The sequence below is a fragment of the Nuphar pumila genome, chromosome 6 (assembly GCF_984573655.1).
Source record: "Nuphar pumila chromosome 6, dmNupPumi1.hap1.1, whole genome shotgun sequence".
In the NCBI taxonomy this organism is placed as follows: Eukaryota; Viridiplantae; Streptophyta; class Magnoliopsida; order Nymphaeales; family Nymphaeaceae; genus Nuphar; species Nuphar pumila.
Window position 1 is genome coordinate 52,719,427 of NC_143254.1, and position 144,179 is coordinate 52,863,605.

The 144,179-nt window shown below is 38.4% G+C and overlaps 1 protein-coding gene across 4 annotated transcripts; it reads left to right on the forward strand.

Moving 5' to 3' along the window:
* Positions 1-27,310: 27,310 nt before the first annotated feature.
* On the forward strand, positions 27,311-111,631 carry LOC149834857 (CBL-interacting serine/threonine-protein kinase 8-like). 4 transcript variants are annotated; one of them, XM_090010329.1, is made up of 14 exons: positions 27,311-27,564; positions 28,300-28,362; positions 28,451-28,522; positions 31,443-31,550; positions 31,633-31,707; positions 31,794-31,847; positions 73,837-73,962; positions 75,062-75,151; positions 81,286-81,408; positions 82,211-82,330; positions 107,306-107,422; positions 110,050-110,106; positions 110,181-110,255; positions 111,008-111,631. In XM_090010329.1, exons 1-14 carry the CDS (start codon positions 27,406-27,408, stop codon positions 111,086-111,088), a joined length of 1,320 nt encoding a protein of 439 aa, XP_089866455.1. In that variant the 5' UTR covers positions 27,311-27,405; the 3' UTR covers positions 111,089-111,631. The 4 variants fall into 4 exon arrangements, with proteins under 4 accessions (XP_089866455.1, XP_089866458.1, XP_089866457.1 ...); XM_090010332.1 differs by having other exon boundaries at positions 110,191-110,255; XM_090010331.1 differs by lacking the exon at positions 81,286-81,408.
* The last annotated feature ends 32,548 nt before the right edge of the window (positions 111,632-144,179 follow it).

The following is a 144,179-nucleotide window of genomic DNA, read 5'->3' on the forward strand; positions in this document are numbered from 1 at the left end:
TCAGGACTTTCACGGATTGTCATGCCCATGACCAAGCTCTTGAGGAAAGGAATTAAGTTCGAATAGATGGATAAGTGTGAGGAGAGTTTCCAAGTCTTAAAGAAGAAGCTTACCACCGCCCCAGTATTGGCCTTACCATCAGGTCATGGTGGTTTTGTGGTATATTCAGATGCATCAGGTACAAGATTGAGATGTGTCTTAATGCAGAATAACAATGTGATAGTGTATGCCTCTCGCCAACTAAAGATTCATGAGCAAAACTATCCAACTCATGATCTCAAATTGGAACCCGTAGTGTTCACTTTGAAGATTTGATGACATTACCTGTATAGGGAACAGTTCAAGGTGTTCACTGATCATAAAAGTCTCAAGTACATGTTCTCTCAGAAGGAGTTGAATATGCGACAACGACGATGGTTAGGGTTTATAAAGGATTACGACTTTACCATTTCTAGGGATGACAGTGGGGCGGGGTGGGGCGGGGGACAAGGTCTCCACCCCCGCCCCGCCTCAAGATTAGAACCTCCATCCCCGCCGGGGATGGATTTTAACCTCCACCCCCGCCTTCATCCTCGTTTCATGTCCTCCATCCCCGGTTCAAACGGGGATGAGGCGGGGCGTGGATATTGCGGGGAAAAGTGATGGGGACGAGTTGGGTGGGGATGGGGCGGGGATGAGGCGGGGACAGGGCAGGGAAGGGAAAAGTGTACATCTATCCCAGCCTCCATCCCCGAACGGGGATGGATTTTAACTTTCGTCCCTGCCTCCATCCCCATTTTGTACCCTTCATCCCCGATCCAAACAGGGCGAGGTGGGGCGGGGGCCCGCTTTTCCTTGGTCCACTGCCATCCCTAACTATTTCCTATCACCCAGGGAAGGCAAATGACGTAGCCGATTCTCCAAGTCATAAAGTTGGCTGCAGTTTGTGCAGTCTAGTGACAAAGGGGTGAAATTTGATGGAAGAATTCATTGATTGAAAGTTGTTCGCAGATGACAGGAAGTATCAAGCTATCCAACTTATCTGCTCATCCTAAGATCCTTACAAAGATTATTGAGAGTCAGAAAGAGGATCCCCAGTATGAAAAACTCAAGTCACTGGCTCAACAAGAAAATTTGCCCTTCTCCTTCAAAGAAGATGGCAGTATCTGGATGCAGAAGCGACTTTGGGTCCTTAGTGACCCCAAGTTGAAAGAAGAGCTATTGGGAGAAGCACATAGGTCCAAGTACACCATACACCCGGGGAGTACAAAAATGTTTAAAGATTTACAACGGGGGTATTGGTAAAATAGAATGAAGTATGATGTCATAAGTTATGTCTCAAAGTGTCTGACTTGTCAGCAAGTCAAGATTGAACATCAGAAGTCTGGCAGAATGATGCAACAAATGGAAATTCCATAGTGAAAATTGGAAGAAATCACCATGGACTTCGTGATGGGTTTGCCCAAAACACGGAAACAACATGACACTATATGGGTAATAGTGGACCGACTCATCAAATCGGCTCACTTCCTACCCATACGGATAAATCAATCCCTCAAGAGTCTAGCATATTTATATATCAGAGAGATTGTTCGACTACATGAAATACCCATTTCTATCATATCAGATCGAGATCCTCGATTTACTTCTTGGTTTTGGGGCCAGTTGCAATAGGCCTTGGGTACAAAGTTGAAATTGAGTACTGTTTTTCATCCCCAGACAAACGGACAGTCAGAAAGGACTATCCAGACTCTTGAAGATATACTGCGAGCATGTATGCTGGATTGGAAAGGCGAATGGGACAAACATGTCGTCTTAGCTGAATATGCCTATAATAACAGTTACCATGCAAGCATCGGCATGGCTCCTTTCGAAGTCCTGTACGAAAGTCCTTGCATATCATCTGTGTATTGGGATAAGGTTGAAAAATGCTCATTGGAATCACCAATTGTGTTGCAGCATTATACCCAACAAGTCAAGATGATCAAAGATAGACTACTATCAGCCCAGAGTCGGCAGAAGAGTTATGTGGATCAAAGACGCAGAGGGCTCACTTTTGGTGTGGGGGATTAGGTTTTCGTGAAAATATCACCCACCAAAAGCATGTTTCAATTTGGTAAGAAGGGCAAATTGATCCCCAGGTACGTGAGACCCTTCGAACTTTTGGAGCGTATTGGTGAAACGGCCTATCGTATAGCTCTACCTCCCCAGTATGCTCAGATCCATAACGTATTTCATGTATCTATGCTGAGGAAGTGTCTTCAAGATCCATCACACATCATCCAGTATGAGGATGTGGATGTACGAGAAGATCTAACAATGAAAGAAAAGCTAGTAAAAATATTAGAACAAAGCGAGTGAGTCTTGAGATCAAAGACCATCTCTCTCGTCAAGGTGAGATAGCAACACCATGGCATTGATGAAAGCACGTGGGAACTTGAGGCCAATATGCAGAAAAAGTATCCCAATCTTTTTCAGTAAGCCCTTACAGGTAAATTTCGAGGACAAGATTCTTTTTAGAGGGAAAGGATGTAATAACCTCAAATTTTTTTATTTATTTGCTTAAATTTATCTTAAAATAAAATATATTTTTCTGAATTGGGCCTGGGATCCGTGTTTCGGATCCAGGATCCACAAAGGGTCCATATACTCATATAAGATATATATATATATATATATATATATATATATATATATATATATATATATATATATAGTAAAAAAAATCTAACTCAAGGATCCACGGTTGGATCCATTTGAATCTGACTTGCGAATCCACATCGCAAAGACGATACGTGGATCCAACTCGAGGTTAGATCTCGAGTCTCAGACCTAGACCCCACCCCATGTAAAAAAAAAATTGTTTAAGTTAAGTGGACGCTACAGGGCCTGCCCGATAAGAAGGGGCGTTAGGGTTCTCTCAGAACCCTAACACAGGCCGTATCAGTGTGTGTGTGGGGGGGGGGGGGCAGCCGCTGAGGTCCTTCTTTTTGGGGGGGCCACCCTTCTACAAATCCCCACTTGAACCCTCTTCCTCTCATCCTCTCTCTTTCCCTCTTTGTCTCCCTCTCTCCCCATCGTCCGACCCTCCTTCTCACTCCCTGCATTCAATCATCGCCACTGCTGCCATCGTCAACGACATTCCAGAGGAGTAGGAGTGGTCGGTTGCACCTCCAACAATGGTGTCTCAAAGGAGGAGCACCTAACATGTAGGTTTACTATTTTTTTTTGTGGTTATATTGTATGCTCGGGTGTATGTGTGGGAGCCGAGAATCCCTATTGGAAACAGGGGGATTTTTAGACTCATAGTGTCGGGAATCCCCAAACCTTAGAATTTGGGGATTTCAAAAACTTGAACGTAGAAGTTTGATGGGGTTCGACTGCCATGAACCGCGATTAAGAAAAAAAAATGTTTAGGGCTACCGAAAACCCCAAATCGACATATTTGGGGATTTCAGGCTGGTAATCATGGGGGTGGATGTGTTGCTTCTAAAATTTTTTAGTTTACATACTCACTGTGTTGGTTGTATATGTATACTCGGTTGCAAGCCTGAAATGCCCCTTGTGACCCCTAAGAAAGAAATTTTTTGGGGGTTTTGCACTACTGGGGTAGTCGTTACTACTTTACAAGGTACTGATCATTTTGGAATTCTGTAAATGTATTTTGGGTTCTTTCATCCGATTAATCATTGTTAAATGCATGCTTAAACCCTGTGATTTTTGTTTGAATTGCTTGTGATAAATCAAGATACCGATTGTCTGAATTCTGTAAATATATTTTTGGTTTCTTTCATCTGATTAATCGATGTCTGAGCATGCTTAAGTACTGAGTAATTCTTTTGATTTTCATCAGATTCATCGATGTCTGAGCATACTTAAGTTATGTTTATCTCTTTTGATATTCCTCGGATTAACCGATGTTTAGAGACTTCCCTGGCAAGCATATATCTTGAATTTGCTTGGGTTTGAAGAATATGGTAATCAACATATGGTTGTACTTTGGATAAAAGTTGGAACTTGGATCATAGCTAACACATCCATATCCAAATGTTAATGTGATAAACCCAACTTCATATCCAAATCCAATTCAATTATTGAATACAGATTGGATATTGACTGGGCAACATCCCACCCCATAAAATAGATTTATGTATGAATCGTACCTAAAGCTTTTAAATAAGAAAAAACAAACAAATGTGGATTAAACCTTCTCATGACCAAATAGCACATGCTGATCTAGATTTAATGAAGTCCAAAATGACCATCTTGAGTAATACAGATTGCACTTGTTCTGGTCTTTGGCTTACCCTCTTCCAGAATGTTGATGGCATTGTGGGAGATCAACTTTATAGCTCCTAGACAAATTTGTTGGAATCGAACAATACGATGCACATTGGTATAGGGAATGATAAAGAAAGTGTAAATAGATGCACAATGACTCCAATTATTCTCTTTTAAGTTCTATTTTTTTTTTTATATTCATCTAATTAACCGACGTCTGAGTATGCTTGAATTATTGTCTTCTGATTAGTTCTACAGTTACATTATCATAAAATCTGAATGTGGAATACTCAAACTATAGTAATGTTTGGATTAGTCTATGCTTAATTTATTGTCTTCTGATTTGTTTCTATGTTTATATTATCACAAAATCTGAATTTGAAATACTCAGACTAGGGTAATGTTTTGACCAGCCTCTGCTTGAATCTACCATAGATCTTAATTTAAAACACTCAGATTATCACATGTTGCACATGGAGGGGTTGACACGTGACGATTTAAGATAACATAGTAGCATGAACAGAATGTATAGGGGGCTAATTAAAATGTAATAATCAGGTATTGGTGTTTGTAGATGTAAATTTAGATTATATGTCTGCATCCTCTGTATCTTCATACATAATGAAAATGGATGGTTGTGAAGCTACGATAGCTAAAATGTCTACATAGATGAGTAATATTAGAGCCCAAATAATATAGCGGTATCTAAAATGTGTAGTTTACTAAGTTGGTTATTATTGGGGGACCTGGAGTACCAATGTGTCATAGGTGGTAGCTCTTTGTTCTTTTGCTGAAGTTAGGGATGCATCCTGTTTTTTGGGGCCTTTGAAAGATTCTCTCGATTACTAACCGCTCTCTCAGGATTAACAATTTTAGTTAGAATATCCTGGTTAATAAAACACTAACGAATAATAAACCCCCAAATGTTCTCTTCTGTTACGGTTGTCTTGGCCCGTGTGTACCATCTGGATAATTGAAGATAAACATTTGAATTAGATCATCTTAGGTATCACATCTGAGGAGGTAGTGGCATATTTACAATTGTACACATAAACATGTACTTTTGACATGTGGCCATTTACTTGTAGCCTATAATGAAATCTGTGGTTCTGAGATATTTAAATTTTGCTAATGTTGTTACCTGTTAGTTAGTTTTCATAAACTGTTGTTATCATAGTGTAGAATCTTTACTTATTCTTGTATATGTTGAAAATTTCACACAACACCCATATCACATACTTGACACATGATATACCTGCAAGAAAAAATACAGTATTTCTTACTTAGACACTTGTAGTCTAATTCCTATAAATTTATCATTTTTTAGGTGAAGAATAGAGTTAATGAGCAGTTGTGGGATGAGGTTTTGATCGAGATTTGATTTACTCTTACCGGGATAGTTTGATTTCCTCTTGATTTATTAGTTCATGTCATTGAAACTCTGATGTCATTATTTATTTGATAATGAAATAAAAAAAGTGATGTTTCTTGCTCTCTATTGTAATATTCCGGAATGTTTAACCTCATAGTATTAATTATTTTTGATGTTATATATATATACTAAAAAATTGGGTTAAAATTTTGGGGCGTTACATGTCTAGTCTAGTGAAAGTCATATATTGAAGAATCTCTATAATACTATGACAATAAGTTGGATCTTTGAGTTTCTCACCTTCATATTTGGATATCTGAACATTAGCTGCAACAACAATCATGAGAGGTTTACAATTTTTTATTCATATTTTGATAAGAATATATATATATATATATGTGTGTGTGTGTGTGTTTTCTTTGGGTAAGTAATATTCCTGACACATTCTTAACAAGTTCTATACCCAAGAAAAAATGTAATGCTCTTAAATCCTTGATAGTAAGTTTGCCAACGACACAAGGAGAGTGCACTTCATATGGGTAAGACATGTTGCAGAAAAAATTGTCTCTTATAAGGTTTGGCATGCTAGGCTTGGTCATCCTGAACATAAGACTTTATTATTTTTAAGACAAAATAATTACTTAAATTTTGTTGATGATAAAAGTGATAGATTATGTTATTCATGCATGGTTGAAAAAATGCAAAAGATTTCATTTGAAGAGTCTGATCGCGTCTCTAGTGTTCCGCTAGAGATCATTTATGCCGACCTTTAGAGACCGGCTTCAGTTGCATCAAGAGAAGGTTATAGGTACTATTTTATCATGGTTGATGATTTTTTCATATTTTCTTGGTTATTCCCTTTAGTCAGGAAGTCATGCTTTGGGTTGTTTTCAAAACTTCAAAAGAATCGTTGAAAAGCAAATGGGACAGTCTATTGAAATCTTTCACTATGACGGAGGAGGTGAATTCATTAACAAGGACTTTGATATATTTTTAAATTAATGTACGATTAGGAGGTGACTATCATGTCTACTCCCACCATAGAATAATGGTGTGGTGAAATGAAAAAGGAAGCACAAGCATGTGATTGAAAGTGGATTATGTATGTTTTTTTATGCTTCATTGGAATTCAATTTTTGAATAAATGCTTTTAGATATGACACTCATTTAATTAATCATCTACCAAGTCCTAACACGATGGGAAGGACCCCTTATGAATTACTTCTTGGAAAACATCCCAACTATGATCTTCTAAAAGTCTTTAGAAGCACATGCTACCCTTACCTTGTTCCCTACAACAGTTCCAAGCATGTGTTTTTATTGGTGTCGTTTTTTCATACAAGGGTTTTTGGTGTTTTGATCCAATTTCTAAAATAATTTATATTTCTCGTCATGTTAAGTTTGATGAAACCGATTTCATGTATGGTCAAACTCAAACTTCGATTACCAGTGAGCAAGTGTCAAAATGGCTCCAAATAATACCCAACTCAGATCAAATTGTGGTTCAAGGGATTTACAAGGGCCAGGTAATGTAGATGGTCCTAAAGTCAAAACCAGTCAGGATGATTGACTCGTCATTTTGCACTCACCCAAACTGGATACTCAACTACGTCACTTAGAGTTTGTTCCCAACAATGACATTGATCAGAATGGGAAAAAATCAAAGTGTGGAAGATTTAAGCAATGGTGGTCAGGCAAGTGAGTCATCTCTAGATGAGTCCATCCAAAATCACGATTCTAATGATCTTCATGTTGAGGTGCTTGATCAGCCCATCTAAGTCCCGACTCATCCAATGGTGACTCGATTTCAGGATGGTCCCTTGAGAACAAAAAACATTGTGGTGTCCCCTTATCACTTTGGTCTTGGTCGTCTGCTCAGCCAGTTGATTCAAGAAGGTGAACCCATCGCTTTTCATGAAGCTTGCAAGGATCTTAAATCGCGTCAAGCAATGGAAGAGGAGCATGATGCTCTTATTATAAACAATATATGGATTCTTGTTCCTCTTAAAGAAACATCAAATATTATTGGGTGCAAGTGAGTTTACAAAATCAAGAAACATGCCGATGTGACTATAGCTAGGCACAAAGCTCATTTAGTAGCAAAAGGACCAATAGGAAGGGATCGATTACTTCGAGACCTACGCTCATGTGGTTAAACCCACAACTATTCACATGGTGCTATCTATAGCTACGAGCTGCAGCTGGGCCATACATCAGCTTGACGTTAACAATGCCTTTCTCTCTAGACTTTTAAAAGAAGTGGTGTATATGTCCCAACCTGATGGGTTTGTAAATAGGCAAGTTCCTTACTACGTTTGCAAGTTAAATCAGGCTTTTTATGGCTTGAAGCAGGCTTCAAAGAGACTCACTCAGACAATACCTAGAGAATATGGGTTTGTAGGTTCTAAAGCTGACATGTTCACATGGAGTAACTTTGCATGTGTTGGTTTCTGTTGATGACAAAATAATCAGAGGTGGTTCTCAATGTATGGTTTAAAAGCTTATAAGGGAGTTTAGTATTGAGTTTTCATCCTTGACTTAATTGGACCGCTTTGAATAATTTTTCCTTTTTGACAATTCTTCACATAAAATCCTTGACTTAATTGGACTGCATTGTTCAAGGCCATAGCTACGAAGGCCTTGAGAATGTCGTAACACTGTCAGACAGTGTGATTTCTTCTTCCCTATAATTGACAAATAACTTGTGATTCTCCATGATTAACACCATTAGATCTGTCATGCTAACCACCATCATTTTGTTTAAAGTTTGATTTCTTTGATCAAGTTTTTTATTTCAACAACGACCACAACCATGATAAAAAAATTCATGGCTTCTTCCTCTTTGAGTGAAGAAAGTGGTGTTTGAATTTTGATTGCTTACTTGAGGCTTAGGGACCAAGATTAGAAGCCACTTTTCTTGATTTAACATCACACAGATGTCAACAAAAACTGTAAGGAGGGTTATAGTGGTGACTGTAGTCATAAAGCTCTCATAGTCCGATGTCAAACCATTAAGAGTATATCCAACCAGATTATGGTCGGTTAGTCTCTCATCGATAGTCATAGTCTAAAACTTAATCTCATTCAGATAGTCATAGTCTGACATAGATTTATCATTTTTCTGAACATTTTTGCAAATCTCATTTGAGTTGCAATATACGCAGGCTTGAGTGGGAAGCATATGCGTGTTCCAAGACAATTCAGGCCTCACATGCAGTAGTAGGTATGTATGTGAATGATTTGATAAAGCATAGATTCACATATTGTGGATTTAATCCAACTCAAGTCAAGCCAATTTGCCCTCTTCCACAGTGCATACTAAGGATTTAAATTTTGAGAGGAGTCATTACCTTGAATAAATTGAACCGGAGCTTTAGACGTTTCACCCACATACTTTATCAGGTCTTGCAAGTACATAACGGACTCAATCTGAGATTTTCACAAAAGGTAATTATGGTGGTTTAATTTGATGAATACTAGACTAAAGAAAGTGTTTGGCTTGGTTTGAAACTAACAATCATTAGGAGGAATAGATGCATAAGACTCCATCGGCTATGATACATTGAAAAGGTTAGAGAAAAATAAAAAATAAAAAATATATACAATTTTTGTGTGGTTCGGCTTGTTGCTTACATCCACGACACTCCTTCTCTCATACACGTCAGAGGGAAGTTCCCTTATTAAAGCACATTACAAATTTACAGAAATCTTATCTTGATGATAAGATTTAGATTCAGTTTTACCAGACCACATTTCTTGCTGGTCGGTTTTACAGGAGGAGTCTCTTTGAACCACTTTGCTAATCTCAAGAGGTTGATCTTTATCCTTTTCAATTGTAGGCATCCTTATCTTTCTGGATTGCCTTGAACTCTGTGATGGATCTGGTTGGCACTGGCTTTGGATCGGATAATGAGCTGAACCTGGATCTCCTTCAACAAGCTCGAGTTATTCGAGTTCGGCTGGTCTAAACAAACAAATTCCTGAGAACTCTTCAAGCTCGCCTCAACTTGGGTATTGTAGACTAAATTTAAAACAAAGTGTGAAAGATTCGAACCCACCACCTCCCTTGCCAGAGTCAAACACCCTAACCACTTTGCTTATTGTCTAAACCAATGTTGTCAGTATCTGTATCGGCCCTGAATCTTTTGGCCACCGAATTCAGCTGTATCGTCCAATACCGATAATCAAGTGAATCGTACTGCATCATCGGGCCACCGATTCAGCTGTATCGTCCAGTACCGATAATACAAATTTATTACTTATCAATCATAACGTGACATGTTAAAATCATTAAAATGATATTAAAATTTTTTTGGTATTTTTTTATATTTATTAAAAATGGCCGATTCAGGCTTGCAGCGTATCTATTTTCAGATGACACGCACCCCACCAATAACATTGGTCTAAACAGACAGGTACATGACCTTATTCCACGAACCTAGACGAGCGGTTCGAGCTTGAGGGATGTTGTATAAATGACACTGAGCTTCTGCTAAAGTTCGGTTCATTTCATAGGCGGAGCTGGGGGGTGGGGGCAGAACTGGGCTGTAGCCCAGTCCTGCCTCCCGACCCAGTTAATTTTTTTTTAAAAAAGCCCAGTCCTAGCCCAGCCCTGATTCCATATGAACACAAAGTGAGCAGTGACCCAAAAAGTGCCCCCACGCCGACCCAATGCACACAAAGTCGACCCAATGCACACAAAGTGTGCTCCACGTTTTCCTCTATCGACTTTCTCTCTGTGCGCCCCCCAACCCCAACCCTGACCTCACATCTAGGGGTGGCAGTCCGGTCGGGCAGCATACCTCAACACGAACCTAACCCGTTTATTAAACGGGTCAGCTGCGGCAAACACGAACCAGACCCATTTATTAAACGGGTAACCCGACACGACCCATTTAATAAACGGATTGGGTTGGGTCGGGTAAACGGGTTGACCGGTAGGTTGGTGGGTCGGATTTGGGTAAACAGGTTGACCTGTCCGCCTTCAGCCGGGTTGGCATACCCCTAACACGAACCAAACCCGTTTAATAAACGGGTTAGGTGGGTCGACCCGCTTATTAAATGGGTTAGTTTAAGCCAAACCCGAACCCGCCTAAGAGGCGGATTGGCGGGTCGTGTTAGGTTTTGCTACCCCTACTCACATCTCCCTCTCTTGACGTTCTCTCTAGTCTTTTGGCTATGGACTTGGTCTTTCTCAGTTTCTCCCTAAAAGGCCGAAGCACCACCACCTTCGACCAATCCCTGCTCGAGTCGGGTGGTAAAATCTGACACGACCCACCAACCCGCTTTTTAGCCGGGTTCGGGTTTGGCATAAACGGGATTGTGTCGTAAACGGGTCGACCTGCCTAACCTGTTTATTAAACAGGTCGGGTTCGTGTTACGGTATGCCAATCCGGCTGACCCGTTTAATAAACGGGTTAGGCGGGTGGGTCAACCCGCTTACCCGAACCCGAACCCGAACCACCAACCCGTTTACCCGACCTGCCCGTTTAACCGTTTACTCGAACCTGACCCGCCAACCCGTTTACCTGAACCCGACCCGTCAACCCTCCCTGCTAACCCGCCAACCCGTTTACCCGACCCGACCCATTTATTAAACGGGTCGGGTTTGTGTTGAGGTATGCTGACCCAACCCACCAACCTGCCAACCCGACCCGATTGCCACCCCTATGTCTGACTGTGGACTCCCGCACACACACTATACAAGTTTTATTTATCTTTCTCCCATTCTGTTTAGGCTGGATCAAGGCCTCAGGCATGCCACCTGCGCCTTGCATCAAGCGGCCAGCCTCATCTCCTTCGCAGACGCACAACATCACACCTCCTTCCTTTTCTTCCATTTTTTCTAGAGTTTTTCTAAGAGTTTGGTTTGTTTTTTTCAATTAACATTTAGACATTTGATTTTATTTTTCAAGTGAGATTAACCATGAATGTTTATTTTTTGTTTTTGTTTTATTTTTGATTAACATGAAACATGACTCCGTATGATTCATAATTAAGTCATGATTAATTGAAACAATTAACATTAGGATTGTTATATCTATGATTTTTTTTTCAAGTAGCATATAATATGAAATTAGTGTTAGGACTTAGGATTTAGGTTTTTTATTTACATTTTTTTAATAGCATGAATATCTAATTAGGTTTTAGGGATTTTTGTTTTGTTTTTTTTTAATTATCATTTAAGTTTTTTAATGTGATAAATATTTAATTATGTATTTTTGTATTTGTAATCAACATTAAACATAATTTCATGTGCTTAATTTTGGGGTTTAGTTTTTTTTTTTAGTTTCAATTAGCCTATATATGAATAATGTTTGTTAGGTTTGAAGTTTTTTACTTAATTTTTTAAATAGCATGAAATTGAATTAGATTTTAGTTTGTTTTTTTCAAATAGCATTTAGTTAATTAGTTTTTTTGTGTTTTTCTAAGATTGAGGTTTTTAGTTAGTTTGTTAGGATTGAGTTTTTCTAGTTAGTTTTTTTTAAATATCATGAACATTTAATTATATTATTTAATTAGATAAATATTTAATTAGGAATTTGTCTATTTTTAATTATGAAAGGTATGCTTTAGAATATTATAAAATATTACTTATATAAGGTATGCTTTAGAATATTACTATTTATTTTTTTAATATATTGTATAATTTATTAATATTTATTTTTTTATTTCCTGGCTCTGCCACTGGTGTAGGTGGCCATTTCAACTGTTTCATAGTGGGCACAGTAGTTATACATGTGAGATGCTCCTGGTGAAGCGACCATAGTCCCTATCACAGTGACACGTACATAATGAAAACTCGTCCACAACAGGAGTTAGGATACCAGGACCTAAATGACCTTGTGTGGCATAGGCATGAAGTCGTCAAGATGTATAATTAAGGAGACGTGGTTCAACTTTCTTATGGGCCATTTTGTCTTTCTTTTTTTTGTTTCTTGATGACGACTCGAAGAACTAGGTCTGCTCTTTTGTAAGGTAAACTCCAGGTGGGGTCACTGACACCCAAAGTGTTTACATAGCTCACCAGTTAAAGGTACTAAGTAGAACCAGAAAGAAAGGGTCAGCACTTTCTCCCCAACTAAGTCTAACTGGTGGCTCTTGGAAGGTACATGTTGCAACTGTTAAATGGCCATATTGCTATTAGTGATGCAGGAGCAGAGTATGGCCAATCAGGTTCAAGATTCATTTGGGTCAATTTGTTTTTCTTTTTATATTTTTAATTATATTTAATGAAATATTTTGCATGATAATGGATTTTGGATTGTAGTTTGGTTTTGAATCCATCTCATATTTATATTAGAATTAAGGTTTTGTGTTTTATCTATAAATACTTCTTGTAGAGGTTTTTATTTCGAAGAACGATCAATGAATGAATTATTGATTATTTTTATTTTTTTATTTTTTTATATTATATCATAAATTAAGAATAATTCATAGATTGCATGTCGTAGATCATAAAGTTCTTTGTGAATTTGTTAATGAAATTGCATCAATTGATATCATAGCCTAGCCAAATCTCAATCTAACTCATTTGAGATAACAAAGAGGTCGGAGATAGATAATGAATTATGAAGGTTTCATACTAGTTTTATGCTTATTTCCAATAGATTCATAGTATAGCATAAAGTAAGATAATGTAATCCTAGATCATATATTGTAGTAGATTGTTAGTTTTCTCACAAATCCGGCTAAAATTTTGCGTCATATAGCCAGCAATGTAAAAATCTAGTGGTCACTACCTTTCCCAACAAGGGAGTTTGATATGAGGCCTTCATCTTGCAGTAAAGAACACCCTAGGTATCAAATTGGTAACACTTTGAACGTTGTAGGTCTACCCACCTAACGAAGGGTTGGGCTATTGAAAGTGTAGTTGCTAATGGATGATGCAAAAACTAGTGGGCACGAGCCGCACGGCCAAATTGACCTTAGCAGCAATTGGGTGTAATGTATTTTTTGTTTTTTTGAAAGACCAGTTGGGGTTAGCCTGACCTATACCAGTTATACAATGATAACATTGGGATTCGAACTTGCACCATCCTCACAGAAGGTGGCATGCACTAGCTGAGTGAAACCCCCGTTGGTAATTTGGGTGTAACGTAATTGCACACGCACTAAGGCTCTATTTGGGAGCATGTTATCAAAGTATTTGTTGTGTAATCAGAGACGATTATCTAATGTGACACTCATCTCATAGATTTAGCTGTCATTTGGGAGGAGTTGGAGGGAATCAACAGTTTAGGCTAACAATAAGCCAACTCCAACTTCAAAATACTCATTTAAACTCCTCTTTTAGGCATTTGCAACTCATTGAATCACAAGGATTTCCATGGGTTCTTAAATTCCTGATGGTTCGAAATTTTTATCCCATTTACCTCAGTAAATGTTACATTCACCTGTTCTACTTCAGTAAATCCTAACATTATATATATATATATACACACATATATATATATACATATACATATATATATGCACATATATTATATATACATAATCTCTCTCTCTCTATATATATATATACACATAATATATATGTATACATAATATATATATGCATACATATTATACATATATATACACATAATATATATATATATATGCATAATATATATACACACATATTATATATATACATAATCTCTCTATATATATTATATATATACATAATATATATGCATATATATTATATTTATAATATTATGCATACATTATATATATATACACATAATATATATGCACACATAAGTGTATATATATTATAAATATATATATACACATAAAGACTGAGCTAAGGCCTAATTTATAAGCCCTAGCCCAGCCTAAATACCATGCTACAGGTTTCAAACCTGAATCCTTGAAGGAGTTGTTTATGCTTTCCACAACTCCTCTAAAATCCATTTCCTTTGAATTCCGACCTCCTTACAACTCCCTCCAACATAGTCTACAGAGGGTAAGATGTGCCCAGCCTTCATGAACGACACCTATCATTGAGCCCCACACAACTTATCAAAACTTTGTGAATATATATATATATATATATATATATATATATATATATATATATATATATATATATATATATATATATATATAACGCCTCAAAATTTTAACCCAAATTTAAGAGGAATTTTTTTATATATATAACAGTGGAAACAAGTAATATTATGGGGTTACACATTCTGGAACATTACAGTGGAGAGAAAGTCAAAACGTTTATTTCATTTCACTATCAATGAATAATGACATCAGGGATTTAAAAACATAAAAGGAACTCAAACTATCCCTGAAACAATAAATCCAAAAATCTCGATCTGATGCATCATCCCGCAGCCGCTCATAAACCTTATTCTTTACCTGAAAAATAGTAAATTGATTGGAATTAGACTACCACGTCTAAGTAGGAAAACTGTAACTTTTAATGAAGGTATATCATGAATCCAGTATGAGATGTGGGTGTCATGGGTGATTTTCAGCATATACATAAGCAAGTAAGCAACAACAGTAATCAACAGTCATATACAGGAGTAGGTAAACAATTATGTAATAACAATAACTCAACAGGTAAATAGTTATGCAATAACAATAACTGAGCAGGTAAAGCATAGTATGCAACATTAATAAGCAAGTGAGGTAGGTTATGCAACAACAATAAAAATAACATGCATAACTTTCATGTAATAGTTCAATCATCTCGTATTTACCCATTTCAGGATTTCAGTTTATTACAATTTCAAAATATAAAGCATGCTGAAAGAATATGCAAATGCCTCTTTAATAACTCCACACACTGTGATACCTAACTGTTCTAAATAGTGTTTATATTATCTTATCTCGCGGGTACACACGGGCCGAGGCAACCATCAAAGAAGGGAACGTTCGGGGGTATATTATTCAAAGTTATTTTATTAACCCGAACATTCTAACTGAGACTGAAATCCCAAGGGAGCGGCCAGTGACCGAGAGAACCTCCTAAAGGCCAAAACAAAAACAGGATGCATCCCTAACTTCTGCAGAAGAATAAAGAGCTATCACCTAGGAAATATTGGTAGTCCGAGTCCCCCAACTCTGAGGATTGGGGACCAACGAGTCATTTTAGCTCGAAACAATTAAATACGTTCCAAGAGTTTTGTACCACCTACCCTTTCCAAGGTAAGCCCGAATCTAAGTGGGTTAATCTTTTCATTTGATTATTTTCCTGAAGTGTGAGGGTGTTTCCCCATCTACCTCCTACTACCATTGTAGTAAGTTTCCAACCTTAGTCATTTTGCCAAGGTACACATACATCCATTTTTTTATCATATTCATTGCACAAACCCACTCAAAGTGTTCCAGGACCTTTAAACCAGTCAAGCACACAAGCTCGGGTACCTTTAAACCAGTTAGGCGCACAACAATTACATGAAAGTTTTCATCACTTTTATTGTCATAGCACACACGCTAATAGCCCTAGTACCCGCATCGGGTAATCAATCCAATATGGCTCATTAGGCAATGTTTTCCCAAGTGTCTGCCTCGCGGAAAGGCACATGTCCACATGTCACTAAGTGCACCATCATATGTTTGGAACCAATATAATAACCCCATTCTTCAAACAAAATTAACATGAGCTTAAGCCTTAAAAATACACTTTCGAATACATGTTGCATAAGCAAAACAAATCATATATTTTCTAAAAAAAAGCAGTTGAAGCACATGCATTTCATGTAAATCAGTCACAAGACTAGAGGAAACTTGGAAGAATGAAATTTAAAGAATCTTACAGAGCCCAAATAGCAACTGAGTGCAACAAAAATCCTTTGTCATATACATTTCAAGTTTACATGATTCTATCCTCAGAGACATTTTGGAATAGAAACTCTCAGTGTAGGATATAATTTCAATACACGTGTGCACATTTATTTAACCTGGATTCACTATGGAACTCACTCTACTTAGCTTGGCAGTTTATCATTATTATAGAGTTCCCTAACACATATAATCTAGTACTCAAGATATGGGGTTGGAAATGCATTGGAAAACCCACATGTTATATGCAGATCAATACCTTAAAGCAAAGAAATTTATCATTTACCACGTGGTGACTACACAGGCCGACGCTACGAAATTCATACATACACCCGACCATGTAGTGGTTTTATCATTTATTACAGAATTGACAACAGATAAGTATCTCATACAATATTGTGTATTTCGAATTACACTCCTAGAGTTACACTGTTATCACAAACTCATCAATAAATTTTCTATTTGTCACTGACCAAACTCTGCAGTCTTGAACATTTAAAAAGTGTGCATACAAAATGTAAAAACAAAAGCTACCAAAAGTTTCCAGTGTGGCTAGTATTTAACATGCAAGGGGTTAATCTTTCGAACTTATGAATGTCTACAACAACTGATATATGTAACTTGTGTTTATGGAATACATTTCTCAGCATATCGCTAATACCACAGGTATCCACCATGAGGAATTAACCGAGAGAAATACACAATATGTATATATCTATATCCACATCTATTTATATATAGAGATAGATATATTTTTTTCATATGATGCTTCAGCAACAGTTGGATATGGTCTGATAAATTTCACCAATCATATCTACATGGGAAAGATTTCTACTATGGACGCATAATAATATATTGGCAGAACTACAAATTTTAGATTTTTTGAGAAAAGGAATACCTAGTTATGCACAAAAATTTCTGGAACTTGTATTGTTATTCTCATAAGGTGGTGTAATTACACAAGGTAGCAGATTACAGATTAACTCAGTGTTATTAACACATAGTAACAAATTACAGGTTAACACCATGTTATTAACACCTAGTGAGGTGCTGTTAATAACACATAGTTACCAATTACAGATTTCGAGAAGACGAATATATAGTGAGGTAATTAGGTTCAAGTCCACCGATCATAGGCCTGAGAATGGGCATACCATTCTCCAAATTGAAAACCATAACACCCAAATCCAAAAAGCCTCAACTCAGTGAATTGGGGTTCTTTTGTAATATTATGCCAGGAAATAAATCGTGACAAAGAGACTTAAATTGGGTCTTTCCTGGATAGCGTACTCAACAAAGATACACCATAAAGTCACAGATGAATTCCACTGATCCGATTTCTTAATAGGGAAAAATAAACAGTAGCAGGGAATCAAAAACCCACACTTGTATTTCGTGTCTGCCGAAATCCCCAAATCGGTAGATTTGGGGTTTCCAAGCAAGCCACATCGCAGAGCCAAGAAACCCTTTTTTCCTTAACAAGATTCTGGACACAAGATACCAAATTTCCCCCTTTTATTGACAAACCCTAACACAACTAAAATCAATCTATGCCCTGACAAGAAAAATCACAAAATCCCTACCTTTTTCTAGTGGAAATGGGGTTGCCGACGACAGGAAGAGGAAGCTGGCTGACAACTGTAGCTGCACGAAGAGGGTCGTCGGCGATGGCAGCAACAGTGATCTTGTCGACGATGATATCTCCGCTGCCAAGCTCGGGTCGAGAGAAAGAGCGAGAAAATGAGAGAGAGAGAAAAAAAAAGAGGTGAGTGAGAAAAAGAGAGGTGTGGGAGGGGAGTAAATAAGGAGGGTGGCCCCGAAACGAAAGGAAGTGATTACCTTCCACCCTTCGCCTGATGGCTGCGCACCCACAAACCTTCACTTAACGTGTTAGGGTTCAAAATGAACCCTAACACACGATTTATCGTTGTTGTTGTTGTTTTCACAGCCTCATGGTGCACGAATTGGGACCGGGTCCGAAACCCAGGATCCAACCACGTGTTGGATCGGTGTCTGTCAAACAATATGGATCCACAACAGCTTTGCAGGGCAGATCCGAAGGTCGGAGCCAAATAGATCCAACTATGGATCCATGCGTTATATTTATTTTATATTATATATATATTTTTGTATAGTTATATATATATACATACATATATATATATATATTTGTGTGATTCCTTTGTGGATCCTTACTTGACTTATCTGGATCCGTTCATGGATCCAGATCTCTTAAAATATTGTGTTTTTTTTATTTTTTGAATGTAACCCCAAATAAAAATTTTATTTGGGTGCAATGACGTTGTTATGGATCCCCCATAAACTACTATGGATCCAAGATCCATCTTGCTCATGAAACCCTTTATGAAATCTAGAGTTTTCTTCACACCATGGATCTGAATTAAGATACTTGGATCCAGACAAAGCTAGTAGGGATCCACACATAATTTTGATTGGATTCTACCCTATTTACCTCTTCGATGTCCAGGATCCAAATGTGGATCCAACCATCACCTGTGCTACTTCAGATCCCTCTAAAATGTTATAGGTCTGATATAGAAATTCTTCTTATTAAGAATCTTATTTACACTTTGTTGATCTGCTTCATTCATCCTGGATGCGATATCAAATTTGATCCTGATAATGAGGATCCAATACCAGAGATCCAATCCATTTGACCGAAATCCATTATTAAATATCAAATTTAGTGATCCAACATCTAAGATCCAAATAGAATATCGAAAATCCAAACATGATATTATGAATCCGATATTGAAGATCCAAACAAAATATCCAATATTCAATTACGAATAAACAATTAAAACAATAAAATATCTTTGTACTAGCTCAAGGACATAAATTTCAAGTTTATTTGTCAGATAAAATTCATGGGTATTACATCATTTCCCCCTAAAAAGAATTTTGTCCTCGAAATTTCATTGCAGGATTCCCGTACAGATCGTAGTATGAGGGGATTGGTATCGACAATGATGCATATATTTTTGTGAGCTCCCAACATATATCCCAATATATATCAAGATCAGGACAACACACAATGAATTTCCAAGAGAAGTTTGGAGTTAAAAGTTGGTCTCGGAAAAATTCACAATTGGTTTCTTTGATGGCAAAATTTGTACTGAATCATGAGAAAGTCTTAACCTAAGACAATTAGAGTGTATTTTCACTAATTCCTAGTGATGATAGACACAACCTGATATTCTTTTAGCTTGCTCTTGATTATTGGATAGAGTTTTCCTTTATTTTATCATAATCACGACGTTGTTTGTTGTCCTCGCTATTTCTAACAGACTCTTTGTCCTTAATAACCTCCACCTACTCATATTTCTCAAGGCCTTTCATGGTCAATTGTCTCTGATCGAGATCAAGATCTCGCTCAAGGCGTAATTGTCTCACAGAATGACCTTTCTATTCATAAAAGACACAAACATGTCATTATATCAAGATTTAAAATCAATAACGATCCAATGCTACTATAACTAAAGCCAAATCTATTGATCTCTAATAGGCTATATCAATCAATCTCAATAAATTCTCCCAAGTTACCATAACTTTTCATTAATTAAGAATTAATAAGATTCACGTCGGATCACCTGGTCTGGAAAATGCACAACCTCACAAGGAATTACCGCCCTAGATGGTATACCCGGTCTTGGACAATAGAGTTCTTCACAGGAATTTACCGTCTTTACGGTTGCTTGATATTGGACAATGTATTACCTCACGGAAATCTACCGCTCTAGCCGGATTACTTGGTCTTGGTCATACACACCCTCACAGATAATTCTTTACTGAAAAGGTCCTCAATAGGTGCCAAAATAGTGATACTACAAATGACCGCTCTCAAGGTCGGTAGCCACCAATATGGGCACAAGCATATATATCATCAATATACATCATTACTTCATCTGGTACATAAATCATAAAATCACACATTTCACCAATAAGGTTCCATGAATCATAGTTCACTATTGAACTTAAGTATATATCACATGTTTTCAAAATCTCCGATCACGTGGCATTTCAATCATATCAGACGAAAGCATATGATCCTATATATCATATCACTGCCACCAAAAACATTGCATTTTCCAAATCTGACCTCGAAGCATGCGTAACCAAAGCATGAGTTCTATACCATGTGATTCTGTATATATCAAGAATCAACTAAACCTCAAGATACGTAACTTCTACGTAGTTTGAGTTATGCACACATGATTCAAATCATATATGAATCTAAGACATTCGGATCATTTCACGTGCATTGATAATTCTTACCTCATATCACATTCGATTATTTTGACGTGAAACACACACACATATCTACTAAGAATTTAGTCAGACATCCATGATACACACATCAATCATGCTATGCACGTATGCTAGATCCATTCAGACAATCATAATACGGTCATCTACAATGAAACTATGTAGGCATGGTACATCCACCTAGTAGGTTGATACTAATGATTTCTTGGCGTGATAAGTAAACAACCTAAATATTAATCATTATAGTAGTGATATATCATTCACTAATAGGTCAGAATTAATCATGTGTAGGCGTGAATTCACCTATATACTATTATGAGCATCACAAAAGAACAAGTAACATGACCAATAACAAAACAAAATAAATTATACTCACAGAGCGCTTGCAGGGTGTGACACGACCGTGATCTTTGATTTATTATTCCCAAGCTCTGATACCATTTGTAACGCCCCAAAATTTTAACCCAAATTTAAGAAGAATTTATATATATATATATAACAGTGGAAACAAGTAATATTATGGGGTTAAACATTCTGGAACATTACAGTGGAGAGAAATTTAAAACGTTTATTTCATTTCACTATCAATGAATAATGACATCAGGGTTTTAAAAACATAAAAGGAACTCAAACTATCCCTGAAACAATAAATCCAAAAATCTCGATCCGATGCCTCATCCCGCAGCCGCTCATAAACCATATTCTTTACCTGAAAAATAGTAAATTGATTGGAATTAGACTACCACGTCTAAGTAGAAAAACTGTAACTTTTAATGAAGGTATATCATGAATCCAGTATGAGATGTGGGTTGTCATGGGTGATTTTCAACATATACATAAGCAAGTAAGCAACAACAGTCATATACAGGAGTAGGTAAACAATTATGCAATAACAATAACTGAACAGGTAAAAAGTTATGCAATAACAATAACTGAGCAGGTAAAGCATAATATGCAACATTAATAAGCAAGTGAGTTAGGTTATGCAACAACAATAACAATAACATGCATAACTTTCATGTAATAGTTCAATCATCTCGTATTTACCCATTTCAGGATTTCAGTTCATTACAATTTCAAAATATAAAGCATGCTGAAAGAATATGCAAATGTCTCTTTAATAATTTCACACATTGTGATACCTAACTGTTCTAAATAGTGTTTATATTATCTTATCCCGCGGGTACACACGGGCCGAGGCAACCATCATAGAAGGGAACGTTCAGAGGTATATTATTCAAGGTTATTTTATTAACCCAAACATTCTAACTGAGACTGAAATCTCAAGCGGCCAGTGACCAAGAGAACCTCCCAAAAGCCAAAACAAAAACAGGATGCATCCCTAACTTCTGTAGAAGAACAAAGAGCTACCACCTAGGACATATTGATAGTCTGGTTCTCCCAACTCCGAGGACTGGGGGACCAACGAGTCATTTTAGCTCGAAACAATTAAATATGTCCCGAGAGTTTTGTACCACCTACCCTCTCTAAGGTAAGCCCGAATCTGAGTGGGTTAATCTTTTCATTTAATTATTTTCCTGAAGTGTGGGAGTGTTTCCCCATCTACCTCCTACAACCATTGTAGTAAGTTCCCAACCTTAGTCATTTTGCCAAGGTACACATACAACCATTTTTTATCATATTCATTGCACAAACCCACTCAGAGTGCTCCGGTACCTTTAAATCAGTCAAGCACACAAGCCCCGATACCTTTAAACCTGTTAGATGCATAACAATTACATGTATGTTTTCATCACTTTTATTGCCATAGCACGCACGCTAATAGCCCTAGTACCTGCATCGGGTAATCTATCCAATATGGCTCATTAGGCAAGGTTTTCCAAAGTGTCTGCCTTGCGGAAAGGCACATGTCCACATGTCACTAAGTGCACCATCATATGTTTGGAACCAATATAATAACCTCATTCTTCAAACACAATTAACATGAGCTTAAGCCTTAAAAATACACTTCCGAATATATGCTGCATAAACAAAACAAATCATACATTTTCTGACAAAAAGTACTTGAAGCACATGGCATTTCATGTAAATCAGTCACATCACTATAGGAAACTTGGAAGAATGAAATTTAAAGAATCTTACATAGCCCAAACACCAACTAAGTGCAGCAAAAATCCTTTGTCATATACATTTCAAGTTTACATGATTTTATCCTCAGAGACATTTTGGAATAGAAACTCTCAATATAGGATATAATTTTAATACACGTGTGCACATTTATTTAACCTGGATTCACTATGGAACTCACTCTACTTAGCTTGACAGTTTATCATTATTATAGAGTTCCCTAACACATATAATCTAGTACTCAAGATATGGGGTTGGAATGCATTGGAAAACCCACATGTTATATGCAGTTCAATACCTTAAACCAATAAAATTTATCATTTACCACGTGGTGACTACAAAGGCCGATGCTACGGAATTCATACATACACCCGACCATGTAGTGGTTTTATCACTTATTACAGAATTGACAACAGATAAGTATCTCATACAATATTGTGTATTTCGAATTACACTCCTACAGTTACACTGTTATCACAAACTGATCAATAAATTTTCTCTGTCACTGACCAAACTCTGCAGTCTTGAACATTTAAAAAGTGTGCATACAAAATTTAAAAACAAAAGCTACCAAAACTTTCCAGTGTGGTTGGTATTTAACATGCAAGGGGTTAATCTTTTGAACTTATGAATGTCTACAACAACTGATATTTGTAACGTGTGTTTATGGAATACATTTCTCAGCATATTGCTAATACCACGGGTATCCGTCATGAGGAATTAACCGAGAGAAATACACTATATGTATATATCTATATCCATATATATAGAGAGAGAGATAGATATATATTTTTTTGATATGATGCTTCAGCAACAGTTGGATATGGTGTGATAAATTTCACCAATCATATCTACATGGGAAAGATTTCTACTATGGACGCATAATACTATATTGGCAGAACTACAGATTTTAGATTTTTTGAGAAAAGGAATATCTAGTTATGCACATGAATTTCTGGAACTCGTATTGTTATTCTCATAAGGTGGTGTAATTACACAAGGTAGCAGATTACATATTAACTCAGTGTTATTAACACATAGTAACAAATTACAGGTTAACACCATGTTATTAACACCTAGTGAGGTGTTGTTAATAACACATAGTTACCAATTACAGATTTCGAGAAGACGAACATATAGTGAGGTAATTAGGTTCAAGTCCACCGATCATAGGCCTGTGAATGGGCATACCATTCTCCAAATTGAAAACCATAACACACAAATCCAAAAAGCCTCAACTCAGTGAATTTGGGTTCTTTTGTAATATTATGCCAGGAAAGAAATTGTGACAAAGAGACTTAAATTGTGTCTTTCCTGGATAGCGTACTCAACAAAGATACACCATAAAGTCATAGATGAATTCCGCTGATCTGATTTCTTAATAGGAAAAAATAAACAGTAACAGGGAATAAAAAACCCAATCTTGTATTTCGTGACTGCTGAAATCCCCAAATCGGTAGATTTGGGGTTTCCAAGCAAGCCACATCACAGATCCAAGAAACCCTTTTTTCCTTAACAAGATTCTGGACACAAGATACAAATTTTCTCCCTTTTCTTGACAAACCCTAACACAACTAAAATCAATCTATGCCCTGACAAGAAAAATCACAGAACCCCTACCTTTTACAGTGGAAATGGGGTTGTCGATGACAGGAGAAGGAAGCTGGCTGACGACTGTAGCTGCACGAAGAGGGTCACCGGCGATGGCAGCAACAGTGATCTTGCCGACAACGATATCGCCACTGCCAAGCTCGGGTCAAGAGAGAGAGAGAGAGAGAGAGAGAGAGAGAGAGAGAGAGAGAGAGAGAGAGAGAGAGAGAGAGAGAGAGAGGTGGGAGGGGAGTAAATAAGGAGGGTGGCCCCGAAACGGAAGGAAGCGATTACCTTCCTCCCTTCGCCCGGCGGCTGCGCACCCACAAACCTTCACTTAACGTGTAAGGGTTCAAAATGAACCCTAACACACGATTTATCATTGTTTTTTTTTCACAGCCTCATGGTGCGCGGCTTGGGACCGGGTCCGAAACCCAGGATCCAACCGCGTGTTGGATTAGTGTCTCTAAAACAATATGGATCCACAAGAGCTTTGCAGAGTGGATCCGAAGGTCGGATCCAAATAGATCCAACTACGGATCCATGTGTTATATTTATTTTATATTATATATATGTATTTTTGTATATATATATATATTTGCCATTCCTTTGTGGATCCTTACTTGACTTATCTGGATCCGTTCATGGATCCAGATATCTTAAAGTATTATATTTTTTATTTTATTTTTTGAATGTAACCCCAAATAAAAATTTTATTTGGGTGCAATGACGTTGTTATGGATCCCCCATAAACTACTATGGATCCAAGATCCATCTTGCTCATGAAACCCTTTATGAAATCCAGAGTTTTCTTCACACCATGGATCCGAATTAAGATACTTGGATCCAGACAAAGCTAGTAGGGATCCACACATAATTTTGATTGGATTCTACCCTATTTACCTCTTCGATGTCCAAGATCCAAATGTGGATCCAACCATCACCTGTGCTACTTCAGATCCCTCTAAAATGTAATAGGTCTGATATAAAAATTCTTCTTATTAAGAATCTTATTTACACTTCGTTGATCCGCTTCATTCATCCTGGATCCGATATTAAATTTGATCCTGATAATGAGGATCCAATACCAGAGATTCAATCCATTTGACCGAAGTCTATTATTAAATATCAAATTTAGTGATCCAACATCTAAGATCCAAATGGAATATCGAAAATTCAAACATGATATTATGAATCCGATATTGAAGATCCAAACAAAATATCCGATATCCAATTACGAATAAACAATTAAAACAATAAAATATCTTTGTACCAGCTAAAAGACATAAATTTCAAGTTTATTTATCGGATAAATTTCATGGGTATGCTTTATGAAATTGAAAATAAATTAAACACGTGAACATTTGAATGCCGTTTTCTTCTTCCCTTCGTTGAAAGCTTGACTTCCAAAACCATGTATTCAAAGTTTGACGATTTTTAAGTGTTTAAAGTACCGCTAGCGGAAAGGCTTCTAGTCAGTCGCGCTTACTTTGCCTTTCTTAGCGGTCAGCAGTCCACATCAACGCTTCACTATCAACTTCTTTAAGCTTTAACTAACGGGGCTCCCCTGGTTTGGTAGGATCTGTTAGCACATCACCATGTGTTGTTGGGACGTTGCAAGTTCAAGACCCAATGGTATATTGTTGGGTCTGCCTAACCTCAGTTTGCTTATAAAAAAACCTTCTTTAAGCTTTATCCGGTCTCACAAACCTAACTCAGTGCGTCACGTCTTGGTCGTAGGTAGCCTCCAGAAAACCATCTTCGCGACAGGGCCCATAACGCACCCTTTTGGTGGAACCACCCACTGTCTTGAAGATAATTACAAAATTGCACCTCCCTTTACTAACACCCATGCTTTATGGATCATTATCTATGTGTTTGGGACGTGATCCGCTCGTCGTGGGTTCGTACATAATCAGATACATTCAAATTGGACCTGGGTTTGGATCCAGAAACAGATGAGAATACGTGGTTAGTCAAGCCGCTTACCAATGTGCAGATGGATTACAGTGGCAAAAGTACGACTGAGGTCCAATCAGATCTGACCCAAATACATATCCATATTTTCGATATATGGACCAAAGGAAATGAGCCTTTTCGGTTTCATTACAGGCTTGGGTCCCCAAGACTCACAGTGCAGTGAATATGTCTGAACTGGATCCAGAAAAGATTCAACCCCAAATTGGTCCCCTAATTAAAAATCAAGTTTCATTATTGGGAAAATATTAGTATAATATAGTTATAAAATTATCCTATATATATATGTGAAAACTAATAAAAAATATGAGAGAAAGTGTATCTATCACGTCAATAAAACAATAAATATCACATCTTTTGGCGAAATACAAGCCTCTCAAAATGTCACAAAATAATGAAAATATCTGGCCATTGTTTAAATCTATTTAAACCAAGCATATCAGACTGAGACCAAGCTTGTATACTTTGCCCTATATGATCCAGGATCTCCTGACCTATCTGACCCATTATCATCCAACCATATTGTGTTAGAGGACAGATTTGATCTAAATCCAAATCCAAAATTTTGAAATGAATCTCAAACTGAGTCTGGATCCCAACTAATTCCACCAAAATATAGTTGACCTCACATTCAGATAAAGTACCGATTTATGAATCTAAAAATACCCTGACGTACTGACTAACCAAACCCAAATAAGATCCCCAAATACAAAGTTATCCCACGAAAACAAAAACACACAAAAAACATCGGGTTTGGATCCAATACCCGATCAATCCGACCCATTTGCACAAGCGAGATGTAATGGCTATTTCGTAATTACTGAGACAGGACGGGGTACCGTTGAAACAAGCACCGAAAAGCAAAAGTTTAGAAAGCTTTTTTGAAGAAAACCCGCCATTTTCCCCTCTGCTTTTTATCTGCTCCGAACCAACTCCCGAATAGTTTATTCGCGCCTTTTAGACAGCGCGAGCGAGCGCGTCGCGTTCGAGAGACACAGCGGCAAAGAACTACCGGCGGCCGGCGGACGGGCGGGCCGGGGAAGATGGTGCTGCGGAAGGTCGGGCGCTACGAGATCGGGCGGACCATCGGCGAGGGAACTTTCGCCAAGGTCAAGTTCGCCCAGAACACCGAGACGGGCGAGAGCGTTGCCATGAAGATCCTCGATCGGGCCACCATCCTCAAGCACAAGATGGTCGATCAGGTTCTCTCCTTTATCTTCCCGCCCCCATCCTCTTTCTTTCCGGCGTTAATCCCGGTGCTGAACGGGAATCGCCGGAAATCGGTTACATCTTTGAGAATTCGGCGGAATTACCGGTGTCAGGGGAGCCGGACCGTAGTTTTCCGGTGCTTCTCTGGTGTTTCTAGCGGTAGATTCCTTTGGTTTTCACTGTTTTCCGCGTAAACACGAGCAGCAGTTTCGACCTTGTTGATTAGGCTTCGCTGGGTTCGGATTTGATCCCGAGTGCGCATTCGTTTAGGTTTCCTGCTTTTTTTTTATTTACAGTGAAAGGTTTCGCAAGAACGGCACTCGCGCATGTGCGATCTCGATCCACGGTTTATGAATAGCATGACGTTCTGTTCCAGTACCGAATTTAGCAATCGCGATTCATCCTGTGTTTGTTCTTTATGCTCACCTTGGGCATCTTCATCGTCGGTTGGTTTCTCGCATGAGAAATTTCTTGTGGCTAAATGTGTTTTTTGTATTTCTTGTAAGTTGAAGTAAATTGGGACGAATAACATAGCTGGAATCAATCAGAGTGGTACTCTCTTGACAAACAAGGGTCTTGGGTTCAAAACTCACCGAATAAAGTAATTATCATACAATTGCTTTAGTTTTCTAACAATATCTGTGTCTGAAAGGGTTGGGCTTGCGCTTGATGCATAAATTTCACCGATTAGCCTTAATAAGTTCTTAGTTTCCTGTTTTCTTTGCTAGATTAAGAGGGAGATTTCTATTATGAAGCTTGTCAGGCATCCTTATGTTGTACGTCTGCACGAGGCATGTAACTATTCTCATCCTTTGAACCTTGTTTATTAGATCCTATACTATTAGTTCTTTCACTAACCTGAAAGTTTCTGTTTTGTAGGTTCTGGCTAGTCGCACCAAAATTTACATAATTTTGGAATACATCACGGGTGGTGAATTATTTGATAAAATAGTAAGGATTTGTCAGTTTCCGCTTGATTGTTTTGTTTTGATAGCTCTCCAAGGCCATTGGAAAGAGTATTTCTCCCATGAGTTTGTGTTGTTGAGAACTGATACCAGTAGAGCTTTTATGCTCTCTAGTCTCTTGCTTATCTGCTGCTAGATGGGTGTAGCTTATACCACTATAGAAGCAGAATTAAATACCTTTTCTTTTTTCACTGTTATTTATATGGCAAAAGATATTTATTACTCTTACTGTGTTCCTGATATTATCAGCCAAACCATTTTAGGCATCAGATTTCATAGCTCTATATTTACCCAATGCAAAAATGCAAGTTTATATTACCACTTTACCAGCTTTGCTAGTTTTGAATCTGAGGTATTTCAATGATACCGTGTGCATTTTCTTCTTTAGGAAGTGTTGTAAAAGGTTCTTTATCCGACCAGTGATATGATTTAACACTATATTGATGAAAGTCTGAATGATTCAGTCCCAGAATTAAGTTTGGGAAGTGAATCATACTTTGTGATGCGTCCTGTACACTAGATAATGGGGACTCAGTTTTTCATTGAAAAGGGCTTTGCCCTATGTCACATAGACATGGCATGTATATGGAACACGGCATAGGAGGTATGTAAAAGTAGGACAATAGGACACAGCCATATATATATATATATATATATAGTCACCTGTATTGTTCAAGGTAATTTCTTAGCAAGGTTTTTTCTCTAATATATTTTCAAAATTTGATTTTTCTTGGGATTTTTTCGGAAGCTTTAAAAATGAAAAAATATAGTAAATAATAAAAAAGACAAGAAATAATAGGTTTTGTAGTATTTTCTTACGATATAAAGAAACTGTTAGAAAAACTTCTAAAATATAAAATAAACACAAAAAGATACTTAAAATATATGAAAAGATGCTTTTTGAAAACCTTGGAAAAATATTGTGATAATATCTCAATATTTTCAATTCTGGCTATATTTTGAAATTCTCAGGAAAATGTCAACTAACTTGAAATACCAATAATGTTGTAGTACTTTCAAAATATCGGCAGTATCAGTGACATTGATTATATATATATATATATATATATATATATGTTTGTATGATTATGTGCAGTGAAAATTCTTAAGTTAATCAATAAAGCATGAATATCATCTTGAGCTTGAACAACAATTCTAAAATAAATAAATAATCCCCTAAAATTTTACATTAAAAAAATTGAATATTAAATCCAAGATGAGAATTGAAATGTAATGTAATCGACGAAAAATTTCAAAAAAAAAAAAACACCCAAGTAAATACATAATAAGCATTCAAGGCCATCACAAGAATAGGCAAGTTAAGGACACGGTTGACCATGTCTTACACAAGTTTGACTGTGTCCATGAAGTGTCTTCGTGTGTTTAGTGTCTTGTAATGTTGACATGGGGTACACATTAAGTGTCCATGTGACATAGGTTTTGACAAAAGTATAGTTGTTTGGTCATCAAATGAGATAGTTGTATGGTTAAGCCCCGCTATCATTGCTGATTGGTCTCGGTTTCAAATCCCCCAGGGGTTATCCATGCCTTTCCTACACAAATAAATAAATACACACACATATCGCTGTTTGGCCAAAATGTTTCTGAGTTTCTTATTTTTATTGTTTATGTACACTGATTCCTCATCCCATGTAGGCCCTTCGTGACCATCTTGAGCAGTTTCTTTACAATCTTTAATTTAGGTTCAGTAATACTTGCTGTATAACTCTATCAAGAAAATGTATCATCCAGAATTAGGAACCTCTGCTACTAACTGTTTCTTATTGATGTATCATGCAAGTACATTCTGCAGTTTTAGCTAACTTGCTTAACTTGAGGTATTTTCATAAATTTCTTTTCGTATTATGGTTGTCATACACCTTTCAAAAAGATATCCTATTCTGAATCATTCTTTATGCAAAGGCAACCACTTTCAAGTTTCACCTGAAACAGTAGAAGAAACCACAATTTTTTTTTTTTTATATTTTCACGGAGAAACCACCTCCAGGATCAGAGACCTAGCTGCGCTAGCTTTTCCTGCCGTACTTACGGTCGTTGTCTTGGCAGCTTAAAACCCTGTGGGCTTACCCCTTGCCCCAGGGAGTCACCATGCTTCGGCTTGCGCAAGGGGTGATGCCCATGGTATTTGAACCTAGACCACCTGCCTAGCAGTCTAGGTCCTATCCCATTATGCCAAACCCCCACATGGGAACAGTGATGCAACACTTTGAGAAATATCTAATATCTGTCAAATGAAAAGGTGGAATATCAGAAGAATTTAGTTTGCAGTCTCAGAGGTCTTTAGCACAATGTTGAAATGTTACTATTTCTATTAGATTGTTGCCTTCATTTATCTCTTAAAAGGATGCTCTGCTTTAAGTCTAAATGAATTATAAATGATTATACATACATACATACACACACACACACACAAAGATATCATCTTTAGTGTATGCCAAGAGCCACAACTTTGTTAAGTTTTATGTTTGTCCTTGAAACTTTGGGCACCATACTCAAGATCCTGTGATAGTAGGAAAGAGAATTTCTGAAGCATAACTTCAAATAGGCCCAACAAAATTTATAGTTGGACACTGGAGCACTAAATGAGGCCCTGAGTGTGGTGGTTGCATTAGTGAATTTCTCCTGTTTTATGTGTTTGGCATCTTGTTCTGTGGTGACTGGTTCCTTATTTTGCTCGTCTTTGCAATGATATACCTGTATAAAAGTGATCCATACAGTATTATTAAATTTATATGGAAAGTACAAACTGGTGATTTTATTCAAATCATGGTGCTGGAAGAACTTCAGATTCTTTATTTCTTAGCTCTATTTGGTTATTGTTGTAACACATTCCATAACATTATGTCTTTATTGATTCTTGTTGATATAGGCTTTGTTTGACTCAGGTTCGTCAGGGGAGACTTAGTGAAAATGAGTCAAGGAGATATTTTCAACAGCTTATTGATGGGGTGGATTATTGCCATAGTAAGGGAGTCTACCACAGAGATTTGAAGGTGTTATAAGGCCGGTATTTTTGATAGATATTGAGTATGCTATGTTGTAAAAGTTGTAACAATCTCTGGTTTCCATGTGCAGCCTGAAAACCTTCTTCTTGATTCTCAAGGGAATCTAAAAATTTCTGATTTCGGCCTCAGTGCATTGCCACCACAGGTATGTTCTCTATGCCTCTTTCTCTAATAATTTTCATCTGCTAATGACAATTTAGACCGAGAATGATAGTTTGCATTCATCTCTAGGGTGTTGACCTCCTTTATACTACTTGTGGGACTCCGAACTATGTATCCCCTGAGGTACTTGCTTTTGAAATTTAGTAACCCATCTCATCATGTTGGTATCATGGTTTGCAAGCATGAGTAGGTTTTCATAGGGGAACATGTGATGGCTATTCATATTTCTTTGAACTATGCTAGATGCACACCTATGATGTACATTGTCCTACTGTGGTTTTAACAGCGACATGGTGACTGCATATATAGAGTCTAAAAGTTGACACACTTTTGTTGCCACGTTCAATGCCAAGGGCATGAAGGAACTAGCATAAACGATGAAGGAATTCCTGAAAATAATCTGCCATACTTCTGCATGTGGCAGCAGAACGTTGCAAGACCAGTACTGTGTGGCCATGCAACCATTTTCATTATGGTTACTAATCGTTAGTCTTTCTTGGGCTTATGGTTTTCGCTTCTTTTGTTGCTTCTATTAATTTTATTGAGTATTATTTTTCGCTATGTTTCACCTTCATTTAGTTACGATGAATTTCACGTTACACAGCTGTATACATATGGATGAACTTACACAACAGCACGAGGTTTATGCTTGTTTTGTATCATTATTTGGGGTATTTCTATCTTTTTCCTTTTGTTGTATTTGTATGTAGAGTTAGTAGATGTTATGTGTAGGAGAAAGATTGATATTTTATGTTTACAAGAGACCAAATGGGTAGGTGAGAAAGCAAAAGTGATAGAACCTTGGGGATATAAGATTTGGTATACAGGAATAAATAGGAATAGGAATGGAGTAGGGATTTTTATGAGTCGTGAGTTTATAGATAATGTAGTTGAGGTCCGTAGGCAGGGTGATAGGATTTTACTTATTAAATTAGTATTAGGTTTGGAGACTATTAATATTATTAGTGTTTATGCACCTCAAGTAGGTTTAGATGATTCCATTAAGCATCAATTTTGGGAAGATTTAGATGAAGTAGTACAAGAGATATCTTATGGAGAAGGGCTTTTCATCGGCGGTGACCTTAATGGGCATGTAGGTATTAGTAGGGATGGATTTGAGAGTATCCATGGAGGCTATGGTATAGGAGAAAGAAACGAAAGTGGAAAAAAGATTTTAGATTTTGGTTTGTCCTATGATATGATCTTAGCAAACACTTGGTTTAGGAAGAGGGAGTCTCACCTAGTAACATTTAAAAGTGAGGTTAATACGAGTCAGATAGATTTTTTCCTACTTAGAAAGAGAGATAGGGGTTGTTGCATCGATTGTAAGGTTATACCAGGAGAAAGTGTAGCTACACAACATAGAGTCTTAATTTTAGATCTTAGAATTAGACAATGCCGTAAAAGGGATAGACATAGGATAGATCCTAGAATTAAGTGGTGGGCACTGAAAGGAGCCAAACAAGGAATGTTTGTAGAGCAGGTTGTTAAGGAAACTGATTGGTGTCTTGAGGAGGATTCAGAATCAATGTGGAATAAGATAGCGGGTGGCATGAGAAAGGTGGCTAAGGAGGTATTGGGTGAGTCTAAAGGCGGTGCACTGCTAGGTAAGGATACATCGTGGTGGAACGAGGATGTCAAATTAGCTATTAAGGTTAAAAGAGAGTGTTATAGAAATCTAAGTAAGAGTCGTGATAATGAGAATTTGGAGAAGTATATGATAGCAAAGAAGAAAGCTAAAAAGTAGTTCGGAACGCGAGGGATAAGGTATATAAGGAGGTTTATGACAAGTTGGATACCAAAGAGGGCGAGAAGGATATTTATAGGCTTGCAAAGATGAGAGATAGGAAATCGAGGGATCTGGGTATGGTTAGATGTATCAAAGATGAAACGCAAAGGGTTTTAGTCAAAGATGAGGAGATTAAGGAGAGACGGAAAGATTATTTTGATAAGCTATTTAATGAAAGTCATGCTCAAGATCTTGGAGACTTGTCCATTCCTTTTCAGGAGATGAATCGTGACTTCATGCGCAAGATTCAAAAGAAAGAAATTGCAGAGGCTTTGAAGAAAATGAAATCAAGAAGGGCAGTTGGCCCGGATGGTATACCTATCGAGGCTTGGAAATGCTTGGGAGAGAAAGGTTTAGAATGATTGACAAATCTTTTTAACAAGATTTGGCGGACAAATAAGATGCCTAATGAGTGGAGAAAGAGTACTTTGGTGCCGTTATATAAGAATAAGGGTGATATACAAGATTGCACAAACTATCGTGGTATAAAACTCATGAGTCATACTATGAAACTTTGGGAGAGGGTGATTGAGTTTAGGTTGAGGAAGGTTGTCATGATATCGGAGAATCAATTTGGTTTTATGCCTGGAAGATCAACTATGGAAGCTATACATCTTCTTAGACAACTTATTGAGAGAAATAGAGAGAGGAACAAAGATTTGCATATGGTTTTTATTGATTTGGAGAAGGCATACGATAGAGTACCTAGGGACGTTCTTTGGTGGACAATGATGAAGAAAGGTGTTTCTCTCAAGTACATTAGTATAATTAAGGATATGTATGAAGGAGTAGTAACCAATGTCCGCACTTGTAGAGGGGCGACAACCAATTTTCCTATAACGGTTGGGTTACATCAAGGATCTGCTTTAAGCCCTTTCCTATTTGCTATAGTGATGGATGAGCTTACGAGATCAATTCAAGAAAATGTGCCGTGGTGTATGTTGTTTGCTGATGATATTGTTTTGATTAATGAGTCTAGAGCTGGGGTTATTGCTAAGTTAGAATTATGGAGACAGACATTGGAAGCACGAGGTTTTAAGTTGAGTAAGAGTAAGACAGAATACATGGAATGTCGGTTTAGTAAGCAACGAAGTAGTGATGAGAGTGTAGTGAAGCTTGGTGAGCAAGAAATACCGGTGGATGATTGTTTCAAATATTTGGGATCTATCATTCAAAAGTATGGAGAAATTGATGGAGATGTAAATCATAGGATAAAGGTTGGGTGGATGAAATGGAAAAGTGCAATTGGAGTATTGTGCGATCGTAGAATGCCATTGCGGTTGAAGGGAAAGTTTTATAGGACGACTATTAGGCCCGCTTTACTATATGGTACAAAATGTTGGGCTGCCAAGAGACATCATATTCAAAAAATGAGTGTAGCTGAGATGCGTATGCTGAGATGGATGCGTGGAAATACAATAAAAGATAAGATTCAGAACGAGGAGATACGTAAGAAGGTAGGCGTTGCACCCATTGAAAATAAGATGAGAGAGAATCGTTTACGGTGGTTTGGACATATTCGGCGAAGGCCTAATGATGCTCCAGTTAGAAGGATGGAGAAATGGAAAAATATATTAGTTAAAAGAGGTCGGGGTAGGCCTAGGAAGACATGGAGGGAGGTGATAGGAAAGGATATGAATGCTTTGAACCTCCCCGAGGACATGGCATTGGATAGAAATGATTGGAGGAGAAGGATTCATGTGGAAGACACAAAATGATTTTCTTTTTTGGTTCATATTGCCGACCCCAATTGTTTTGGGATGAAGGCGTAGTAGTAGTTGTTGTTGTTGTATTTGTATGTTTCTTGATCTGCACTTAATCAGGGTTGATAAACTTCAACCACTCTGCTGTCCGGCAATGAGAAGTTGTGTATCATCCGAAAAGTTAGTCATTGAAGACATCATTCCTTGATATCTTAATCTTTCCTGTTTTGATATCATAACACCTGAGACCTTTATAATTATCAGCATACCCGAAAAATCTGCAGAGACATGCTTTATTTTCAAATTTATTTCTTTGTGTACTATCCACATGTATATAACATATGCATCCAAAAGACCGCAAGTCAGCATAATTCGGATGACTTCCAAACAAAACAAAGAATGCCAATTTATTTTAGAGAACTTTCATGGCTAATCTGTTTATAACATGAACCACTGTATGAAATGCCTCTGTCTAGAGTTTGATGAAGATATTGTTAAAATAATATATATGTCTTTAATTTCTCCTTTTGAGTCAGGGCTATTTTGGTCTTTTTCTTTTGTAATAAACTCTGTCAACTAGGGACAACCTTTTTTTATTTCTTTCTTTTTGTCTTTTAACCAAAGGCTAGGGAGGACTAAAGAGTTGTTGGAGCTACCCAACGGTCATATTTATGACCGTTGGGAGCTCCAACGACTCTTTGGAGCTCCCAACGACCTCCCCTTTTAATGTGGTCTTGTGTATAAATAGGGGTTAAACCCCATTAGTTCTTTAATGCTTGTGTTAAGCATTTGATCAATAAAGGCTTATATTTTTCACATTCTTGTGTATTTCTTTTTGCCTTTTTGACTTTTGTATTATCCCATAGTGGACATGTGCATGTGCACTTGTATGATTGTGATCTTGTAAGCCCTTAGTGGCTAGTGTTTCGTGCTTCCGCATATTTCATTACATGGCATCAGAGCCATAGTGCTCTTGGATTTGTGAAAAGTTGCCATCAAGTGATCGTGTTCATGACAAAATTTCCTAAATAACCTTGCTCTCCTCTCCATTCCATTCTCTTCCTCTTCCTCTCTCTCTCACATAATGAAGACCAAAATCGACCTCTCATTCAAGCTCAATGAAAAAAACTACATGATGTGGGTATTCGTCATGAAAAACAATCTCAAAGAAAAAAAACTTTGGGGGTATGTGATGGGTACTATCCCCGAACCCAACTCAAGCTCACAAAAATTGAAGGAGAAGGCTTTAGAGGGAGATGCTCGTGCCAAGGCCCTTGTGGATCATCATAATGAAGTAGAAGATTGGGAGAGCAACCATGCAAAAATTCTTGCATGGTTCATGAACAATGTCGAGCATAAGGTATCTACAAACATTGCTAAATTTCGAAAAGCGAATGAAGCTTGGTTTTTTACGAAGGGTACGTATAGTAAAAAACACTTGGTGGAGGGTCCCAAACATTAGAATGAATAATTCAAAGGGTTTCAAAGCTCTTTTATTATAAAAATTAAATGGAAGTACACGACTCTTACATACTTGACAACTTGAACAAATATAATTATCAGTCTCTTGACTCAACAGACTTGGGTAACACATTACTAGAAACCAATCTCTCAATAGAAACACGACTGCCATGACCTAATCAACTATGCCAAACATTTGGCTTATTTGACTTGGATAAACTAAAGACACATGTAGAAGAGGATGATGCCAACTTCAAATTTGACTCTGACCAAGCAAAAGTAGCCAAAGGATCTTTCTTAAAGATGTACATATCCCCACCACTATCCTTCAACAAACCATAGTTGGCAAACTCGTGACTTGGATCTGGATCACTCGATCATTGACTCGTAAGTCAACAGGTTGACTTAGTAACTTGGATAAGTTAGGACATGAGTTTTTTAGTGTTAAAGCCGGATTTGCCAGTCGAGAAAGAGAGAGAAAAGCGATTCAGGAAGTGGAAGCAGGAAGCGAGGCACTTCTAAAATTTTAGGAAGTGGGAAGCGCATGATGACTTAGAAGCGAACCAAAAGAGAAGAGGGAAGTGGCCTAGGATTTGAGTGGGAAGCGAATAGGAATTGAGTTTTATCGATATTGGAAAAAAAAAACATGTTAAAGGCTCCAAATTTGTTATGATATTGAGAAGCGAGTGAGAAGCAAAATGGGAACCACACTTCCCATTTAAAGGGGTCGTTTCCCTGCATGTTTCAAAAGCGATGCGTTTCTTGCTTTCAAAACACATTTTGGGGAAGTGCGCTTCTCTAAGTCCTATAGCGTTTCTGGTAAACCTGATTAAGACAGAAAAAATCAAACTCAAAACTGTATAATCACTAAATTTACTACATAACATCAATGACTAAGCTTTATAAGTATTCAACTATACATAATTGTTGATATTAGTGTTAAAAATTTGGAGCCTCTACTGAGTTTGGCAGGCAGGGGTAAAGCCATCTGCCTCCTCCTTTGTGCTAACGGGTAGGGGCTTGGCCCCTGCCTCTTTGCTCTTCGCCTTGCCTCCCTCGTTGCCTTCATTAGGCAGGGGTTCAACCCCCTGCCTTCCCGTTGTTTGCTGACAGCAGGTCAGCAGCGGCTCGCAGCCCCTGCTTATTTCACGTTTAGCAGGTTTGCAGGAGCACAATGCCCCTGCCTCTGCTTCTTTCATGTCAGGATAGCGGCAACGCCCCTGTCGTCTCTACCTTTCTGATTGAGATAACATGTTGACGTCTTGCTTTTGCATCTCGTATGACGGATTTCGCTCGCACCCTGCGACCCGACCCGTTAATCGCTTACATCTGCAAATGCCAACAAGCTCACAACTCTCCAAGGTAGGGGAAGATTGTATGGAGGACTTGTATAATTGAATTGAGTTCAATTAACTAAAAAGGATAATTAAATAAATATATATGCATATAAATATTTATACGAGTACGCATTTAACTTAAGGACACGGTTTCACGATCATTGTCCTTTACTTTCTGTCATGTTTTTACTTTGCCGTCGCGCTTTGTGCCCAGACTCCTGTTTTTGCAAATGTTTCGTTATTGCCTTGCCATTGCAGATAACGCTCAAGTTTTCGCTCATTGCATGTTCTACAAAGGGCATCCTCGTGGAGGATGCAAGAGGCATTTACCACTCTCCCTCTTGCGACAAGAGTTAAGTCAGGAGCTTAACGATATATCATTGTCTAAGGAGAGAGATCCCTAGCAGGGATCCTGGCTTTTCGAGTGAGCAGTTCTGCAAAGTAGACTTGAGAATTTAGGGAGCTGCGCAAAGCATCAAAGACTGCTCAAATCGAAGTATTTGGAAAGATGTGATTGACTGGTTCTGTTCGTCTATCTGACATATTTGAGCGAACTTTTTAGCGGGGGTTCTGTTGAGAAACCCGTATCCCGTCTATCGAGGCTAATATCGAGTCATGCGGGGCATGTAGATACCACGATAGCGGATGAGATTTTAGAAATTGCATACCAAATGTTGGTACACGCTGTTGGTTGTTTCAAAAGATAAATAATATCAAAAGAAAAGTTTGAGAAACATTATATCTTTGTGAAACACTTTTGTTGAGGCTTCTATTGAGGAACTACACCCCTTTTATCTTAGAGTACTTGTAGTCGTGCACTACACGCTAGTACTGCGATGATCAGATAAGAGGGTCGTGTGACCTCGAGCTGTGCTAAATGCACAATGCTGTAAACACATAAAAATGGGATCGCCTTCACATGTAAGATGCTCATTTGGTCAAAAGACCAGAGCATATAGAATGAATCGTCAGTTAATTTACCCCTGACGTACTCATTTGCTTCTTCTAATCTGTCAAGGGAGAGGACAAAGCGATGCACACTCCAATGGACAAGTTGTTAATAACTACCCCACGGGCAAAGATCTAGCCTTTCCAGTCATTGCAGTTAAGGGAATGGACTACCTGGCATTATCCTAGGTGGTAGATCCCATGGACTTCTGTAGAAGTTGGATGCATCCGTTGCCAAGTACCTGCCTTGGGGGAATCCTCTCTCGGCTAAAGCTGTCCCCTTAGGAGCGAACTCAACTAACTATTCAGGTTATTAAAAATACATAGAATAACAGACGTCCGAACTAGTCTTAGTTGTTTCTACGGTTTGTCTGCGCGTACCCGCATGCCAGTAATATCGAAACATAAAGTCTATTCACACTGGTTGATGGGTCATGAGACTTGCTTGTTGCGTGGTAGTTCATAGCTTATGATCAAATGAATCGTCATGCTGCATTTTGATAGTTGCACTGCTTACTTGCTTTGAACTGCTTACTTATTTTTAACTGCTTACCTATTTAACTGCATATTTGTTTTAAACTGCTTAGCATGCTGAATTAAATGTACTTAATTCAGTTTCCTGTAGTCTCTCTTGTGCACCTACTAGCTTTTCGCGAAACTAACCCATTTTATGGGTACATGTGATGATTAGGTACACCACAGGCGATGCCGTGATTGCAAGATGACTTCAAGACTTCCTTTTCCTGCTCTTAGCTCGCGTCCTCGATGTTTTTGGGTTTTGTAACGGATTTTCCTTGGGATATCCGAATTTTGTACTATTTGGGAACTTCTTTTAATGAAAGTGGCTTTTCCAAGTGTTTTGCAAGTAACATTGATTGTGAGTTTTGGTTCTTTTAGCTAACGACCCAAAGTTGTCAGCTTGTCTTTCTGAATTTGACAAAAGAATAGTATTCCGCTGATTTTATAAACAAACACTGAAAGGAAAGAGATTTTTTCTACTCTCTTGCCTGTTTTCTGAAAGGTTCGCAAGTTTGAAATTTTGGGGCGTTACACTTGAAGTAGTACGAGGCTACTAACGAGGCGTCAGTGGTTCTCTTACATGGGACAAAGATATCCATCTTGAAAAATTGGTCAATCACAACTAGGATGGAATCAAAACGACGCGAAGTTCTGGGAAGACCCACAATAAAATCCATGGAAACATGTTCGCAAGGCCGCTCAGGGATGGGCATTGGAGTATATAAACCACTATTCTGATGTCGACCCTTGGACACTTGACACATTCGACAACTTTGGACAAACTTGACAACATCTTTGCACATTTTAGGCCAAAAGTATCGTTCATCTAGCAGTGCGAACGTCTTATCATGCCCAAAATGCCCAACTAGTCCCCCTTCATATAACTCAGAAATAAATTGGAGTCTAAGAGAGAATGCAAGCACACATAACTTGTTACCTCAAAAGAGGTAACCGTTGTGTATACTAAATCATGGGTCAACTATGCTATCAGGGAAGGGGCACCCTTCCCAGACCTGCTAGAAATCAGGGTCCGTCGGGTACAACTCTTTGCACTGCTCGAACCCAATGACCTGCACTGACGTAGTCATCAAAAGGCTATTATTCCTGCTAAGTGCGTCAACTACCTTGTTCAGAGTACCTAATTGATGGCGAATAGTGAAAGTGTACTCTTGCAAGAAACTGACCCACTTGGCATGACGAGCACTCAACTTCTTTTGACTATTCAAAGACTTCAATGCCTCATGATCCGTTTACAAGACAAACTCTTTATAAATAAGATAATGCCTTCAATAACGAAGGGCTTGTACCACGGCATAAAACTCAACATCATAAGTGGAATACTGGCACCTGGCTTGAGTAAGCTTTTCACTAAAGAAAGCAATGGGCCTGCGGTTCTGACTCAGGACCGCACCAATTCTTACTTTAGAGGCATCACACTCAACCTCAAAGACTGCGCTAAAAGCAGGAAGGGCTAAGACGGGGCACTAGTCATTTTCTCTTTTATGAGCGTGAAGGCCTTTCCGCAGCAGACGTCTAATGAAAACTAGTACCCTTTAGGCACTCCCTGATAGGGGCCATGAGGGTGCTGAAGTTTCTCACAAAACGAGGGTAGAAAGTGGCTAACCCGTGGAAACTACGGATCTCTCTTATAGTCTTTGGGGTAGGTCATTCTACAATCGCACGGACTTTGGCGGGATTCGCCTTAACTCTATCATTTTCTCTTTTGAACCATGCCATCTTGTATGGTTGGGACAATTTCTCCGTTTTCAGGTTCAGGTTGGACACGACACTTTAGGACACCATGTTCTCACATGCCCCAGTATCAATTATAACATCACATGCATGCCCCTCACAATTGCAACGAGTTCTAAAAATGTTATTCCGCAACCATTTTGCAGGGGTCGACTCTCGGGGTGCGGTCAACACATGACGGATAGACAATAAATTTTCGACGTTGCCGTCAAACTTTATGACTTCCCTCTCGTCATCCCCTTCAACCAACGATTCACCCTCACTCTCAGACGCTGACTCAACAATTCCCCCTATGAAACAGGCATTCTTGTTCACGGTGAGGCACTTGGATGCAACATGTCCTAACTTCTAACACCTAAAACAACGAATGATACTCATTAGGCTTGGCCTTGGATCTGGTATGGCATGCGGGTCCAGACTGGTCAGACTTGCTAGGGTCTGCTCTTGGGATATACTTGGAGTCTTCCTTCATAGGGGTGCTCGCTCCCCTGGTTGGGAAACTCGACTTGGGTCGACTGGACTGGTCACCACGGGAGGTCCTATATTCCTGCCTCATTTTCAAATTTTCCTCCACATTCATGGCATAATTGTTTGCCTGATCCAATGACTCGACTGTGACACAACTGAAATCATCAGAAATAGCAGGACGAAGATCAGAAATATACCTCGTGACTTGCTGGCGGGTGGTCTCCTCGATCTGCACTCGTAGGGATAGACGATGAAACTCAGCAGTGTACTCCGCCATAGTACGAGTGCCTTGTCGCAGGGTCATGTACTCCTTGTAGGCTCTCTCAACGTGGTCTGACAACACGAACTTTGACTGCATCAATCACTGCATCTCCTCCCATGTCTATATGCGCTTTAGTCTCTGCTGCTCCCTCGACCTCTGCAGCTCAACCCACCATGTCTGCGCTAGGCCTCTCATCCGAGTGGACGCTAGCGAGACACGACGGTGCTCAACGACAGTGTGGTAGTCAAAGAAAAACTGTACGACATAGGCCCTGTCGAAGAACTGCTCCGCATTGAATCGCCGTGCGAACTCCGGAAGGTCTAGCTTCACCCCGTAGGTGGAGGGGTGCTCAGGTGCTCTCTGCTGATGAGTCTCCACCATTCCTGCAGGATACTCGTTCCAGAAAGCGTCATTATCCAACACTGCTTCATCACCATCTTCACGGTACTGTTCGCCTGGAGGCTGGTGTTGACGAACTCCCATGATGTGTGGTCGGCGCTCAGGTCGCGTCGGTTCCTGCTGAATCTGCATGGCGGCTGCTGGAACCTGCCTCGGTCTGGCTCGGTCGTGGGTGGGAACCATCTGTGGCCGACGTTGTGGCACCAACATGACAGGAGGTCCTACTAAAGGTGGAGGGCTGGTCGGGTCTCGGGCTCTAGGTGGGTAGGAACGGGATAATATGGGTTTGGGTTAGGGTAGAGGTAGTGGGTCAGGTATGGTACTGGGTTCTGGATCGGGGACATGCTAACAAATTGGGTCTAGTATGGGTATTGGGCTTGGTTGGTGTAGTATTGGGATGATTCACTCGATTGGATATGGATCGGGTCAAGTCCTACACTATTCGTCGGACCCAGAATGAGGTAGGTGGGATCATGGATCACATTGTGGTGTGAGAAGGTCTGGTTTGAACTCGATCCTTGATCCGTAGCAAGATGAGTTTGGTTTTGACCCGGCTCAAATTAAAATTGGAGCTCCGTCCGGGTCCGATATAAGTTTGGGTCGGTAGGGGATCTGAATTGGGGTTCAAAATTAATAGGTTGGATCTGGTTCGGGGTGACCCGCGAACCGGACCCAACTGGGTAGGTCGGGTAATAGGGTTCGAGGCCCAGACCCGCTCCCTGGGACCCAAAGGATGGTCCCCGGGATCCGGGTCCGTGCCCTGATAGTACCGGTTTCTTGCCGGACCCGGTCGGGTTCAGTCCGACCCACAAGGGTCCACACCCTCCTGCCCACTGGTGGGCTGCGATCGACCCACCCTGCACGCGCGGTGGGAGGGTTGCTAGGTCAGCCTCGACCCGGGCTGACGCTGTCGCGCTGGTCACCTGGCCCAGCGTCACGCCCGAGCCCTACAGGCCATGGCTGGCCTGCAGTCCCTTGGTCGTGGCTCGAGGCCAGGCCTGTGCACCCAGGTCGGTGTTAGGAGGCCCTTCAATGGCTCCCTGGTTCGGTTGGAGGGCTTCGGCCACCCGAGTGGCAGTCACGCTAGGGTTCTGAAACGGTAATACCTGCTGGATCGTCACGCGACCGGCGTCTCGGCACATGCCTGCCTCAGTACCATTCGGTTGCATAGCAAGTTGACTGGGGTTCGGGTGGACTTGTTCGAGTTCCATCGCAGCCGTGGGGTCTGCAGTCTCACCGCCCAATCTGACACTCGTCTTCTCGATGACCATGATCTGATCCTTAAGTCCATCCAGTCGTTTCGATATGCCGACGGCATCCTTGCTTACGCGTAGCATGTTTTCTGGAGCTTGGTCATCATGTCGATCATCCGCATCATCGGATCTTTGTTGCCGGTTTCCTCCCGCTCTTTTTCGCTCGTAGGATCGTTCCTTGCTTTTTGCGTCATGCTGTTGACAAAGGAGGAAGGCTGGGCTCTGATACCACTTTGATGCAGCAAGGTATCAACCTTCATATACACTTGAATGCTGGAAAGAAGAGCACGACTCTACGTCGTGCGACGTACAGAAAAATTCTAATGAATAACCACCAAAAACAATGGTATAGGTGTGAAAATCTCTACAAAAAGAGATTGTGTGTAACACCACAATACAAGAAATACAAAGAGTGCACAAAGGCACAAAGGAGAACACTCACAAGTGCACGGATACACATGCACAAAAGCATGAAACAAAATGAACTTCAATTCATAAGTTCCCAAGAGGGGCTTTACAAAAGCATTGATATTGCATATGCTCTCACAAAAAAAGATATGTTTACAAGGGCCACTAAGGCCTATTTATAATGCAAAAAGAAGCCATAGGGTACAACTCAATATGACTGTTGGAGCTGCACCCAACGATCACATTTGTGACTGTTGGGGCAACTCCGAGCTGTCCCTTTCACAACAGTCAAAAAGAAAAAAAGTGTAAAAAGAAAAAGGTGTAAAAGGCAAAAGTAAATAAAAAAAAGAAAAAGTAAAAATGGGCCCATTAGGGTGGATGACACCTATTGAGTAAAAAGACTGAAATACCCCTGATGGGTATTTCAATTTACAGTTAAAAGAGACATAATATTTTAACAATAGGTTCTTTTTATTTCAATGAAAGTTCAATCTGAACAATGGGATCAATCTTAATGAAAAGGGAAAATAAATAACGACAATGCAACAGGAGCAAGAATCAAATAGCAAAGCTGCTGAAAGGGCAAACAGAAAAAAAATAAACAAATAGATCGGTAATCTCCAATTATCTCCCTCTCCCCTCACGCAACCCTAAAATTGGGTATTAATAGGGCGTGACTGGATCTGGGCCTCAGTCCAGTCCTTGGACCCGAGGCAACTCATTGTTGCTGATGGATCGGGGTGCTATCAATGTGCGGTGCTGCCTCCATCCTTGGCTCGCCTTGAGTAAGTGCGTAGGGGCACCACGTCCTTGCATCGGGGCACCGGGCTCGTGATCGTATCCATTATCTGGGTCCGATCGTCTATCCCATTGGTGCTGAGATCCTTGGACACGCCCGGGTCACTCGGTGTAGACCGGACCCGGTCCTGCTCTGCAACACCTTTTTTTTTTTCGGCAGGGGTCGATGCCTTTGCCCCTGTATTTATTTCCGGCAGGGGTCGATGCCCCTGCCCCTCTTTAGAATCCGGTAGGGGCCAGCCCCTGCCCCTCTTTTTAAAAAAAAAGCCGACAGGGGCCATCGGTCCTTGCCCCCTCTTTTATAGATCAGATCCTACCTCGTCCCTTTTCAAAAAAAAAAATGGTAGGGGGCCATCGGCCCCTGCCCGGTTCTTTTTCAAAGTCGGCGGGGACCTTTGGCCCCTACTTGTATTTTTGAGAGGTCGAGTCTTCTCCCAGCTCTCTGTTCCTCGTTTCCTAGATTGCTAATCTTCACACATTTGCAGTTGCGCAACGGAGCCCGTTCGCACCTCATGACCCGAACCGACAATCACTTATGCTCGCAGACGTCTTCTTTCTCGCGATACCACGAGGAAGGGAAAGTTGCACAAGGACTTAAATAATTGAATCGAGCTTAAATAATTAAAGATCGAAAGGACTTAATTATATATTTATATACATATACGTATATAAGTATGCTTTTAATTCAAGGACGCAATTTCGCGATCCTTGTCTTTTGCTTTCGCATTTCCTGTTTTTTGTTGCCGCTGCGCTTTGCACCCAGGCTTTTGCTTTCACATTTACTAATTTCTGTCTTTTACTCAAGGACGTGGTTTCGCGATCCTTGTCCTTTGCTTTCGCATTTCTTGCTTCCTTTTGCCGCAGGGCTTTGAGCCCAGGCTTTTGTTTTCGCATTTACTGTTTTGTCTTTTGCTCAAGGATGCAGTTTCGCGATCCTTGTCCTTTGCTTTCACATTTTCTGTTTTTGTCATTTTCCTTTGCTGTCGTGCTTCGCGCCCAGGCTCTTGCTTTTCGCATTACTGTCTTTTATTTATCACCTTGCCATCACACGTGTTTTCCCTGTTGCATTCTTCACGTAGAATTCCATGGCTATGACCTCACAGAATGTGCTTCGGCCTCCACCACTCTCGCTCTCGCAACCGTGGTGAATTTGAGGCTTAAACGCCACAACCTCGAAGTTAATTGGGTCCTTTGCGAGGTTCCCAGTTCTTCGATTACGCAGTTCTGCCGGTAAAATTTGAGCCCCCTTTTGAGTGATGCGCTATTGCATCTAAGCCTCCCCGACTCAGCGTATTCGGGAGTACCTTTTCTACTAGTTCGTATACTCGATATGTTTCAGGAAATCCTTGATCGGGGGGGCAAGATCAAGTTGATCGGCAGGGGTTCTTTTGCGAAACTCGTTTACCGAGACTAGTGTCGAGACTTGCGTAGCTTGCAGACACTGCATTATTGGATGCGAGATTCAAGAATATCGCATGCCATATGTAGGTAAGTTGTTGATCGTTTTGAAAGATTTAGAATGTTAAAATAAGTTTTTGAAGCATTATATCTTTGCGAAACACACTGCTGAGGCTCTTATTAAGGACCTATATCCCTTTCCTCGTAGCATACTCTTGGACATGCGAGGCATGTTAGTACTACGACGATTGGAGGAGATGGTCTTATGACCTCGATTAGTGCTTTGTGCACATTGCTGAAAACGCATAAAATGGGATCGCCTTTACGGACGAGATGCTCATTTGGTCAAATGACCAGAGCATATAGAATGAGTCGTTAGTTAATTTACCCTTGACAGACTCATTCGCTTCTTGTAGTCTATCAAGGGAGAGGACGGATCGGTACACACACTCTAATGGACAGGTTAACAACCACCCATGGGCAAAGTTCTGGTTTTTTCAGTCATTGGAGTTAGGGGATGTGACTATCAAACATTATCTTAGGTGGTAGATCACATAGACTTCTGCAGAAGTAGGATGCATCCGTTGCCACTTTCTAGCTTTTGGGGAATCCTTTCTCGGTTGAAAGCCGTCTCCTTTGGAGCGGACTCAACTGGCTATTCGGGTTATTCAAAATACATGGAATAGCAGACGCCCAAACTAGTCTCAGTTGTTTTTACATTTCGCGTCTGCGCGTACCGCAGGCCCGCTAATATCGAAACTTAAATTAACCTGTTCACACTTGATAAATTGTGTTGTGTTAATTTTAGCACAAGACTTACTAGTTGTTCAATAGTTTTAAGCTTACTACCTGATTATGATCATTCCTGCATATTCTTGCTAGTTCTTCACCTCATATTTATAATGTCTAGGTTAGTCTCAGTTATTTAACTGCTTATTTACTATTTGCTTCATTAATTATTTATGCCGTATTCAGTTCTTTCTGTTCATGGGCTCACCTACTAGTTTTTCGCGAAACTAACCCATTTCATCGCTATATGTGATGAATAGGTAAATAACAGGCGATGACGCGACTGCGAGATGGCCTCAGGATCCACTGTTTTTGCTCGTAGTTCTCCTGAATATGTTGGGTTTTTGTTACGGTTTTCCTAGAGGAATCCGAATTTTGTACAAACTTGACACTTTCTTTTAATAGAAGAAATGGTTTCTTAAGTATAATCGCAGATCCTCCATGGTAAATCTTTGTTTTCTCGTTAACGTGCCCAAAGTTTTCAAACTTGCCCTTTTTCTTTTAAAGAAATCATTTCCGCTGATTTTAGAAATAAACTCTGTAAAGAAAAGAAAATTTTCAACTATTTCAAAAGGTTTATAAAGTTCAATATTTTGGGGCATTATAACTTGATATCAGGCAGAATGAAACAATGGTTCTTAGTCATCGAGCATCCGCATTGCGATGTGAGTAAATTAATTTCTTATTTTGTGTTTTTACTGTGCTATTAGACTAAAGCATACCTTACATGGGTATTTGGAGTTTTCTTGCTTAAAGAATATGGACCCTTCGGACAGTGCGAAATTGGGACGAAGAAGAAGCACACGGAGAATGCGTTGTCGCTCAGTCAGGGGCCCTATGGTGGAAAGACAAGGTCGTCTGACTACTTGGTCAGAATACTGGACAAACAGACCGCCCCCACCCACCTTCACTGATTTTTGGGGCTTTACGTTTCCAGATGCTTACCCGACACTGCTAGCCACGACTTGGGCAGCAATGCACTTTCGAGAGGATGGTTGAGTACCATCTGAGGCAGAGTCTCCCTGGCAAGACCAGATGGAGTGTGTTTTCTGTGGCAAAGAAGGGCACACAATGAGTAACTGTCAGCTCAAGGAATCATACGACAAAAATGCGTCTGCAACACAAGACCTGGAAGACAACTTCCTCAGTCCAGGGTGCTATAGTACTGCCCGAGACTGATGAGCTACTACCTCCCTCGGAAGGCCTTCCGGGCAATGTTTCGCCTACTTACACGCCTTCACTTGACTCTTCATACTACACCTCAGCTTCACCAGCCTCAGACTCGTCGCTGTACATACCGGATTCTCCAATGTACACTCCGGCTTCGCCGCCTTATGCGCTGAATGCCTCGCCGCATTACACCCCTACGACCCCTCTTCATGGACAAGGAGCCCCGAATGAAGACTTGCATCCTTCTCTCCCTCTGCGCGTGATAAGGTGCACTTGTAACACAAGAGAGTACTTGAAAAAGTACTCTCGCTGTCCCTAAAAAGGGGATAGAACTCGTTGGTTTTTGTACCTAAAGTTTGCTTGTTCTTTTGCTTTTTGCAAGTATCTTCCTTGTACCAGCACTGCTGGGTTTTTGTAATCTTTAATACACGGATATACGATAATATCTTGGGCACTTCTCTTTTTCTCTAATTCTGACTTATGTAACATTTGGTCATTTTAAGGATGGTTCGAGGTTCGAACGAAGGTTCGTCTGACGAATGGTCAGATCAGCAGGGATTCGTCATGGATTCCCTAGGCGCCTTGGCTGGCGTTATTCGAAGTCAAGTGTGCAATCAAGCACCTACCCCAGAACCAAGCCATCATACGACAATATCGTATGAAAAATTCTTGAAGCTCAATCCTTCGATCTTCGCAGGCAAGCCCCACCCAGATATGGCTGAAAACTGGGTTTTGGAAGTGGAACGAGTATTTCAAGTTTTGTCAGTCCCAAACGATAAGAAGACACTTTATGAGACTTTCAGACTAAAGGATGATGCCCGTCACTGGTGGGACACGACCCGGGACATGCAGTTCCCGACAACTTCGATTATCCCTTGGGAGACCTTCAGAAGGGTTTTCTTGGGGAACTACTGTCCTCCTCATGCGAGGGAGAAGAAAAAGGTGGAGTTTTTAGAACTCTGCCAAGGCACATCAAGTTTCGCGGATTACATCGCCAAATTCCAGAAGTTGGAGCGATATTGCTCCAACTTATTCGAAGATGATCGCGAGCGGGCGAAGAATTTCGTTCGCGGATTGAAAGGACTCCGACCAAGGGTTCTTACCAGCATGCCATCAACCCTCTTCGCAGTCGTTGCTGTAGCCACTCTTTTGAGTGAGGACTGGGAGCGCTCCAAGAGCACCCAAAGCAAGAAGCCACCTGCTACGAGTGGCGATCAAAAGAAAAATTCCTCTGGTGGCCAAGTCAAGCAATCACCCTTTTTCGTAAAGAAGGAGAAAGGAAGCAATATCCTCTTTCAAAACGTCAACGGTCGAAGGACAACCCTCCCGCCAGACAGCAGGCAGGTGATGTCTGCTCCAAATGCGAACGATCTCACCCTGGACAGGCATGCCCTCTTGTTACAGGCGGATGCCTGTATTGTAGCAAAATGGGTCACTTCGCACGCGAGTGCCGCAAGAAGGCGACCGACGACCTCAGACGAAATGGCGGAGCACCTCTGCTCCCCTGACCACCACTACGGCCGCGACAACAACATTCCTACCAGTCGCAGCAGCCACAGTCCAGCGGCCAGAAGAAGGCGCCAGGACGCATCTATGCCGCCACGATCGAACAACTGACCAAAGGCGAGCTCGGGCAAGGTACCATCTTGATTGCTAACCAAGCAACTTTCGTACTCTTTGATTTGCAGTGTCACTCATTCTTTTATTTCTGTAAAATTTGCTGAACTCTTGCACATACTTGTAAGTTCGTTGAATAATGCCCTGGACGTGTACAACCCGATTGGGGAAAACACGGTTTATGCTACCTACGTGACAGAGTTGGACGTAGTTTTGGCGGACCAACATCTGCCTGCCTGTACAATCCTGTTTAATATGACCGAATTTGATGTCATCTTAGGCATGGTTTTGTTGCACAAATATCACACAAAGGTCTTTTGCCATGATGGTAAAATCGTTTTGTCTCCACTAGGATTGCCTAAGGTAGTTTTCAAATCCGCAAAGCCTCTCCGTGTGAGCCGAATTATTTCATCGCTAAAGGCGCATAACTACTTAAGGAAGGGATGCACTGGCTTCTTGGTTAGTGTCGTCCAGTCTGAACCAATGCGAGTCCTTATCAGAGATCTGGACGTGGTTCGTGAGTTTTTAGATGTTTTCCCAGAGGAGTTGCGAGGACTTCTCCTGCCCCGAGAGGTAGAATTCAATATTAAATTGCTACCGAGTATCACGTTTATTTCCAAAGCACCCTACAGGATGGCGCCAACCGAGCTCGAGGAGCTCAAGAAGCAGTTACAGGAGTTAATGGATCAGAGATTCATTCGCTCCAGTGTTTCGCCCTAGGGAGCGCCTGTTTTATTCGTTAAAAAGGATGGATCGTTGCGGTTGTGCATCGACTATCGAATGCTCAACCAGGCCACAATAAAGAATAAATATCCGTTGCCACGTATCGAGGATCTGTTCGACCGACTGTAGAAGGCTAAGATCGACCTTAGATCTGGGTACCATTAACTTAGAATTAAGGGATATGATATCTCCAAGATGGCCTTTCGGACCAGATACGGGCACTACGAGTTTGCCGTCATGCCCTTCAGACTCACCAACATGCCCGCAACTTTCATGGATCTCATGAATCGTGTGCTCAAGCCATTTTTGGACACCTTCGTAATAGTATTCATCAACGACATCTTGGTTTATTCCGAAAGTCGGGAGCAACATCGCGAACATTTGGGCATCATCTTAGAAACCTTGCGAAGGGAACACCTGTTTGCTATGTTCTCCAAATGTGAGTTTTGGCTCGAGGAGATTATGTTCCTTGGACACGTAATTTCTAAGGAGTGTCCGTAGACCTCGCTAAGGTAGAGGCTGTACTGAACTAACAGTAACCGAAGAATGTTCGTGACATCCAGAGTTTTCTTGGATTAGCTGGATATTACCGAAGGTTTATCCAGGACTTTTCTAAGAGCTCTCTACCTATGACAAAGTTGTTGAAAAAAGATGCAAAGTTTGTATGGGATGATAAGTGCGAGAAAAGTTTTCAGATGCTGAAGGAGCAACTCACCACTGCTCTTATCTTAGCCTTACCTTCGTGTCAAGGCGGTTTTGTGCACTGACGCTTCTGGGACAGGCTTAGGTTGTGTCCTAATGCAAAACAACAAAGTGATCGCCTATGCCTCGCATCAAGTTAAAGTTCATGAGAAGAATTATCCGACTCATGATTTGGAGTTGGCAGCGATAGTCTTCGCATTGAAGATATGGCGACACTACTTATATGGAGAACAATTCAAGGTTTTTACAGATCACAAGAGTCTCAAGTACTTATTCTCGCAAAAAGAGTTGAATATGAGACAATGACGTTGGTTAGAATTTCTCAAGGATTACGACTTCACCCTTTCTTACCACCCAGGAAAGGCGAACGTGGTGGCTGACGCCCTCAGCCGCAAGACTTTTGGTGTTTCGATCAATCTGTTATACGTTGGATGAAAGCTGATTGAAGATTTGGTTTCATGGGAACCGTTTGCAATCACGCAAAGTTCAATCAGTTTGTCCAACCTAGTAGCTCAACCCGAGCTACTAGCTAGGATCGTTGTCAGACAAAAGACGAATGCGCGTTACGAGAAGCTGAAGGCTCAAGCGTTGTTGGCCGATACCCCCTTCCATCTGAAAGAAGAAGGAAGTGTATTGGCTTAAGGATCGCCTCTGGGTTTCAGACAATCCAGTTTTGAGAGAGGAAATACTCGCAGAGGCTCACAAGTCAAGATACACGATTCACCCAGGAGGCACAAAGATGTTCAAGGATTTGCAACGGAAATACTGGTGGAGTGGAATGAAGCGAGACATATCCGAGTACATTTCAAAGTGTTTGACCTGCCAGCAAATCAAGATCGAACACCAAAGGCCAGGCGGAGTAATGCAGCAGATGAAAATCCTACAATAGAAATGGGAGGATATCACTATGGACTTTATAGTTGGTTTGCCAAGGATGCGGAAGAAACATAATGCTATTTGGGTGATCGTCGATAGACTCACCAAGACGGCTCATTTCCTTCCCATTCGCCTCAGTCAGTCACTAGACAGTTTGGCGTACCTTTATGTCAAGGAAATTGTGAGACTACACGGTGTTCCAGTCTCGATTATTTCTGACCGCGACCCGAGATTCACTTCGAGATTTTGGGGACAACTTCAATTGGCTTTAGGTACGAAGTTGAAGTTCAGCACTGCCTTCCACCCTCAGACTGACGAGCAGTCTGAACACACCATCTAGACCCTGGAGGACATGTTGCAGGCTTGCATGATAGACTGGAAGGGAGAATGAGATTTTCATACCAGACTTGTGGAATTCACGTATAATAACAGTTATCATGCTAGCATCAGGATGGCTCCTTACGAGGCCTTGTACGAGAGACCTTGCCGATCACCAATTTATTGGGACGAGGTTGGTAAGCGAAAGCTTGATTCGCCGATAGTGCTCCAACTCTACACTCAACAAGTACAGATGATTAGAGAGCGTCTCTATTTTGCCCAAAGTCGGTAAAAGTGTTACGCTGATCAGCGTCGTCGAGAACTCACCTTCTCGACTGAGGACATAGTTTTTATAAAAGTATCTCCGACGAAGAGAGTTTTTCGGTTTGGAAAAAAGGGAAAGCTAAGCCCTATATTTGTCAGACCTTTCGAGATCTTGGATCGGATTGATGAAGCAGCTTACCGTGTGACTTTACCTCCTCAATACACTCAGATCCATAATGTTTTCCACGTATCCATGTTGAGGAGATATGTTCACGACCCATCACACCTCATTAGTTACGATGATGTGGACATTCAGAAGGATTTGACTTTCGAGGAAAGACTAGTCGAGATCGTTGATCGTCGAGATCAAGTGCTTAGATCAAAGACGATATCTCTTATAAAGGTGTGTTTGAAGCACCATGGGATAGAAGAATGTATTTGAGAGCCTGATTCTGATATAAGGGAAAAATACCCTGACTTGTACTTTGAGCAATGAATTTAATTAAATTTCGAGGACGAAATGATTTTAAGGAGGACAGGATGTAAAACCCAGTAAAAGAAACAAAAAAAAATTGCGGACCTGGATAAAAGCCCGTCATGGGCTGACGGTGGGCCGCCCACCCCCCTTCGTCTTTAAAAAGATGCAGGGGGGGAAGCATTCGAAGCTCCCCCCGTCTTCTCTCTCTTTCCCGCTCGGCTCCCCTGACTCCCCCTCTCACCTCCTCCTTCCCAACGAGCCTTCCTCCGGCAACCCATCCCTTTTCTCTCCGTCTACCGTCTCCCTCTCCTTCCCTCTTGCTCGTCTGACGACGCTGACGTTGATGTTGGCGACCACCGTCCAACGACTTTCTTCCCCAGGTACGTCTCCTCCCTTCCCTTCTTTCCCCTCATCTCTCTCTCGTTTTGCCCTCTTTTCCGCCTGTTTTGGAAGGGGTCGGGACCCCCCCCCCCCCCTCTTTTCTGCCTGTTTTGGATCGTTTTTTAGAATCCGACAGGGGCCAATGGCCCCTGCCCCAATTTTTTTCAAGGATGACAGGGGCCAATGCCTCCTCCTTTTGAAGAGCCGCAGGGGCCTTTGCCCCCCCCCCTTTTCTTCTCAATCCGGCAGGGGCCATTGGCCCTTGCCCTCTTTTATTTTCGGCAGGGGTCGATGCCCTTGCCCCTCTTTTTATTTTTGGCAGGGGTCGATGCCCCTGCCCCTCTTTACAATCCGGCAGGGGCTAGCCCCTACCCCTCTTTTTAAAAAAAAGCCGGCAGGGGCCATCGGTCCCTGCCCTGTCTTTTACAGACTCGCTGCCCCATCCCTTTAAAAATAAACCCGACAGGGGGCCATCGGTCCCTGCTGTAACACCCAAATTTTTTTAACCTTAATTATAGTTCAAATATTGAAATTTCGAGACCATTTTTTTGATAAGTATAAGTAAATTAGATCTTATAATGCAAAAACGATTTTTAAAAATGATTAAGACTTTAGATGCGGTTACACTAAGGATAACAATCAAATTAAAATGTACAGGATATACACATTTCAAACCACGTACAATATAAGACTGAAATATGAAGAGTTTTAATTTCATTTCAAATCAGAGTATGAAAACAATACTTCAGTCTGTACATGATCAAGTACTTAAAACAAAAAGATCATGAATACCAAGATCATAAGGTAAGAGTGGACTTTCGAGGATGCAGCTCGACCAACCCTTCGCTCCAACTACTCATCATACTTTACCTGCATTACCTGTCCCCCATAAAATAGGGTCAGACTTGCTGAAGTCTGGTAAAGCAACCCAAACTCAAACTTAAAGAAAACATATCAAGCATTTAAAGGTAAAAATATATTATTCATCCATCGTCAAGTGAAAGACATGGGAACAACGTCCGATGAGTCATTCATTTCAAGCATTCGAACATAAAGCATTTAAAAACATTTCATCACTTAATATTCTATTCAACCTTAACTAACGTAACAAAGCATAATCTATATGCATTCAAGTCATCGCATAAATATATATATATATATATATATATATATATATATATATATATATATATATATATAAGACATTCAGATCATTGCATCATTTTCATATGCATTCATAATTCTTATAAACAATAAGTCAAATCACATTTGACCATTCCAACGTGAAACACACGCACATGCCTTATAAGTAATTTAGTTAGATATTCATGATACACATCAATCACGATACATAGGTGTGATATATTTACTCAGACAATCATAATACAATCATTTGCAATGAAACTATGTAAACGTGATGTATCATTCACCTAATAAGTCAAAACTAGTCATTTGTAGGCGTGATGTGTCATTCACCTATACGATAACATAAACGTCACAATCATAACCTCATATCAAAATCTAAAATTAATAAGGATCTGATTATCATATTTGAGATCAATATATAATCATGCTATAATAGAAAAGCCAAATCTATAGATTCATAACTGACTATCTCAATCAACTCAAAAGATCATCACAATTCATCATAACATTTCATTTATTCATAATAAAGATTTAAAAAATCTACGCCGGATCACCTGGTCTGGGAAATGTACAACCTCACAAGGAGTTACTGCCCTTGACGGATGGTCTGCCTAGTCTTGGACAATGCACTTCCTCACCGAAATATACCGTCTTCGCGGGATACCCACTCTTGGACGATGCACTTCCTCACAGAGACTTACCGCTCTAATCGGATTACCTGATCTAGCCATGCACACCCTCAGAGAATCCTTTGGGAACAGTTCCACAACGAGTACCATATCCAGTAAAAACTATTGTGATATATACATCAATACAATTGACCACTCTCAGGGTCGATAGCCACCAACACGGGCATAAGCATGTATACAATCAAAGCATCACATCATACATCACTTCATATGGCATTAAAATTATAAAATCACATATTTAACCAATAAGGCTTCATGAACCAAAGTTCACTATTGAACTTAAACATTTATCACATGCATTCATAATTTCATTTCACGTGACATTTAAATCATATCATACATAAGCATATTATCCTACGCATTATATCATCGCCACAAAGAATATTGTACTTCGTAAATTGAACCTCGAAGTATGCGTAAACAAAACATGAGTTCTACGCATGCATATGTGAACATGCACATTTCATAATACGAAGCAACTAAATCTCAACATATATAATTCCTACGTAGTTTGAGATTTGCACACACGATAAAAGTCATATGCATTTTTCACCACATGAATCGATATATTACCTTAGATATAATTGTGTAAGGGTTGGTCAAAAATCTCATTGACCATCCTACCGTACATCATACACATATATTTCTCAATCAAACAAGACATATAAGTTCAGAACAATTTATAACATTCGCATGCATTTTTCTATACAAGAATAAATGAGTCCATCATATGACAAGACAATATATATAACATTTACAATATGCATCGAACACGACTTATACATATCCGTAGTAGTTATATGTGCACCATGTATCAAATTCATACAAGCACACAAAGCAACATAGTATGCGCAAACCAAAGTATGATGACACACATTGCATACATATTATACATTCATAAGTGCACAGACATTCAAACCCATACATAGGTGTACCTACAACAAACACACTCCATATTCTGCTAACTACAATCATGATAAGCATGATCTCCGAACTACAATCACAAGAGTCCTAGATATCCACAAGCATAACTTGTATTTGCAATTCATTTAGATATTCAGTGCAACATCATGCTTACACAATTTGTGCCTAAACATGCTCTCTATAAGTTCAGTTAAGGTATCTTACCTTAATAATGTGAAGAACAATGAATCGAAACTCAAAAGACCGAGAACTTTCGAAGTCCGCAAAGACCTCTACCCAAGCAATACAACGAACCCTTCGTGTGCGATCGCAAATGCCAAAAACTCAAAAAAACCAATTATAATTAGATTAGCAAAGAATAGCAAATTACTCTATAAATCATTACCATTAGCCGAATAACACACAAATACACTCCAATAATTTACAAATTCCATCAAAAATATATTTAAATATAATATATATATATAGTGATTTATAGCCCAAAATAGTTCTATAAATGCAAATTATACCCTGATTGGCTTGAATGAACAAATGAATATGTAATAAATAAATAAATGAAATTCAAAAGCTAAAAATACATTTCTAATTTGGAGATTAAAAAAATGAGTTCTTTATTTATTAATAATCCTTAAAAATTACGGGTTTTACACCTGCTCCATTCTTTTTCAAAGTCGACGGTGACCTTTGGCCTCTGCCTTGTATTTTCGAGAGGCCGAGCCTTCTCCCAGCTCTCTGTTCCTCGTTTCCTAGATTGCTAATCTTTGCACATTTGCAGTTGTGCAACGGAGCCCGTTCGCGCCTCGCGACCCGAACTGACGATCACTTACACTCGCAGGCATCTTCGGGAGGTTACACAAAAATAATTAAAGATCGAAAGGACTTAATTATATATTTATATACATATACGTATATAAGTATGCTTTTAATTCAAGGACGCAATTTCGCGATCCTTGTCTTTTGCTTTCGCATTTCCTGTTTTTTGTTGTCGCTGCGCTTTGCGCCTAGGCTTTTGCTTTCGCATTTACTAATTTCTGTCTTTTACTCAAGGACGTGGTTTCGCGATCCTTGTCCTTTGCTTTCGCATTTCCTATTTCCTGTTGCCGCCGCGCTTTGCGCCCAAGCTTTTGTTTTCGCATTTACTGTTTTCTGTCTTTTGCTCAAGGATGCAGTTTCGCGATCCTTGTCCTTTGCTTTCACATTTTCTGTTTCTGTCATTTTGCTTTGCCGTTGCGCTTCGCGCCCAGGCCCTTGCTTTTCGCATTACTGTCTTTTATTTATCACCTTGCCATCACACGTGTTTTCCCTGTTGCATTCTTCACGTAGAATTCCATGGCTATGACCTCACAGAATGTGCTTCGGCCTCCACCACTCTCGCTCTCGCAACCGTGGTGGATTTGAGGCTTAAACGCCACAACCTCGAAGTTAATTGGGTCCTTTGCGAGGTTCCCAGTTCTTCGATTACGCAGTTCTGCCGGTAAAATTTGAGCCCCCTTTTGAGTGATGTGCTATTGCATCTAAGCCTCCCCGACTCAGCGTATTCGGGAGGAGTACCTTTTCTACTAGTTCGTATACTCGATATGTTTCAGGAAATCCTTGATCTTGGGGCAAGATCAAGTTGATCGGCAGGGGTTCTTTTGCGAAACTCGTTTACCGAGACTAGTGTCGAGACTGCGTAGCTTGCAGACACTGCATTATTGGATGCGAGATTCAAGAATATCGCATGCTATATGTAGGTAAGTTGTTGATCGTTTTGAAAGATTTAGAATGTTAAAATAAGTTTTTGAAGCATTATATCTTTGCGACACACACTGCTGAGGCTCTTATTGAGGACCTATATCCCTTTCCTCGTCGCGTACTCTTGGACATGCGAGGCATGTTAGTACTACGACGATTGGAGGAGATGGTCTTATGACCTCGATTAGTGCTTTGTGCACATTGCTGAAAACGCATAAAATGGGATCGCCAGAGCATATAGAATGGGTCGTCAGTTAATTTACCCTTGACAAACTCATTTGCTTCTTGTAGTCTGTCAAGGGAGAGGACAGATCGGTACACACACTCTAATGTACATGTTGTTAACAACCACCCACGGGCAAAGTTCTGGTTTTTTCAGTCATTGGAGTTAGGGGATGTGACTACCAGACATTATCTTAGGTGGTAGATCACATAGACTTCTGCAGAAGTAGGATGCATCCGTTGCCACTTTCTAGCTTTTGGGGAATCCTCTCTCGGCTGAAAGCCGTCTCCTTTGGAGCGGACTCAACTGACTATTCGGGTAATTCAAAATACATGGAATAGCAGACGCCCAAACTAGTCTCAGTTGTTTTTACATTTCGCGTCTGCGCGTACCGTAGGCCAGCTAATATCGAAACTTAAATTAACCTGTTCACACTTGATAAATTGTGTTGTGTTAATTTTAGCACAAGACTTACTAGTTGTTCAATAGTTTTAAGCTTACTACCTAATTATGATCATTCCTGCATATTCTTGCTAGTTCTTCACCTCATATTTATAATGTCTAGGTTAGTCTCAGTTATTTAACTGCTTATTTACTACTTGCTGCATTAATTATTTATGCCTTATTCAGTTCTTTCTGTTCATGTGCTCACCTACTAGTTTTTCGCGAAACTAACCCATTTCATCGGTACAGGTGATGAATAGGTACATAACAGACGATGACGCGACTGCGAGATGGCCTCAGGATCCATTGTTTCCGCTCGTAGTTCTTTTTCTGAACATTTTGGGTTTTTGTTACGGTTTTCCTAGAGGAATCCAAATTTTGTACAAACTTGACACTTTCTTTTAATAGAAGAAATGATTTCTTAAGTATAATTGCAGATCATCCATGGTAAATCTTTGTTCTTTCGCTAACGTGCCCAAAGTTGTCAAACATGCCCTTTTTCTTTTAAAGAAATCGTTTCCGTTCATTTTAGAAATAAATTCTGTAAAGAAAAGAAAATTTTCAACTATTTCAAAAGGTTTATTAAGTTCCAAATTTTGGGGCGTTACAAATTGTGTGTCCATAAGTGATCATTTTTAGTTATATTACTTCTAATATGAAATTGAACTATGTATTTGGCATTTCTCAACTCTTTGTTGAGTGATTGAAATTATTTCTTATCTTCCGTTTTGTAAAAATGTTTTGTGAATTAAACTCATTTGTAAGTTATTTTTTTATGGTATTGATGATTGTTTTAAAAATCCGTATTTCATGTCTTTTATTAATGTGATAAATATATGTGTGTATTGACTTTAAATAATGCATGCTTTCATGAATATTTAAAGTGATTAATGATTTATAAACCTATCTATGAGATATTTTATGCATGCATCCCCTTTTTGATATTGTACACTTATGTTCTCTTATTAAGAACAATGATTTCTCAAAATTAATGTTTTTTTAAATAATTTTTGAAAAATGGTAAATTGTCTTATTAAATATTTTCTACTTTTTGTGTGTTTGGCCATCCTCTCTCTATAACATATAATTAATAACTTTTTTCTTCTTATGATATATATATGTGTATAGTTGAGAAATTTTGTGAGCTCTATTTTCAGGTTCTCAAGTTTTGGTGATATTGAAAATCCTAAAGACCAGTTTAGAGCATATGTTTGAAGATCAAGAGCACCTCATGAAGAAAGCAACGAATGGAAGAACTTAACGAAGACAAGTGATACTATTTTATGTATTGGGTTACTTATTTGTATTTGCAAACTTATAGTATAATATATACGTATATGTTCACACACACACATATATATATATATATATATATATATATATATATATATATATATATATATATATATATATATATATATTGGAGACTAAGTCAAACAAGTTGACTTTAGTCCCAATGGCTAGAAATTCTAGCCGTTGGGAGGCATCTCCCTTTGGTTATTGAGAGGACTTCCTCTCCTCTTCTCCCCTATTTCTTCCTCTCTTTCTCCTCTATAAATAAGGGTGTTTGTGTATGTCTAAGGGTTGAGAGAGTGATGGGTATTATTCTATGTCACACGGACTCAGCGAGGGAGATGCCGCACCCGAGTCGACACGCCCCGACATCGGTGTGGCTTCGGACTCGGCCTGGACTCGGTCAATGCCGAGTCGGACTTGGTCAATGCCGAGTCGGACTTGGTCAATGAGTCGAGGTTGAGTCCATCCTTTTTTGGACTCAGTCAACGTTGACCGAGTCCAAAAATTGTCCTTTTTAAGGTAAAAAACAAAAAAAATCATTTCTGGGGCTTCTAAGTCATCGCTTATTCTGGTTGAACTGGGTTTTCTTAAGCTACTCTCATTTTGTGTTAAATGTTGCTAGAATAACTGGAGTCTCTGTTGGTCCTTTTAGTAGTTCTGTTAAATTAAGGACGTTGTGTTAAGATTTTGTTATGGTGGGATTTATGGAATTGAAAGTCTTCATTATGTGATTCCTTGTCCTGTCAAATTGGGTGCGAGATCCCTGCCCATGCATGTCAAGGATGGTTCACTACAAATAACCATCATAATTATGTGCAGACAAATTTTTTGAGAAATTTTGACATTTCTATCTTTTCCTTTTCTTGGCAGTATGTACATTTTTTGCAACGAAGCCTCAAACATAAGCCCCAGAAAAAAAAAATTTCCGGGGGGCGTTGCCCCCCTACAGCCCCCCGCCAGGGGCGGCCCCCCTGGACCCCTGTCTGCTGAGGGGAGCCCCCGGACCCCCCTTTCTGCAAGGGCAAAAGTACAATTTGCAAAGTTTATAAAAACACTCATGCTGGTGCCAAACTTTAGAGGACAATATCCACATATATGTGTAAAAGTATCTTCAACAAGATACTCTAATCGATTCCTTGAGAATAAATGTGTAAACATACACACACCAAGAACACTTAGAACACTTGTGCAAAAAACACAAGAACACAAAATCACAAATGTGCAAATGCACTCATAAGATTCATAAACAAGAAAAGGTTGGGCAATAATCCCAAAACCCTTGAAGAAATACAAGAGGAGTAGCCCATATTTATAGGTCATTTAGGAGGCCTTGGAGGGGGGCTCCACATAGTCGTTGGAGCCCCTCCAACGGCCACAAATGTGACCGTTGGAGGGGTCCAACGACTAGTGGTTTGGGCCCCTCCCAAGGCAAGTACAAGCTGCATTAATTAAAGAAAAGAAATAAAGAAAAAGAAAAAGAAAAAGAAAAAGAAAAAGAAAAAGAAAAAGAAAAATTACATAACATATTCACGAAAATGAATATGTGTAAAATGCCTAAACTACCCTTAGCAATATATATTTTATATATATATATATAATAGGTAGATACATATACATATATAATATATATGTATATGTATTACCTTATATATAAAATATATATACGAAAATACAAGATTGATTTACATAATTTAACACCCCCCCTCAAACTTAGGGCAAGATGACCGATAATTTGCCAAGAAGGAAGTTGAACCGCGGAGCGCACAAGGCTTTAGTAAAGAAATCTGCCAACTGATATTCGGACGTGACATAAGGAAGATCAATGACTCGTCAGAGATATGCTTCACGAACATAGTGACAGTCCATTTGAATGTGTTTGGTCCGCTCATGAAAGGTGTGATTCTTCGCAATGTAGATTGCACTCTTGTTGTCGCAATACAGCTTGGTGGGCCCTTCTATTGTGATCCCCATGTCTTCTAGCAGTTGATGAATCCAAACAATCTCCATGGTAGTAGTTGCCATGGCACGATATTCAGCTTCTGTTGAGGAGAGTGACACCTTTTGTTGCTTCTTGCATCTCCATGAAATTAATGAGTCACCTAAGAATACACAAAAACTAGTGGTGGAGTGACGGTTATTTGGGTCACCTCCCCAATCAGAGTCAGTATAAGCCATTAATTTTAAATCGGAAGAAGATGACGGAAAAACTCCTTTATTTAGAGTACCCTTTATGTATCTTACGACTCGTAAGATGACACTCATGTGGACTGATGTAGGCGCATGCTGAAACTGACTTGCAGTATGGACTGCATGAGATATATCCGGTCTGGTAATACTCAGATACATCAATGATCCTACAAGCTGTCTGTAGGGTGTAGGATCCAGAAGTGGAACCCCATCATCAACTTTCATTTTTGCCCCTACTACGGCAGGAGTTTCACAACGCTTCTCATCTGTAATACCTGACCTGTCAATGATCTCAGAAGCAAGATTAGTTTGAGATAAGAAATATCCTCTAAGAGAGTATGCTACTTCAATCCCCAAAAAGTGTTAAAATGTAAAACTGTACATATATGTATATATAATAATATTATATTATTATATATATAAATACATTTTTAATTTCTTTCTTTTCTGTATTTTTTTTCCTTTATTTTTATTTTTTGTCTTTATGTCATCTAGTTCAGTTTGAACTAGAATGACTGTTGCTAGTCAAGTCCTGTCCAGACTTGACTAGCAATAGAGCTGTTGGACTGACACAGTCCAACAGCTCTTAATAGAGCTGTTGGACTGACACATTCCAACAGCTCTAAATAGAGCTGTTGGACTGTGCCCAACAGCTCTATTGAGTCCTCTTTCAGCTGTGTATATAAAGGGGTGCAGCCCCTCTTGTATTTCACTCCAATGCTTCTTAAGCAATTGGTTTTTCATATCAATAAAGAATACATTTTTATTTTTATTTTGTTTCCAGTTATACCCTTTTTAAGGGTTATGCTTTAGTGTCATTCTTGACACTTGCTCTTGTTAATCAAAGCTCGTGTTTCGAAGATCCCCATTTCATTTCATGGTATCAGAGCCGCGGAAGTACTAAATCTTGAGGAAAAGCTGCCTCGGTTTCCGTGCCCGTTTGCAAAAGTGTTCGCCACTTGAAGAGAAGTGTTTTATCACTTCATTGGAGAAGATTTCACATCTTGTTGTATTGTTTTTTTTTTTCTTTCTTTCTCATTTTCCTTCTTGTTTCTCTTCTATCCCTATTCTTTCTCTCCTTGTAATCGATGGATGACAATGATAAAGTCACCATCATGCCTATGAAACTAAGCGATACAAACTATGTAACATGGGCTTCAATCATGAAGCACCATATATGGGGAAAAGGCTTATGGGGGATTGTGGATGGTTCCGATTCGGAACCTAAGCTATCTCTTACTAAAAAGGAGGGAGATAAAGACGTCCCTCTATCGGAAGAAGAGAAAATCAAGGCTATTGCCTCATACGAGAAGAAATGGAAAGAATGGAGAATATCTCATGCGAAGATAATGTCATGGCTTATCAATAGCGTTGACATTAAAAAATGCTCAAGTCTTGCCAAATTTGATCATGCCGATAAGGCATGGGAATACCTTAAGAATATGTATTCCCTTAAAGATATTGCACACGTGTGCAACCTCCAAGAAAAAGTTCGAATGATGACACAAGGAGACAAAACTATTCGTGAATATTACAATGGGTTGTCCGAACTTTGGGAAGAACTTTCCCTTTTAGAACCAAAGTGGCATTGTGCCGAAGACATCGAGCTTCGTCAGAAACAACTCGATGTTGAACATTTTTACCAGTTTATCACTGGATTAAGGCCGGAATTTGAAACCACTAAATCGGCCCTTACTTCACCGGGGAAAAATTCCTTCTATTGTGGAAACTATTGAAGAGTTAACAATGGAAGAAAATCGTCTCCGGAAAGGTTCTTTAAAAATTGAAGATGATTCCGTTTTAGCCGTGTCTAGACCAGGGAATCATGTTCGATCATATAGGCCTCCTCACTTTAACCGACAAAATGGTGACTATGATAAGAATAAAGTTATTTGTCATCACTGTCATGAACCGGGACACTACAGGCCACAATGTCCCAAACTTAAGGAGCTGAGAGAAAAAAGAGCTGCAATTGCTGGATCGGAGCCTAAAGATCAGGATGCACCAGTTTCCCTGGCCCAACTAATGGAGATCCTTCAGCCTCTCATCAAAGGTGCCTCTTCCTCATCTGAAGCTTCAACCGGCGCAGAAGCCTCATATTTTTCTGATTTAGGTAAAATTTCTTGGCTCCTTGACTCTGGTGCATCTTTTCATATGACCCCAAATAATCAAAGTCTATCCAAATGTGTTAAAAATAAAACAAGTGTGTCAAAGGTCTTTACTGCTGATGGGACTTCTCTTGAAATAGAAGGAATAGGAGATTTTGAAAAAATTTATAAAACACAAAATTTTTTTATTTCAGAAATTAGACATGTTCCCAAATTAAATTTAAATCTTTTATCTGTATCTCAAATTTCTGATTATGGGTGTAATATTTCTTTTTCTTCTCATGGTTGTTGGGTACAGGATCGCCAGTCAGGCAAGCTGATTGGGGAAGGCCATAGAGAAGGAGGACTCTATTACATGGATTTTTTGGAAATGCCGAAGAAAGCTTTTTGTTATAATATTCAAAAAATAGAGTTGGAACTGTGGCATAAGAGACTTGGTCACCCACATATAGCCAAAATCCAACATTTTTCAAATCTAGGGAAATTTTGTAACTCTGAATCATTTGATTGTAAAGATTGTATTCTCGGCAAAATGAAAAGATTACCATTTCAGAACAGAACCTTTTTCTCTTCAAGACCACTTGAATTAATACACTCGGATGTTTGGGGTCCTGCACCAGTAATTTCTAAAGGAGGATTTGTTTACTATGTTATTTTTGTCGATGATTTCTCCCGACATACGTGGATGTACTTTCTCAAACATAAGTCTGAAGTATTTTCATACTTTCAAACTTTTCATAATATGGTTAAAAACAAATTTCAAAATGATATTACTATTTTTCGCACAGATTCAGGGGGAGAGTTTTTATCCACAGATTTTCAAAATTATCTTAAATTGCATGGCATCACACATCAAAGATCTTGTCCTTATACACCTCAACAAAATGGACTGGCAGAACGAAAACATCGTCATATTATAGAAACCACTAGAACTTTATTAATAGCAAATCAAGTCCCTAAAGACTTTTGGGCAGAAGCTGCCTTAACTGCCACCTATCTCATTAATAGGATGCCATCTTCTTCGTTACAAAATATCACTCCCATTGAAAAACTTATGAACATTTCTCCAGACTACTCTAGATTAAGAATATTTGAGTGCAAATGTTTCATATTTACTGACAAAAATGATAAACTTTCCCCTCGTGCGATTCCCTGTGCCTTTTTAGGATATGCTGAAAACCAGAAAGGTTATAGATGTTTTGACTTCAAAAATAATAAACTATATGTGTCTAGAAATGTTTCCTTTCTTCAAAAGGAGAGCTTCTTTGATTTTAGAAAATTAAAAGACGTCACTGAGTACTCTTTTTTGCTAGATCTAACATCAACATCTGATGAATATGACCTTGATTGTAACTTTGATGATGATCCAAGAATTATTGATCTTAATGTTGAAAATGAAGAAGTTCATAGAGATACTAGTATTCAATATTCCAGGCGACAAGAGTCTAATACTCCATGTGCACTTGAGAAATATTCTAACATTCCAACTAGACAATCATCCCGAATCTCGAGGCCTCCAGAAAAGTTTGTATCATACGAGTCTTTCTCACCCACATATAGGACAGTTATTGCATTAATTCACTCATATGAAGAACCATCCACATATTTTCAAGCAAAAAATGATATCAAATGGATAGAAGCCATGAAAGTTGAATTAGATGCACTTGAAAAGGCTTCTACATGGAATATTCAAGATCTTCCTCCAGGAAAGAAAACTATAGGATGTCGATGGGTTTATAAAATTAAAACCAAGAGTGATGGTACTCTTGAAAGATATAAAGCCCGTTTAGTAGCCAAAGGTTATGCCCAAGAATATGGGATTGATTATGAAGAAACCTTTGCTCCGGTGGCTCGTATGACTACTGTCCGAACCTTAATTGCCTTAGCTTCTATCAAAAAATGGTCTATTTTTCAAATGGATGTCAAAAATGCTTTTTTAAATGGAAAGCTAGTTGAAGAAGTATATATGGAACCCCCTCCTGGTCTAAGTATTCCTAAGGGTAAAGTCCTTCGCTTAGAAAAAGCTCTTTATGGACTTAAACAAGCACCAAAAGCTTGGTATGATAGGTTTAGTCGTGTTATGATTGATATTGGTTTTCAATTCTGTTTAACTGACACTGCTTTGTTTATTAAGAATTCTGATGCAGGAATCATTGTGCTTCTTCTTTATGTGGATGATATGATCATCACCGGAAGCGATAAACAGGGAGTTGAAACAATCAAAACACTTCTTAAATCTCATTTTGAAATGACTGATTTGGGCTTGTTGAGATATTTTTTAGGCATTGAAGTTGCTTATTCTCCTAGAGGATATTTATTATTTCAGACTAAATTTGCTTTTGATATTGTTTTCAGGTCTGGTATTACTGATGATAAGAAAGTTGACACTCCAGAAGTTGTTAATGTTAAAATGAAGATTGATGATGGAGAACTTCTTGCAGACCCTACTCCTTACAGACAGCTTGTCGGGGCACTTTCCTATCTATCCATTACCAGACCAGATATAGCACATGCTGTTCATACAGCAAGTCAATTTCAACATGCTCCTACTTCTGTTCATATGGGAGCAGTCATGCGTATTATCAGATACATCAAGTCCTCTCTTTCACGAGGACTTTTCTTATCTTCCTCCTCTTCTCTTGATTTAATTGCATATACTGATGCTGATTGGGGAGGTGATCCCAATAACAGACACTCAACCACTGGCTTTTGTGTCTTTTTAGGGGAATCATTAATCTCGTGTAGGTGTAAAAAGCAGCAGAAGGTATCTCTCTCATCCACCGAAGCTGAATACAGAGCCATGGCAACCACGACCATGGAAGTAGTTTGGCTCCGACGACTGCTTGCTGACATGGGAGTTGAAGCAACAAAGGCTTCACAAATGTGTTGTGACAACAAAAGTGCGATCTACATTGCCAGTAACAGAACATTCCACGAACGCACCAAACACATCGAAATGGATTGTCACTACGTCAGAGAGGAATATCTACACGGGATAATTGATCTGCCATATGTCACTTCAGAATATCAGTTAGCAGACCTCTTTACAAAGCCTCTCGCTGCTCCCCGATTTCACTTTCTCTTAGACAAACTTTCGCTCATTGTACCGTAAGTTTGAGGGGGAGTGTTAAAATGTAAAACTGTACATATATGTATATATAATAATATTATATTATTATATATATAAATACATTTTTAATTTCTTTCTTTTCTGTATTTTTTTTCCTTTATTTTTATTTTTTGTCTTTATGTCATCTAGTTCAGTTTGAACTAGAATGATTGTTGCTAGTCAAGTCCTGTCCAGACTTGACTAGCAATAGAGCTGTTGGACTGACACAGTCCAACAGCTCTTAATAGAGCTGTTGGACTGACACATTCCAACAGCTCTAAATAGAGCTGTTGGACTGTGCCCAACAGCTCTATTGAGTCCTCTTTCAGCTGTGTATATAAAGGAGTGCAGCCCCTCTTGTATTTCACTCCAATGCTTCTTAAGCAATTGGTTTTTCATATCAATAAAGAATACATTTTTATTTTTATTTTGTTTCCAGTTATACCCTTTTTAAGGGTTATGCTTTAGTGTCATTCTTGACACTTGCTCTTGTTAATCAAAGCTCGTGTTTCGAAGATCCCCATTTCATTTCAAAAAGTAAGTTAGAAAACCCAAATCAGACATTTCAAATTTATCTTTTAAGATAGATTTTATACTCTTAACCCTATTAGAGTCACTCCCGGTGATGAGCATGTCATCAACATATAATAGTAAAATCACAATCCTTGCATTAGATTTTCTAACAAATAGAGCAGTGTCAGTAAAGCAAGAGGAAAATCCATTTTCAATCATTACAGAGTTAAACCTATCATACCAAGCCTTGGGGGCTTGTTTTAGACCATAAAGTGCTTTTTGAAGACGAAACACCTTTCCCTTAGGAGTCTTCATTCCAGGTGGAGCATCCATATAAACTTCTTCTCTTAAGTCGCCATTTAAAAAAACATTTTTAACATCCATTTGATGTTCCATTTGTTGATAGAAGCAACAATTATAAGACATCGGACAATGACCATACGAGCTACAGGAGCAAAAGTTTCTTCATAGTCAATACCATATTCTTGACTATATTCTTTCTCAACCAAACAAGCTTTATACCTTTCAAGGGATCCATAACTTTTAGTTTTAACTTTGAAAACCCATCTGCACCCTATTGTTTTCTTACCTTTAGGAAGATTTTGAAATTTCCAAGTTTTGGCTTTTCTTAGAGCCTCAAGTTCATTGTCCATTGCATTAATCCATTCAGGGCACTTTCGTGCTTCTTCAAAATTTCTAGGTTCTATATAGGAGTGGATGTCACTAAGGCAGGATCTATATCTAGGTGAAAAGGAGTCATAGGAAATGAACCTAGAAGGAGACCTTCTACTTCTTTTGGTTCTACGAGGGATATCTTCATTCTGAGCGGCACTGGGACTAGCATCATTATATCTGTCAAGAGCACTTCTAAAGTTGCTTCGATCTCTATGAGTATAGGTGATAGGGTTTCTAGGTAATCCTTCATCAATATTTGATGTGACGAAGGAAGCAAGGGGATGTTTTCTTCAGTTTCAAATTCATTTGGGTTACTTTGATCCGACTCATCATCACTAGTATCATCGTCTTTATTCAGTAAATCAAATAGAAAAGAATAATCCATATTTTCACTATGAGGGTCACTATGTTTGAATCCACTTAGATTTTCCCAAAAACTCATATTTCTGGAAACATACAGTTTATCACTTTTGACATCATAACAACAAAAACCCTTTTGGGTTTCAGAATAGCCAAGAAAGGCACAAGGAATGGCTTTAGGCGAAAGTTTGTCATTCTTATCAGTAAGAACAAAACATTTACACCCAAAGATCCTTAACATGCTATAATCAGGTTCCTTATCGTATAGTTTTTCAAAGGGAGAAATTTTGTTTAAATTCTTTGATGGAAGTCTGTTCATGAGATAGACAGAGGTAAGAGCTGCCTCAACCCAGAGATTCTTTGGAATGTTTTGTGAAATGAGTAAAGTCCTAGTTGTTTCAATGATGTGCCAGTGCTTTCGTTCGGCTAACCTATTTTGTTGAGGGGTTTTCAGACAAGATTTTTAGTGAAGAATACCAAAATTTTCAAGATATCTTTTGAATTCATTTGAGAGGTATTCTTCTCCAGAGTCGGACCTAAGGATTTTTAGGCATCCATTGAATTGATTTGAAATCATCATATGAAAACTTTTAAAAGTTGAAAAAACTTCATGTTTATGTTTAAGAAAATAGATCCAACAAAACCTTGTGTAGTCATCCACAAAAATCACATAGTATGAAAAACCTCCTTTTGACATCACAGGAGCCGGACTCCATACGTCGGAATGAACAATCTCAAATGGTTTTGTCTTAAACATGGATCTTTGAGAAAAAGGCAAGCATTTCATTTTCCCAAGAATACATTCATTACATAGAAAATCACTTTTACAAAGATGTTTAACAAAAGGCAGATAGGAGATTTTAACAATATTGGGATGACCCAATCTCTTATGCCATACATGAATATCTTTGTTTTGAACGACGTTGCAAAATTGACTCTTGGGAACTTGAAGAAAATCTACGTAGTAGAGGTCTCCTCTTCTAGAGCCTTCCCCAATCAATCTCCCGGACTGACGATCCTGTATCCAACATTTATTAGAAGAAAATTTTATATCGCAACCATGGTCCGAGAGTTGGGAGACGGAAAGAAGATTTAAATTAAGTTTTGGGATAAAACGAATTTTTGGAATAAAGAAGTCTTGTCTTTCAAAATTACCTATTCCTTTAATCTCAAGAGATGTTCCGTCTGTGGTTGAGACAAAGGATGAAAAAGAATTTTTAGAAAGATTTGAAAGAGAGCAAGAGCTAGGGGTCATATGAAAGGATGCCCCGGAATCTAAAAGCCAAGATGTCTTACCGGGGGAAGAGGATGACATAGCGGCTCCAGAAGTGGCTCCCTTGAGAAGAGGTTGTAATGCTTCTACGATTTGTTGAAGGGAAAGATACTCACTTGATGATGGAGGTCGTTCTTTTGCTTGGGATGCCATAGCCATTGCAATTAATTTCTTCCATTTCGGACACAGGTTTGATATGTCCTGGTTCTTTACAAAAGTAGCAATTCAATTTGCTATAGTCTCTTTTGCCATGCCGATCATTTCCTCCTTGACCTTGGTTCTTGAAATGAGGAGGTCTATAGGTCTTCATGTTATTCCCCGGTCTTGACACGACATTAAGCATTTCACCATCTTCTTGAGTAGAAGAGGCAACAAGAATGCTAGGATTATTCTTGCTAATCCCCATACGTGTTTCTTCACCACTTAGTTTGGTGATAACATCTTCAAGTGCGGGAGATGTGAACGCGGAGAGAAGAGAGGACCAAACTTGTTCAAATTCGAGTCTAAGGCCATTTAAAAAATTCAAGAACCGGTCTTCCTCAAGTTGTTTGTGCCTCAATTCGATAGCTTCTCCACTCCATTTTGGTTCAAGAATTGCGAGCTCGTCCCAAATAGAGGATAATTCGGCAAAATACTCCCGAATGCTCATATCATTTTGTTGAAGGGTCAAGGCTCTCTTTTGGAGAAAGTATTTGTGGGATAAATCTCTTGAAGTGTACATTTTCTCAAGATACACCCATGCTTCGGAAGCCTTTTTGAATTTGATGATATTGGCGTTTATCTTGGTTTCAACGGATGAGAAAATCCAAGATAAGATCTTGAAGTTCTTCATTTCCCAATCATCATGTTTTTTGGAATACTCTTCAAGAGCCCTTTGTCTTTCCTCCCCTTCAAGAATCTTAATATCTCCTCCTTCGATGATGGTGATTTTGGGTTCCGGTATAGATCCATGAACGTAACCCCAAAGCCCCTTTCCTTTAATATGGGCTTCCATATTCCCGGCCCAAACATGATAGTTTGAGCCATTAAGCTTAAACCCAAGAGAGAAATGGGAGTCTTTTTCGCCCATTAGGGAGGAAAGAAGACAAGAAATAATACGTACCTCAAAACTTTTTCGCGACTTTCTTGTCAAAAGAAGCTTCTAAAATATTGCCCGAAGAAGATGATCCACTTCGATTCCAAAAAGCTTGAAGGCACGTTTTTTGAGGAACACAAGTGAAGGCGAATCACAATCCTTCTTCTTCAACCTTGCTCTGATACCATGTAAAAGTATCTTCAACAAGATACTCTAATCGATTCCTTGAGAATAAATGTGTTTACATACACACACCAAGAACACTTAGAACACTTGTGCAAAAAACACAAGAACACAAAATCACAAATGTGCAAATGCACTCATAAGATTCATAAACAAGAAAAGGTTGGGCAATAATCCCAAAACCCTTGAAGAAATACAAGAGCAGCAACTCATATTTATAGGGCATTTATGAGGCCTTGGAGGGGGGCTCCACATAGTCATTGGAGCCCCTCCAACGGCCACAAATGTGACCGTTGGAGGGGTCCAACGACTAGTGGGTTGGGCCCCTCCCAAGGCAGGTACAAGCTGCATTAATTAAAGAAAAGAAATAAAGCAAAAGAAAAAGAAAAATTACAAAACATATTCACGAAAATGAATATGTGTAAAATGCCTAAACTACCCTTAGCAATATATATATATATATTATATATTATATTATATATATATATAATAGGTAGATACATATACATATATAATATATATGTATATGTATTACCTTATATATATAAAATATATATACGAAAATACAAGATTGATTTACATAATTTAACAATATGCACACAGGATATATATATATATATATATATATATATATATATATATATATATATATATATATATATATATAGCCGAGTCCCCGTGTCCAAAATTTTTAAAATTGCGCCGCACCCGTGTCGCACCTGCACCCGCACCCGTGTCGCACCTGCACCCGCACCCGTGTCGCACCTGCACCCGCACCCATGTGACATAGGTATTATTAGGTTTATGTGTTATTTTAAGTGTATTTTTTGTGAGGTTTGAATGCAATTTTCCTTTTGTATTTTAATGTCCATTATGAATAGAGTTATTCATTTACTAATGTAATTTTTCTTTTGTATTTTTTATGTTCATTATGAATAGAGTTATTCATTCACATTTTCATGTATATCCTTTTAGCTCTTTAGTTTGTATGCAAATGTATAATATTTTGATTCTTGGAGTTCGTCATGGAGTGCATTGGAATCCGTACCATTTCATGATAGGGTTGGGGTGGGGCGGGTTGCGTCAGGTCGGGCTTGCATTATTCTCAATGTGGGTCGTGCCCTATTCTTCACTTTTATATAAAAACAAATAAATTTTTACATGACAGAAATACCCATGTTAACAATTAAACATACACTTTACAAATAAGGGTAAAAGAATAAACAAAGAAAGAAACATATTGTAACAACACAGTATGACTGGAATCTGGATCTAGGATCCACGATCCATCTTGTGGCCGTGCCGCTATCATATGGTCCATAGATTCTTATGAGCTGTAAAAGCATGGAGAGTTCTGGCACTTCATTTCTCGGTTCCATATGCTACAATATCATCTCTAAGAAAATTACCTCAAATATTCATCATTAATGATAACTAAATGATGTAAAATTCTGGACGAAATGTGAGCTGTGCACTGCACCCAAATGAAGCAAATCAAACATATTTCTTAATGCATCTCTTTTAGGAAAAGGTCATGTCAAGACTCTTAGCAAATACAACCTTTTTACTCTTTTGCTTTGGTTATAATACAAAATGTCCATCAAGATCAGTTGATGACCAAATATTATGTAATAGAGAGATACATAAACAAGCAAGAGGCTCATATAGTTAAAAAACCCGAGTACAACCGTACTGCTACTTGTCACAAATTTCAAAAAAAATTAATGCAGATTTCCTTTCTTTTCATGTCCTAATTCTTCCCCAGATAGCTGATCTTGCACACCATACACAATTTTAGATACGTAAAACATCATGGTCACAGGCTCACAGTGAGTTATTTGACCAATCCAAAGCCATTGTGTAGCAAGAGAATATACATGCTATTCTTTCGGAGTTTTCAACTTACTAGTACAATAAGAAGGTTTAGCAGATCCAACTTCAGACGTTGACATAGTAGTGTGATTTATTTTACAAAATGCTAAAACAGCATCACAATGTTCAATTTGTTGATATTATTTTAGAGCAAGTTTTTTAAATCTCTTTGGCAGTTGGAATATGGGTGCAATAGAAAACAATACTTGCAATGATATCGCAGTTTCTGGATTACAAACCTGAAAGTTAGCATGATGTCTGGTGGTGTATTATGGGGAAGCTTGCTTGTAAAAATAGCTACATCTCTGGTACAATTGCTGGGTTGCGACCATTGAGATAAACTTAGAAATTGATGTGCTTCGGTTGTTGTTACCTTTCATTTTCTAATTTTATTTGCGCCATTTTAGTTTTTGCATCCATGATGACTTGTATTGTTTAACATTTAAATCAAGCTCCTGATATTATCTCTAATCAATACACTTCTGCAGGTACTCAGCCACAAAGGTTATGATGGTTCTGTGGCAGATGTCTGGTCCTGTGGGGTTATCCTTTATGTTTTATTGGCTGGTTATCTTCCATTTGATGAGATTGATCTTTCCACACTATATAGTAAAGTATGCTGATTTCCATGCTATTGGTTTTGTTATATATAGTTACGTGTTTTTTTAGTATTTTTAGGTTGCAACATTGAAATCCTTGCTGTATACAAGCCAAATTGCTGATGTCAGTTCTAGAAGCAGATAATAGGGACTTCCATGTTGCATTTTTTTATTAAATCCTAAACTATGTCACAGGGATTCGGCTAGCAGGGTGCCGCACCCGCGTCGACGCGACTCGACGTGGGTTCGGGTTCGGGTGCGGCACCGGGTGCGGTCAACCCGATCCTGGGTGCGTTGACCGCACCCAGGATCATTTAGGTCCATTTGTTTTGTGGATTTTTTAAAAAAAAAAAAATTGCCCTGTGAAATGGGCTGCGAATTTGAATTTTTTTTAAAAAAAAATCTGTTGTCAGGGCCCTGACAGACAGCTGCTGTCTGTCAGGGCTGACAGGCAGCTGCTGTCTGTCTTTAAAAAAAATCTGCCTGTCAGGGCTGACAGACAGCTGCTGTCTGTCAGCAGCTGACAGCAGTCAGCTGCTGACAGAAGTCAGCTGACAGCAGAAAAACCCCGATCCCCTTATATATATATATTTACATTTTTGCCCCTGCCGCACCCCCGCACCCGGGTTTTTTGAAAGTGCCGAATCCCCGCACCCGCACCCGCACCCGCACCCGCGCCCGCATCCGCACCCATGTGACATAGATCCTAAATGTGAAGAAAATAGTGCTAGTTCTATCATGATTCTATTCAAACAAATATAATGTGATTGCATTAGTTTTGCCGGTGAAGGTTGTGAAAAAGGGGCTTGGCATGCTCAGAGGCCTGAATTTTTTTGGTATTGAGTATCAGTATTCAGATGCCGTGATAGTTATTTGTCTGGTTAGGTTGAGATACACGCTTGGGATATTTGATTAGATAATTATTTATTGATGATTGCTTTATATGATATTTACTTTTCTTTATTAATTAATTTTTGGTGACCTGGAAATCTTTATTCTCAGAATTGAAGATGTGATTGTTGAAATATGGTATAAATTATAAAATGCTTTTGACATGTTTGTCATGTTTGACTGTTGACTATGATCTGATATCCCATATTTGGCTCCTGTGCAGATTGACAAGGCAGATTTCTCTTGTCCGTCCTGGTTTCCTGTTGGAGCAAAATCTTTAATATACAAAATTTTGGACCCAAATCCTAATACTGTATGTATGGACACATTTCTTGCTCTTCTTGAATCACCTCATTCTATTGACTGTAGAAACCTGGCTTGAAATGGGGCAACTTGATCTTTTCATATTACTATGACTGGATTTTTGCTGCAATCGCTGTCATTGCATCTGCTATTTGTTCAGGAAACAATGGCTGCCATAGTAAAGAATACCTCTAAGAAAATCATACTGCACGGAGTCTAGAGAGAGCAAAATCTGATTCTATATCTTGAATTGTCAATAATTTAAGTGCTTATGTTTTCTTTCTTCCTTTTGTATAACTGATGAAACTTTTCATGGCAGTTTTCATTGGAGAAACACAGAGAGGATATTTGTATTTATTGAGGAATTGTCATTAATGGGAAGATTCCTCAACAATATTCATAATTGAGAAATGGCCCCACACCCTCCCTATTTAGGCATCTTCATTTGGTTTGTGTCGTAAAGCTGTAGAGTTCATTTGGCACCAGCATCCAGATCATTTTGCTCAAAGGCCATTAAAGAGCCTTAGAAAAAGTATTTCTTTTGTTATTCTTAAGTTCAATGACGGTCATTTGGCATATTATTGTTGTCAACTTGGAAAGTGATCCATAACCTTGTGTTAGGGAAAGCAAATATGCCCTTTAGAAGAAATTATTTCTATTTTACAGGGCATGCTCCTGTTGGATGATTATCAAAATCAAGGTTGTATATTATGTGATACATTATCTTAAAGGACTATTGTGAATTGTTTGGAAATTTTCTCAGCCACTGGACACACCTGATGTTTCACCTGGTATCATTGTAATGAGAATGGGAGTTGTGGAATGGAGCGACAACTTTCATGATGTCACAGATCAGAACTTGCATGAGTCTGATTGAATCAGGTCATGACCATGTGCCTCTTTTATGCACGTAGTCCCCATATATATGGAGTATGTAAACAAATTACAGGCACATGCATGCATGTGTTATGAATCTGGACAAATAACAGGCATACACGTGGTACATGCAGATGCAATAAGAACAATTTGAAAAATCATTCTTAAATATTAACTAATAATATTGATTGGAATTAGCAGCTATATGTTGATTTTCTCTGCTTTTCTTTTTTCAATATTTATGATATAAACCTGCACAGCACTGGCTGGAATTCATTGCTCACTGTTGATTTCTCTGACATTGATTGTTCCCACAGAAATGTTCCCAATTCTATGTGAATTAAAACCTTTATCTGTTTTTTGATGAAAAAGAAAAAGAAATAAAGAACAGGATTTGGACAAATTGGATGACTGATTGTAGAACAAGTGAGATGAGTCTAAAGTCATGAGATTTCTGTACAATGGTATCTCTGATGAGATTGGAGAATGGAAATTTGATGCTAGGCATGATAAGTTTCTTACTTTCTTTGTTAATGCACAATTGCACATAACAACTTGTAACAATTTTTCGCCTTGTTGGTTGAACTTAGTCTGGTGTTTATTCAAGCTTAAATTGTGGTACTGTTGATATATCTAATCTAAAGTACTAGTCAGTGTAACGACCCCAACTCGTACCCATGAAAAAGTGACAATTTTTTTGTTTTTAAAAACAAGTGCGGAAACATTCTCAGAGACCCGGGGCCTTACAGTTACAACACATCGACAACCACAAGAGATCTTATACTCATCTTTCAGACCAAACCAAACTTTATTTATTAAAGTGCATATAGTTTGAGACAAGCAAATAAAATATAAATAAAGCAAAAAGAAGAGCCACACTGTTCAAAAGAATTTGTTAAGCAGTCGTGTAGTCCCCTCGTAGTTCCTCTCAAAAGCAAGTCCCCTCACTGGGCCTTTGAGGCTATAAAAATACAAAAGTTGAGGTGTCAAAATCCAAAGAATTTTGTGTATGAATCCCTCTAATGAAATAAATAATTAAAAATAACATTAATAAAATTCATACAATATTTTAGAGGGATGCAATTATGACAAATTCATAACTCAATTGACTATTCATGCAATAGAAAACAATTATTTAGCATGAAAAAATAATTTAATAAACAACAAAGATCACAATTTAAGCAATAAAGACATTTAACATGCATTAGAGAACAAACATCATGTATTTACCAATATATAACAATTAAGGAAATAAGTAAATATGCATGATCTAATGCATAACAATAATGCACATGATTTCTATGAACATGCATGAATAAATTATTATCTTTTATCAGAATTTTCTTTTCATATGTATGTCCTTATTAAATACACACAATTTAAGTTCCTCTTTTTATTACCGTTGCTCGTGGATATTCTAAACGGGTAAAATTTTCTGAGGTCAAGTAAGGTTCTTAGTGTAACTTAGCATACAAGTTATATTTTATTATTGGATTTCAAACTTAGCCCTTGATCGAAACAGCCTTCGAAACATTAGATATTCAAATCTAATGTCGGAATACCAAGGACATCCAAATCCACAAATGCCACTTTCTTGGTATACCAAAATAACAGTTGTGTCTACACATTACCCTTAGGTAAAGTAGTAGATTCTCCCTAAAACCGTGGTCAGGAAAAGAACCTCAATATCGGATTCAGGGGCAACAACAACGTGCATGGAGTTTTAGTATCCTCATGATTCCCAAAAACCGCAATGTCCAAGATTCTCATACTTTTAGAAGGAGCATCAAGGAAACGTAGATTACAGTGTTCTTTTAATTTCTTTTATCTTGTTATTAATTCATCTTCTTTTAATTTGCAATTTAACATGCAGAATTAATAACACAAACTCGCATATCCACATGCGAAGCCCTTCACGGGACCACAGCCCGTGGCAACATAGAACAATGCAATTAGAACAATCATATTACATTTGATTTTTATAATGCATAACAATATCTTAAACAAAGAGCAATAAATGCTCAATGCTCGCACGACTTACGATGATACATTTTGATCATCGATGCATTTTTATGCAAAAATCATGAATAACATGCCACTCTGCATTCTTTTTAAATGCTTCTCAATGCACATTCATATATGCCAGTTTAGAGATGTGCATGAAATAATAATATTCATATGTATGTGCATGAGTTCACACATTCATGTTAAATGCATGCTTTTATTCAATGCACATATTCATGCTCCCATTCATGAATCAATCATGTGAACACTCGTGCAATTATTACATGCAAAAACATATCATTTCAAGTATGCACATGTACATGAAACAACTTTGTAATAATACCATGAATATGCATAACATAACAAGTCTATCCATGTGAGCAATATCATTCTTTTGCATGCATAAAACCAAACTTATTTTGATAAGCAAAATCTAGAATTATTCATGTCAAACGGAATGTCTTTTTCAGGTTCACATAAGCACAACCAGAAAATTTTCATCTAGCCAACTGAACTCCACCTATGCATAACCGACCATGCAAAACACATAGGATATCTGGAAAATTTCCAGACAAACCGCTTTTGTATCCAAACAAACTTTTTTTTTAAATCAACACCCAGTCGGCTGGGACTCGTCTCCAGCCCAGCTGACCCTGTCGGCTAGGCCTGGAAGCCACTGCAGAGGCCCAGACCGGACCTGTGGCCATCCTGCCAGGGACTGGCAGCCAGCCGAGTGCCACTCGGTTGGGCTGCCAGCCAACCCAGCAAGTAAAAAAAATTATAAGAGTTTTTTTTTTTAAAACACTTGCCCAACCGAGCCCACTCGGCTGGGTCCCTGCGGCTCGGCAGGCCTGTCAAGGCGTTGCCAGGTCAGGCCAACCGAGCCGAGCTCGGCTGGTCTGCTGACCAGACCGCAACCCACCAGAAATAAAAGAAGGTTTTATTTTATTTATTTTAATTTTTTTTTTGAAAGACCCACCTGCCCAGCCAATCAGCTGGGCCTGGTATAGGTCTGTCAGCACCTATCAAGTGCTGCCAGACTTGCCCCCTTGTCCAGCCGACTGGCTGAGCATCGCAGGGACTGGGCTTTTGCCCAACCAAACCCAACTCGGCTGGACTGCCACCCAGGCTAGCGCAAAGATATATAAAATAATTTTTTTTTAACATGCCAAAAACCCACATATTTAGGTTCGATGATGAATTTATATGCATATTCAAATTTGGGCTGCATACATATGAAGTTGCATTGATCAGATATGCATACAGATACATGGTTTTGCTTAGTTTTGCATGCATATACAGATTCATACTTTACATATGCATTCATATGCATAATCACTCTCAAGAATATAAACATGTTTCAGATTTACATCTATTCACAATCCAATAATAATACTTATGCAGATTTTCAATTAGATGATGCATGTACCAAAAAAAATACAAGTATATACTTATTTCTACATCCTGTTACAAGATTTTTTTCATGCACTAAATCTGGGCCAGATTTGCGCATGTTACAAACATGGCAAATCTGTCCCGATTTAGGGATTCTCAAATACTAACACGAATATATATATTTTCTCCAAAATAAATTTCAAAAAAGAGAAGCATAAACCCTATATTAGAGTAAATTTCTAGATTTACTCTTTTTTCATGGATTTTCACCAAAATATTGCATGAAAATTCAATCTATATTTAATTTCTCACTTGATTCAAAAGAGGAAACCCGTATCATACGTGTAGATCCAAAAGAAATATGAATTTGATGGTAGAAACGTCAGATGATCGAAGAATAAAGCCTCTCATTCTTCGTTCTTTCCTTTTTTCCTCTCTCTCTCATTAAATCAAGGAGTCCTAAACAACCATAAAAATAAAATTTTGAAATAAATTAATTAATTATTAAATAATAAATAAATTTCTAGAAGCTTCCAAAAGTTGCCATATTAACTTGGGAGACTTCTTAACATTAATTAAGTTCAATTTAAAGGTATCAAATGACTTTAAAGTTGGAAAATCGTTGGGCATAGGTTTGGATTTGGATCCAAATCCAAATCTGGATCCAAGATCCAAATCCATCTCCAAAAATCCAAATGGGTCTTGGGCTGGATCAAATTCAAATTAATATGGGTCTTGGACAGACTCTAGATCCATATTAATTTGGATCAAATCCATTGGATCCATTGGATCCATTCCGATCCAAATCCGGACCCGAAACGCCAAACTGCTAATTTTTTCGAAAAAATGCAATTTTTGGGCCAACCATAGCCCGAATCCGGAAAAGTAAAATACTCTTACGCTCAAAATTTCGAGACGCATCCAACGATATATAACTCGAATTTTGCTTCTGACTTTCGTCCAAAAATAACCCAAATTTTGCTTGAATTTAAAGGTTGAAAATAAAACTTTTTCTCACATTTTAAGTGACTCGTTTAGGCCTTGCCGATGAGACTTGGACCATGCCCAGACTCAAAAGCATCGGCCTAAAATCGAAAATCTACCGATTTTTCTTCTATACTTAGCAAATTTTTTGAAAATCTCAGATTTAACTAAGTGTGAAAAATACACGATATTATAGTCGGCCCCTAGTTGGTAGACCCCTAAAAGGACTAGGTGGGACTAGTTGGTACCAAAATAAAAACACACAAAATTTACTATGAATTACTAAAAATTAATACAAAGATGTATATAACATAAAATTAATCAACAAAAAGCAAATCGACAAAATAAAACATGAATATGAGAACTAGAAAAAAATCAAAGAATCAAATATAAATGTCTATATATATGTATGTATGTATAGGATACTTGTACATATGTAACCAATAACAAGTATACATACAAAATAAAATAAATAGATCAAACATAAAATAAAATATAAACATATATATATATATGTATATATATATATATATAGAGAGAGAGAGAGAGAGAGAGAGAGTAGGAAAAAAATAAAAAAGAAAAAGAAGAAAAAATGAAGGGGAAAAAAGAGGCCCACTGAGTAGGTCCCGGGCTAGACCGACTAGGCACGTAGATGTATCTTTTGACTACATAGCTACTGATTAGACTGTTTTTCTGTAACATTAGCTAAAACAGACCACAAAAGTCCAAGTTTGGTGTTGCAGCAAGAATTACTATTTTTCTAGAACAATTATGCTTATTCGTTCTGAATTCTTAACTATGTTATTGTTATTATTTATGGCTACTTTTGCTGTGTTCAGTTTGATGGATCAGTGTTTGAACAATTTGATTTGCCTACCTTTGCAGCGTATTAGGATCCAGGATATCAGAAATGATGAATGGTTTGCAAGAAATTATATACCAGTTAGAATCTTTGAATGCGAAGATGTTAATCTAGACGACATTTATGCTGCTTTCAATGATGATGAGGTTTGCAATCCTTTGATTGATGTTCATCTTCACAATTTGGTAACAATATTTGTATAATTATTGTGGATAGCAAGATAATATCTTTGAGCTTCAAAATGTTTAATCTGAGAGCTTAAAATTGTAAGAGGTACAAAAGTTATCTGAAGTTTTGTTCTTATAATTCATTACTTCATTATAGCATGTTTGGCTTGTGAAATTGAAAGGCATTTCCATGACATAGAAAATTCAGCCACAGCATCTACATTCCACAAAAATGAAAGAATGCTAGATGAATTTAATTCCAAGGATTATGGAATCTCTATTTTGTCAAATTCCCATAATAAGTATACTTGATTTCTTCAGATGGACTTTTAAATCTATGAAGCAATCATTCTACGAGTTTCTGTTGCATCCTTGTTTTCCTTGCTTGTGGAGTACATTTCTTCTGGTAAATAATTGAAAAAAAAGGCTTCTGTTCGGAGCTATCCTTAATTTTGGTTATGTCTACTTGAGGGCAGTTCCAAATGTTTTTTTCAGTTACAAGATGCTTTTGGGCCTCATTCTTTTTCAGGATATTAGTCTTTTTCATCCACATGGCATCACTTATAAACTTGATTCCTGTAAATATTAAAGTATAATTGTAGCTTATAAGTTATGTCTCAACCAAATTTCTGGGAAATTCCTTTATAGTTTAATACCTGATGTGTTTATTTATTCAAATGAGTATAGATTTTGGATATCTGTTTTTTTGTCCACTCTGAGTTCTTGTATTTGCATCCCAGTTTAGTTTGATGAAGCTAATCACTGCTCTTAAAATTTACAGCTTGAAGATTATCCTGCGCAACTGAGGAATAAAGATGCAGGTCCTCTAGTTTTGAATGCATTTGACTTGATTATTCTCTCCCAAGGGCTAAATCTTTCAACATTATTTGATAAGAGCCAGGTGCATACTTCTCCTGACAGACAGGAACTTATCTTGAAAATTTTAAGTTTTAAACTCATTGTATTTTTGCACTTAACATATGCTTATTACAGTAGCATGCTACTCTGGATGGTAAAAATATGTACTTACATTTGGTATGTCATTGGCTGTTTTCTTTGTCTCTGCTTTAAATGTTTCACTTTCACTTGATGCTAGTGATCTGGTTTCTTATAATCTATAAAACCAACTGTTAGGAATCTGATGCAGCATAGTTATGGTAAAGTATTTGTTTGGTGATAGTGTTATGGCTCTTATGACTATGAAGAATGCTTGTGGTTAGCTTCCAAATAGTAAAACCTTATTTTTCCAAAATTTCAGGTGGCATAATCACCTTCTTATTTTTATTTGGATCCTTTATTAGGAGGTATTTTGATTGCTTGCCTGTTTTGTGTGTGTGTGCCCTAATAACTAGTGGAAGTGGAGGTAATCCTTCCTTAGATGTTTTCTCACATAATGGTCACGTTTGCAAGCACATTGAAATTGTGAGTTGGATTCCCGTGAGATGAGAATCGGAGTAACATGGTCAGCCATGTGACTTCCTGATGCAGGGCAGGACCCGATTGGGCCCATCGTGCCACCCGATCCGCCACAAAGGACAGATGAGCGACTTCACGTGTATGACCCCCTTGCAGGTACGGAGCCGCGACGCAGGGAGGTACCCCTGCGCACCTACTACAGGCGTGGTGGAGTTCGCACGTCACAGAACCAGCAGCAGATGGAAGTTGACCCGGATCGCGGTTCGGATCCAAGTCTGGACCCGCGACCCGGGTCCAGTAAATAGCCTTTAAAGGCCCACGCATAGGGTTGCGTGGGGGAGATGGTTTTGAAAAGCTTCAGCCAACATTTCTTTCTGTTCTTTTTGCTTATTCCTTGTTACTTGCATTCTGTTTCCTTCATTCCTTTACTATTGGTTGTTTTCCCCATTGATTATTGAAACTTATTGAGAATAATAAAGAGTTTGGGGCCACACCGATTCACGGTGGGCTTCCGTTTTCATTCCTCCTCCGACGTGGACTGCATCAAAGTGGTATAAGAGCTCCGGCATCCACCTTCATCAGCGAGATGACTCTTGAAGCGGGGACCGATCCGGCACGACGCGAAGAGCGTGAGGAGGCTGGCAGCGAAGATCCCTTACTGCGCGTAATGGACGTGTTGACGAAAATCCAGGAGAATATGCTGCGAATGAGCAGGGATATCGCCGGCCTGTCGAAGAGGATGGATGGGTTTGAGGACCGCGTAACAACACTCGAATCACCCAAAGAGCCGTGCGCAATACCGGGCGCAGACCTCATCGATGGCGCAGCCGCAGGTTTGATTCCCAGCGTTGCCGAACCCCAGCAACCAACGCAACTCCAGCAGGGTCGCGTCGCTGCGTTCCTGCCGGCGACAACCATCACCCTTGATCTGGGCATCTTTCAGCAGCACCAGGGAGCCCCGATGAGCAGTAACTCCCTGGTAGTGGTCCCTCACCCAAACAATGTGCTCCTGTGTTGGGATCGCAGGTGGGGCCGAGCCTGCAGGACCCCAGCAGTGCGTTGGGTCCACCTGCAAGTCTGGGCTTGTGGTCACGTGTACCTGTGGCTATGCCGCAGGTCGACCCAAGCCTGTAGGGTCCCAGCCTTGCGCTGGGCCCACCTGCAGGCCCTGGCTCATGGCAGGGCATCACGCAAGGTGCGCTGCAGATGGAGCTGGGTCGGCAGGGCCCCAGCGTCACGCTGGCCCTGCCGCAGACCCGGGTTCGTCTGCTCGAATCCAGAGAGATTCATCTCTCCCTCTCGATCCCGCGCGGGGAGGCTCCGAGATTGCACCTCTACGAGCGGGAGCGGGCCAAACCCATTTGGTTGGACCAGACCCAAGAGGGTCCAGCCCAGTGTTCGCTACAGCAGGGCACATGCCTGTTTCGTTGGGACCAGCCGTTGGGTCTCAGGGAGCGGGTCTGGGTCTAGACCCCCCCTACCCAGCCTACCTAGTTGGTTCTGGTTCGCGGGCAGCCCCAAACCAGAACCAACCCATTAATTTTGACCCTCAAAATAGACCCCATGTCGACCCAAACCCATATCGGACCCGGACGGAGCTCCAGTTTGGATTTGAGCCAGGTCAAAACCAGACCCATAATCTTATGGATCGGGGATCGAGTTCAAATCAAGCCTCTTATCCCCACAACTCGAACCTCGATCCAACCCATCCATATCTGGATTCGACGAGTAGTGTAGGAATGGGCCCGATCCATATCCCATCGGGCGAGTCAACCCATCAATATACCCACCAGGCCCTGTACCCAAACCCAAACCCACCTGTCCACCCAACCTTGACCCAGAACCCAATACAGCATTCGACCCAACACCATACTCCTAACCCACAACCATGTTATACCAACCCTACCCGCCAGGAACCCGAACCCTCCACCCTACCTTGGACTTCCCGTCATCCCAGTACCCCAATACCGGCCGCAGATGGTGCCCGCCCACGGGCAAGCCAGACCGAGGCAATGTTAGCAGGAACCGGTGCGCCCTGACCGCCGACCCCTCATCAGTAGAGTTCGCAACACCAGCATCCCGGCGAGGAGTACCGCACTACGGACAATGAAGCAGTATGGGACGATGACATTTTCTTGAACGAGCATCCTGCAGGAATGGTGGAGCCGCGACAACAGAGAGCACCAGAACACTCCTCCACTTACGGGGTGAAACTGGATCTTCCGGAGTTTGCGGGGCGATTCGACGTGGAGCAGTTCTTCGACTGGTCTTATGCCGTGCAGTTCTTCTTCGACTATCACACCGTCGCTGGACATCGTCGTGTCTCTCTAGCGTCTACTCGATTGAGAGGCCTAGCACAAACATGGTGGGTGGAGCTACAATGATCGAGAGAGCGGCAGAGATTAGAGCGCGTACAGTCATGGGAGGAAATGCAAAGATTGATGCAGTCAAAATTCGTGCCTTCAGATCATGCCGAGCGAGCCTACAAGGAATACCTGACCCCGTCAAGGCTCTCGAACTGTAGCAGAGTACACTGTGGAGTTCCATCGTCTTTCCCTGTGTGTGCAGATCGAGGAAACAGCCCGCCAGCAGGTCACGAGGTACATTTCGGGTCTCCGTCCTGCTATCTCTGATGATTTTAGTTGTGTCACAGTTGAGACATTAGATCAGGCCAACAGTTACGCCATGAACATCGAGGACAAGCTGAAAAGGAGGCAAGAATATAGGACTTCCCGTAGTGAACCCACCAGTCGACCTAAGTCGGGTTTCCCAACCAGGGGAGCAATCTCCCCTAGTGATTCAAAGCCTAGAGCAGACTTTAGCAAACCTGACCAGTCAGGCCCAGCTTTTCACACCCGGTCCAAAGCCAAACCTAGTGAGTCGACCCTTCGTTGTTTTAGATGTCAGGAGTTAGGACATGTCGCGTCTAAGTGTCCCACCGTGAGCAAGAACACACATCTTGTTGAAGGAATTGTAGAGTCTGCATCTGCGAGTGAGAGTGATAGTGACACCAAGTCATTGGTTGAAGACGAGGATGAGAGGGAAGTTATAGAGTTCGACGGTAACGTCGAAAGTTTGTTGTCCATCCGTTATGTGCTGACCACACCCCGAGAATCGGCCTTATCGAAATGGTTAAGGAATAACATTTTTAGGACCCGGTGCAACTGTGAGGGTCACGCTTGTGATGTTATCATTGACACCGGAGCATGCGAGAACATGGTGTCTGAGAGTGTGGTTTCTACCTTGAAACTCAACACCGAGAAGTTGTCCCAACCCTATAAGATGGCCTGGTTCAAGAAAGGAAACGAGGTTCCCATCACTCAGCGATGCCAAGTCCGATTTTTTATGGGGGAACACTACCACGATGAAGTGTGGTGTGATGTAGCCCCTATGCACGCGTGTCATATCCTTTTGGGACGTCCCTAGCAGTTTGATCGCCAGACAACTCACGATGGCCGCAAGAACACATACTCTTTTATCTTTAATGGCCATAAGATAGTCCTTCTACCTATCAAGGAGACCGGCTTTCCCACAGTGGACAAACCTGAGCGAGTCCCCAGACTAGCAGGCCTCTTGTACCGGCTTTTCTTGAACCATTGTCAGGAAGATGGCTATTGTTATGCCCTGGTGGCAAAGCTCGTGATGAGTTCGTCAGTGTCCATTCCTGCGGACGTTGCCCCTCTTCTAGAGGAGTTCCGCGACATTATGCCGGATGACCTACTTGATGAATTACCTTCAACAAGGGTAGTCCAGCATGCCATTGACTTTGTGCCAGGGTCGAGTCTACCCAACCTTCCCGCATATCGCATGAACCCCTCCGAGCTGTAAGGAAACAACTTTGAATATATTAGGTTCAATAATGAACCAATACACATGCACATGAAGTGCGAATATACCCACTAAAGGGGAAAACACAAGCACATAATGTGCTAACACATAAACCCACAAAGGGGCAAAAATGCCTATAAGGCATAAGTTGATATTATTGAAAAGAGGAAGGGTGTAACACCCATTACATGGAGCAAAGGTTCCTCCAAGGAGTGAAGAATACAAAGGGGGAGACCCCTATTTATAACACAAGAGAGGAGCCACATAGGGAGCTCCCAAAGGAGTCGTTGGGAGCCCCCAACGACTCTTTGGGGAGCCTCCCTAGGTGGCGCAAACCACAAAAAATAATAAAAAAAGAAACTAAAAATAAAAGAAAAATTACATGCATATTCCAATTGGAATATGCGTAAAATGACAAATTACAAGAATACCCTTGAGGGTATTTTAGGAAGAAAAAATATATATATTTATATATATATAAATAAAGATACGTATACATATATATGTATACGTATCTTTATATATATATATATATATAAATATATACATGTACATTTAAGGATTATATTTCAACATACATATATGTGTACGAGTACACATATTTTAACACCCCCCCTCAATCTTTGCGGGGAAACGAAAAGATTGAACAAAAAGGCGCAAGACTCCAAGAGGCTTCCATAAGGATGCTATTGAAACTTGTAAATGCCTTTTTCCAATTGCCTTCTAATGGTGAACATATGTCCCGATCCATCCGGGGTACTTCCTTTTATCCTATCTCCAAGATCCTGTGGAATAACAACAAAGAAACAAGTAAAACATATCTTTGCACTTTACTCAAATGGAACATTTCTAACAAGATTAATTGAAACTATATCGGATGATACATCCGCAAAACAATGGTGCAAAAATATAACTTATGCATAGAAATTTGAAGCACATGATAGGATAATTATTTTAGCATGAAAAGTAAATTTAGAAAACCAAAGTTTCAAAATCATACATCATGTTAAAGAGTGAGCGAAAGCAAATTATGCGGAAATGAATTGCAAGAATGCATAATGCATTCATAAGTTTCAACATTGGACAACCATAACCCCATAATGGGGAATAACACAATGGTCCCCTAAGGGACACCACAGTAAGCCTACGAAGAGGCATAAGTTACATATGCTTTATTGAATGAGAGCCTAAAAGGCCATAAAGAGCATATGCATATACTATCATGAAATGAATTAATACTTAAAGGAATCATTAATGAACATGCTCCAAATATGTAATGAAGTGCCAAACAAGAGAAACGAAGTCTACAAGCATACTTTAGACAAAATGAACACAAGAGTTCAAAAGGTTTTAAATCCATTTAGGAGGCAAAATAATGAGTGTTATTTGAGTAGAGAACCTTATACATTTAGAAAAATGTCACTCAAATGACAAAAAACTCATTTTTCATATCAAATACAAAAGTGGCCAAAAATATCAATTTGATTTTAAAATATGCATATCAAATATATGATTCACTTGTATCTAAAAGAAAGCGACATATGAATTAAATTTCATAAATTTCAACAATAGTTCATCCATTACAAGCAACTACCTCATTAGTCCTCCAAAAGCCCATAAATCAAGTGTATAAGCTACTAGATCAAGAATAAATATAATGCCATTAAAGGCCAAAGACACACACAAAGGTGTGCCAAAGAACCTCTTGTCTACATGTAATAAGACTTGAAATGAGTGCATCAACGACAAGAACAAGAGAATACCCGCCAACATGGACCAAAAGCATATCTTGTCTACGTAAAAATACACTCAAGACCAAGTATGTTCAGCTACTAGATCAAGAGTATCAAGCCAACTATGGGCTAAAACACAATACGTCTCTTGTCTACATAAGATGACACTTGAAATGAGTGAAAGAAGCCAACCGTGGGCATACATCTCAGCGACTAGAACAAGGACACAAATGCCAACATAGGCTAAAATCAAACACCATGGTGTGAATCAACGCGCCTTGTCTACATATAATAACACTCAAGACAAGTGTGTTCAGCTACTAGACCAAGAGAACAAAAAGCCAACAAAGGGCTACCAACACACAATGGTGTAATAAAAAGTCTTGTCTACATATAATGACACTTAGATAAGAGATATAAGAGGAGAAGACTTTTGAGGCAATAAAACTTGTAATGACAAACATATAAATAAAACTTTGGACAATATTTTGAAAATAAATATGTGCACATATGGACAATAAGAACACTTGGAACACTTGTGCACAAAAGCATGTAAACGTATCCTTAACAAGATACTATAATCGATGGAACGATATAAATGTAAGAACATACACACACCAAGAATACTTGGAACACTTGTGCACAAAAGCACAAAACACGAAATCACAAATGTGCAAATGCACTCATAAGATTCATAAGCAATAAAAGGTTGGGCAATAATCTCCAACACTCTTGAATTAAATATACCTTAAAACATCTAAGGTTCCAAGACACCATATATCCATCACATTTATAAATAAAAGCATCCATAAGATCAATGGCCAAAAGAAAACGAGTGACACATTCATAATTAGAGATCATATAACAAATCATTCTAGAGTCCCAAGGTGCCCATAACTCATCTCAACAACCATCTTTAATATGATAATTTGGACAATCTAAAATGACATAACACAAGGTGCCCTTAACTCACCTCAACAAACATCTCTAATATAAAAATAAGGCCATACAAAAAGGATTGATGCATCATATAACTTGTGATGGATAAAAATAAATGTCATAAAAAGGCAATGAACACTTAGGGAAATCATTTTCCAAATATGTGATTTTACAAAGAGGGCCGATTCAAAGGTCCAACATAATTAATCACAACAATATGCCTTATAATAATTTTGCATAAATATGAAATTATGTTCAATCATGATCATTATCAAAAGACTCAATAAACAAAACATGAAATATTTAAGCAATGTCATGTTGTGAGGACGGATTTGGAATAATCCAAGAATCAAATCAAGCCTCTATAAATTGCAATTATATGCATACCAAGATGTAGAGTGACAATAATCTTAAATGAGCAAACATGTAACAAGAAATTGCGGAAGCACTTATAATGATAAAAGGAACAATCTCATAAGTCCACTAAGGGACAAAACAAGCCCTAAGAAAGGCAATATATATCATCTCTTTATTGAAAAGAGAGTACCATGTGAAAATGTCTATGAATAGACAATACGCATACAAGCATGAATACTTTATAAAAGAAGTGTACAAAGACACTCTCACAACACTTGAACAAAATATGCAAAAAGCATAATAATAGCAAACATGCAATAATGCATTTATAAAAAGGAGCAAATGCTTGAGACTCTCAAGCTTTCACAAAGATGGTAATATTAAAAAAATCTCATAAAAAATCAATATTAAAAAGAAGCTTATAACAATCATGAAATCTTCTCAAAGAGTATATACTCATAAGAAGATTCACAGGGATAAAAAGGCCTCTCAAAGAGAGATCCAACAAACAAAATTCTCAAACGAGGATACATACGAAAGGAAGAGGGAAAACTTTATTAAAGTGGAAAAAAATCCCCAAAGAGAATACTAGGATTGCGTTATGGCATAAATCTATAAACAAAAATTCATAATATTATATGACTTAATAGATTATAACCAATGGCATGAATATGTTTTAAATAAACACAACATGAAATATTTAAAACATATGTAATAAGTATGCAACATTAATGAAGACCTTAAATCTTATAATAAAACATATTCTTGAAATTGAATTGAAGAATGAAAAGCGGATAACCATATTTTATGAGATCATTTTTAAAACTTAATTCAACCGATATTATAAAAATGCCTTCTTAATCAAACATTGCTCGTATGAAAAAGAACTCATTAGGTAGTAAAATAAAACATCATTTTTCAAAGACACATGTTATTATGAAAAAACCTCATATATGACATTTTAGAGGGTAAACACATACCTTTAATATAAAATAATTACGATGAGAGTATGTGAGCAATGCTACATCTCTCACAAACATTTTACTTCTAACATAACTTTCTTTAAAAAACTTATTTTTTCAAGAAAAGACATACGACCGAGAATAATATAAAAAGTTCAATGGAATTGTTAAGAATCCAAACTCATAATGACATGGAGAACACAAATGCAAAAGCATATCTAATTCTTTATAATGCTCAATACTTAAAGAAATATAATGCATACCAAACATTTTTAAGAAGCAAAAGAGAGAAACACATATGAAAAAACATATAATTCTTCATAATGCACAATACTTAAAGAAATATAATGCATATCAAATAATTTTAAGAAGTAAAAGAGAGAAACGAGAACTTTACCATTCTTCTTTAAAATTTCTTGAATAGCACGCTTCCCAATGCAAACAAAGAGCAACTCGATCCCAACCTTGCTTTGATACCATGTAAGGAAACAACTTTGAATGTATTAGGTTCAATAATGAACCAATACACATGCACATGAAGTGCGAATATACCCACTAGAGGGGAAAACACAAGCACATAATGTGCTAACACATAAACCCACAAAGGGGCAAAAATGCCTATAAGGCATAAGTTGATATTATTGAAAAGAGGAAGGGTGTAACACCCATTACATGGAGCAAAGGCTCCTCCAAGGAGTGAAGAATACAAAGGGGGAGACCCCTATTTATAACACAAGAGAGGAGCCACATAGGGGGCTCCCAAAGGAGTCGTTGGGAGCCCCCAACGGTCACATTTGTGACCGTTGGGGGCTCCCCAACGACTCTTTGGGGAGCCTCCCTAGGTGGCGCAAACCACAAAAATTAATAAAAAAAGAAACTAAAAATAAAAGAAAAATTACATGCATATTCCAATTGGAATATGCGTAAAATGACAAATTACAAGAATACCCTTGAGGGTATTTTAGGAAGAGAAAATATATATATTTATATATATATAAATAGAGATACGTATATATATATATATATGTATGTATACGTATCTTTATATATATATATATATATAAATATATACATGTACATTTAAGGATTATATTTCAACATACATATATGTGTACGAGTACACATATTTTAACACGAGCATACCGAGTTATTAAGACAGGTTCAGGAATTACTTCAAAAGGGTTTCATTCGCGAGAGTGTTAGCCCTTGTGCAGTACCCGCCTTACTCACTCCTAAGAAAGATGGGTCCATGCGCATGTGTGTGGATAGTCGCGCGATCAATCGCATCACAGTCAAATACCGTTTTCCCATTCCCCGTTTGGACGATATGTTTGATATGTTATCTGCTGCCTCCATTTTCTCTAAAATAGATTTAAAAAGCGGGTATCACCAGATTCGTATACGGGAAGGGGATGAGTGGAAAACGGCATTCAAGATACGTGATGGATTGCACGAGTGGTTAGTCATGCCGTTTAGATTATCTAATGCCCCAAGTACCTTCATGAACATGATGACCCAAGTCCTGCGTCCGTGTATTGGGAAGTTTGTTGTTGTCTACTTTGACGATATTTTGATTTATAGTTCGTCATTGTCCGATCATTTGAGTCACCTGCGTCAAGTCTTAGAAATTTTGATGAAGGGAAAATTGTATGCCAATGCAAAAAAGTGTGAGTTTATGACGTCCAGTGTCGTGTTCTTAGGTTTTATTGTGTCATCCGATGGAGTCAAGGCCGACCCCGCAAAAGTCTGCGCGATTGTCGATTGGCCTACCCCAAAGACTGTAGGAGAGATCTGTAGCTTCCATGGGTTAGCCACTTTTTATCGACGTTTCGTGAGAAATTTTAGCACCCTCATGGTGTTAGATTTGCAACCTGCAGATCATTCCACGCGAGAGAGCTGCGAAACAGAGAGAGATAGAGAAAGGGAGAGAGAGGTTTGGGAAAAACCGATACCCTGCAGTGTTAGGGTCGGCTGCTGTGTATATTCCTTTATATTAACATGTGATTACAAAATTAGGGTACTAAAATACCCTCATTACAATAACTAATATTACATAATGCCATTAATGAAGAAGTGGATGTCACGGGTCTGGATCTTCAGATCCATGACCCGTAACCAGTGAAAACACTTCTTTTCACCATCCCTCAAGTTGTGCATGATCTTGAATCATGAACAACTTGCCTTTTAACATCCAAAATCTGTCTTTTGTCAATCCTTTTGTAAATATATCCGCCACTTGATCTGTAGTTCGAACAAATTCAGGCTCAATCTCTTTCTCTTCTACCTTTTGTCTCACAAAATGCTGGTCTATTTCAATATGTTTGGCACGACTGTGATGAATTGGATTAAAGGACATACTAATGGCACTCTGGTTGTCACACAAAAGAAGTGATCGAGATATCGATTCTCCGACTTCTGTCAGTAGATGTCTAACCCAAGTAGCCTCAGCAGTGGCGGCTGCCATTGACCTGTATTCAGCCTCTGTACTGGATCTGGCAACAACCTTTTGTTTCTTACTACTCCAAGAAACCAAATTCATCCCAACAAATACACAATAGCCGGATACTGATCTGTGTTCATCTGGATCTCCCACCCAGTCCGCATCAGAATAAATGGTGATCTCATGTGCATTTTGCCCATTTGTCTTTCGCTTATATATGAGACCATCCCCAACTGTTCCCTTCAGATATCGTAGTATTTGTTTAACTACTTCCATATGCCCTTCACATAGTGCATGCATAAACTGAGAAACTTGATTCACCGAGTAGACTATATCAGGGCGAGTAAAAGTGAGGTATTGTAACATACCCACTATGCTACGGTACTGTGTGGGATTATCAAATGGATCTCCGTCTTGAGAGCTAAGCCTTTGATGAAGAACGCTAGGAGTGCTCAATGGCTTGCAGTCTTTCATACCCGCTTTATTGAGAACATCAATGGTATACTTATGTTGAGTGAGAGTCATTTCTTCAGAGGTACTGTCGACTTCAACTCCAAGAAAGTACCGTAGTCTGCCAAGGTCCTTCATCTTGAACTTCTGATTCAAGAGATGTTTGACTTCTTCAATGTGCTCATTGGAATTGCCAGTGATGATGATATCATCCACATATATCAACAAGAGAGTAATTGTGTCTTGGTTCTTAAATATAAATAAGGAGTGGTCAAGAAGAGATTTCTTAAAACCATATTTTTATATTTCAAGAGAAAAACTGTCAAACCAAGATCGAGATGCCTGCTTCAATCCATATATCGCCCTTTTTAGTCTGCAGACATATTTTGTAGGATTACCTTCTGCGTAACCAGTGGGTTGTTCCATGTAAACTTCTTCTCTCAAATCTCCATGAAGAAAAGCATTCTTCACATCAAGTTGGCTAATGGTCCATTGGTGTTGAATAGCTAAAGAAAGTATGACTCTGATTGTCCCCATCCTCACCACTGGACTAAAAGTTTCATCATAATCCTGTCCTTGCTCCTGTGTAAAACCTTTGGGTCTCGCCTTGTATCGCTCTATAGTCCCATCTGGTTTATACTTTATTTTGTACACCCATTTCGAACCAACAACGTTTCTGTCAAGTGGTCTTGATACGACATCCCACGTACCACATTCATGTAGAGCTTCCATCTCCTCATTCATTGCTTCAATCAATCTTCTGGAATTTGATGCTTGAGAGAACGTTGTGGGTTCATCTTCTTTATTCAAGGCTGTTAGAAAGAGTTGAAAATCTCATGAGAAATTTTCATAACTGACCCACCTTTCAATTGGATGGCGAGAACGTGTGGATCTTCTAGTATCAACGATGTTGGATGTTGAGGATGTGTCCATGTCTGAATCAACTATGGTGGGTGACTCTCTTTCTCGTTGAGTGTAGACAAGGCCTTTATACCTTCCTGGATTCAAAATTGTGTTTGTATTTTCATGATCAATCATTCTATCAGTAGACACAGGTTTCTTATTCTTTTGAGTGCAATTTGAGCAAGCATCACTAGCTCCTGAGAGAAGTTCATAATTCAACCAAGGATAATAAGCCTCAACTTTAGGTTTTGATTTTGAAGAACTAGTACATCGACAGTCAAAATTCAATTCATCGAAGATGACATTTCTTGATATTTTGATGCGCTTGCTCACCGGATCATAGCACCTGTACCCTTTATAGTCATCAGCATAACCCACAAACCTGCACTTCAAAGCCTTGTCCTGAAACTTATGTCTCCTTGAACTGTCAACATGAACATAGCATAAACAACCAAACACATGCAAATCATAGTAGTTGGGGTGTATACAAAAAAGAGACAAGTAAGGAGACTTGTTTTCCAAAATAGTCATGGGCAATCGATTTATCACATGAACTGCAGAATGAAAAGCCTCTGTCCATAAAGTGATCGGAAGATTACTGTCATGCATCATGCTCATCGCACTCTCAACAATATGGCGATGCTTCCTTTCAGCGATCCCATTCTGCTGAGGTGTGTGTGGGCAAGACACCTTTTTCCTTATCCCGTTACTTTGAAGAAAGTTAGTAAAGTCAATGGAAGAGAATTCACCTCCTCCGTCACATTGGAAACTTAGGATGTTTTCAGAAAATTGGTTTTTGACAAAGGAATGGAAGTTACAGAACAACTTGAAAGTCTCAGATTTATGTTTCATGAAAAATATCCAAGAATAGCGAGAATAAATGTCAACAAATAAAAGATAATATCTAGTTCCAGACATGGAAGCAACTGGAGCAGACCCCCAAACATCAGAACAAATAGTCTCAAAAGGTCTTGAAGCTCTTTTATTGATAGAATGAAATGGTAAAACATGACTCTTACATAAGAGACAACTAGAACATTTGTTGTCATTGACATTTATTCCTAAACTTGACTTAAGAATGAGGTTATTTGAAACGAGCTTTTCAATGAAACTACTACTGCAGTGACCTAGACGACCATGCCAAAGATTTGGCTTATTGATTTCAGAGACACTAAAAACGCAGGTAGGATTTTCAGAAGGCAACGATGATTGGAGCTTCAAGTTTGGGTCTGCAGAGCGAATATGTGCTGAAGGATCTTCTTGAAAAACATACATATTGCCTTGCCGTTTTCCTCTAGCGAACGTCTCCTTCGTGCAGAGATCCTTAACAAGAACAGAAGAGGGAGTAAATTCAACTGAGGCTTTGATATCATCAACAAGTTTAGAAACTGAAACGATGTTTTTCTTGATATTAGGAGCATAAAGAACCTTTGAAAGGTTGATGGAAGATTCAGGCAAGGGTACAATGGAGTTTCCAATATGCGAGACAAAGTGGTGTGATCCATCTCCAGTAACTATACTACTTCTACCAATGTAAGGAACAAGTTTTAGGAGCTTACCTGCATCACCAGTAACGTGAGTCGCTGCGCCAGAGTCCACATACCAAGTACCTTGCTCATTTTGTTTCAGATTCAATTCTGCCAAGGCTGACAACAACTCTTTTACTTCTCCGTTGGTCCTTGTACTGTCTGTGCCTCTTTTTGCTTCAGTTTGTGTTGATTTTCCTTTATTTAGGGGATTGAACCAGCAGTTAGCTTTGATATGCCCCTTTTTATTACACAGAAAGCAGGTAGGAATTGGCCTCTGTCTTTGTGGGTTGGTATATGAGTTGGGTGTAGGCAATAATCCACGACCTCCATAACCACTTCTCCCTTGTGCTCCCTTTCCCTTGATATCATAGCTTCCTCGTCCTCGTGCATAAGTAACCCCTGTAGCAAGAACTTCTTGTGCCCCAGTATGCATAGATGATTCTTCAGAAAATCCCTTTAGATTCATCTCATATTGTAACAATTTTGCGCGCAGATCTTCAAAGTTGGGCAGCTCAGGTAAACATAACAGGGAAGTGACAATCATATGATAGTCGTGTCCCAATCCACTGAGGGTTTGCTGTACCAAATCTTTATCAGAAATTGTACTTCCAACAACTGCTAACTGATCTGTGATAACCTTCATTTTGTTCAAATATTCCATGATGGTCATGGAATCCTTTCTTAACATTTGAAATTCTCTTTTAAGAAACATAATCCTGGCCTGAGAAACCTGTGAGTATGTCTGAACAAGTCTGTTCCAAAGTTGCATGGCAGTGCAGTCATCTGGAATGGCTACAAGAACCTCTTGTGACAATGTTGATGTAATATAAGCAACAAACGCTTGGTCTCTTTTCATCCAAGCCACAAATTCAGGATTTCTAACATACACGGTAGTAGATTCCCCTTTGTTGTCCCTTTTTTCTCGTGATATGAACTCAGGAGGAACTGGAATAGATCCATCTAGATGTCCAGAAAGATCTTGACTCCTAATGAAAGGTATGATTTGCCTCTTCCAAGTCAAGAAGTTACCATTATTTAATTTTTCAGACACGAGTTGACTGAGGAAACTTGAAGAAAGAACTGACTGGCTAGGAAGTGAATCCATGTTTCACAGAATTAAGAATGTGTTCAGCACAATCTGCCTACGCCTGCAGTTTCTGTAACCCTTTTTTTTTTTGCAGGAACTAATTCAGATTGCTGATATGAAACAGAAATTGAATGTCAATCAGATTTCTGATTTGTATATGAAATGGAATATCAGATATGAAAATCCCAAAAATATCAATGTGAATATGTATTCCTACTATGTATTGACACAATGAGAATGAATCGGCTTGATCAGATCTGATCAAGGATGCAGCTGAATAAAAAATCTGGGCTTGTTAGTGGCAGAATGAGGAAAGTGTAGGGATGAAGAAAAGGTATTTTCAACTAGGGATTTGGGTCGAAAATCTGGGCTGAGTCACTCAAGAGACAAAAAGAAAACTCTGGAGAAACCAAGGTTCAGCCACCATCGAAGTAAGAGAAAAGGAAACTGTAGGGAAAGAATGAATGAGACGTGAACCCCAGAAAAATCTGAGTTGGCTGGGTGAGAAAAGGAAAGAATGAATGAGACGTGAACCCCCAAAAAATCTGAGTTGGCTGGGTCAGTCGTGAACCCCAGAAACCAGAAAAATCTGAGTTGGTTGGGTCAGTCGTGAACCCTAGAAAAAATCGAGAAACAGACGTGGGATGAAAAGAATGAGACTGGCTGGGTTAGTCGTGATCCCAAAAAAAAAATCGAGAAACAGACGTACCTTTTTGGATTTTCAGACTTTAGAAGAGGAAATCGAGAAGAAATAGATCTTCAGACGTGCCTTTTTGGATCAATTCCAGTTTCAACTGAAGCGTGGCTCTGATACCATGTTAGATTTGCAACCTGCAGATCGTTCCACGCGAGAGAGCTGCAAAACAGAGAGAGATAGAGAAAGGGAGAGAGAGGTTTGGGAAAAACCGATACCCTGCAGTGTTAGGGTCGGCTGTTGTGTATATTCCTTTATATTAACATGTGATTACAATATTAGGGTACTAAAATACCCTCATTACAATAACTAATATTACATAATGCCATTAATGAAGAAGTGGATGTCACGGGTCTGGATCTTCAGATCCATGACCCGTAACCAGTGAAAACACTTCTTTTCACATGGCCCCCATCACGGAGTGCCTAAAGGGTACTAGCTTTCATTGGACGCCCGCGGCTGGAAAAGCCTTTACGATCATCAAAGAAAAAATGACCAGTGCTCCTGTCTTAGCCCTCCCTGATTTTAGTGCAATCTTTGAGGTTGAGTGCGATGCCTCTAAAGTGGGGATTGACGCAGTCTTGAGTCAGAATCGTAGACCCGTTGCCTTCTTTAGTGAGAAGCTGACTTAGGCCAGGTGCCAGTATTCCACTTACGATGTTGAGTTTTATGCCGTGGTACAAGCCCTTCGTTATTGGAGACATTTGTTAAAATGTAATCTGTAATATATATATATATATTATTTAATATTATTATATTTTCTTTTATTATTTTTTTATTTTTCTTTATTTTCTTTTTTAGCATCTAGTTCAATAGAAACTAGATATTTGATCCAGTCAAGTTCCTGTTGGAACTTGACTGTGCAAATAGCTGTTGGACTGTAGTCCAACAGCTATAATAAATGCTGTTGGACTACATTCCAACAGCTATAATAATAAATGCTGTTGGACTGTAGTCCAACAACTATATTAAGAGACGTTGGAATCCAACGTCTCTTTTGGAGAGCTCAAAATGAGCTCTCCTCTCTCCCACTTTTTTGTATATATAGGGGTGAACCCCTTCAATGTATATTACTATGCTTCTTAAGCATTTTGTTCATGAATAAAGTATTATTTATTTTAAGTGTTCTTCCTTTTATACCCTTTCAAGGGTCATGCTTGTAGTGTCTCCAATAGACACTTGTTTGTGAGTTATTTGTGCATTTGTTGAAGACCACCATTTCATTATATGGTATCAGAGCTACGAAATCCTTAGATCTTGAAGTGCTTCCGCCTCGATTTCCGTGCCACATTTACAAAAGGTGTTTCATCACCTTGTTCTTGGCTCAAGAAGATTTGTTTGAAGAAAGGCGAACTTGTGCTACAAAAAAAATTGGTTTTGTATCCTCTCTTATTCTTTTGTCTACTCTTTTTCTTTTCTTTTTATTTTTTTCTCTCTCTCCTCCTATTTATTCCTCTCTTACCCTTGTAAAAGATGGATGACAATGATAAGATCACCATCATTCCTATGAAGCTAAATGATACTAACTATGTAATGTGGGCTTCGATTATGAAGCACCACATTTGGGGAAAAGGTTTATGGGGTATAGTGGATGGTTCCGATTTGGAACCTAAACTATCTCTTACCAAGAAAGAGGGTGATAAAGAGGTTCCTCTAACGGAAGAAGAGAAGAGTAAGGCGTTAGCCACTTATGAAAAGAAATGGAAAGAATGGAGGATAGGGCATGCAAAAATTATGTCATGGCTCATCAATAGCATAGACATTAAAAAATGCTCTAGTCTAGCTAAGTTTGAGCATGCCGATAAGGCTTGGGAATACCTCAAAAACATGTATTCCCTTAAAGATATTTCACATGTATGCAATTTACAAGATAAAGTTCGGACAATGACTCAAAAAGGTAAAACTATTCGAGAATATTATAATGAGTTGTCCGAACTTTGGGAGGAGTTGGCTCTTCTTGAGCCCAAATGGCATTGTGCCGAAGACATCGAGCTTCGCCAAAAGCAACTCGATATGGAACATTTCTATCAATTTGTGAATGGTCTAAGGCTGGAGTTTGAATCCACCAAATCGGCCCTTTTACATCGTGGAAAAATTCCTTCTATTGTTGATACTATAGAAGAGCTCACTATGGAGGAAAATAGACTTAGAAAAAGTACTCCAAAAGTTGATGATGACTCCGTTTTAGCTGTATCTAGACCGGGGAATCATACTCGTACTTACAAGCCGCCTCATTTTGGAAAGCAAAACGGCGACTTTGATAAAAGAAAAGTTATTTGTCATCATTGTCATGAACCGGGGCACTATAGGCCTCAATGTCCAAAGTTAAAAAGAAGAGAAGAAAAAAGAGTTGCATCTGTTGAATCTGAGTCAAAAGATCAGGATGCACCTGTGTTTATGGCTCAACTGATGGAAATCCTTCAACCTCTTCTCAAAGGGGTATCCTCCTCAACCGAAGCCTCAACTGGAGCGGCAATTGCATCTTTCTCCGGTCCAGGTAACTTTCCTTGGCTTTTAGATTCTGGTGCTTCTTTTCATATGACCCCAAATGTTAATAGTCTATCCGAATGTCTTAAAAATAACTCAAGTGTGTCAAAGGTTTTTACAGCCGATGACACATCTCTCGAAGTAAAAGGAATAGGATGTTTTGAAAATCTTCAAAAATCCAAAAGATTTTTTATCCCAGAAGTTAGATATATCCCTAAACTTAATTTGAATCTCTTATCTGTCTCGCAAATATCTGATTATGGATGTAATATCTCCTTCTCTTCTCATGGTTGTTGGGTACAGGATCGCCAGTCAGGGAAGCTGATTGGGGAAGGCCATAGAGAAGGAGAACTTTATTACATGGACTTTTTGGAATTACCCAAGAATGCATTTTGTTATAATATTCAGAAATTAGAATTGGATTTATGGAACAAAAGGCTTGGCCATCCTCATATGTCTAAAATTCAATATTTTCCAAGTTTGGAAAAATTTTGTAATTCTGAAAATTTTTCTTGTAAAGACTGCATTCTTGGCAAAATGAAAAGGTTACCATTTCTTAGTAGAACTTTTGTTTCCTCACGACCACTTGAGTTAATACATTCGGATGTTTGGGGCCCCGCACCAGTAATTTCCAAAGGTGGTTATACATATTATGTCATTTTTGTTGATGACTTTTCTAGACATATTTGGATTTATTTTCTTAAACATAAATTTGATGTCTTTGCTAACTTCCAAATATTTCATAAAATGGTTAAAAATAAGTTTCAAAATGATATTTCTATTTTTCACACTGATTCAGGGGGAGAATTTATGTCCAACGAATTCAAAGATTATCTCAATTTACATGGTATTACACATCAAAGATCATGTCCACACACTCCACAACAGAATGGCCTAGCCGAACGCAAACATCGACACATTATGGAAACTACTAGGACATTGCTAATTGCAAATCAAGTTCCAAAAAGTTTTTGGGCTGAAGCGGTCCTAACTGCCACCTACCTCATTAATAGGATGCCATCTTCCTCATTAAAGAATACAACTCCAATAGAAAAGCTTGTTAACTTAACTCCAGATTATTCTAGATTTAGAGTCTTTGGATGCAAATGTTTTGTTTTCACCAACAGAAATGACAAACTCTCTCCTCGTGCAATCCCATGTGCCTTTTTAGGATATGTTGATAATAAAAAAGGCTACAGGTGTTTCGATTTTCAAAATGACAAATTATATGTGTCAAGAAATGTATCTTTTTTGGAAAAAGAAAGCTTCTTTGAATTTGAAAAATCCAAGGATGTCACTGAATACTCGTTTTTAATTGATCCAATTTCAAAATCCAATGAATGCGATGTTGGATGTGACCTTGACAATGATCAAAGTCCTATTGCTGTTGAAAATGATGATAATGAAGAGCAAATCCATAGGGATGTTAGTCTACAATATTCAAGACGTAGAGAGCAAAATCTTCCATGTGCATTACAAAAATACTCTGAAGTCTCACCTAGAAGAACGTCTAGAACCTCTAAACCTCCAGAAAAATTTGTGTCTTATGAATCTTTTTCACCCACGTATAGGGCCGCCATTACATTAATACAATCATATGTTGAACCATCATCCTATTCTCAAGCAAAAAATCATATAGAATGGATAGAAGCCATGAAAATAGAATTGGATGCACTAGAAAAGGCCAATACTTGGACGATACAAGATATTCCTCCGGGTAAGAAACCTATAGGTTGTAGGTGGGTATACAAAGTCAAAACCAAAAGTGATGGGACCCTGGAAAGATATAAGGCCCGTTTAGTAGCAAAAGGATATGCCCAAGAGTATGGCATCGATTATGAAGAAACATTTGCTCCTGTGGCCCGTATGACCACTGTTAGAACTTTAATAGCCTTGGCCTCCATTAGAACATGGCCTATCTTTCAATTAGATGTCAAAAATGCTTTCCTGAATGGGAATCTCGTTGAAGAAGTATACATAGAAGCCCCACCTGGTATTAGTATCCCTAAGGGTAAAGCTCTTCGTCTAGAAAAAGCTCTTTATGGTCTTAAACAGGCTCCAAAAGCCTGGTATGATCGATTTAGTCATGTTATGCTTGATATTGGTTTTCAACCTTGTTTAACTGACACTGCTTTGTTTGTTAAGAAATCTGATGCAGACATCATTATTCTTCTTCTCTATGTGGACGATATGATCATCACCGGAGGCGACAAACAGGGAGTTGCAAATATCAAATCTCTTCTTAAAACTCACTTTGAAATGACTGACTTAGGTTTATTAAGATATTTTTTAGGCATTGAAGTTGCTTATTCCCCTCGGGGGTATTTGATATCTCAATCTAAATTTGCTCTTGATATCGTTTCCAGGTCTGGAATTACAGATGATAAGAAATTAGACACTCCAGAAGTTGTCAATGTTAAAATGAAAATTGATGATGGAGAACTTCTTGATGATCCTACTCCTTATAGACAACTTGTTGGAGCTCTTTCTTATCTTTCCATTACTAGGCCAGATATAACTCATGCAGTTCATACAGTCAGTCAGTTTCAGCATGCTCCCACCTCCGTGCACATGGGAGCGATTTTGCGTATTATTAGATACTTAAAATCCTCTCTTTCACGAGGACTCTTCTTGTCTGCTTCATCTTCATTAAATTTAATTGCATATACTGATGCTGACTGGGGAGGTGATCCCAATAATAGACACTCAACTACTGGTTTTTGTGTGTTCCTAGGTGAAACCTTAATTTCGTGGAGGTGCAAGAAGCAGCAGAAAGTCTCTCTTTCCTCCACCGAAGTTGAATACAGAGCCATGGCAACTACCACTATGGAGGTTGTTTGGCTCAGACGATTGCTAGCGGATATGGGAGCTAAAGCAACACAAGCTTCAAAGATGTGCTGTGACAACAAAAGTGCGATCTACATTGCAAGCAACCGGACATTCCATGAGCGCACTAAACACATTGAGATGGACTGTCACTATGTCAGAGAGGAATACTTACATGGAACCATTGATCTGCCATATGTTACATCAGAATATCAATTAGCAGACTTCTTCACCAAGCCTCTCGCTGCTCACAGATTTCACTTCCTCTTAGACAAACTTTCGCTCATTGTACCGTAAGTTTGAGGGGGAGTGTTAAAATGTAATCTGTAATATATATATATATATATATATTATTTAATATTATTATATTTTCTTTTATTATTTTCTTTTATTATTTTTTTATTTTTCTTTATTTTCTTTTTTAGCATCTAGTTCAATAGAAACTAGATATTTGATCCAGTCAAGTTCCTGTTGGAACTTGACTGTGCAAATAGCTGTTGGACTGTAGTCCAACAGCTATAATAAATGCTGTTGGACTACAGTCCAACAGCTATAATAATAAATGTTGTTGGACTGTAGTCCAACAGCTATATTAAGAGACGTTGGAATCCAACGTCTCTTTTGGAGAGCTCAAAATGAGCTCTCCTCTCTCCCACTTTTTTGTATATATAGGGGTGAACCCCTTCAATGTATATTACTATGCTTCTTAAGCATTTTGTTCATGAATAAAGTATTATTTATTTTAAGTGTTCTTCCTTTTATACCCTTTCAAGGGTCATGCTTGTAGTGTCTCCAATAGACACTTGTTTGTGAGTTATTTGTGCATTTGTTGAAGACCACCATTTCATTACAACATTATCTCATTTATAAGGAATTTGTCTTATACACGGACCATGAAGCATTGAAGTACCTGAATAGTCAAAAGAAGTTGAGTGCTCGTCATGCCAAGTCGGTCAACTTCTTGTAAGAGTACACCTTTTCGCTTCGCCATCAATCTGGTACCCTGAACAAGGTGGCTGACGCTCTTAGTAGGAAGAACAACCTTTTGATGACTATGTCAGTGCAGGTCATTGGTTTCGAACAATGCAAGGAATTATACCCCACGGACCCTGATTTTTACCAAGTCTGGGAAGAGTGCATCTCTTCAGATCGCACCCTCGACCCCCGTTTTTGTATTCATAATGATTACCTCTTCCGTGGGAACAAATTATGTGTGCCCGATTTCTCCCTTAGGCTTCAGTTGATTTCTGAATTACATGAAGGAGGGTTAGCAGGGCATTTCAGGCATGATAAGACGTTCGCTCTGTTAGATGAACGATATTTTTGGCCCAAAATGCGCAAAGATGTTGTCAAGTTCATCCAAGGGTGTCATGTGTGTCAAGTGTCCAAGGGTCATCGTCAGAATAGTGGTTTGTATACTCCGTTATCCATTCCTGAACGGCCGTGGGAGCACGTATCCATGGATTTTATCGTGGGCCTCCCCAGAACACCACATCGTTTTGATTCAATTTTAGTCGTTGTTGACCGGTTCTCCAAAATGGCTATCTTTGTCCCGTGTAAGCGAACCACCGATGCCTCTTTAGTCATGTCTTATTATTTCAAGGACGTTGCCCGCTTCCATGGCCTACCCCACACAATCACTTCTGATCGTGACACGTGTTTTATGAGTCACTTTTGGAAATCGTTATGGGCCCTGTTGAAGACTAAGCTTCAGTTCAGTAGTGCGTATCACCCCCAGACCGATGGCCAAACCGAAGTTGTGAACCGCACCTTAGGAAATTTGTTACGGAGCCTAGTGGGGGAAAATGTCAAAACTTGGGACCTCGTATTGCCCCAAGCCGAGTTCGCATATAACAATTCCATTAACCGTTCTACTGGTAAATCTCCGTTCCAAGTAGTGTATGGTCGGTCACCCACCCATGTAGTTGACCTAGCCCCTATGTTAGATCTTTCAGCTTCAGCTCCTGATGTTTTTGATGCCGTCGAATATATGCGTGACATTCACAGACAAGTCCGTGCCAAACTTGTCGAAAGCTACGAGGCCTACAAAGCTTTCGTAGATCAGGGTCGTCGTGATGTCCACTTCCAGGTCGGTCAAGTCGTCTGGGTGTATCTGCGTCCAGAGCGTTTTCCTGTAGGCACCTATAGCAAATTAAGTCCTAAGAAGTATGACCCTTTTAGGATCCTTCAGCGATTGGGTTCGAATGCCTACCTCCTTAAGCTGCCCGATGATTGACATATTTCCCCTATTTTCAACGTGGCTGATCTATATGCTTACTGTGGTAACAACAAGTTGTCAGAGCCGACTTCTTCCCAACCAGGGGAGAATGATGCAGGGCAGGACCCGATTGGGCCCATCGTGCCACCTGATCCGCCACAAAGGACAGATGAGCGGCTTCACGTGTATGACCCCCTTGCAGGTACGGAGCCGCGACGCAGGGAGGTACCCCTGCGCACCTACTCCACGCGTGGTGGAGTTCGCACGTCACAGAACCAGCAGCAGATGAAAGTTGACCCGAATGGCGGTTCGGATCCAAGTCTGGACCCGCGACCCGGGTCCAGTAAATAGCCTTTAAAAGGCCCACACATAGGGTTGCGTGGGGGAGATGGTTTTGAAAAGCTTCAGCCGACATTTCTTTCTGTTCTTTTTGCTTATTCCTTGTTACTTGCATTCTGTTTCCTTCATTCCTTTACTATTGGTTGTTTTCCCCATTGATTATTGAAACTTATTGAGAATAATAAAGAGTTTGGGGCCACACCGATTCACGGTGGGCTTCCGTTTTCATTCCTCCTCCGACGTGGACTGCATCACTTCCTTTCTTACAGGCCATGAAAATCCTATTCTAAAATGTATATATAGCTAATGATAATCATTTTCTCACGTTTGCAATCATGAACATTCTATTAGAATCATTCTCTCCAAAACTTGAGAGGATAACTCCCATGGGGATTAAGCAAATGTGCCAAATATGAAATGATGAGCTTTGATTGGTATCTGCGATGAAAACTTAATCCAAATTTTGTCACCTATGCAAAATTCAAAGAAAAGTTCTAGCTTCTATGTTTCACTGGTCTCCCTGTAGTCAAGTATAGCAGACTATATTTGACAGGCAGAGGAAGGCTTTTAATGTTCGTTATCTTTTGAAGCTTTCATTCAGTAATGATATTAACTGGCACCATGTGACATACATAGTAACCAGCCTAAGCACAACATATTAGTTTTTTGGCTACTTTCTGAAATCATATGATGGAAGCAATTGATATTGATTTCTCAGCCCATCATTCACAAAATAAATATCCAGAGAGCCCTGGCTTGGTTCAATAGATTCATTTCCCGCTACTTTCTGCCCCTGCCAGCCTTATTTGAACTGGTTTCATTGCGTTGAATTCCTGTTTATCATAGTGCTTCCAACGGTGCTGTCTCTTCTCCTTCCAACCATACATCACTGATTTGAGCTGGATGGAGAGCATGCAAGGGAAATGTAACTGACAATATGTAGTTGCTTTGCTTTTTGCATAATTTGTTTCTGAAAATACAGTTTCATTATGCATAGTTTAAATCTATTTTTCACTTTGATCCAGCCTTTACGTGTTAGCTAGGTCTGGTTGGGTCTTCCACATCATCGTTATGTTGTGATACATTTTACATCTCAACTACCTTCAAGTTTCTCTATTAGATCTTAATCTAATCCACTGGTCTGATAAATCTGTCCACATCTGAAATGTAAATATGCAACATGTTTGTATTGTTTTTCGCTAGTAACTACAAGTTCTTGATTTCACTTTTTCTCTCTGATGCATGTTTTGTACCTTCCTGGCTTCCTCTAAGTCTACTCAATCAATAGAATGTGGCTTGGGGTTGGTTTGACGGTAATGATTTAACCTCATGCATTTGCAGCAAGGCCTGTATCTACCTGTTACATCATCACATATTTCAACATATTCTTTTGAAAAGGTTGGCTGTTTACTAGAATTATTCATGAATGAGTGATAGTTAAGATAATAAATAAGTGATTGTGACATTCAATGAGGAACAGTGTAGCATTATTCCCGGTGTATTACTGTTGGATGCATTATTTTAAGTGATGTGTTTTAAATCATAGACATGTTCACTTCCCAACCTCCCTTAGCATGTCTAGTCGCTATGGTATTCAACATTTGGATTGCTTATGGTTGTATTTTAATCAGTTGGTCATTTGCTAATGAGTTCTTGCTTTTGTAAAAGGACAATGTGAGGCATCAAACTCGTTTTGTGACACAGAAACCTGCACAAGTTGTTCTTTCAAGTATGGAAATTGTAGCGCAATCAATGGGTTTCAAGACTCATATCCGTAATTTCAAGGTGAATCTTGAGCTTGGGATAGATGCTTTTCTTTCTTTTAATACCTTGTCTTTTATTGCATTAACTGGTCTGTATTTGAGCTGAACCTATTCCTTGCAAATTACCTAACCTGGATTTGTAGCATTCCTGCTGGGTGCAAATTGATTTTGTATCCTAATCTTACCCATGGGTCCTAAAGTCAATGCACAGCAGCCTGTTGTCCTGATCTAGATCCCACCCACATCAAGCCAAGGATGGTTTCTACTTAACCAAATCTGGCTTCTGGAGTTACGTATTATGGTTTCACCTTTTCCATAATCTTGGCTACCCAGTCATAGCTAAACCATTATATTTGTTATTTATAGGTTATGACCAATACTTGCCAATAACACGTTAAGAACACGTTTTCAAAGATAATGACATGTTCTGCAACATTGATCGATAAACTTGATTGATGCTTCAAGTAACTGTTTCTAATTCTATAGTTGATTGCCTTTTTTTTTTTTGTAATTTTGGTGGTCTGTTTTTTGGTGTATTTTGTACTCTTTCCTTGATCCCCCTACCCATGTGCAATAAAAAAAAATAACCCCTCTTTCCTGCTTCAAACTTTTGAGTGTGTTTGATTATTTCTTAGTGTTGGATCCAGATTTCCTTCAAAGAAAGAGATGACTTTCTCAACTAAATTTACAATAATACAACTGATATTTTAGAAATCTAGCTTGACTATTAGTAACTATGTCACAGGGACTCGGCAAAACAGATGCCGCACCCGCTTCGACGCGACGCGGGATCGCGTGCGGGTGCGGTCAACACGACCCTGGGTGTGTCCGCACCCAGGGTCATTTTTGTCCACAATTTTGGCCGAAAAAAAAAATTTCCCCCGATGAAAAGGAGGAGGATTAGGGCAATTTTTTTTTTTTGCCCTAATCTCTCCTCTCTCTCCCCCTGAGCTCGAGCTCTCCCATCGCCGCCCCAGCTCCGCCGCCCCAGCTCCGCCGCCCCCAGCGTCGCCGCCCCCAGCTCCGCCTCCCAGGCTCCTCCTCTCGGCTCCTCCTCTCCTTTCGCAGGTATGTCTCTCACTCTCTTCTTGGGTCGGCTGGGGAGGGGCCGAGCACCCCCCCTCTCTAGGTCTCTTGTTGGGTCGGCAGGGGAGGGGCTGAGCCTAAAATCTGGACCAAGCCCATTGCCGGTGGAAATGCCTGACCCAGGAAATGGGTGGGCATCTGGAATGGCACGGCTCCACCTTTGACTAGGACCTGATAGGCCGGTTGAAGAGAGTTATGGACTGGTCAAGGCCAAACTGGACTTCCAACCACCGACGAGCCGACGCGTAGGCCTGTAAGCATGTTGCTGGTTCGGGATCCAAATTGTGATCCCAAATCCAGCCCTTATGTGCTGGGCACAGGCAACCAGGACCAATCGTCAGCTGTAAATGAAGGCCTCCAAGAATGAATGCATCACACATAAATAATGCAACATTGCACTATAAATTCACCAAAACATAAATAATTTTAATTGAGCCTCCTCTGTAAACAGCTCGGGTTGGAGCAGACTGCGGTGCCCAGTTGTATCCAGCAGCTATTATTTGAAACACATCAATCACTAAACTGGATAGTGAATGCTTTCAATCACACAATTGTGATGTTACGATAGCTCATTTAAACCCACGAGGGCTCCACCTTCTTGGCTAGAGGCGATCACGAGGACCACAATGGCTTGAAACCCACAAAAGGTGTTTATTACCCAGAAAATTATTAGCATCCATTACTTCATCAGGATATACTTTGGTATGTAATTTAGTTCTTTTATGCAATACTTATTTGATTGATATTTAGGTCGATTTATGTAATTGCTTTACTTATTTGATTGATAATTTGATATTTAGGTTGATATACTGCATGCATGATGAATCATATTATGAGTTTATGACAATGTTTACTGTTAAATGTTAAACTGTTAAAACTTCAAAATTATATATATATATATATATATATATATATATATATATATATATATATACTTTTTTTTTTACATTTTTGCCCCTGCCGCACCCCCGCACCCGGGTTTTTTGGAAGTGCCGAATCCCCGCACCCGCTCCCGCACCCGCACCCATGTGACATAGATTAGTAATGTAGGAGTCTATGTCACATGGGTGCGGGTGCGGGGATGCGGCACTTCCAAAAAATCCGGGTGCGGGGGTATGGCAAAAATATTATATATATATATATATATATATATATATATATATATATATATAAAGTCCAACAGTTGGACATAAATGACCCTGGGTGCGTTGACTGCACCCAGGGTCAGGTTGACCGCATCGGGTGCGGCACCTAGTTGGAGAATCCCTGTGACATATATTAAAAAAAAATTTCTTGGCAAAAATATTTTTTTTAAGTCTGAAAATTTGGACCAAAATGACCCTAGGTGCGTTGACCGCACCCAGGGTCGGGTTGACCGCACCTACACCCGCACCCGCACCCGCATCACGTCGACACGGGTGCGGCACCCTGCTAGCCGAATCCCTATGACATTGGTAGGAGTATGATACTCTAAATTCTGCTATTCTTGATAGCTCAGCTTTTCCATTTTACCTGGCTTGATAATGTTCCTTATGACCCATTTATGCAATTTTGATTTTGCAGATGAGGATTGAAGGACTTTCTGCTAATAAGGTGTCACACTTCTCTGTTATTTTGGAGGTAACTTGTGCTTCACGTTTTTGAATTTCGGAATAATCTGTGATTTCCATATTCAGTCAACTGAAATTTGTCAGGTGTTTGAAGTTGCTCCAACATTTTTCATGGTAGACGTTCAGAAAGTTGCAGGAGATACCATTGAATACCACAAGGTTCTGTTGACTTTCACCAATATTGGCTTAAGGCATTTTTTCTGTTTAGTTAATTGACTGTTGATCATTTAGACTTCGCTCTAGTGTTGGTTATTTGATTCTGATTGTCAGCACAACTATATAGAATTTTGGCATTTTTCATAGCAATAATATGCATTCTATATCCAAATCCTCAACATTATCAATGAAATGGAATAAAATTTCCTGCTGTGAGCATTGATGTTCTTGAAGCACTCATATGGGACCTGGATATTTTTTCTGGACATGGAAGAAAATCCTTACCACTCATACAGCTTCATCAAATTTCAAATCTGTCAGCGATAGGCTCATCTCATGGCTTTGTTTCTTGCCTTTTCCTTTTTTCATTTGATTTTGCCATTCAAAACACTTTTTGATTAGAAAACTATGAATACTCTCCTTCTGCAACTGTATGAGTTTCCAAATATCGACTGAGAAAGATTTTAGTTTTGTTTCTGTAATTTATGAAACAGAGCTGGTCGTTTCAACAATGACTTCCATGCCTTCAACCAAGAACAATGGGACAGTGGTTTTATTCTAAAATAAAAGCATTTAAAACATGCTACATGCACTATTTTGGTCCCTATCAGCTCAGAAGCGAGTTCTTGATGGACCATCTCTTTTGTCATCTATACTGTTCAATATTGCCATAATTTGTTATGACCAAATGTTGATTTTTTTTTCTCTCGTCTTTAAACACCTATTTTTGTGACTTAATTGCCAATTGGATGCAGTTCTATAAGAATTTCTGTAGCAACTTGGAAGATATTATATGGAAACCACCAGAGGATAATCAAGGATTTTGGTGGCAGTGAAGAGTTCAAGGTGGAAGATCATGCATCCTCAATACTTGGGCTAGTACCACCATTCCTCCATCAGATATTTTTGGATACATGGTTTGGTTGCTTGCATCTGTGTGTGAATAGACTGACAACCCACTGGAAGAATTTACCTTGTCCCCAGGTAGTATTGTATTTGTTTGTATATTTTCTCGGGTGTGATGTGCATGATGTGGTAGAAAGATTATAGCTTACGATTGAGCAACCTATTTTAGCAATTAGCATCCAGACAAAGGCAAGAATGCCTCTGTTCTTTGACCACCACTGCTAGTGAATTATTAGGAAAGAATGTAACATAGAATTGCAATTCCTATCTCAATGGTATGCATGGATTATGTAATTATTATGTACATTTTTGTATTACAAATTTGTTGTTCCACAGAAAACAATCTTCTTTTGAATTAAATATGTATTCAATTAGCGAAAAAAAACTATATTATTTCTTCATGACGAAATGTCAGTGTAAGCGCACAAACATAAATATGCTTACCAAGCAGGACCTTTCTGTCTCCGGGATAGTCATCTATTCTCTCGAAAATATGAGATTGATTTTCCAATCATGTCTTGATTGTCTTGATAATGCGTCTCAGAGGAACCTTACGAGAGCATGGTAACGCTGATGTGAGTTAGTCATTGATAATCCCCCACTGCAAAAAATACGCCATATTTACCTCTCTCAAGCTATCATGCTTTCTTCCTATTATTCTACTTTGTTCTCTCCGAAAGTATACTTGGATTTTGTATCCATTAGTGGTAGGGGTTTTGTTTCTTGTGATTTTATTGCAAGAAATTCCCATGCCATGAAAGTATCAACAAAATTAAAAGAATTTCTATTTTGAATACATTGTGAAATTGTCACTCAATTATCGAGGTATTAGCATGATTTTTTTTTTTTAAATTTATACATGTTTTTCCCATAGTTACAAACATCACCAGTATATTATGTTTTTTATTGTGATAAATCTACTCTTAATAAGGTTTCCTTAATATTTTTTCAAAGGAAATTAGGAGACTTTTTTTGCTGAAAAGAAAAAAAAAACCTAAGAACCAGATTTGTACTTATTTTTGTAAAACTGATAGCAGGACATGGTGCAACTTGATCTCAAGTTGTAGAACCACCAGTCATGGTCAAAAGAGGTTTCCCAAAATTGCCCAAGAACAGAACACCTAGTGTTCCTCTTTAGCAGTTCTTTTCCTCTTTTCTGGGTGGGTTTTATGTCAATGAACTCCATAAGCAAGGTGGATTTTTCTTGATTAAAAAAAAAGTGGGACCAACTCGCGTAGCATCATCATCAATGGATCCACTAGCAGCCGTTGATGACCAGTGATGATCTTAAAACATCAATAGTTTGTGATTGAGCAGATCACTTGATTTGCCCACTTGGAAGTAGGTTGGGCAAAATTTGACTTGATCTAAAAAATCAAAGCAATTGGACCCAAATCTACATGATTTTAATTGATTCATGCACGGTCATAAAAATGAAAACTTGGATCCATTTTAAAAACAGGTTGGTTCTTTTTTTGGATAATTCAAAGTAAACCTCCCAGTTGGTAAAACCCTTGAGGTCCTCCTGCTTACTGGGGAGTATACCTAGCTTCGACCTTGCAGCAAGGGACACTACCCATGGGTTTCAAACTCATGACGTCCTGTCAACTTAGTGACATTCCCAGGTCTCCCCTGCCAGAAGAGCGGAGCTCTTATGGGCCAAACAGGTTTGTTCTTGGGCATGAATATTTGAGAAAACTGATGTGTACGGGACTGACCTGTTCTTATACTTTATCGTTTGGTATATGTGATATGCATCAGAAATGACCCAATCTTGAACATACTTTGCACCCAGGTTTGCTGATACCAGAACAGATTTATATCTGTACCGTAATATTCCAAATTTAATCAAAATATTATCAATGCTTTTATTGAACACTTATAAAAAAAATGTGTTGAAGTTCAACCCACTTAATTCAGTTTCAGCCCAATTAGATTGGTAATTTACTTGGGGTATGCCTGAACTATACCGGTCCTAAATTGCTTGTAAATCCAAGCCAATCTATACTCAATATCCATAACTGTCAGCCCATTTTGCATCAAAACATAATCCAAGGTACTTACCCGGTTCGTTATACCCAAACTCAAAAGCGCCTTTATTCAATGGCCCATCTGGGTCTGAAATAAATAGTACACTTAAAACTGATTGGCTAAGCCACGAAGGGAAAACCCCTTTCATCACCAACCATGCATTGGCTGCCCTCCAGTTGGTAAAACCCTTGAGGTCCCTCTGCCCACCGGGGACTACACACCAGCTTCGATCTTTCGGTAAGAGATGCTCCCCGTGTGTTTCGAACTAGTGACTTCTGTCAACTTGGTAACATTTACAACTCGCCCTACTAGATGATCAGATCCCTTTGTGAGCATGAAACAACAAAAAATCATTAAAGAATAAACACAATATTGAGAATTATGCATTTAAAAAAAATAGAGAAAAAGGCAACAACGTAAAACTTGTATTAAAAAATCAGTAAATAACATATGAGGGGTTTATTTTTCCTTAAAAAAATACATATACGGGGTTTATTAAATTTCAAATTTGCAAAAGTGATGATAAAAGCATACATTTGTATGAGATTTCCCCTTGGTTTCTCTTTGGAAACTGGTAGTTCGAAGGAGTTTATGCATTTGGAAAATGACAGCTGCCAAATTCTGGATGTAGCTACCAGTTGCCAAATCCATGATTTTGGTGCAAATACAAATGGTGATAGTCTCGCTTCCTTTCCCAAATCATAAACTTCCATTCCCAACTGCCATATTCCAAGCAGTCGCCACCAAGACCAAATTTTTATCGAAGGCATAATCTCCCACCCTGCTACCGGATGAGGTTTAGGGAATGTAGTAGCTGGGTGTAGGATTCAGTGTGTTCGAACTCAAGATCCGATGTGTTCTTTTTATATTAGAGTTTTCCTGAAAACATATTATTTCTGAATATAATTTCTCTGTTTTAAACAAATATTCTCGAAGTAGTATGTTTTTGTCAATAATTATGACAAAAAGATGGAGCTTTTGTTGGCTTTCAAATGTTTATTGAAAAACGTGCTTTACATAGGAGAAAAATATTGGCTCTGTTTTCTAAGTATCAAACTGGGGCTTCGCTTGTCTGGCAGGACGTCACCTTGTGGTTGGACGTTACAAGTTCGAACCCCAAATAGTATGGTTGTATAACTGGTAGGGGACTGAAAAATCCCAGCTCTCTGTCAAAAAAATAGTAAAGCTGCAATTTTTCTCACACGCATGACCGCACACACAATAAATAACTAATAAATAATATATATGTATATACATGTCTAAGAAAAATATAAAGTGATTGTGTACCATGGTACACTTGTTTTTAGTGATCTAGCCATACATATCTATTTAGCATTGTTTATTTATCATGTTAGAAGGTTTTCTCATATATAATACATCATATGATCCTATTTTTGAGACAGTGAAAATCCAAAGGTTAGATCTCATATTTGTAGCTTAGATCTATGTAAATCAAGTCTGTACCACTAGTATGGTACCACCATATATATATATATATATATATATATATATATATATATATATATATATATATATATATATATATATATATATATATATATATTGAAATTCCACTAGAGGGGGTGAATAGTGAAATATGATAAAGATCGATAAAATAAAATAATTAAGCAATAAGGCACAACACATAAAATACAGAATTTATACTGGTTCGGTCAGTATTCAGACCTACATCCAGTCCCCAAGCAAACCACTTGAGCTTTCCACTATAACATCCGAGTCACCGGATAAATAGTACAACACCCTCTTCCTCAGAGGTCTTCTTCTCTCAACAGAGAAGGGGCACACCCTCTTCCACAGAGGTCTTGTTCTCTCAACAGAGAAGGACAACACCCTCTTTCACAGAGGTCTTCTTCTCTCAACAGAGGAGGGCAACACCCTCTTTCACAGAGGTCTACTTCTTTCAACAAAGAAGGAATACAGTGAATAACAGAGTTACAATACTTCCTATAGAACCTTCAGAATGATATGAATGCACGAATGAAGGATTCTCAGAATGTTCTGTCTGTCACTCAGAGGATACTCTTTGTCAAAGAGCTGGACTTGACTTTTTCTCTTTTCTTTCTTTTCTTTTTCTTTTTAAAGGCTCTCTTTTCAAATATCGAATAAGAATTTTTCTCGTTGTAAGCTCACACGTCTATTCCATTCCATTGTTTGAATAGTTTATTTGAGTGTGTTTATAGAGCTTTTAAAAAAGTAGTTACATTTTGGAATTGTAACTTTTTGAAATGTGAAATGTTATGTCATTTCAAAAATATCTTTTAGAGAAATTCGAGAATGCCTTTTTCCATAAAAGTAAAATAGAGGGTACACTAGTCGTTGTAATTTTTTTAGGTAATACATATTTTATGTAAAAAGTCTATTTCTTACAATAGTACATTGAACGTTGGGTTGTAGTTTTGTCTTTATTCTAATTAATGATTTGAGGTACATTAGTACTTCTTTGCTTTAAATGAGTGTAAGTACAATGAGTGTTTTGAGATATTTATTTGTACATAGTCATGTCAAGTGTTTTCTTTATGTTGTATTTTTCAAAGTCTCCAGAGAGAATGAGGACCAAAAGAAGGTCGACATTCTTTGAGAAGGATATTAACAAGGATTTGTTACAGGAGGTATTTAATGCTTTGTAAAGAGAATGATGACTTCAAGTAAGTCGACATTTTATGGTTTTGCAAAAAGGTAACTAGAGTCCTTTCAAAAACATATTTTATTTGTTTTTCTTTTATGTAGTCGATTTATGTTTTTGTCTTCTTCTTATATTAGAAATATTTCTTTAAAGACGGTAACTAGAGTCTTTTCAAAAACATATTATATTTATTTTCTCCATGTAGCCGATTTTATGTTTTTGTCTTTTTCCTACATTCCTTTTTTTCATGTTGTCTTGTATATAGTGTAAGGTACAATTATTACATGACAAAATATCTTTTTCATAAAAGGTTGTAAGAAGGTACAATTATTGGTTTTCAAAAAGGAGCTTTTTGAAACTATCGTATACTTTTATGATATAGTGTTTATGAATGAGTATGTAATATGCAATATGCAAGTTCCTGAAGGTTCTGTTACATATGACTCTAAAGAAGAAAGAAGTCTTCATCTTGAGGTAGCCGATCTCTTCATATGAACTTTAGGAATGCATGGCTCATCAAGCTTTTTCTTCAAGGAGTATGATTGCACCATATTTGTACTTGAACAGGAAGTCTCCATCCTTATTGGGTGAGATATCCTTGCATCAAATACTCGTTAGATTTATGGCAAAACATATTCAGTCATAATATAACATTTTTCAAGAGGACATATTATCATATCATATAAAATCAAATGAGACAGTGTATCATATTATGTGACATCAAAACAGAGTTTCTCAACATTCTCCCCCTTTTTGATGATGACAAAATATGCTCCCCCTATCAAAAAGACATTATGCATAGAAATAATAATATGATAAAATATTTGAAAAAAAGGTTTAAAGAGAGTATTTCTCCAATAATGGAGACAGGTTTTCTCCCCCTTTGTCATGGACAAAAAGGAAGGGATCAGAGTAAGAGAGTTATTACAGACCAAATATTACAGTCTAAAAGTAATTAAAAGTTATTACAGACCAAAAAAAATGAGTTTATCTCGAAGGTGGAGGAGGTGAATGTGTTCGGTCGGCACGATTCCGCTTGCGAGTCTGCTGCAACAGGGCTTGATTACGAAGGATACGATCCTGAGAGTGCTCGATATCCAACATAGCAGAAAAGTAATTGAAGGAGGATGTTGGATCTGCTTCATCAGAGTCGAGCATGTGCAGGGACCTTAGATTGAAGGTGGTATCATCGAGGACCTGAGATGGACGGAGGATAACTTCGTTGTGAAGTGGTACTTTGAAGTATTTGAGAATGGGAGTTATGAAACACCCAAAAAGAAGATGCTCAAATTTTTGATAACGAATAAAAAGAGCGAAAAGAATGGATGACCAGTTTATCGGAAGAGAAGAAAAAATTGCGTAGATAAGAAGAGAGATTTTTCGAGGAACTAATCCTTGGCGGGGAAGCTTGGGATAGATGTTGTGGAGAAAAATCTGGGCAAGTAGTTGAGCATGAGGTTGGAGATTCCTCATGTGCCATGGAAGTTGGTAGCAGTTGGTGCAAAGAAGTATTTTTCGAAGTACCGATCGTTCGATTGGTACTATGGTGTTAAGGTCGGTATCGGTGGAAGGTAGGTTTAGAATTCTACCTAGGTCGGAAGCATCGAAAATCATCAACTTTCCTCGGACTTTGGTGGTGATTGTGGTTTGTTCATGATCAGTAGAGAAGTTGGTATAAAACAGTCGAACTAGTTCGGGATAATAGGCAGCTGGGGATGAAGATCCTAGTAGAGGTTTGAGTTCAGGGAGATAGGTGTCTAAGTCAAAGAGCATGAAGTCGTCAAAGTTAACCAATTTACCTTCATGAATGGGGCGAGAGCATAGTAAGTTGTAAGTGTGAAACAAGTCTGTATACCTTAGATCTGCTGTGGTAATCACATTGTTAGAGGAGGAAGAGGCCATTGCAAGAGTTTGTAAGAAGAAAGAGGACTAAGAAGGGCGAGTTTGAAATGGGTAATAGTTGGTAGGATGATAGATTGATACGAGTGGAATTGGTGTGTGATGAACCAATCCATTAAATAGAGGAATGAAAATAATTTAGATAGGTATTGGAAGATAGTGATTTTTAGATTTTAGTCAAATAAGGAAATCCGTGAGTAAGTTAAGAGACTAGTGAATGACAAATCAAATCAATGTGTGAGGATAGTGTATTATATTAGATTGAGGAGGACATAGTATTGAAATATATAGTATATATATAGATTTTACTATGGGTGAGTTTATCGACTAGTGAGAGAAGCCATTAATAGAGTATGGGGTGTCATGTTGAAGTAAAAAGAGTGAATGATTTTTGAAAATAATGGCCTAATAAAACAAGCAACTTTTTACTTTATGTGGAGGTATTCTAATTTCGTGAATGGAGAGTTTAGAATAGGACAACCCATGTGGTATGAATGAGAGGCAATAATAATTTTTATTTATATATATGGATAAGCGTGAAAAGGAGAGTGAAAGATATAAAAAGATGATACGGATATGTAGAGAAGAGAGAAAGGTTATAAAGGACAACATTTACTTGATTTAGATATGACATAAAGTAGAGTTAGAATAAATAAAGTTTTGCTTGGATACAAGACTTTAATGATTCTCGATTTTAGAGAGATATACAATGTAAGAGAGAGGCATGGTCACGGATGGAAGGAAATGTCATGATTGCTTATTTAATATAGAAATAGTTTTTATGGAAATAGGTCATAGGGTGATCATGTGATGTGTACTTTGAAAGATATGACATTTTTAAAGAAAAGAATGCCTTAAAAAATGTTTCATGATTAATGTGTTTTCATATTTATAATTTTTATGAGTATACGTAGATATGAGAAGGACACACTTTGACTTTGACTAGTGGTAAGAAAGATGATGAGACAAAAAGGAGAAAGAGTCAAAAGTATATAAGAATTGATAAATGATAGATTAAAAAATAAGAATAGACATGGAGGAGTCGGATTCAAAAATCTAAAAAAAATGTATTCGAGAGATGAAATGAGGAGACAAAGAAATATTTATGAGTGAAGAGTAATAATTGCTTATATAAGAATCATTTTTGTGGATATGCATGGAAGGAGTGTGAGTTGTCATAGAGAGAAGTGAGATGACATATATGGATTTTTGTGTAGGATAAAGAAGTAATAAAAAACATGATTGATGAAAGACATAAAGTTATGATTGATATGAGATGAAGGACATAAAATAAAGTGATGATTGACATGAATTAATGTTTATTTGATAAACATATATATATATATATATATATATATATATTTTTAAAGAAACTCGATTGGAGAGAGATATAAAATATATGAGAAGGAGCTACGTATAATATAAAGAGAGAGATAGATAAAAAAGGTGATACAAAATGTACTAATGGGTGGAGTACAAGTGTTTTTATGATACTTTTTGTAAAAGATGTAAATCATGAAGAGATGATAATAGATAGTTCGTTTGACTATGATATAGAAGATGATATAGTAAAAATTTACGTGAGATATAATATAGTGTACGTAATCTATGATATAACAAATGATATAGTAAAAAAATTACATGAGAACATATAGCAACTAGATTTTTTTAGAAAAAGGTAAAAGAACCAAAAAAAATAGTCATTCGATTTTAACTAATGAAAAGTATGAGTTCTCATAAACTAAGTAAAAAGGTGAAAACAATTTATCGTAAGAAAAGTTTTTACAAAAGGACAAAAATAATAAAGGAGTTATGAGATGAGTGATGTGAACATTGTTATGATAGCTTTTAATATAATTAGTTTTTATGGATATGAGAGAAAGGAGATAGGACAAGGAGTCATAATGGATGTGTACTTGAAAGATGACAAGTTGAAAGACATAAAGAATGTGTCTTATAAGAATATAAAGTGCACGTGAATATGGAAACTTAGTTTGACTAACAAAAATCGATAAGAAGGAAAGCTATTTAAAATAAGATTTTAACAAAACTTATAATAAGTGTGATTAATTTATAAGTCACTTAGTTTGCATATTCCTAGTTCTCTTCTAATTCGTGTGAAGTCTTCATGTTTTAATGGTTTAGTGAATATGTCTGTTAACTGTTGATTAGTGGGTATGAATTCTAGTTTAATTATGTTGTTTAAGACTTGTTCTCTTAAGAAGTGGTGTCTTATTTGAATGTGTTTAGTTCGTGAGTGTAAAATAGGATTCTTAGATAAGTTTATAGCACTCGTATTATCACAGAAAATAGTTGTATTTTCAAAATTTAAACCAAAATCTTTTAAAGTTTGTTTCATCCAGATAACTTGTGTACAGGCTAGGCTAGCAACAATGTATTCGGCTTCAGTAGTTGATAAGGATACACAGTTTTGTTTCTTACTGAACCATGATACTAGTGAGTGTCCTAGCATGTGACATGTTCCACTTGTGCTTTTTCTGTCAGATTTACTTCCAGCAAAGTCAGCATCGCTGTATGAGATTAGATCAAATGTAGAGGATTTTGAATAGAATAATCCAAAATCAACTGTGTCTTTTAAATATCTCATTATTCTTTTTACAGCTTTAAGATGTGATTCTTTTGGATTTGACTGAAATCTAGCACACAAGCAAACACTGAACATAATATCTGGACGGCTAGCAGTTAAATAAAGAAGTGATCCTATCATACCTTGGTATACCTTTGTACCAACAGACTTACCATCTTCATCTTTGTCCAACACAGTAGTAGTGCTCATAGGAGTGGATTTTGAAGCAGTTGAGTTCATGTTGAACCTCTTCAGAAGTTCACGAGCATACTTAGATTGATTGATGAAAACTCCATCCTTGGTTTGCTTAATATGCAGTCCAAGAAAGTAAGTGAGTTCTCCCATCATGCTCATTTCAAATTCTTTCTGCATGGACTTAGAAAATTCTTCACAAAGAGTGCTGTTAGAAGATCCAAAGATGATGTCGTCGACATATATTTGAACAATTAGGGTATGATTATTCACTACTTTAACAAATAATGTAGAATCTGCTTTGCCAACAGAAAAACCAGTTTTTAATAGAAAGGTTTTAAGTCTATCATACCAAGCACGAGGTGCTTGTTTTAAACCATATAAAGCACATTTGAGTTTAAAAACATGATCTGGGTATTGTTCATTTTCAAATCCTGGAGGTTGTTTTACATAAACTTCTTCATTTATAAAACCATTTAAGAAAGCACTTTTAACATCCATTTGATATAATTTGAAATCCATATAGCTTGCATATGCTAAAAATATTCTAATAGATTCAAGTCTAGCAACAGGAGCAAATGTTTCATCAAAATCAATACATTCCTCCTGGTTGTATCCTTGAGCTACTAGTCTGGCCTTGTTTCTTATAACATTACCTGTTTCGTCTAGCTTGTTTCTGAAGATCCATCTTGTCCCAATGATTGGATGATCCTTTGGTCTAGGAACAAGATCCCAAACATCATTTCTTTGGAATTGATTCAGTTCTTCAGTCATGGCTAGCATCCAGAACTCATCAATGATGGCTTCATCAATTTTCTTTGGTTCAAGTTGAGAAATGAATGCCATGTTTGCAATCCGTTCTAGCTGAGCTTTAGTTTGAACCCCCTTTGTTAGTTCTCCCAAAATCTGCTTTTGAGGATGATCTTTGATATCGACAAATGTTCTTTGATGATCATCTTCATTAGACTTAGCTGTGTTATCTAAAAATAAATCTGTACTTTCAACATCATCATCATTAGTTTGCTCATGAACAAATTGATCAATAGATTCACAAAAACTAACATGCATAGATTCTTCAATAGTATTATGACTCTTATTGAAAACTCTATATGCTTTACTATGACTCGAATATCCTAAGAATATGCCTTCAACAGATTTAGCATCAAACTTATCCAGGCTATCTTTTGTGTTTAGGATAAAGCATTTACATCCAAAGACTTTGAAATAGTCTATTCTTGGAGTTCTGTCATAGAATAGTTCATAGGGAGTTTTATTTAATAAGGGTCTAATGAGAACTCTATTTGTTATGTAGCATGCAGTATTAACAGCTTCTGCCCAAAATGATTTAGCAAGATTATTGTGTTGGAGCATAGTCCTGGCAGATTCCTGAAGGGTTCTATTCTTTCTTTCTACTACACCATTTTGAGGTGCAACTCTAGGAAAGGCAAAGTTATGAGAAATACCATGCAAGTTACAAAAATTTTCAAAAAGTTCATTTTCAAATTCTCCTCCATGGTCACTACGGATTTTAACAATAGAACAAGATTTTTCGTTTTGTAATTTTTTACATAAGATTTCAAATTGACAAAACGTGTCACTTTTGTTTTTCAAAAATATTACCCAAGTAAATCTTGAGTAGTCATCTACAATAACAAAAACGTATTTATTGTGATTATTACTAGCTACTCTAGAAGGACCAAAAAGATCCAGGTGGAGAAGCTCTAAAGGTCTTTTGCTTGAAATGATATTTTTTGATTGGAAAGATGATTTTGATAATTTTCCTAATTGACATGCATCACAAAAGTAATCCTTTTTAAAAGAAATTTTGGGTAACCCACGTACTAACTTATTTTTAGCTAATTTAGACATGTATTTAGAATTTACATGACCCATTCTCAAGTGCCATAAATGTTGAGAGTCATTATTAGCTATAAGACAATGTTCTGTGATGTTTTCTAGGTATAGTTCATATATATTATTCTTTCTTATACCTTTTAAGATGATGTTTTCATTGGTGTCTGCTATGAGGCATGCATCATGATTAAAGCTAACATTATAACATGTGTCACACATTTGACTGATACTTAGTAGGTTATGTTTTAAGCCTTTAACAAGGAGAACGTCTTTGATAAGAGGTTTATCTATGTTACCAATATTTCCAAAACCAATTATCAAACCTTTGTTGTTATCTCCAAAGGTGACGGTTCCTCCTTCTTTATGATGAAGAACAACAAAAAGGTCTGGATGTCCTGTCATGTGCTTTGAACATCCACTATCTAGTATCCATCTGTTCTTCTTCTTTGGAGCCTGCAAAATGTTAAGTAAATATCCTTTTTGGTACCCAATCGGGTCCTTTTTTGTTAGACTTTGGAACCCATATCCATTTGGATTTGGGTTTGTCTATATCTTTAGAGGAGTTAAAAAGATTATCATTATAATACTCCTTATTTGGTTTAGATGAACTTTTCACAAGCGTGGTCTTTTGATTCATACAAGAAGGCTTTTTGAAATGAGAGTAGCCAATACCATTCTTGTAAAAACAGACCTTCTGAGAGGATAAGAGTTTATCCAAGTTCTCTTTACCTTTAGTAAACCTGAAAACCGTTTTTATGAGGTTCTCAGTTTTACTTTTCAGCTCTGAAATTTCTACTTGCAGATTTTTAGTTTTGGAGCTAGTAGAAGAAATTTCAGACATAAGCATAAGATTTTCCTTTTTCAACTCAGAATTTTCACTGCTGAGTTTTTCATTCTCTTGAGAAAGCTTTAGATTTTCAGATTTTAAATCTTTATTTTGAAACTCAATTTTCTAGATTCTTCAAATAGTTCTTGAAAAGCATCTAGAAGTTCTTCAAAGGAAAAATCAGAGATTTCACTTACCGAACTTTTGTTTGCCATGAAGCACATATTTGCAGTTTCGGCTTCATCATCACTTGACTCTTCACTAGTGGATGGTTCTGAATCATCCCATTGAGCATGCAGAGCCTTTTTCTTGAAGAACCTCTTCTTTGGTTCCTCAGTCTTGGACTTTCTTTTGAGAAGGGGACAATCACGTCTTAAGTGGCCTGGCTTATTACATTGAAAGCACATGGGATCTTCTTTAGGATCTTTTCTTTCCTTGTGCCTGTTTGGAAGCCGGTTCCTTCTCATGAAGCGCTGGAATTTTCTGGTAAGAAGCGCAATTTCTGATTCTTTATCTGAGTCTTCATTCTCAGATAGGGCTGGAAAAGCTAGAGTTTTCTTTACTGGTTGCTCTTCTTCCCTTCTTTCTTTCATGTGGACTTCATAGGCCATAAGATTGCCTATTAAGTCGTCCAAAGTAAGCTTAGATAAATCTTGAGCTTCTTCAATAGCAGTAGTCTTTTTCTCCCAATCAGTTGTGAGAGATCTCAAGATTTTCTTCACCTTTTCAGTCTGGGAGTATGTTACACCTAGAGATTTCAGATCGTTGGTGATGTTGGTGAATCTGATAAACATCTCTGTGATGGGTTCATCTTTGTTCATTTTGAACAACTCATATTTTCTAACAAGAGATAAAATTTTGGCTTATTTCACTTTGTTGGTTCCTTCATGAATAACTTCCAAAGAATGCCAAATATCATATGCAGATTCACATATAGATATTCTATTGAATTCGTTTTGATCAATGGCACAATATAAGGCATTCATAGCCTTTGCATTTAGGTTTGCCATTTTCTTTTCTTCATCAGACCATAAGCTATAGTCTGCAGATGGAGATGTGTATGGATGTTCAACAATTTTCCATACAGCAAAATCTATGGATTTGAGAAATATAGCCATTCTGCACTTCCAGTATCCATAGTTGGAGCCATTGAAGAAAGGTGGACGAGATGCGTGTTGACCTTCAATATCACGAGCATAGGAAGTAGATGCCATTTGTGCTGGAAGACTTGTTACGTCGAAACCAGCAAACCTGCTCTGATACTAAATGAAATTCCACTAGAGGGGGGGTGAATAGTGAAATATGATAAAGATCGATAAAATAAAATAATTAAGCAATAAGGCACAACACATAAAACACAGAATTTATACTGGTTCGGTCAGTATCCAGACCTACATCCAGTCCCCAAGCAAACCACTTGAGCTTTCCACTATAACATCCGAGTCACCGGATAAATAGTACAACACCCTCTTCCTCAGAGGTCTTCTTCTCTCAACAGAGAAGGGGCACACCCTCTTCGACAGAGGTCTTCTTCTCTCAACAGAGAAGGACAACACCCTCTTTCACAGAGGTCTTCTTCTCTCAACAGAGAAGGGCAACACCCTCTTTCACAGAGGTCTACTTCTTTCAACAAAGAAGGAATACAGTGAATAACAGAGTTACAATACTTCCTATAGAACCTTCAGAATGATATGAATACACGAATGAAGGATTCTCAGAATGTTCTGTTTGTCACTCAGAGGATACTCTTTGTCAAAGAGCTGGACTTGACTTTTTCTCTTTTCTTTCTTTTCTTTTTCTTTTTCAAGGCTCTCTTTTCAAATATCGAATAAGAATTTTTCTCGTTGTAAGCTCACACGTCTATTCTATTTCATTGTTTGAATAGTTTATTTGAGTGTGTTTATATAGCTTTTAAAAAAGTAGTCGTTACATTTTGGAATTGTAACTTTTTGAAATGTGAAATGTTATGTCATTTCAAAAATATCTTTTAGAGAAATTCGAGAATGCCTTTTTCCATAAAAGTAAAATAGAGGGTACACTAGTCGTTGTAATTTTTTTAGGTAATACATATTTTATGTAAAAAGTCTATTTCTTACAATAGTACATTGAACGTTGGGTTGTAGTTTTGTCTTTATTCTAATTAATGATTTGAGGTACATTAGTACTTCTTTGCTTTAAATGAGTGTAAGTACAATGAGTGCTTTGAGATATTTATTTGTACATAGTCATGTCAAGTGTTTTCTTTATGTTGTGTTTTTCAAAGTCTCCAGAGAGAATGAGGACCAAAAGAAGGTCGACATTCTTTGAGAAGGATATTAACAAGGATTTGTTACAGGAGGTATTTAATGCTTTGTAAAGAGAATGATGACTTCAAGTAAGTCGACATTTTATGGTTTTGCAAAAAGGTAACTAGAGTCCTTTCAAAAACATATTTTATTTGTTTTTCTTTTGTGTAGCCGATTTATGTTTTTGTCTTCTTCTTATATTAGAAATATTTCTTTAAAGAAGGTAACTAGAGTCTTTTCAAAAACATATTATATTTATTTTCTCCATGTAGCCGATTTTATGTTTTTGTCTTTTTCCTACATTCCTTTTTTTCATGTTGTCTTGTATATAGTGTAAGGTACAATTATTACATGACAAAATATCTTTTTCATAAAAGGTTGTAAGAAGGTACAATTATTGGTTTTCAAAAAGGAGCTTTTTGAAACTATCGTATACTTTTATGATATAGTGTTTATGAATGAGTATGTAATATGCAATATGCAAGTTCTTGAAGGTTCTGTTACATATGACTCTAAAGAAGAAAGAAGTCTTCATCTTGAGGTAGCCGATCTCTTCATATGAACTTTAGGAATGCATGGCTCATCAAGCTTTTTCTTCTAGGAGTATGATTGCACCATATTTGTACTTGAACACGAAGTCTCCATCCTTATTGGGTGAGATATCCTTGCATCAAATACTCGTTAGATTTATGGCAAAACATATTCAGTCATAATATAACATTTTTCAAGAGGACATATTATCATATCATATAAAATCAAATGAGACAGTGTATCATATTATGTGACATCAAAACAGAGTTTCTCAACATATATATATATATATATATATATATATATATATATATATATATATATATATATATATATATATATATATATATATATATATATATATATATATGAGGAGTAATGGGTCCGTGCAAAACCGAGTGCTAAATGGGGTTTTCAGCTTCTCCAGTGCCTTTTATGATGTTCTGGCCCTATAAATGCATTGGGCATGGTTGTTTTACTAAGAATCCACACCTGGATCATGCCTTTTTTTATGAAAAAATTGATGTTTAACACCAAATGGATTTAGCACTGATTCATTACTCTATATATGAGTATATATATCAGGCCCTGCACACATGATCTACAAGGTTCCACAATAAAAAAAAATGTCTTGAATCATAATATCATATGATTCTATCGCATGAGCATATGGTTCAAGTGCTTCAAATTCAACATCCTGCTAAATTTTCATGATTTAGCTAAACGTTTGATTTTTTAAAAAATATACATAACTTTTTGGCGATAATTAATAACACACCTAAGGTTTGGTATTGTTAAAAATGCACCTAAGTTTATCCTCTATTAATCAAAAACATATTTTTGTCAATTAAGTGATTTGACAGATCACCTGATCTGCTCTCGTTCCAATGTGGTTTTGTGTATCATATACTTATCACAGACGTTGAAAGCCACAGATGGGTGGTCCTCGAGCAGCAAAAGGTGTGTTTTTAATGATATTGAAAAATAAAGTGTGTTTTGAATTATTGTCAAAACTTTATGTGTGTGTTTTAAACTTACCGATTGATCCAAAGTGTCCGGGTCCCACTGGAAAGAAAAATCGTCATCAAATACTATTTATCAAGATTTAGAGACATTGTTTCTTATTGCGATAGAGCCCTTTGTCAAACCATGAATGAATGAGTTTCTGAGCCAACCCCAACTTCAAAATCTGAATGCTTCCAAAAGAACATGGCATGAGTGTCATTTTAAAAAGATTATAAAGAATAAAAAAAGTTGGCATCGACTACCCCTGCTTCTGCTTTTATATATTGTATGATATGTGAACCGTATAGGATTGCTCGATTGCACGTAGAGTTGCTTGCAGCTAACTATGAACTTGGGATAACAGTGGACTAGGTCTGGTGTGGGAACAAGGTCTCTACTTCAGCCCTGTCTCAAAATTTTACCTTCATCCTCGGTCCATCCTCATCTTAAAATAGTTATCCTATTCCCTGTCTTTGTCTAAAAATTGTAAGGTCATGTAGCCATAAGTGACTCACAATATTGAAATTCAAGAGAAGTGTCTATTGAGGAATAAAGGGATTTCTCTCATTGAAGAATAAAGGGATTTCTCTCTGGGATTATATCTCAAAACTTGAACTCTTCACATCTATAAATGCAGTGAAAAGGGGTATGAATGATACATACAAACATTTACAGAAAGTAACAGTTTTAGTTACTAAATGCATTCAAGTAGAAGGGTTGAGAGTTCAGACTCCCTTGCGATTTTGAGCATAACTGCGAAGTCTTCATCCCGATGCAAATCTGGTCCTGTGCAGACAAAATTCTTGAAGTGGTATCAGAGCACGGGTTCGACAGATCCCTATCTGTGAACATGTACCCTAGTTAGTATCTCGTGCATCACCTGAAAAGAAAAATAGAAAGAGATTGAGGTTAGTATAGTGTTTTCTATTCATTCAAAAGGCAATCGGTAAATCAAAATATCAATTGCAGAAAATCCAAATCTTTGGTGCATTAACAAAAAATAGTAATAGTAATAATAATAATAATAATAATAATAATAATAATAATAATAATAATAATAATAATAATAATTTATTTTTGCACTTGGGTCTGGTGACTGGAGACATTCCTCAGAAAAAGGGTGTTGCAGTTCCGACAGAGTTTATCAAGTCTGATTTCTTAAAAATAAAAAATAAAAAATAAAAAATAAAAAATAATACAGTGAAATCGATGAAAGGGCCAAACTCAGTATAGACCCTCGAATCACTGGAATCCAGTGTTGTAAAGGTCGCTGAAAAACAACCCCATTAGAGGGGTTATTAGAGGTAAGGACTAGCCTCAAGCCATTAGCATCGACACCCTCATCGCCTTCAGTAGGTTGAAGGCGGTCAAACCCTTTGACCGTCGCTATCAAAAGAAAAAAATAGAAAAAAGAAGAAAGGGTTTGCATACCTGGGCATCGCCGGACTAGCCTCGAGAAGATGCCAGAGGCTGTCACCGTGAGTTGTTGCCTGACCGCCTTGGTCTGTCTTCAACGACATACAAAAATAAAAAAGAAAAAAGGTGAAAGGAGGAAAGGGGCAAAGGAAACAAAGGGCTTAAGAGAGGAAGAGACAGTTGTGGTGCTCGATCCGCTGTGAAAGGCGATAGCTTGCCAAAAGGGGCATCAACTCGTTGTGAGGGGTGACACTCTACTGGAGAGGGCTTGATTAATCGGAAATCGCTTGCAGCTTCGTCAAAGCGTGTCATCGCCAGAACCCATCACCTTTGTCGGTCAATCTAGGCACCACCACTCCGGTGGGTCATCGCCGGAAAAACCCTCAACAATGGAGGCGAGAGGTCAAGGCATCAAGGGTTAGGGTTTTTGTTTTTTAGAAAGAAGAAGGGTTGAGACCCTTCTTCGATTTTCTTAAAAAATTAAATTTTATAAAGTATATTTAGTTACATTTCATTCCAGTCTAGTTAATTATCAAAAATTACATTTAAGAACCTAAGTTATTTACTGATTTTGTGGTTCAGATTCTGAAATTTCCAAAAAATAATATTCTCACTTTTCTAATAATTATAGAAAAGTGGTTAAACTAAGGAAATTTCATAGTTTGTTGAATAATTATGAAAAGACACTGATCTTTTTTGAAATTATAGAAAGGAGGTTGTATCTTTCTGTTTAACTCAAATTTTTTTGAGGTTTCTAGTTTTTGTTTTTTCTTAAAATGGTTTCTATCTTTCTAAAAATTATAGAAAAGTGGTTTATCTTTTCTGATAAACTAAAAAATTTCAGAAAGTGTTATGCTTTATTGAATTTTTTGCAGAAGAGGGTCTCTGAACTTTTTTGATATTGTAGAAAAGTGCCAAAACTTTTTTGATTAACTCAAAAAATTGCAGAAATAGGTTTTTGTGATTTTTGTTTATACAGAACCTCTTATATTACTTTCTGAAATTATAGAAAAGTGGTTCTAGTTTTCTAAAAATCACCTGCTACTTATTTTTGTCAAATAGTGCTTAAATTTAGCAATTTTTGTGAATTTCTTGCATACTTAAAGACCATATTACATGCTAAATCAGTTTAAAAAGATCAAAACTATTTATATTTATAAATATTAGTTAGAATAAGCTTTATTAATTCTAATATTTGTTTATAATTAGGAAAATGGCAAATCGAATAGTCATGGTTGAGTTGTCCAAAATAAAAAAACTCAATGTGATGAATTTTAGAATGTGGAGAAAAAAATGAAATATCTATTCCACCATATTAAACAACCTTCCTCCAACATGGAAAATGGTGTTGATTGCCATGATATTGAACCATAAAAGTCTTACTCTAACAGAGCTCCCTCTGCAATTAGCTCTTGAGTAAGAGCACATGTCAGAAGATAAAAAGGGAGAAATTATGAATACGCAAAAATCCTTTCCGGCAACCTCTTACAAGTTCAAGCCTAAAGGCACATTCTTTAAAAAATTTAAGAAAAATAAATTCAACAAGAAGCGTCTAGTGCAGACCAAGAACTCCAAGACTGCAATCAGAGGAGAATGTTTCTTTTATGGAAAAGTTGAGCATTTCAAGAATAATTGCCAAAATAAAATTAAGAAAGAAAATCAAGAAATGCAAGTAAATGAAGAACGAGAATTAGTATGCACTATATCTGAATCATTGATCGCAAATAGTTATCGCTCAGGGTGGTGGATTGATTCAGGGGCGACGTGACATATGTCTAAGACAAAGGAAGAACTTGTAGAAATGATGGAGTTGAAGCCTGGAGATCATAAGGTATATATAAGAAATAACACCTATAGTGATGTGGTCGGGATAAAGACCTATAAGCTTCAGGTAGACGGAACCAGTCTCCTACTAACAAATGCACTTTATATACCTTTCATGAAAAAAAATCTTTCAGCAGTGAGAGATTTTGTTAAAAATAGCTTTGAAATATGCTTTTGGGGTGACAAGGTCACTATTAGAAAAGATGGAAAAGTGAAGCTCAGGAGTCGCCATGATGATGTGTAAAACTCAGAAATTTTAATAAATTTTCAGAGAAATAAAAATGTGAATTTTTGCGAAATAATATGACTTTGTCAAATTCGATGGAATTCTACTGAATCCGGAACGGTCCACACGAATACAGTAAAGAAAATACGGATTTAGACTCCAGGGAGATCCAACCCGATTCGTGAAGGAATCTTGGGAAACTTAAATACTTCAAGACTTTGGTGTGGGATCTGAAGTATATTAAATAGAAGTTTATGCGAAAAAATAAGAATTGGGAAAGCCCACGTGGAAATGAGAAAAATTTGCATAATAGGAAAATGTCAAGCGTAAGTTTATATAAATTAATTCTGCCAAAACAAACAACGGAAGAGAGTGCGGTATAGTGGTGAGGCTTGTTACCTCTTGGGGTTTGACGTAGGTTCAAAACCCACTGTGTGCACACGTGTAGTATAAAGGAAAGCATTTTTTCTTTTTATATAAAAAGTGGAAATAGGCCCAGACAAGTTTAAGTATAATAAAATTCTGCATTATTTGCAACAAAATGTATCATAGCACAGTGGTGGGTTTCGTTGCCCCTTTAGGAGTAGACCACAGTTTGAAATCCCTTGTGCACGAGGCTCTTTTTGCATAAACTACTTGCATTTTTACCTTTTTGAAAAAGGTAAAAACGTGGAGGCTAAAAGAATCCCTATCTTTTAGCCATCCTTCCACTAAAAACGTGAGAGAAGTTGCTACTCCTCTCACTTTTCCAAAAATTTAAGGGAATCCCACCAAAAGGGATGGAGGGGTACCACAAAAAAAAAAAGGGAAGTTAGAGAATTTTATCCAAAGAAGATAGGGGCATTATTGGAAGTGGAATTAAACCCGCCAAAATCGTGGGAAATGGGGGACGTCCCATGAGTTCAAATTATTTAAAGAGAAGCTACTTAGGTGGAGATAAAGTAGGGGAGAAGCCCTTGAATCACTCCACCATTTTTTTTATTAGCTCTCTCTCTCTCTAGTCCCTACACCTCCATTGTTGGACGTGGGACCTTTTTCTTCCTCGTTTTGATATGGTGCTTCAACCGAAGGAGAAAGCTTCATCATCGCCGGCTCAAATCTCTGAACAAGGTAAGGGGTATTCTATTTTATATGTATGCGTTAGATGCCCTGTAACATGAATATGTTGTAGTTGGTCGATTTTGAGCATGAAAGACGCCGTCGACACAGGTGATGATCAACGTCATAAGGCATGCTCGGGCTTATGTTGAACCTCCATTCACCCAAATGAAGATCAATGAAGGCTCGGTCACCAACCCTCGTCGTGATTGATGCAGAGATTGCACATTTGTTGCTTCAAGCATGCACACAATCTGGTGCGAAACTACAAGAAAGAGGGAAACCCGTGTACCTGTGAACACCCCAATTTTTTCAAAATGTGGTAAATATTCCCCTTTTGCCCTTGACCCCATTTTTCTGAGCAATCGAGTCAGTTTTAAATCTAAATTTCAGTTATTTCTCAGATTTTATTGAAATTAAAATTCCTTTTTATACATCTGACTCAGTTTTGGATCCGGATCCATTGTCAAAATCCAAATATGAGCCTCATTATCCAATTTTTAAAACCAAAATTTCAAAACTACCAAAATAACTTTTGAAAAGCTCAAACAAATTCGTCTGGTATCCGTTTGGATCCATCATGTTATATTCCTCGATTCGAGGTTTAAAACTTGAATATTTTCTCAAAACTTGGGTCCAAACCCATTTTTTTGAAGAAATTTCCCCAAAGTAGCCTCGAAAACCCTCTTTTGTAAATATTTCTCAAAAATACAAAAAAATTAGTTTTAAATCTTTGCTTTCTCGTAAATTTTAGGATTTTATCCCAAAAATATCAAAAAAATATAGAAAATGAAGAAAAAAAAAAAAATAAAAATATAGAAAAGAAAAAATAGTTTTGAAAACCTCCTTTTGAAAAACATTTTTTTAACTGAAACCATCTTTTATAAAATACTTTTGAAAAGGGCCACTCTTTTGAAAAAGGTTTTTAACGAATATCTTTAGGGGCTTTTTCAGATTCTCTCTCCCCATTCTCGCCTCATCACCCTCTTTCCTTCCAGAACCCTCTACCGCCCTCTCTCACTCTCTCCTTCATCACCGAACTCCCCCATGGCTTCCTTCACCCCTCATCTACCAACAACATCTCCTCCCTAAGCCCTTCATCGCCAACAGCCCAGCCTCGCACGCTCCCACTGTAATCCACCTTCTTTCCTCCTCATGCATCGTCTCAACCCTCAATCACCAACAAACCACCTTTGGAAGCATCGATCGCCCCCATCAGCCTCCACCCTTCGATCATGGATTTTTGGCCTCAGTCCGTCGATGCCGAACGACCACCCCTCATCCAGAACCTTCCTACCCTTCCATAAATGGGGGGGGGGGGGGGGTAAAGGGGAAGCCAGGGCATCGATTTTTTTTGGGGCGAACATCCATCATCGACTATTCACCTCATCTACATCATCTCGAGCATCCATTTTTTTTTTCGGCACAAGGCTACCAGCAAGAATACATGAACACCGAAAGATCCATTTCGTCCTTCTATAGCCGGATTTCTCCATTAATTCACGAGAAACTTGTAGTGGAGCCAAGCTAGCTGGGAAAAGTTTAGAGGGAGGAGAGAAAGAACAAAATTCCTTCCAATTCCTTCAGTGCAAGACTATCGGGTGAGCCTTCCCTCCTTCATTTGCTCTTCTGATTGTGCTCATTATTGCTCTATTTTAATTCCCATTTACGCACCATGGGAAGGGTTTGGATTGCTCATAGCAATTTCAACCTCCCCTTCGTGCAATAGTAAGTGAAGTTTCCTAACTTCTACATTTTCTTTCTTCTTTGCAATTTATTCTGTCAGATTTTCTTAGTTTATGTAAGGGTCGGCGTTTCTTCATGCTATTCCGAATTTTTATTTCCTCTTGCAATTTATTGTGCCAGTCCCTTTTGGTTAGTATTTTCCATGTATGAGATTTACATTCTAGCAATATCGTCCTGGCACATTTTTTTTCTCTTTTCTTCTTTCCCTTTTTTTTCCTGGTCTCTACGAAGTCTATTTTTCGGTTTTGATTTAATCACATCATCGACATTCCCACACACGGCCTTATCAGATTAACTGCGATCGGTCATTTCAGCTGGTCTAACTAATAGATCAAGCTGTTTGTATATTTTAATCTGATCTGGTCATCAGGTCTGAAGACCATCGTGGATAGCATCACAATGGGCATTAGATGCATTTGTTTTGATTACATAATGTTTGCTTTTCCTGAAGCATTGCAGAATTTTGAATATTCTTTGTGATAATCTCCACCCGCTGGAGTCAAACAACAAAATCAATTGATCCCATCAATAAAATTAGTTTGGGTTCGTTTATTGCCTAAAGTCCATGGGTTGATATATTGTTTTCATTTCAGTTATTGACTACATGTTAGCATCACATTTCCTTTTTTTTATTGTCGTGTTCTTGTATCTTGTTTTATGCTCATTCATGACCCTTACGTAATGTTGAAATATCATTTGCATCATCGATCTCTCCCTTCCTCTGTACAGCTGAAAGGGAAGGAATGTTCTGAATGTTTTGATTGGATGTTCGAGAAACTTCAAATGCAGCCATGGGAAATCTACCATCCATATTTTCCTATCAGAAGCCCCTTGGTTCTGATATTTCAGTTTAAGAAGAAGAATCTAAATAGCTCCCCTCTGGATCACTGTTGATTCACCACCTTTCAAACATGATATATAAGCACATTGCTTAATAAGAAAATCACGAGAATCTAAAACAAAAATTTCAGTTGAAAGGGGTGATGTGATTCACAATTGGAGACAAAGGCACAATGTCAATAATGCAAGGTTATTTCCTACCAGAGATTAGGCATTCTTGCCTCTGCTAAGACATAAAAGCATATGTAAGATACCAATGACATTTGATATCATTTGCACCATGAGTCTGATGATATATGCACGCGTGTCTTCGAGTAAGAGTAAAATACAACATTACCGATGAGTTAGCTCTCAAAGGTCAGAAAATCACATTTGACTATTGTGCAAACCCTGTGATGCAGGTCTCACATTCCTCTATTCAGTTATGGAAAATCATCCACATTGTAGGAAATTTTAGAAAATTACTTGTTGGCATTTTTTTCCTTTTTCTCTTTCCTCTCTTTCCTATTGTATTTTAATAGTTGATAATCGTTTGTTGTAATAAGGCCTGTTATACTGTCAGTAGAATGCCCATGTCAACATTGTTTTGCTGTATGTGCCCATATCACGCTCCAGCCCACCAATCATACAAGGAGGTTATTTTCGATCTCTAGCAGAAATGCCTTGTTTAGGCTTCATGAGATTTTAAAACCCTGTACAAAATTCACTCAGCTCCAGTAATTCTATCCCAGTTCCACCATCTCGTGATGTCAATCAGGTGAGGAATTTATGGCACATGATTCAGTCATATGATACATTGATTTGATAGTATCGGTTTCCATAAGAGCTTTTTGCCATGCTAATGATTTTTAAGTCTTGATTGCTGCTAAGGCCGCCTTGAGATTTAGTAATAATCCGGGAGAGAATTGGGTTATAATTTCTCTCTCCTGGCATCTCTATCACACCATTTTGCAACATGTCTTGCTGCGCCTTTAGCAGGTATAACACCTCCCGCACCCACACACATACTTCCATTGTTATAAGCATTCCTTACTGTAATTTCATGTTCATATATTTCATTACATTACCAAAAACCCATCTGCTAACACCATTGGAGCCCATCTTGCTAATACCACTGCAAATCGATTTCTGATTGAGTGAATGTCTATTCGTTGCAGGTTATCAGTAAACTACAAACAGTATCAGCCTACAACAGGTTTGAAATTTCCCTTCCAGCATCCATTTTTATCAATTGCTTGACTTAATATGAATTCCTGTTGTAAAATTGCTGTAGAACTTTGCTTAAATTTTCCCATGATTTGCTTAGAAGATGTTGGTTTTCTGCAAAAATGTCTGTCATAAGATTTGCTTGGGCCCGCCACATCACTGCTACATGCGTCGTGCACAACCCAGTTTCATCCCCTTGTCATTTGTATACTCACCCCATCTTGCTTTCTCGTGTATCACACTGCTACATCAAATTTGAGTGTTGTATAAAGCTACTGAGCACTCGCCTTCGTACAGGGAAAATGAATGTGAATAGTAGATTCGATTTGCTAACTTGATTTTCTGTAAGAAACAACAAATTTGATTTACTGGGTAAAACCCTCATTATGTGCAATCGCATATTTCTTAAGTCCTGATATACCAGGTAGGATAATTTCAATATGGTTGATTGAGTTTGGTCTAATATGTTGACTGGAAATATCTTGCTGGGTTAGCTAAAATTGCCTTGATCCGCTTATTGTCAAATCACCACTGCGTGTTGGTAAGGCTGCCCAAGCGAGTTGTATCAGATTTTCTGTTTGTTCCCCATTGCATATGAAGTCGTTTTGAGACTAGATGTTTAGTTCGCTTTGCATAGCATCTTCATGCTAGGAGCTGTGTGTGTTTTGTCAGAACACCTTGCATAGTCATTTGCACCTCTCTACTATATGCTGTCACTCGCATTAAGTACCTGCTATACCCGCCACCTGCGCACTTCACTGATTCACCTATTGATTGTTATACCTTGAGGTTCAACATCAATTAAATCTCAATGCCATCGACACTCCCCTGTTTCAATCTTGTTCTCTTTTTTTTTTTACAGTAGTTCAACCTGAATTACTATGGCTCTGTGTCCTTTGCATATTACTCCAATTCCTGAATTAGTGTAGTTTTGGACCTGTCATAGCAGTCCATTTCAACTATGGTAGCAATGAACCCTTCACAACAGTCCCTTTGAACAGCCGTGACCTTTTTTACCCCATAACAGCTCATCTAGAACTGTTATCACCCCTGCTATCTCTCACAATAGTTCATCTTGAACTACTATGTCTTTCATATCCATGGTCACTCATCGTGAACTACTATGGTGGTACTCTTTTACAGTGGTCTTCTATCTCCATAGTGGTCCCTTAAGAATTATTATGGCTATGGTCTTTCACAGTGGTTTATTATAGACTACTGTGGTTCTCATCTTCATAGTAGTTCATCATGAACTATTATGGTTGTTACCTTTCACAGTGGTTCATCTTGAGCCACTGTGACTCTTGCTTTCTACTACAGCCATGGATTGCTACAATCCCTGCATCATTTACACTATCATCTGTATGGGCTGCATCCATATTGTTTTCATTTACCATAACATTTCATAACATGTCCCATCTATTTCCTTATTACATTTTTTGTGATGGCTTCATTAATATCACATCTCCATCATCATTACATATATCCCTCATTAGGCACTGTGCATTTTCCTATTAAATCACATGTTGCATTTAGGTGTTATAAATGCATTTTCCCACCAGTTTATGCATTACATTCGGACACTCCATGGGTATATTTAGTTTGGTGTAGGAATATTAATTGGTATAGGTATAGTCATATGTCTCCTCTTTAATATATGGTATTTTACATTGTGTTAACCCCATTTTGCAGGAATATGTGAAAAAGCTGAATTAAAAGTTTACGACGTTTTCAATTTTCAGTGTTGTAATAAGCTAGATATTAATGAAAACTCTACATTTCTAGTCTTAGATTAGAATGGATGAGCATGTAAATAACATTTGTTTCATTATTTTACTTTATTTCTAAAAATTCACAAATGGAAACATGAATGACACATACACCATTCTAATAAGAGGTGATTAAATTCTAAGTTGATGATTTGCATCAATGGCCATAGTCAGGATGTGAACAAGACTTAGAGTTTTCATCTTTTATGGAATAACATTAGACCCACACTGGATCCTCTTCAAAAATCATCATATTTTTAAATATTTTCTTCTTTTACTAGAGTTTAATTTAAAATTGGCTCAAAATATATATCAATGGCCATAGTCAGGATATATTGAGAGTTAATTTCATCTTAAACTTTGTAAAAGCACCAAAATATATCGTATTCTTCACCTGAGTTCAAATATGATTATTATATAATATATTCAATGACCATAGTCAGGGATATATTATATCTTCAATCCTATTCGCATTCATTTAAAGAATGAAATATGATTTTCAAATCCAAATTCAAATTCTTTAAATTCATTCATCATTTAGGATAGAATTGCATCATATTTTTAAAATTCCTTTTTCAAAACTCCAAGTGATCTCAAATATCTTTCTTCAATCTCTATTTTAATTCATTCTTCTATCAAAGATTCAAAATTTCGATTTCAAAGTCCAATTTGACTTTGAAATTTCAAACTCAATGTTATATTTAAAATTCCATTCCCAGATTCAAGTCCAATTTCAAAGTTCAATTTAACTTTGAAGTTTCTGATTCATCCTCTGATTTCAAAATCAAGTTTACCTTCTTATCTTCAAAACTCAAAATCAAAGTTTGAGATTGATCCTGAATTTCAAAATTTGACTCTTCCTAAGTTTTAAATTAAATCCGTGACCCATCTTCAAAAGTCCCATTTGGACTTTCAAGATCCAAATCCAAAGCTAGAACCCAACCTTAGATCTCAGACTTCAGATCCAAAATTCCATTCTAGGTTCCAGATTTCGGATTCAATCCGATCTTGGATCTCAGACTTCAGATCCAAATTCCATTTTGGATTTCAGATCTTGGATCCAATTCCATTTAGGATCCAGAATTCAACTTCACCATTGGATCTCAGATTTCAAATCCAATTCCCATTTAGGATTCTAATTCTCTTGAATCTCAAACTTCAGATCCAAAAATCCATTTTAGGGTCCAGAGTCTAATTCTCCTTTAGGATCTAGATTTCAGATTTAACTTCATCTCGGATCTTAGACTTCAGATCCAATTTCACTTAGAATTCTAGAATCCGGATCCAACCCAATCTCGGATCTCAGATCTCAGATCCAGTTCCACCTTGGATATAAGACCTCAGATCAAAATTTCATTCTAGATTTTTAAATCTAATTTCATTTCCAATTTTAAAGTCAACTTCAAAATTATTTCTCAAGTCTAAATTCCAATTCAATTTCTGTTCATATATTAAAGTCAAAATTGATTCTTGAAAATCGATCTCAAAGTATATCATGACTTTGAACAATCATTCTTACTTCAATAAACTCCAAATTCCTTCTTATCTCCATCTACAAACTTATCTCTTCAAAATTCTGATCATTCCAAATTCCAGTCCCTTCTTCCGGTTCTATTCAAAATCTAAAGTCAAATTCAATCTATTCAGAAATCATTTCTTCACTCCATTATCAAGTTCATCTCAGAGAACTTGGAAATTTTCAAAACATTTTCTCAAAAGAGCATACATCCTTGCATTGCACAAGCATGATTCTTTGTGCATTTTGACTTAGGATAAATTCTTAGATGATGTTTTAGCAAAGTAAAAAGGCATAAATTCGATCCTTGGTTCGATTACCCCTGGTAAAGGCGCCAGGAACGGTCGAACCTCGTACCGACGAGCGAATCCCGTCTCTCCATTTTTCCCGCAAATTTTCAAAACGGAGGCAAGTGATTTTAAAACATTTTCAAAATTTTGATCAGATGAGACCTTGCAAAAGAATTCCTCTCTCTTTCTCTCTTTTCTCATTTCTCTTTTCTTTTCTATCTTTTATTTCCCCTTTAAAAGGGGAATAAAGGTTAGAAAGGCGAAGAGAAAAAGGAAAAGAGGAACGAGAGGAAAAATTTTGCATGATCACAGGAGTTGGCGACCGTGATGGGACCCATGTTTGTTCGGTCAAATTGTGCCTTTTGCTTTGCTTTGATATTATCTAAGTCTTTATTCTTCGAATGTCAGCTTCATTTCCATGCAAACCTTAGGAGCCTAGGCTATGTCCTAAGCTGACATCATTGCATATAGGATCTAAGTATGGTTTGATAGGACCATATTGAGGAGATTATCCCATGTTCACATTAGACTTAGGTCTGAAATACAACTCTCCTCAATTCTAGGGATTGAATGCAAACAATGTATGCAAGTATATGCTTCTCTTCATTTTAATCTATCTCTTTAGGACTTGCATTAGAACCATCTGATTTCTTGCATGTTGAACATGTTTTTGAAAGCATCCCTACCTATATTGTCTCGGTCTTCACGTTGCTGGGCTGTCTCACTGAACTATAGTTCGGGAGAGAGCCTCACAACTGAACCACTTATTTGGGTTCGCGCCTCCTACCACGTACCTAAGGGCCATAGTCCAAGGTATATCGGTAGGCGCTCAAGGATGTTGGGAAGCCTTTACCTTAGAACCGGAGAAATATTTCTATACCACGTACTTCGAAATTCGGCTTAAGTATATCGGCATACCGTTATTAGAATCAGATAATCTGAACCATAGAGTTAGGATTAAGGTCCTACAAGCCATTTCAAAATATTGCATTTAGAGTCAGCCTTTAGGGAGTGCTGTGTGTGCATCCTTGTTTGTGCAGCTCTGATTGTGCGATGTTTCCTTGTATTCTCCTATATATATCAAACATTTTCAAAACCCTGAGTGTATTATTCAACATTTTCCTTTATTTTCACAAACCCCAGGTGTTTATTTTTCCTTTACCTACATTCTTTCCTCTTCTATTTTCTTTGAAACCCCCTGGAAAATCCTTTTTCTAAATTCTCGTAATCTTTCGAAATTTCCAGGATTTGTGTCTATCCTCTTCTTTCTTCAAGAGTCTATCCGTAAGTCCTGCATCCTATCTAATTCTCGTTTTCTTTGCCTCAGTATCAATCCAATGGCGTCCGATTCTCTTGATAATGTCTTTCCCAAAGATCATGTCTTCTATCAAATAAAGGATGGATCCCCGGATCATCGGGTTATCCAGTCTCATTCCTTCTTCCCTCGGTGGTATTATTCTTGGTTCGCCACCTTCTCGCGTATGTTCATAGACCACTTGGATGATTGTGGATTGGAGATGGCATCAGCAGTAGGCAAGCGAACCATCAACACAGTTTGATTCAAGCTATGACAGAATAGTGGAATCCACGTACCTGCACATTTTGGTTTCCATGGAGAGAGATGACTCTGCCGATGGATGAATTCAGTGACATTATGAGATTGCCAGAGCCAGCTGGTCAGCCAGATCATCTGGTCGAGCAGCAGTTCCTGATCAACATCAAGGGGATAGATATTCGAGAAGCATTAGCCAGGGCAACAAGGAGCAGATCTTGGCCTCTCACTAAGATCAATGGAAGTCAATTCATCGACCTGTTCGGACTCTATCGCAAGTACGGAGCCTACGAGGAAGTTGACACCTTGTCTCAGGCGACGATGGAAAGAATCCAGCATGCCATGGTCTTATGCACAGTAGGATTGACATTCTTTCAGGACGACCAGAATTTCATCGATGTCAGAATCGCTCAACTCTTTCGAAGATGTAGAAGCAAGCAGACCCGTCAGCTTTCAGTATCCATGGCAGCTCTAGCCATTCTCTATAGAGGCTTAGCTCGTTTAGCCCTTGGAGAGACCATTCTCGTGAAAGGATGCACCTATGCCTTTCAGTCATGGTTCCTGCGACACGTGCCATCGAAAGCTAGTTCCTTCAGGTTCAACAGCAAAAAGCCAAAATCTGTCCTTCAGTATCAAACTTTGATTGAGAGTCTGCATCAAGAAGAGATCCTTTGGGATTACTTCAACATACAAGGGTCAACTCCTCGCTACACTTATGCTCGTAGCAAGCATTACAGACTGCTTGGTCCCTTCTTCTGTGTCGATTATCAGTCAGAGAGATGTCTCAGACAGTTCTCACAGCGGCAGGTTCGTGTCAGCACTCGCTTCTCGGCAGGCCACATGCCAGAATTTGATCTGCAGTCGGATCAGTGGTCTGGAGTATACCATGTAACCAAATACACTTGGGACTCTTTCATTCCTTTATCTGTATTTCCTGGACTCAATGTATCCTTTGAATATCAAGAATGGTGGCAAACTGTCTGTCCACCTTCTCTTTGTATCTGAATTTTGTCATCAATAAAGTTCAACTTTTGTTCTGTTAAAAAGCTTTTTAGGCCAAAATTCTATTCTTTTATTTGATAAAAGGTCACAATTCTCGTGACAGGTTTCATCCCTAGTGACGAGACATTTCTTTCTACACTTCTTCAAAATATCTCTTATCATGATGGACGACCTCGCCTAGGTAACAAGGCACATTTTTCGTTATCACAAAGTGGTAACACAATTATCACAAGTATTGTGGTGACCCGATCCCTGGTGATGGGATAACTGGTTTACTTGTCTATCAATTCCTCCTTTCTCGTCTTCTTCTCAAAAATCATGTTTTCAAAAGATCTTTCGCGCTCTAACCATTCCCTTATTCTACAAAAATCATTTGGCATTGTCAGAATGGTTCAGACTAGAGTTGGAAAAGAGACAACACCTCAGCATAGTGACAGCGAAATTGAGGCAATGGACTCCCCCAAGTCAGTCCGAGGGCAGAATCAGAACAAAGGCGATGATATTGATCCCGCTATGTACGGTTTGTTTCAGAAAATGATGGCCAGGATGATATCAGAACAAGCTGAGGCCAGTCAGAAGAAGGTTGTTCCAAAGAGCAAACCAAAGAAGAAAGCTGTGAAAAAGCCCGTCAGGATTGTCAGAAAGAAAGTCCAGCCTGACACCACTTCTGAGGAATCAGAATCAGCCGAGGAAGAATCAGAAGAAGAAGAGCAGTTTGTCTACAATCAGAATCCTCCGCGGCAGTTTGTGAAGATCACCACAGAGCCTGAATCTGTGAATAAGCCTATTCCAGTTGAAGATTCGATGCATGAGAAAATGAGAGAAATGACTCGAGCCATCAAGGATATCCAGGCCAAAAGCAAAGGCAAACATACTTATTCTGGTGAAGATTTCTATAACGTCCTAGACGGGGATGACAATCTGGAAAATCTCCCTCGCAAGTTCCTCAAGTTTGATGGAACGGGAAATCTCAAGGCTCATTTGGCCACATTCTATGCTGAGTGCGGCCGTTTCAGGAAAGACAACAGGGCATTATTCATCTGTTTTCCTCGCAGCCTAGAGGGAACAACAGCCAGGTGGTATGCAGACCACATCAACCCTATCGAACTACGAGAGTTCGATAAAGTCGTAAATCTTTTCATCGATCGCTTCATGTTCAACATAAAGGCCTCACCAACTCTCAACCATATGTACAATTTGAAACAAAATGAGAATGAGAGAGCTGGCGAATTCATCCACAGGTGGAGGAGCACTTGTAACAAAATGAAGGTTCCCATCCCAGAGGAGCACGCTCTGCAAATCATTTTGAACAACTTTGCTCAGCCTTTGAGGAACCTCATTTCTACATCTCCAGCCAAATCATTTATCAAGCTGATTGAGAGAGCCGAGTGGCTCGAGATAGGACTAAATAATGGCCTATATGAGGGTTACCCTTTCGTCCGAGAGAATCCTGAGCAGAAGAAGAAAGCACACGTTGCTTATTCTACGGATTTCTCAGACCATGGCAGTGGTTCTGGCAGCAAGAAGAGCAAGAAAAATCGCAACAAGAATACTGGACACTCCAGAGCCGAAAGAACAAACTCTGCAGCCTAGAAAGGGAAGTTCATTAAGCCACAACCCATCCAGTTAGCACCGCGGCCAGAAGCAAAACAACAGGAAAAACCGAAACATGAAAGATGGAGCTATGATCGGGAGTTTACAGCTCTAGAGCAGTCCCACGAAGACATCCTGGAATATATGATGTCGAAAGGAATGATCAAACTCCCCAAGGTGGCAGATCCGCCTATTGCTATGGGCAAATAGATCGATAAGTTCTGCAAATTTTACCGGACTGTTGGACATGACACAGAACACTGTTTTGTCCTTAAAAACATCATTCAAGACTGTATCGACAAAAATCTGTTGATCGAGGATGAGGATGAGCAACAACCCGAAATTTTGTCCAAGCCCTTTCCTAAACATTCTGCATCGGTGATTTCAGAACAAACAGTCTTCCTCAAAAACAGTATCCAGCCATGTTCCAGCCAGGACATTTAGGATCAGCATCAGGTCCTAGTCCTTCGTCAAGCGCAGTCTTCCGCCAAGAGGGTGGATATTACTGTATTTTCTAGCAATGAGAAACCAACTAAAGAGCCAACAAAGGTGGCAGCAGAGGTCACCAAGCTAATTCCCAGGATTCTGAAGCGATTTATCAAGGCAACTTCAAAGAAGAGAGAAACTTCAGGGGTGGTTCAGAAGCCAATCACTGCTCTATCAAACATCTCTATCCTGGACTTGACCCAGGCTTCGTCTGAACACCATCAAGTGCTAGAAGATCTGCTAAGAAAGATCAAGGTCAAGCCTAGCACAACACCACAAGATATGGCTCAAATCGTCAATCAGGCTATGACAAATGCACCAATAACATTTTCTGATAAGGATCTGCCAAAGCCTCATTCTTTCCACAACAACGCTCTCTACATAGTGGTGCGAACCAGGGGCATGACTGTCCCTCACGTGCTGGTTGACGAAGGCAGTAGCCTCAACATCTGTCCGGAAATGACAACCAGGGCCTTGGGCCTAAAGGAAGAAGAATACACCCCAGATCCCATAACGATCTATGGTTTTGACAACCACAGACAGACATCCAAGGGGAAGATTTTTCTTGAGATTTTTATCAATTATTCGGTGCATACTGTGCTT

What these genes read in the sequence shown, in the direction of transcription:
- LOC149834857 (XM_090010329.1), top strand. Translation starts at nt 27,406, where the DNA reads ATGGTGCTGCGGAAGGTCGGGCGCTACGAGATCGGGCGGACCATCGGC. An exon ending in AGCACAAGATGGTCGATCAG is followed by an intron (nt 27,565 to 28,299) that starts GTTCTCTCCTTT and finishes TTTCTTTGCTAG; the next exon opens with ATTAAGAGGGAGATTTCTAT. An exon ending in GTGAATTATTTGATAAAATA is followed by an intron (nt 28,523 to 31,442) that starts GTAAGGATTTGT and finishes TGTTTGACTCAG; the next exon opens with GTTCGTCAGGGGAGACTTAG.